At 40.3% G+C, this 144,179-nt stretch overlaps 7 protein-coding genes across 7 annotated transcripts in view; all 7 read right to left on the bottom strand.

Moving 5' to 3' along the window:
• Positions 1 to 10,014: 10,014 nt before the first annotated feature.
• Positions 10,015 to 13,139, bottom strand: LOC134570557 (keratin, type II cytoskeletal cochleal-like). Its single transcript, XM_063428512.1, has 7 exons — positions 12,636 to 13,139; positions 11,603 to 11,811; positions 11,226 to 11,286; positions 11,028 to 11,123; positions 10,638 to 10,802; positions 10,431 to 10,556; positions 10,015 to 10,239 (listed from the first exon to the last, which is right to left on the bottom strand). Exons 1-7 carry the CDS (start codon positions 13,083 to 13,085, stop codon positions 10,015 to 10,017), a joined length of 1,332 nt encoding a protein of 443 aa, XP_063284582.1. The 5' UTR covers positions 13,086 to 13,139.
• A 23,670-nt stretch (positions 13,140 to 36,809) lies between these two features.
• Positions 36,810 to 39,838, bottom strand: LOC134570425 (keratin, type II cytoskeletal cochleal-like). The gene is made up of 7 exons (XM_063428503.1): positions 39,386 to 39,838; positions 38,358 to 38,566; positions 38,022 to 38,082; positions 37,824 to 37,919; positions 37,434 to 37,598; positions 37,228 to 37,353; positions 36,810 to 37,034 (listed from the first exon to the last, which is right to left on the bottom strand). Exons 1-7 carry the CDS (start codon positions 39,836 to 39,838, stop codon positions 36,810 to 36,812), a joined length of 1,335 nt encoding a protein of 444 aa, XP_063284573.1.
• Positions 39,839 to 54,171: 14,333 nt separating this feature from the next.
• Positions 54,172 to 57,290, bottom strand: LOC134570441 (keratin, type II cytoskeletal cochleal-like). Its single transcript, XM_063428504.1, has 7 exons — positions 56,785 to 57,290; positions 55,824 to 56,032; positions 55,358 to 55,418; positions 55,160 to 55,255; positions 54,770 to 54,934; positions 54,563 to 54,688; positions 54,172 to 54,396 (listed from the first exon to the last, which is right to left on the bottom strand). The coding sequence occupies exons 1-7, from the start codon at positions 57,235 to 57,237 to the stop codon at positions 54,172 to 54,174; spliced, it is 1,335 nt and encodes a 444-aa protein (XP_063284574.1). The 5' UTR covers positions 57,238 to 57,290.
• A 10,877-nt stretch (positions 57,291 to 68,167) lies between these two features.
• On the bottom strand, positions 68,168 to 71,347 carry LOC134570457 (keratin, type II cytoskeletal cochleal-like). The gene is made up of 7 exons (XM_063428505.1): positions 70,857 to 71,347; positions 69,822 to 70,030; positions 69,376 to 69,436; positions 69,178 to 69,273; positions 68,797 to 68,961; positions 68,589 to 68,714; positions 68,168 to 68,392 (listed from the first exon to the last, which is right to left on the bottom strand). The coding sequence occupies exons 1-7, from the start codon at positions 71,301 to 71,303 to the stop codon at positions 68,168 to 68,170; spliced, it is 1,329 nt and encodes a 442-aa protein (XP_063284575.1). The 5' UTR covers positions 71,304 to 71,347.
• A 17,607-nt stretch (positions 71,348 to 88,954) lies between these two features.
• LOC134570393 (keratin, type II cytoskeletal cochleal-like) lies at positions 88,955 to 95,996 on the bottom strand. Its single transcript, XM_063428501.1, has 7 exons — positions 95,535 to 95,996; positions 94,524 to 94,732; positions 90,114 to 90,174; positions 89,916 to 90,011; positions 89,577 to 89,741; positions 89,369 to 89,494; positions 88,955 to 89,179 (listed from the first exon to the last, which is right to left on the bottom strand). The coding sequence occupies exons 1-7, from the start codon at positions 95,979 to 95,981 to the stop codon at positions 88,955 to 88,957; spliced, it is 1,329 nt and encodes a 442-aa protein (XP_063284571.1). The 5' UTR covers positions 95,982 to 95,996.
• Positions 95,997 to 105,402: 9,406 nt separating this feature from the next.
• On the bottom strand, positions 105,403 to 115,153 carry LOC134570281 (keratin, type II cytoskeletal cochleal-like). The gene is made up of 9 exons (XM_063428494.1): positions 114,701 to 115,153; positions 113,671 to 113,879; positions 108,030 to 108,090; positions 107,832 to 107,927; positions 107,493 to 107,657; positions 107,285 to 107,410; positions 106,869 to 107,089; positions 106,327 to 106,355; positions 105,403 to 105,773 (listed from the first exon to the last, which is right to left on the bottom strand). The coding sequence occupies exons 1-9, from the start codon at positions 115,151 to 115,153 to the stop codon at positions 105,619 to 105,621; spliced, it is 1,515 nt and encodes a 504-aa protein (XP_063284564.1). The 3' UTR covers positions 105,403 to 105,618.
• Positions 115,154 to 137,237: 22,084 nt separating this feature from the next.
• LOC134570409 (keratin, type II cytoskeletal cochleal-like) overlaps positions 137,238 to 144,179 on the bottom strand; it is a 9,636-nt gene continuing 2,694 nt past the window's right edge. The window contains exons 3-9 of the mRNA XM_063428502.1: positions 139,866 to 139,926; positions 139,668 to 139,763; positions 139,329 to 139,493; positions 139,121 to 139,246; positions 138,705 to 138,925; positions 138,162 to 138,190; positions 137,238 to 137,613 (exon numbers count right to left, since the gene is read on the bottom strand). Coding sequence (XP_063284572.1) covers positions 137,459 to 137,613; positions 138,162 to 138,190; positions 138,705 to 138,925; positions 139,121 to 139,246; positions 139,329 to 139,493; positions 139,668 to 139,763; positions 139,866 to 139,926 — 853 coding nt within the window. The 3' untranslated portion in view covers positions 137,238 to 137,458. The remainder of the gene's footprint in view (positions 137,614 to 138,161; positions 138,191 to 138,704; positions 138,926 to 139,120; positions 139,247 to 139,328; positions 139,494 to 139,667; positions 139,764 to 139,865; positions 139,927 to 144,179) is intronic.

Genomic DNA, 144,179 nt, shown 5'->3' with positions numbered 1-144,179 from the left:
GGTGTAAGAAGAGAGAGAGGGGGTAAGAAGAGGGGAGGGTGGAGTAAGAAGAGAGGGGGGAGTAAGAAGGGTGTAAGAAGAGGGGGAGGGGGGAGTAAAAAGAGGAAGGGGGAGTAAGAAGAGGGGGAGGGGGGAGTAAGAAGAGGGGGGAGTAAGAAGAGGGGGGAGGGGGAGTAAGAAGTGGGGGAGTAAGAAGGGGAGGGGGAGTAAGAAGATGGGGTAGGGGGGAGTAAGAAGAGGGGGTGGGGGTAAGAAGAGGGGGGAGGGGGTAAGAAGAGGGGGGAGGGGAGTAAGAAGAGGTGGGAGTAAGAAGAGGGAAAGGGGAGTAAGAAGAGGGGGAGAGTAAGAAGGGGGAGTAAGAAGAGGGGGAGAGTAAGAAGGGGGTAAGAAGAGAGTGAGGGGGAAGTAAGAAGAGGGGGGAGTAAGAAAGGGGTAAGAAGAGAGTGAGGGGGGAGTAAGAAGAGGGGGGAGTAAGAAGGGGGGTAAGATGAGGGGGAGGGGGGTAAGAAGAGGGAGAGGGGTAGTAAGAGGAGGGCAATTGCCCCCTCCCCTGTCCGCAGGCACCGTGCGGGCAGCCGGCGGGGGAGGGAGGAAGAGAGGACCCGGGGGCTCAGCCTTCAGCTCCTCTGGGTCCTTCTTGCGCGAGCACAGATCGTTGCTGCGGTTACCACGGCAACATTACGGCTCTTGCGAGAGTAAATTCTAGCCCTGGAGATACGGGCTAGAGTTCACTCTCAACACTGTGACCACCAGGGATTCCTGGTGGTCGCAGTGGTGAGAGTGAACTCTAGCCCCATAAACACACTGCCCCCACACACCATACACATTCACACACTGCCCCCATACACCCACACACACCATACACATTTACACACATTGCCTCACATACACACACATACACTGCACACCCATACACACAGCCCCCCATACTAACATTGCCACACACATACACAGCCCCCTCATACCCTACACATTCACACACTACACCCCCTCACACACACTGAACCTTTCACACACACTGCACCCCTTACACATTGCACCACTGCTCCTATACCCTACTACAGCCTCATATCCCAGCAGACCCCAGGTAAGTTGTCAAACTGTTCTTAAACGGTTTGACTACTTACTCTGAAAGGGGGCCCCGGCCCTCCTGGCACCATAACGACTACACAGAGCAGTAGTGGTTATTGTGCATGGATTATTTCTTTAAATAATCTACAAGTGCCCCAGTAGCCAGCAAGCCAGCCAGCCCACAGGCCGGCCAGCCAGCCCACAGGCTGGCCAGTAGCCAGCCAGCCAGTCCACATGCCACCAGTTAGGCTTACAGCCAGCTAGCCCACAGCCTGCCAACCACAGCCAGCAAGCCACAGCCTGCCAGCCAGCAAGCCACAGCCAGCAAGCCAACAGCCTGCCAGCCGCAGCCAGCAAGCCCACAGCCTTCCGGCAGTAGCCAGCAAGCCCACAACCTGCCGGCAGTAGCCAGCAAGCCCACAGCCTGCCAGCAAGCCCACAGCCTGCCAGCCGCAGCCAGAAAGCCCACAGCCTTCCAGCAAGCCCACAGACTGCCACCCAGCTACAATAATTAAGGTAAGAGGAGCCAACTTGGCCTAGGTATCAGCGAGCTATGTTGTGTTGCTATATTGTGAATAGGAACCAGAGTGTTGGAGAGACCCCCCTCCAGGCCCCATTAGAATCCATTGTAGTCTCTAATGGGACCTGGAGGAAATTCTTTCTAACACACTCTCTAAAGGACACTGAGATAGCCTCTGCTAGAATGCTCCCCCCCTCCATGGCCCATTAGCCCTCAATTGTAGTCTCTACTGGGGCCTGGAGGCGACTGTTTCCAGCAGGGGCACTGAGATGGCCTCTGTTAGAAAGACACCCTTCCAAGCCTATTAGACTCCATTGCAGTCTCTTATAGGGCCTGGAGGGGATTCTTTCTAGCACACTCTCTAAAGGACACTGAGATAGCCTCTGCTAGAAAGACCCCCCTCCATGGCCCATTAGCCCTCAATTGTAGGCTCTACTGGGGCCCCGAAGGGATTATTGCACTTTTGTTCCTTGTGTCTAAAGATTGTGAAGGGTGTGGCTGGAGGCGGTGCATGGAGGCGGGACATGGGTGGCGCTTGCTGCGGAGTATGGGTGGGGCCTGTAAGGGGGCCCTTGATTTATTTTGCCCGGGGGCCCTGAGGGTTCTCAGTCCGCCCCTGATCTGCAGTAATACAGAGTGTCTGGGGGGAGTATCTGCTTGTAACATTTATATGCACTAAAAAAAAAAAATTAAAAAAAAAAATGGTTGCAGCTTCCGAATTAATCTAAAATGGATGCTGTCCAGTAGGTGGGAGGGTCTGCTAGGGAGGGTGTGCTGCTGATTGGCTGTAATGTGTCTGCTGACTGTGAGGTACAGGGTCAAAGTTTACTCAATGATGACGAATAGGGGGCGGACCGAACACCGCATGTGTTTGCCCGCGGTGGCGGACGCGAACATGCTATGTTCGCCAGGAACTGTTCGCCAGCGAACAGTTCGGTACATCACTATTTACTATTTTAAAACACTAATATTTGTGTTTGGCATAGTCTCCCGAGTATAACATTACCCCCCATGTACAGGTTTTATGGCGTTTTCAAATATTACTGATTTAAATATAAGGCTTGAATTTCCTTATTTTCACATTGATATTTCCCCTATTGGTTATGTTGCCTTTGATACCGTATGGTAGCTCAGGAATGAGAATTAGCCCCATACCATTTATGAAAGTAGACAACCCAGGGTATTGCAAATGGGGTATGTCCAGTCTATTTTAGGAGCCACTTAGTCACAAACGCTGGCCAAAATTAGTGTTCAATTTAATCTTTTGCATTTATCTTTTTTTATTTCAATCCTTTTTTATTGAGTTTTATATTAATATAAATACAATACAGTACAACAACCGAGAAAGGTACTACAAAAAAGACATCCTTTCTCGAATAAAACACACACAGGTATGGCAAGTTACATTGTATGTATGTAGAAGAAAAATCTTAAAGTTTTTTATTAATATTCAGCTTTTTCTTTATAGCATTCCATTCTTTTAATGTCTGTGATAAAGACAGGGGAGATTGGGATATAATCTCGACCATTTGCTTATTCTGGCTTGCCTCTCTCCATAGGAGAAGCTCAAGATTATCTAATCCAATTCTAGCTGACTCAATCTTGTACCAAGCTTGGTTTTTTAAATCACTTAATTGTAAATTACTAGCATGGACCAGCATATTGGCCTGATATATTTGAGTAATTAAGGGGTAGCCCAATCCGCCCTGTTGGGCCTTCCTTGATAGAGTATATGTATTGATTCTTGGTCTCTTCCCTCTCCAGATATAAGATGTAATACTACTTTGTAGCATATTTAACCAATGGCTAGAGATCGAGAGAGGGAGCATACCAAATAGGTAAGCCCATTTAGGGATTATATAGGCTTTAATGGTGTTAATCCTTCCCCACCAGGAAATTTCATGCACTCTCCATTCTTTTAATAAGACGTTGGTCTATTTTAACAATTTCAAAAAATTAATTTCCATGGTCCGCCTTATATCTGCAGAGATAGTCACCCAATGGTATGTGAACTCTTTTTCCGTCCATTTAAAATTAAAATCTTTCTTTAAGGAAGTTAGTTTGTCTTTTTGTATATTAATAGACATAGCTGTTGTTTTATTCATGTTCAAGCTGTAATTTGAGACACTACTATAATTTTCAAATTCTTGCATTAAATGTGGAAGAGAAACATGTGGATATCATCTGCATACAAACATATCTTCCATTCATCATCCTGAGTTCCCAATCATTTGATCGTAACATTTTGTCTGATGTTATTGGCCAGAGGTTCTATTGATAAAACATATAATAGGGGAGAGAGAGGACACCCCTGCCTTGTCCCATTATTAATACTGAACCATTCTCAGCATTGATCAAGGGCTACTATGCGGGCTGAAGGATTTGAATATATGGCTCCTACCGCACCCATAAACCACCCTTCAAAGCCGAACTGCGATAGAGTTCTCCTCAAGAACCCCCATCCGACCCTGTCAAAGGCTTTTTCTGCATCCACCGACAGGGTCAGGAGGGGGGTTCCCTCAGTCTCAGCCCACTCCAATAGATCTAGGCCCCTACGTGTGTTATTAGAGGAGTGCCTACCCAGCATAAAGCCTATCTGGTCCCGATGAATGAGTGATGGCAATACTATGTTTAATCGTTCCGCTAAAATTGCGGCATAAAGTTTAACATCAACATTGACCAAAGAAATAGGACGATAATTACTCACTTCATAGGGGATTTTACCTTGCTTCAAAATCGGAGTAATATGTGCCCTTAATAAATCAAAAGAGGCAGACCCTTTGATCGCCATTTTGTTAAAGGTATCAGTTAACAGCGGGAGTAATTGTTTTTTAGAAACCTTAAAGAACAAGTTCGTATACCCATCCGAACCGGGAGCTTTACTATTAACAAGCTTATCAATTGCTAAATTGACTTCATTCTGAGATATACTTCTGTTAAGCCTTTCCTACTGGTCATAAGATATTTTTGATAAATTAGATTTTCTCAAGTAATTCTCCAACATGCCTAGGTCAGGAGACTTATTCAAGTTATATAATTTTTCATTAAAAGATCTAAATTTACTGGCAATTTCATCTGGCTTATAGATATAATTTATTCCATCTCCTAGTTTGGAGATTTTTTGATCAGTCATCTTTTTCTTTCATTTATTTGTTAATAATGAGTCAACACAATTGTTCTTGTAATAGTATTTAATATTGAACTTATTTAGATTACGTTCTATCCTGTTCTTAATCTGGACATTTATCTTTTCTTGGCAGATTTTAATAGATGATGCTCTCTCCTCAGAATAAGATTGTTTATTAGCTTTAGAAAGATTGTAAAATTCAATATAGAGATCGGACAAAATATTGTCTATATTCCTGTTTTCTATATTGTTATATTGTCTATATTCCTTTTTTCTATATTGTTTGTGAGTGTGTATATATCTTAGAATTCCATATTATTTAACCCTGTACTATCTACACTATATTTGGTTGTCTCTCATAGATATCCATTAAATTGATGCTAAAAGTGGGAACTTCCTCCTAACTAAACCAAAAGGTGATCATTTATTTAATTTTATAAGCGCTGCATTCTTTTCTATTAACCGATTAATAATATATGACTTTTGTGGAGATGGAATGTATAGTTTTAAAGTTACAGTACATGTATAAAAAGTATATTTTTTCCACCCTGTGATAATTACATGAATCCATTGTGTACAGTAATTATATCACAGGCAGAGGGGATGATTTTGTGGGAATGAATGGGAGTGTTTTACTGTATATTACGGGTTTGATTGGATGTCCCACAAAACCCTGTGGGTGATACTTTATGTGTAAAATGTGTATATAAGGCCACAAAACCACAGCTCAGTCTGTTCCTGTTTTGACCCTCAACATAGAGCCTCGTCTCATGATTTGGGGGAAAAGGCTGCATCTACACTGGGGGATTGCTATACTCCCCTAGCTATAATCGTTAAGCTCTTTTAAGAGCTTGTTCCAGCTTCGCTCTCTGCAGGAAGAGATGTTCGGTCTGCAGTACTTATGGTGTCTGGAGAAGCACTTGGAGCCCTCGGGAAGCACTAAGAACATCCATCAACGGAGTTACTCGGTCGGAGTACTAGAGTTCCGTTACAGGGAGAAATACATAGGAGTAAATGAGAAGTACATTGGTAAGGGGGGGGGGGGGGAGATAGGCAAACACAACACACACTCACACGACTGCACACATACATACTAACCGTCCAAACAATTACACCACTGCATTCACATCTCAACATTCTGTGCATTTACATTATTATTATTTATTTACTGATGATCAAATTGTAGCAAATTACAAATTCAAATGACAAAATGGAGTCTAATTGTGTGTGCAATAAGGTGTGACTGTAGTTGAGTTGAGTAATTCCCTAAATCAGATATGTCTGTAATCTCTTCAGGCTTTATTCTAAAGTCATGCAATTAAATAACACTCTATTGACCCTCTAAAATGGGGTTCTGCCCCTGAGCTTGTGTCCTCTGTAAAAACCAACCACAGTTACTGAATTGCCTCAGTTGGATTGAATGCTGTCTTTAGCTATGTAATTTGGGCTGAGACATCCAACCACTTTCTTTTAATTCCTAACTGTTTAGTAGATAAACTAAACGAGAAAGAGTGTTTTAACTATATGATTGTGCTTATCTCTGCAACTACACTTCATCATAAAGTACATTTCACAAATAAAAAGAAAAGCCATTGGAGTTTTTGGTCAGGACTCTGCCGACTGATCATCACTGGGTTTTGGCCTCAATTTAATATTGCTGGGTAGGCAGCTGGATGGTTTAACCCCATTTGAAACAGCCATTGTGACTTAGTGAATATTTTTGAAAGTTTTTTGAACGACATCTATATTTTTATTTTTTTTGAACTATGAAACCAGCTCTTTTACAATAAAAACAATAAGTAAGTCTTGTTTTTGTTTCACTAATACATTTTGTGTATATCTTACAAAATCATATAACATGGAAAATCCTGAAATTACCGGTAGTTTAGAATCCACTACAACAGGCACTAACAGAAAGTGGGAGATGAAGGATGAATGTTTTGGGAGCATAAATCATGCCATGCATTCTAGAGGGGTATTTTTATACTGTGCAAGGAATGAACATTATTTTTTGAGGCTTAGGCAATTAATATATCGCCCTAGTGCCCATTCATATTTACTAAAACAGTAATGTAGGATGTGATAATGTCTCGTATAGGGCTTTATTTCATATTTTTAGATAAGCTGTTGAAATGATTGAATATTTTAGAAAAGCTATACAAATTATTTATTATTTTTTGGCAAAAAAAATTTCAGAATATGTAATAATTAAAATTACATCATATATTAAAATCTAATAAATGTATGTAAACAAAATCTAATAATGTTTAACAAAATTAAATCATTTTCAAAGTTTATAAAAAATATATTGATTCTTTTAAAAAGCTTATCTTAAAATATTAAATCAAGGCCATGATGACGTGTGCAACATCACAATCTAGTATATAATTGTATAACATTTTTATCGCCTCAAATAAATCTTCCTATGACACATAATGCCATAATGTGTTAATTCTTAAACAATTTACAATAAACACAATGTTGTCAAGCATTGTTGAATGAATACCATTTTATTGAAGAGAAACAGTACAGGTAGGTAGTAAAGCTTATATTTACAACATATGAGTGAGGATTATCCTAAGAGAAGATGGGGAATATAAATATGTTTTTAGAGTTTGCAAATGAGAATGATCTATGGATAGTGAATACCAAACAGATCAATATAGCAGATTGATAATATATAGTGCCAGTGATTTCACTACAATCTATACTTTCCCTTTTGCTCTAATATATGTAGAGACGTGGCTAGCTTCTACTTTAGCAGTGGTGTCCGTGGCCAGAGCTATGTTTGCTTTTGGAGAGGTGGCTAAAGCTCCTCCCACTGCTTGCACTGAATCCTCCCTTATGATCACTTGTACCATGGGACTTCCCTCCTGAGCTGGATTTTCCTCCAGTGCTAGAATGTAGCACAGCTGAAAGACATGAATGTAGAATGTTAAACATTTGCTGAAAAACATGGATGTAGAAAGTAAACTATTTGTACTTGACTGGACTGAAATCTTCAACCAAAGAAGCAGCCATTTAAGGTCTGTAATAAATATGAAATATAGAGAGAAATATACATAACGAGGGGCAATTTGCAAATTAAAAAAACATAAAATTAAAAAAAGTTTGAATAATCAGAGTTCTTAAAATAACTATTAAAATGTGTTTTATTATAGTCTGAATTGTACTTAAAATTTTACATTAAAGGGAAACTCCAGTGCTAGGAAAACAATCCATTTTCCTGGCACTGCAGGTCCCCTCTCCCTCCCACCTCCCACCCCAGGTTGCTGAGGGGGTGAAAACCCCTTCAGGTCACTTACCTGAGACCCCGCCGATGTCCCTCGGCGGTGGTTTCGGGTCGGCGTCGCTCCTCCCAGTAATAGCGTCAGCCGGTGGGCGAGACTGATCCCGCACACCGGCTGAGGAAACCTAATGCTTTCCTATGGGGAATTGAGCGACGCTGGAGGTCCTCACACAGCGTGAGGACGTTCAACGATGCTCTAGCAAAGAAAATCTTTGCTATAAACGTGGAAGTGCCCTCTCTTGGCTGTCTAGTAGACAGCCACTAGAGGTGGAGTTAACCCTGCAAGGTAATTATTGCAGTTCATAAAAAACTGCAATAATTACAGTTGCAGGGTTAAGAGTAGTGGGAGTTGGCACCCAGACAACTCCAATGAGCAGAAGCGGTCTGGGTGCCTGGAATGTCCCTTTAAGATCTGTTACACATATAGAGTAAGCGTATTACTAAGCACATTTGTATATGTATGTATGGTTGACCACGTGTTTGTGTGTTACATGATAATCAGCAATTGTTACTAACATTGCCTACAGTGTAAAACAATGTATAGATCAATTTAACACTGGAAAGAGGAAAGTGACAGTGTACCTTATTCAGAATTTAAAGTGTGACATTAACAAGTGAGTTACACGCTTAATCTATGTATGCATATGTCCTCGTTAACATTTAATTAAATTGTTTAAATATTGCCTCACTTACATATATTAACAGAGTCATGCGCAGTCAACCTAAAACAAAACATAAAAAGTATTAGTTTAGCACTAAATTACTTTCTCACATTTGGTCAGAATAATAAGTGGTAATAATGTAATGGCATTTGATTTCAAATTTATAACTCTTTAACATTTGGAATTCTATATCAAATGTATAGTTTTTTTTTATTTTAGAGCCTTGGTGAGTTACTACATCTGTAATACGTGTTATTTTTTGCAACCACTATGTACTAAAGGTTAAAACAGCTGGTATGTGCCAAATGTTTACTGGGAGTCTGTCAATAAGTATATCCATAACTTATAAAGGGTATAATGTAGACAGTCACATGACCCAATACAAATTAGCAAAAATAAGCATATTCCTTTTGTTAAAAAAATATATTTTCAATAAAGACAACATGAGGTGTAGCACCAATAATTAATATCCAGATACCATTTAATACTTCCTTTTAAATGGGCACTCTAAGCACCAGAACAACTGCAACTCAATATAGTGTTTAGATGACATGAGACTTCACTGCAATCTCTACGATGTAAACACTGCCTTGTCTGTGAAAAGGCAAAGTTTACATTGCTCCTCTAGAAGCTGCAAGCCTGGCAAGGCTGATGTTTAGAATCCTCATGCTGTGTGTGAAGATGCTGTATGCTCTCCATAAAGATGTATTGGAAAAAGGCATTTCTATGAAGAGATGCTGATTGGCACAGTGCGGAGATATCTATATCTATGTGCTCAGTAGGACCTGAATGCTTGTCTATAGAATATTGGCTAAGATATTCGTTAATGATGATCTCAGACAGGGATGGAATGGCGGCCTTACAAAGAATGTCATGGAATGGGATTAAAGGTAAGTGAAGCTCTTTTATTTGAGTTAGGAAGTGGGGCGTGAATCTAAATAGCCAGGAGTACCTCTAACATTCAAAGCTTATATTTGTCTTTCTAATGTTCTCCTTTAATGCTTGTTGCTATTTCCACAACTTTCTCACAAACACATATTTGTAATTATGGGGATTAGTAAACATGTAAACAAATCAAGGGAAGTACTGCTATAATGTCTGATACAGGTGCATCGTTTTAGAGATTAAGACTTGATGCAGAAGATTACTATTATAGAATAAAACAATAAAGAGCAGATTGAAGAACTGAGATGTTGAGATTAAGAGATTGCTACTAAGATGTAACCTGCTAAAAGACTCAATGATGAGAAAATATAGGAACATAGAGATGTAGGTCCACATTTAGAAACCTGATGAATGTACGGTTTGTATGAAGACCTAGTAAATTCTCAGTAGGATATTGCACTCACCTGCCCTCCTCTCCTTCCAGCATTTTCCTGTAGGTGGCAATCTCAATATCCAGAGCCAGTTTCACATTCATCAGCTCCTGGTATTCTCGCAGTTGGCGTGCCATTTCCTGCTTGGCCTTCTGTAGAGCACCTTCCAGCTCAGAAAGCTTGTTCTTGGCATCTCTGACAGCAGATTCCCCACGATCCTCAGCTTCATTTATTGCAGATTCAAGTGCAGAGCGCTGAAATGTGTTTATACATTAATATATTACTTGTAGTTACACTTCTGTTTTTGAGAGTAACTGTTTCAAAGGAATACAGTTGGGAAACGTTAACAATAGCAACTGTAGTGCTGATTTTGCTGAATCTAAATTTATTTGATTTTATCTCTTTAATTACCTGGTTAACTGACTTGAAGTAAAACATGCTTTACCTGTGCTTTCACATTGTCGATTTCTCCTCTTAATCTTTGAATTGCGCGATTTAATTCACAGATCTCATCTTTGCTGCTCTGCAGATTGTTCCCATTTCTTCCTGCCGCTGTCTGAAGCTCCTCAAACTGCCAAAGGCAAAAGAAAATTTAGTATAGAAACATTTTTTTTAGGTAATGATCTGTATGATTTGAATTGGATAGACTCACCCGTGACTGGTACGTGGCCTCTGCCTCAGCTCTGCTCCTGTTAGCAATGTCCTCATATTGAGATCTGACCTCAGCAATGATTCCATCCAGGTCCAGATCCCGACTGTTATCCATGGACACAACCACTGAGGTGTCTGAGATCTGAGCCTGGAGCTGGGCTATTTCCTATAAGGATACAAAGAACAGACGAGGCATGGTTGTAAAATCCTCTATTTTCTCACGTATAATAACTTCGTTATTAACATAAAGGCATTCTAATCTGACATACTTAGATATATTTGGGGTTGTAACTATACTTCATATTTGTTTTGCATTCCTTGTAAAATGACTGATGTCATGGATATTAAATCTTTCCAATTTAGCAACAGATAAAAGTGAAACTGTATTTACCGCATCATACAGAGTCCTCAAGAAATTGATCTCTTCATTCAGGGAATCAGCCTTTCCTTGTAATTCCGCTCTATTCATAAAAGCTGCGTCTACATCCTGAAGAAGAGATGAATGCATAGTAACAGTAAAATTATAGATATATGTTTATATTTGTTATTCCTTTATATATAGATACAATTTATGTGTGATATCACTCACCCTCTTTATTCCAACAAACTCATTCTCTGCAGCAGTGCGTCTGTTCACTTCTTCTTCATATCTAGAACGTTAAACATTAATAACAAGCATACAGAATTCTAAATGTACAGGGTGCTTTTTCTTAAGAAACTTTTAAGTTTACATTTTCTTCTTAATAATATTAAAGTGGACTGGACTCTTAAATACATTTTAAGAGAGCACATGCAAAAATATAGACAAATGCTGTGTTGGAAATTGGAATATGTGCAAACAATGAAGAATACATATATATCTGGTAAGAAAATAATGAATGTCTTCATGATGTTGCAGTACGAGTGGATTAATTTAATATATTTATTTATTCTATTATATTATAAACTGTCTAAATAGCAGCATACCTTCTTCTTAGTTCTTCCACAGATTGCTCCATACTGTTCCTTTCTGAGTCCAGACGTTCTCTTTCACATCCCAGACTCTCCAGCTGTCTCCTGAGGTTACCAATAAAAGCCTCAAACAGTGGTTCTATCTGAAAGTGGGCACTTCTCTGTTCTTGTAATAAGGACCACTTTGTCTCCAGCATTTTATTCTGCTGTTCCAAAAATCTAACCTAGAAAAAAAATAATTTTATACTTTTTGTTAGAAACCATATATATTTAGTACAAGGTGTCTAATAATATCTTAGAAAATGTGCAAACTGTATTACAAGTGACATAGAGGCATGCCTTATTTCAACATGTAATGAAAATAGTATTTTTATTATTATTAATATTAGACTGCAATAGAAATTGTTATAACCCATACAAGTCTCTAGACCAGAGATGGGCATCCTTTGGCTCTCTAGATGTTGTGGAAAACATCTCCCTTGATGATTTGCCAGCATTATGACTGTAAGAGCATTATAGGTAATGTAGACCACAACATCTGGAATGCTGAAGGTTGCCTAACCCTGCTCTAGACATTACTTTTATCCCAAAACATTCAGAAGTTAGTAGCTCGTTCTTTAATAGCATATCTAGATAAAATAGTTTCTCTTCAATAACAATAGTTAACACTTATTGTAGATCTAGCTGTAATTACATTGCACATACTTAGATTGCATTATATAATATTTAATTCATAAAAAAAAATATAAAAGTGCTGGTATTGGTAGACATTGGCTTCTGCAGCAAAAATACTCCTGAAAGCACACTATTTTGATGTAAACTGCTAAATAGTTTAATTTTGTTGTCTCTTAACCTCTTGAAATTTAGACGTAAAAACACTGACTGATACCATTTTAAACTATAAGCAAATATGGCTATAGAAGTGTAAAATTAAGTAACTTTTCCCCTTTTTTTCCCTCTGCATAACTATTTTAAGAAGGAATAGCACATCCGCATACTACAAATTCAGTTATTTCTTTAGTCCACGTATTCATTAAAATGATCTCACCTTGTCAATGAAAGAAGCAAATTTGTCATTCAGTCCTCTAATCTGATTCTTCTCTTCAGTCCTCACTCGCTGAATGCTTGGGTCGATCTCCAGGTTGAGAGGAGCCAGAAGACCCTGGTTCACAGTAACGTTGTTGATACCTCCAGAGCAACCAGATCCAAATCCATAACCAATACCTCCAATACTGAAACCAGATCCATATCCAGATCCATGTCCAGATCCGTGTCCAGTTTTCCCAGAATGGCAGCTTCCCATTGAGATCTTGTTTCCCCTGGAACCAATACTATGGGCACTTCTGTTGCTAAAGCAATGCAGTGTCTTATGACCATGAGCTGCTGATTTGGAGGAGTGAGATAATGTGTGGTAAGAGCTGCCATGTTTAGGAGAAGCCATTGAACAGGAGCTGATGTGCTTGTGTCCAGAGGTACCAAGGATGGAGTGATGAGACATGATGTTACTTCTTGCAGAGGAGATGTAAGGATGTAGAGATCACGTTAAGTCTGCTCAGGCGATTTACATCTTTTAGGCAAAAACTCACTCTTTTTATACTTCAAATGGGTGTTGGCTCGTTCACCCAAAATAATGTTATTAGCTGCTATGATCATTGTTTGGGAATATTATTGCTGTCTGATTTCACGGAAATAAAACTTTAACACACCTATGTCATCAAAGCTAAATGCATTTATTGTTGGCTTCCTTTAGTTTAACCCCTTAAGGTCGGTGGGCGTTCTATGACTTCCATTTTGTTTGGTCCAAAACGCCGGAGGGCGGCATAGAATGTTCCCGCCATTCTTTGTACTTACCTGGTCCCTGACCTTCCCCCAACGGCAGTTGCAATCCTGGGGTCTGCCTGGGAGCTCAGGCACACCTCCTATGCCCGAACCGCCGCCCCTTTCCCCCCAGCCATACGGCCTTTGCGATCACATGGCTGGAATAGCCAGCTTATGCACTGACTGCAGGGGGCCTGCCTTATTAAAATTAATAAAAAGTTTAATAAAGTAAGTAAAAGTACTCGGATCATATATATAATCCAAGTACTTTTATATACACATACACATACATACCACATTAATAAAAGTGTATTTTAATATTTATATATATATATATATATATATATATATATAATTATATATCTATTAATATTAAAATACACTTAGAATTACGTTAATTTTACATATATATAATTATATAATAAAAATAATCAATAAGTAAATTGAAAAAAATGAAATAAATAAATATTTTTAAAAATATTTAAAAAATATTGTTCTAACTGTATTTTTATATTAATAGGGACGTGCTGTAGCGGTACTTACCCTTTCCAGGGGCCGGCCGGGGTCCTCTGTTCAAGCTGCGCGCGGCCCTGCTGCTGCACGAGCCGCACACGGCTCATTCAACGGCTGCAACAGTAAGGCGGGCAGTGACCGTGAGAAGATGTCACGTGTCCCGCCTGACTCTAAGAGTGCGCCGCGGGTCTCGGGCGCGTTCTTAAAGGAACAGTGGGAGCCTAAATTGGCAAAGGCCTCCCATTGGTCCCTGTCATGCCACACTCACCATTCTTCTTACCCTTTGGGTGGTGGATGTGACAGGGACCAATCAAAATAGATGTTAAGATATATATACTAACCTTTTTCCCTTAGTTCCTTGCCCTATCGTGGTTTCTGTTTCAGTTCCCTTTAGCGCTTGTGGTATTCTGTTGTGTTCCTTCGTACTTGACCTTGGCTTTGTTTTCTGACTACGTTATCTCTTTATCCTTATCTGTTCTGTTTGCCGGCTTGCTGTTTACTGTGTACCAGACCCCGGCTAGTCCTAGTTTACGCTGTCTCTTTGTGCCCTTGACCTCGGATCGCTCCTTACTCTGTACTTCATCTATATACGTTGAGTCCGGCCACTCTAAGCTCCGGTAGACGTATCTCCCCTCTGTGCTGTCTTTTGTTTAGTTGAATCCTGCGTGTTGGGGTATATTTTCGTTAAACCTGCCCGATAACCCAGTCAGAAAGTCCAAAGAATTTGACTCGCAAGCCCCCTGTAACTTTCTAGGACCCCTTAAAACCTGTACATGGGGGTTACTGTTTTACTACGCTGAACACAAATATTATCGTTTAAAAACAGTAATACATTTCCCAACGATGAAATCGTCAGTCAAAATTCAGTTGTTTGCATTTTTCACACACAAGTGGTACTTTCACTGATGATATAATTGTTGTGATACATTTTACTATTTTAAAACACTAATATTTGTGTTTGGCATAGTCTCCCGAGTATAACATTACCCTCAATGTAAAGGTTTTATGGCGTTTTCAAATATTACTGATTTAAATATAAGGCTTGAATTTCCTTATTTTCACATTGAAATTTCCCCTATTGGTTATGTTGCCTTTGAGACCGTATGGTAGCTCAGGAATGAGAATTAGCCCCACTTAGTCACAAACGCTGGCCAAAATTAGTGTTCAATTTAATCTTTTGCATTTTTCTTTTTTTATTTCAATCCTTTTTTATTGAGTTTTATATTAATATAAATACAATACAGTACAACAACCGAGAAAGGTACTACAAAAAAGACATCCTTTCTCGAATAAAACACACACAGGTATGGCAAGTTACATTGTATGTATGTAGAAGATAAATCTTACAGTTTTTTATTAATATTCAGCTTTTTCTTTATAGCATTCCATTCTTTTAATGTCTGTGATAAAGACAGGGGAGATTGGGATATAATCTCGACCATTTTCTTATTCTGGCTTGCAGAGGCGGCTCTAGACTTTTTGAGGCCTTAGGCGAAAATTAAATATGAGTCCCCCCACGCGTGATAAAAAAAAAAGCAGGCGATATTAAAATTAACTGTATAAATTGCATATTTTAAGGCAAACATTAATAAACCTCATAATCTCAGTATTCACAAAGTTATTTTTGTTATTAAATTATACTGCAAATATCAATACACAAACATACCCCCCCCCCCCCCAATGTAGCAAAAACGTACCTTATTTCTAGAGCTGCACAAGTCCGCCAGTGCTGGATCCGCCCAATTGGCTAACATAATCTAAACTGATGATCTCAGTCAATCACAATGCTTTCCCATAGAAAAGCATCAGATTGGCTGAGATCTTCAATTTTGATGTCAGTCAAGGAGTCAAGTCAGGGGCGGCTGCCATGGTTAATTTTCTTAGTCATAAAAAATAAAACCTTTCTTACCTGAGAGAGATGAAATGAGAGGGACCTCACAATTTGCTGTCCAGTGTCCATGCAGCCCTGAGCAGCTTGAAAAGGAGACTGAGAGACGGCTCACTTGTCCACAGTCTCAAGCCTTTGCCCTTTACAGGCTTCTTCCTGCAAAATAATAAAAAAAGATTTTTGAAAAAAGAGACACGTCTTAAGCAGTTTTTAAAAACAAAAAAGGTTCTCTAAAAACAAATAATAAAAGTTAAATAAATAAATATATATATAATTAAATACATAAATAATATATATATATATATATATATATTCTTAATTTTTTCTTAACTCCAATTAATACTTTGGTTTAACCTTCTGATTGGGGTACCAATGATAGGCTAAGAACATCATCTGAGAGCTCAGCCTAGAAGTAGTTCCCCATTCACAAAAACAGAGTGAGAAAAATATGAATGGCATGTTTCCCACTCTGTTTTGTGGCTTCCTTATTCAACCATTAAACTACATTGGAAGTAGTGAGATAAAAAGGTTTCTTACCTGAGAGAGATGAAATGAGAGGGACCTCAGGATTTGGTGTCCAGTGTCCATTCAGCCCTGAGCAACTTGAAAAGGAGACTGAGAGATGGGACAGTCTCAAGACAGCTGCCTTCGCCTTTTACAGGCTTCTCACTGAAAAATAATATAAAATGTTTTTTTGTTTTTTTTTAATCCGATAATACTATAGTAATACTACACTGTAATTATAACATATATTACATATTATCTTAATATTATTGTTAATATTAACAATTACTATTTTATTAATGATTATAAGTAATAAAATTATAATATTATATATCATATATTATAATTAATAATATATATATATATTCACCTTTTGTTTATTTTTATCTGCACTCCTTCCCCTTTTCTTTATTTTCATCTGCTCTCCTTCCCCTTTATTTTTTATCTGCTCTCCTTCCCATTTTCTTTATTTTTATCTGCACTCCTTTCCCTTTATTTTTTTTATCTGCACTCCTTCCCCTTTTCTTTAATTTTCTCTGCTCTCCTTCCCCTTTATTTTTTTTATCTGCACTCCTTGCCCTTTTCTTTATTTTTATCTGCTCTCCTTCCCCTTTATTTTTTTATCAGTTCTCCTTCCTCTTTTCTTTATTTTTATCTGCACTCCTCCCCCTTTATTTTTTTATCTGCTCTCCTTCCCCTTTTCTTTATTTTTATCTGCACTCCTTCCCCTTTTCTTTATTTTTTTTTTTTTTCAATATATGATTTTTATTGAAGTTAAATGTGCAAAGGAAGAACAATCACATCAATAGTACAACCATACTGTAGTGACAAACAATAATGCAAACAGAGACTACATGAATTGACATAGGTATGAGGAGTACATCACATAATACAAGATACATATTGATTAGCAGTATAAAGTGTGGTGACTGTAAATTCTCAGTGTATGACAACAAAGCGAGGTCAACAGACAATATTAACTTGCATTTACAATATTTTATATCACTCTGTCTTAATTGTAGACCAAAGAGAGTTGCAATATTATCATGTGAAATTCAATGACGCTTCAAGTTGGAGAATATACTCTGCAGGAGGCATCTGACATCTAATGATGTTCATGATGAACTTATAGTCTGCAGAACAGGGTGAGCAATTCACATGGCCTAATTGTAGATCGTGCTTTGAAGTACTTATTACGGCTGTAATGCCGTTACCTCGCTTACTCTCTAGGAAGACTATCTGGCTTTCAACCAGATCTGTCCTAGCAGTTACTTAGTTCTCCAGAGCACGTTGGAAAGACTAAACGAGAGTAAACAATAACAAAAGATTTTTTTACTTAAATAGGGGGATGAACAAGGAGAAAAGAATAGGAGGGGGAGAGAATACGGTAGAGTAGAATAAAATAAAATAAAATAACACTCTAATACCAGAAATTAAGTGAAGTCCGTAAACGAGTACGGATTACCAATGGCTTCCCAGTTATGCCACATTGCATTAAAGGAATCCAAGTTTTTTCCCATTGCCCACTTTTTTTCAAAGACATAAGTGGAGTTGACTTTGTTTATTACCTCCTGAACTATGGGACATTTTACACTTTTCCAACGAGTGGCTATGCTAGTTTTTGCTGCTACCAAAATGTTTAATACCGCTGCTCTTGATGAGAGGTCGCCTAAATCAGGTAGTAAATGGAGCATGTAATTGGCTGGTTTGAGTGGAATATCGTGACCACTAACTGATTTGATCAAAAGTCGTATTGAGTCCCAAAACGTGTGTAGAGCTGTACAATCCCAAAATATATGTTTCAACGTACCGTTGGGATCAGCACATCTCCAACAGTTAGGGGTTGAGCCTGGATAAATTAATCCTAGCCTGGAAGGAGTCAAATACCACCTCATTAATATTTTGAAATAGGCTTCCCAGTGAGTAACACATTGTGAAGATTTTTTAGTGTATGTGATAGCGGTTTCCCAAGTGGATAGGGGAAATATTTCACCTAGGTCTCGTTCCCATCGGACCATGTATGGCAATTTGTTCTCGTCTGGATTGGATGATAGGGACGAGTAGCAAAAGGATAAAGATCTTACATAGGGTGTGCTTTGGCGGGCCAAGAAGCACAAGTGCCCTAGCCTGCTCCACTCTCGTGGGTTGATGTATTTGATGGATCTGGATTGCAGAATATGTTTCAAACGTAAGTACACAAAAAGGTCTTTTGGTGGCAGCTGGAAAAGTTTTTGTATGGTAGGAAATGGCATTAAACCTGTCTTTGTATATAAAGAAGACACATGTGAAATACCGCTGGAGACCCAACGTGATAATGGCAAGTCCGGGAAGATAGCCGTGAGCGCCTGCAAGGGAGCCGCGAAGAGTAGCTCCGTACAGGGCCCCAGCAATGAGCTCCAAGACTGCCATGATTTCAATAAAAAAGTTGTAGTAGACAGCATGGTTGGGGATGTTGGATGTGTCATTGACCATAAATTATAACTCAGGGGGAGTGAAGTACCACATTTAACTTCCAGATCCAGCCACACAGGTGTCGACTTGAGTGTCATTATATCTATACCTTGAGCCAGAGCAGACGCTATATAGTAGTTTTTAACGTTGGGAATTTGAAGGCCACCTTTTTTAATGGGGTACCACAGGGAACGGAAGGATACCCTTGGGGGCTTTTTTTTCCATACATGAGCATTTAAGGTCATTTGAAAACGTTTTAGCAGGGCATTAGGAAGGGCTATAGGCAATGTTCTGAATAGATATAGGATATGCGGTAAAGCCATCATTTTTAGGGAGTTAATTCTGCCTATCCAGGAGGCATTTGCCCCATCCCAGGATGCAATTTGTTTTGAGATTTTTGCTAGTACCACTTCGTGATTTTCCAGGATAGTTTGTTTCGTTGTTCGAGCTATTTTGACACCTAGGTAGGAGATAGAAGTTTTGCGCCATTCGAATGAATATTGGGCTTGAAGTGTGTTTAACAGCTGTGTATCCAGGTTAAAGGGAAGAATTTGTGTTTTAACTATATTGTTCTTATAGTACGATATTTTGCCATACTCTAGCAATTTGTTTATAACATGCGGAATTGAATGAGACGGTTCGGTAAGAAATAACATGATATCATCTGCGAAAAGTGCAGCCTTCTTTTCACCTGCTGGCGTGAGTATGCCAGGTATCAAGGGATCTTGTTTGATCGCTCTGATCAGTGGTTCCAGGCATAGGATAAAAATGTGGGGAGAAAGGGGGCAGCCTTGCCTAGTCCCATTAGTTATAGGAAAACTACGAGAAAGAAAACCGGTGTTGAACACCTTGGCAGAGGGCTCTGAATATAGGGCTTTAATGCTATTAATGAAGGGGCTGGAGAATTGAAATGCCAATAGCGTACTTTCCATGTATGACCAATTTAGGCGATCGAACGCTTTTTCAGCGTCTAATGCCATAAAACGCCTTGCACTTTTTTCTTCATGGCCCATTCTAATATATCTACGCAATACCTGGTGTTATCTCCCACCTGTTTACCTGGGACGAAACCTGCCTGTTCTTCTGAGACTAGATTGGGCAGTAAAGGTTTCAATCTGTTAGCGATGATCTTGGCATATAATTTAACATCAGCATTTAGGAGTGAAATCGGCCGAAGGTTACTGCAGATCGTAGGGGGTTTGTTTGGTTTGGGTAGAGTTATGATGAATGCCTCCAGCATTTCTTGCGGGAAAGACCCAGATTTTTGGACTGCATTGAACATGTTTGTAATGTGAGGGGACAGATGTGATGCCATTTTGATGTAATAATAATTGGAGAGGCCGTCAGGGCCGGGGGCTTTATGTTTGGGGAGGGAGCGGATAGCCGATTCAACCTCTTCGGTCGTGAACGGTGTGCTCAGCAACTCGTTTTGCTGCGATGTGACATGTGGGAGAGTTATATGTGTTAAGAAATGCTTAATTTCTCCTATAGTGGGTGTGTGCGTGTCAGTGTGTTTTCCCAGATTATAAAGGTCTTCGTAGTAGTGAGATAGTTCGTTAACAATATCATTAGGATTAAACAATTTCACTCCGTCTTTGGATGTAATATAGGGAATTTTAGTCTGGATGTATTTAGATTTTAATTGGCGCGCCAACAATTTGCCGGCTTTATTACCCATATGGTAGAAATGTTGTTTCAGTTTTCGAGCATGGTTAATATATTCGTCTGCATGTAGATGATGAATGGCCTCTTGTATTTTAGCTATTTGTTTGGATATGGACTTGGAGGGGGAAGTTTTATTGGATTTTTCCAATGCTTCCAGCTGTTGGGTAAGCTTAACCATGGAGTTTTGGATGCGTTTTTTGTTTTTTGAGCCCAGTTTTATAAATGCACCCCTAATGACTGCTTTATGGGCAAGCCATTGTGTTTCAACGGAGGTGTGTTCGGTAGAGTTAGTCTGAAAATAGTGGTCTAATTCAGCAGCAATTGTTTTATGGTTATTCGGACAGTCTAAAAGTGATTCGTTTAACCTCCACTTTCCCCGACCCTTGGCGGGGTACGGGACCTCGATGGTGGTTTCAATTGGGGCATGGTCGGACCAGGTGCGTTGGCCTATGGTTTGGCTGACTAGATGTGGTAGAGTAGATTTGTCTATGATACAAAGGTCTATACGCGAGTAAGTTGTGTGGACGTGTGAGAAATAGGAGTAATCTCTGCCCGTAGGATATAAATTTCTCCAGGCATCATATAAATCAGATGTGTGGAGAAGGTGGGTAAATAGTTTGCCGTTCTGTATAGATGTCTTAGTGGGGGGTTTTTTATGCGTGCGTTGGGTGTCCAACTGGGGGTCTAAGGCGCAATTGAAGTCACCACAAATTATTAAATGTCCTTGTTTAAGCTTGGAGATTTTATTAAAGGCTTTTTTTAAGAAAGGATATTGAGCTTCGTTAGGTGCATATAGGGATACTACTGTAGCTTTTATTCCGTTCATTTCACTCACTAAAATTAGTAATCTACCCGCTGGGTCTACATATTGCTTGTACAATGAGAAAGCCCAGTCTGAGTGGAAGAATATGGCAACTCCCTTGGTTTTGTTTGGTGCATGTGCGTGAAACCCAGTTGGGTAACGTGGCGAGTATAGCCTAGGCGGGCCTTTCTTTTGGAGGTGAGTTTCCTGTAAGCAAACGATTGCAGCATTAGAGGCATGCATGTCTCGTAACACCTGCCGCCGCTTGTTTGGACTATTAAGCCCTTTAACGTTGAGGGACATAATTTTCATTGTATTACGAGTCATATCAACAACAGTATAGAGAAAGTGCTAATGACAAGACCGAAACGTCCGATGGGCATATGAGAAAATTGAACTGTAATTTGAGTGGATGTTTGTTTTACAGATAAACCGCCTTGCGAAGTGATCGGGTTGCGTTTGTGCCTCCTTCGCAAGCCAATAATGATGAATGCATCTTCCATTGGTAACATGTATAAGAGTGTGGAAATTGCGGGGGGAAGGGGAGAGAGGGGAAAAATAAAGGGGAACAGCAAACAAAAGTATATACAATTATCTCCATTCAGAAGGAGATGAGAAAGGGTCATATAGAGTACACCGAAAGATGCACTCAAGAGGTGACCTGAAAAGTTGGTGGGAACGTGGGAACGTGGAGCTCCTACCGCCCTGGTGGTGTATAACTCAAAAGCAGAAAAAGAGAGAACGTATTTTCCTAACGGGTAGTATCATGGCGGATATGCCGCGCCCTGCTCATGTTAGGAAACCTCACTTTTAAACATCAACATAACAAGTGATTCGAATAAAGTGCAGTTGGTAGCCACAACAATTAAACCTGGGTCCAACTACAGTATATAGTAACAAGTTAATTTTGGTCTGAGTTCGGAGTCGTTATAATCGTTAGGTTGTATTGGTCAGGGTGGTTTTATAACCAAACTTAGCTTTAAATCTAGGTCAAAAGTTTAAACGGAAGCTAAACTTTAAAATTTAAACTGAAAGTCTGGATATCAGACGGAATCCTACGAGTATAACACGTGAGTCGTAGTGCGACCTGTGCACATATAAAGCACATTGAAAGGGCCAATGTTACATTAATCACGGCAGTAGAAGAATAAACAGTATAAATAAAGCATGAACATTGTGCTTAAAGTTGAACCTTCTGCATGGCCAAGGGTGCGGGTCGACTTATGCGTCTGCACGCCTTCTAAGGGGACAATATCGTGTGACACAGCATATGATGGTAACTTCAGTCCCAAGGCCTGCAAAGTGATTAATATTTCCGACCAAGAACTAAATAAATGGGGGAAGTTGTAACCATATGGACAGGGTGTAAAATGCTGACATTCGCTTTTACTCTTATTTCTATGGCCCTATAGCAAGACTTAGCCGTGGTATATGCACTAAGTTACCAGGTGGGTGTACACATACAGTATAGGGACCTCTATGGAGCATACAATGGAATACTATACCAATATTGCTCGAAATATGTGGTGCATGATAGCTGTAAAAGTTCATTTCGCTGTGGTTCGGGCTCCTGCCATGTGCCACTCATTTTGGATTTTCTTCGGAGATCTCTCCCCGGATGCCACTTGATGTTCTCCTGTTGGTCGCCATAGTCCCCATTCGGAGAGAGTCTTCATACCTTCTTTAGGGTCGCTGAAAACACGGGTTGTTCCCTGTCTCCAGACGATCAACTTTGTAGGGTAACCCCACTTATAATTCACATTGTTGTTCCGCAAAGTTTTTGTAATGGTGATAAATTCTCTGCGCTTCGCCATGGTGGCAGCAGACAAGTCCGCAAATAAAGCAATTGCAGAGTGTGGGTCTGGAAGGTTCGCCGTTTTCCTCGCTGCTGACAATAGGGATTCTTTGTGTACATAGTAATGACATTTTACTATCACGTCTCTGGGCGATTCAGGAGGTAGACGAGACGGTCGAGGGAGTCTATGCATACGATCATAGGCCCATGCAGAGTCTGGTAAGTCCGGGACCAAGGCCTTGCAAATAGAAAGAACATGCGCTGGGAGAGCATCGTGGGAAATGTCGTCGGGAATACCCCGGAATCTTATATTTTGCCGCCTGGATCTGTCCTCCAGGTCAGCCAGCTTCAGTTTTAGTGCTTCATTTTCATCTGATAATGATTGGAGCTTGTCCACAACTTCGTTATAGGCGTTGCATAGGTCGCCTGTTTTATTCTCCAGGTGGCTAGTCCGGTCGCCCAGGCTCGTGATTTCTTTCCGCAATTCTTTGTCAATACGCTGGAAATCAGCTTTTATGGTAGCTCTCAGCTCTTGCAGCATTTTATGGAGACTCTTCTCCGTTACTGGAGAGTCTGTATATTTGGAAGAGATGGACTCCTGATCGGAAGCTCCGTCCGACATAGTTTCTGTCTCCTCGCCGCCATCTTGGGTAAGTACTTGGCGGTCTTTTTTCTTTATTTTGGCCGATTCTCGAGTTCTCGGCTGCTTGGGATAAGACATACTTCTTACACCGAAGTTCTGCTATGATAAGGTAAGGTAATCTGTTGAGTTATCGCTTTGGGTAGCTTGAATTGTAGCTTTCAGGACGGTTTAACGCCGGAGCTCCTACTCCATGCGGCCGCTCACACCGGAAGCCAGACACGCCCCCCCTTTTCTTTATTTTTTATCTGCACTCCTTCCCCTTTTCTTTATTTCCATCTGCTCTCCTTTCCCTTTATTTTTTTTATCTGCACTCCTTCCCCTTTTCTTTAATTTTATCTGCTCTCCTTCCCCTTTATTTTTTTATCTGCTCTCCTTCCCCTTTTCTTTATTTTTATCTGCACTCCTTCCCCTTTTCTTTATTTTTATCTGCTCTCCTTCCCCAACCCCTTTCACTTTATTTTCATGTTCTCTCTCCTTACCTTTTTCAATCTTCTCCTCTGCTCTCCTTCCGGTTTCTCTCTTCTCCTCTGCTCTCTTTCCTTCACCAGCAGCTATTCTTTCTTTTTCTTCTCTTCTTCTTCCTCTTGGTACCGCAGGCGGGGGAATTCAGGGGGAGGGGTTACGTTGTCGCGTCGTGACGTCATCGCTAATCGGCATTGCGGATTGGCCGATTAGCAGGTTAGTGGCAGGAGGAGAGGAGGGGACTCACTCCACCACGGAACCCATGTGAGAGGGTTCCATCTTGTTAGCGCCAGCGCCGCGGCATTGCGGATGTGGCCGCCGGCCGGGCATGAAAAGATTTTAATAATCTTTTATTTTTTTACTGCAGCGGCTCTGTAATTACATGGTTTAGGCGGCCGCAAGGCCCCTTTTAGCGCGAGGCCTTAGGCGGCCGCCTAAACCGCCTAATTAGAGAGCCGCTTCTGCTGGCTTGCCTCTCTCCATAAGAAAAGCTCAAGATTATCTAGTCCAATTCTAGCTGACTCAATCTTGTACCAAGCTTGGTTTTTGAAATCACTTAATTGTAAATTACTAGCATGGACCAGCATATTGGCCTGATATATTTGAGTAATTAAGGGGTAGCCTAATCCGCCCTGTTGGGCCTCCCTTGATAGAGTATATGTATTGATTCTTGGTCTCTTCCCTCTCCAGATATAAGATGTAATACTACTTTGTAGCATATTTAACCAATGGCTAGAGATCGAGAGAGGGAGCATACCAAATAGGTAAGCCCATTTAGGGATTATATAGGCTTTAATGTTGTTAATCCTTCCTCACCAGGAAATGTCATGCACTCTCCATTCTTATAATAAGACGTTGGTCTCTTTTAACAATTTCAAAATATTAATTTCCATGGTCCGCCTTATATCTGCAGAGATAGTCACCCAATGGTATGTGAACTATTTTTCCGTCCATTTAAAATTAAAATCTTTCTTTAAGGAAGTTAGTTTGTCTTTTTGTATATTATAGACATAGCTGTTGTTTTATTCATGTTCAAGCTGTAATTTGAGACACTACTATAATTTTCAAATTCTTGCATTAAATGTGGAAGAGAAACATGTGGATATCATCTGCATACAAACATATCTTCCATTCATCATCCTGAGTTCCCAATCCTTTGATCGTAACATTTTGTCTGATGTTATTGGCCAGAGGTTCTATTGATAAAACATATAATAAGGGAGAGAGAGGACACCCCTGCCTTGTCCCATTATTAATACTGAAGCATTCTCAGCATAAATCAAGGGCTACTATGCGGGCTGAAGGATTTGAACATATGGCTCCTACCGCACCCATAAACCACCCTTCAAAGCCGAACTGCGATAGAGTTCTCCTCAAGAACCCCCATCCGACCCTGTCGAAGGCTTTTTCTGCATCCACCGACAGGGTCAGGAGGGGAGTTCCCTCAGTCTGAGCCCACTCCAATAGATCTAGGACCCTACGTGTGTTATTAGAGGAGTGCCTACCCAGCATAAAGCCTATCTGATGCCGATGAATGAGTGATGGCAATACTATGTTTAATCGTTCCGCTAAAATTGCGGCATAAAGTTTAACATCCACATTGACCAAAGAAATAGGACGATAATTACTCACTTCATAGGGGATTTTACCTTGCTTCAAAATCGGAGTAATATGTTCCCTTAATAACTCAAAAGAGGCAGACCCTTTGATCGACATTTCGTTAAAGGTATCAGTTAACAGCGGGAGTAATTGTTTTTTAAAAACCTTAAAGAACAAGTTCGTATACCCATCCGGACCGGGAGCTTTACTATTAACAAGCTTATCAATTGCTAAATTGACTTCATTCTGAGATATACTTCTGTTAAGCCTTTCCTTCTGGTCATAAGATATTTTTGATAAATTAGATTTTCTCAAGTAATTCTCCAACATGCCTAGGTCAGGAGACTTATTCAAGTTATATCATTTTTCATAAAAAGTTCTAAATTTACTGGCAATTTCATCTGGCTTATAGATATAATTTATTCCATCTCCTAGTTTGTCATCTTTTTCTTTAATTTATTTGTTAACAATGAGTCAACACAATTGTTCTTGTAATAGTATTTAATATTGAACTTATTTAGATTACGTTCTATCCTGTTCTTAATCTGGACATTTATCTTTTCTTGGCAGATTTTAATAGATGATGCTCTCTCCTCAGAATAAGATTATTAGCTTTAGAAAGATTGTAAAATTCAATATAGAGATCGGACAAAATATTGTCTATATTCCTGTTTTCTATATTGTTATATTGTCTATATTCCTTTTTTCTATATTGTTTGTGAGTGTGTATATATCTTAGAATTCCATATTATTTAACCCTGTACTATCTACACTATATTTGGTTGTCTCTCATAGATATCCATTAAATTGATGCTAAAAGTGTGAACTTCCTCCTAACTAAACCAAAAGGTAATAATTTATTTAATTTTATAAGCGCTGCATTCTTTTCTATTAACCGATTAATAATATATGACTTTTGTGGAGATGGAATGTATAGTTTTAAAGTTACAGTACATGTATAAAAAGTATATTTTTTCCACCCTGTGATAATTACATGAATCCATTGTGTACAGTAATTATATCACAGGCAGAGGGGAGGATTTTGTGGGAATGAATGGGAGTGTTTTACTGTATATTACGGGTTTGATTGGATGTCCCACAAAACCCTGTGGGTGATACTTTATGTGTAAAATGTGTATATCAAGCCACAAAACCACAGCTCAGTCTGTTCCTGTTTTGACCCTCAACATAGAGCCTCGTTTCATGATTTTGGGGAAAAGGCTGCATCTACACTGGGGGATTTCTATACTCTACATACTCCCCTAGCTATAATCGTTAAGCTCTTTTAAGAGCTTGTTCCAGCTTCGCTCTCTGCAGGAAGAGAGGTTCGGTCTGCAGTGCTTATGGTGTCTGGAGAAGCACTTGGAGCCCTCGGGAAGCACTAAGAACATCCATCAACAGAGGTACTCGGTTGGAGTACTAGAGTTCCGTTACAGGGAGATATACATAGGAGTAAATGAGAAGTACATTGGTAAGGGGGGGGGGGAGATAGGCAAACACAACACACACTCACACGACTGCACACATACATACTAACCGTCCAAACAATTACACCACTGCATTCACATCTCAACATTCTGTGCATATACATTATTATTATTTATTTACTGATGATCAAATTTTAGTAAACTACAAATTCAAATGACAAAATGGAGTCTAATTGTGTGTGCAATAAGGTGTGACTGTAGTTGAGTTGAGAAATTCCCTAAATCAGATATGTCTGTAATCTCTTCAGGCTTTATTCTAAAGTCATGCAATTAAATAACACTCTATTGACCCTCCTAAAATGGGGTTCTGCCCCTGAGCTTGTGTCCTCTGTAAAAGCCAACCACAGTTACTGAATTGCCTCAGTTGGATTGAATGCTGTCTTTAGCTATGTAATTTGGGCTGAGACATCCAACCACTTTCTTTTAATTTTGAACTGTTTAGTAGATAAACTAAACGAGAAAGAGTGTTTTAACTGTATGATTGTGCTTATCTCTGCAACTACACTTCATCATAAAGTACATTTCATAAATGAAAAGAAAAGCCATTGGAGTTTTTGGTCAGGACTCTGCCGACTGATCATCACTGGATTTTGGCCTCAATTTAATAATGCTGGGTAGGCAGCTGGATGGTTTAACCCCATTTGAAACAGCCATTGTGACTTAGTGAATATTTTTGAAAGTTTTTTGAACGACATCTATATTTTTATTTTTTTTGAACTATGAAACCAGCTCTTTTACAATAAAAACAATAAGTAAGTCTTGTTTTTGTTTCACTAATACATTTTGTGTATATCTTGCAAAATCATATAACATGGAAAATCCTGAAATTCGTTTAGAATCCACTACAGCAGGCACTAACAGAAAGTGGGAGATGAAGGATGAACGTTTTGGGAGCATAAATCATGCCATGCATTCTAGAGGGGTATTTTTATACTGTGCAAGGAATGAACATTATTTTTTGAGGCTTAGGCAATTAATATATCGCCCTAGTGCCCATTCATATTTACTAAAACAGTAATGTAGGATGTGATAATGTCTCGTATAGGGCTTTATTTCATATTTTTAGATAAGCTGTTGAAATTATTGAATATTTTAGAAAAGCTATACAAATTATTTATTATTTTTGGGCAAAAAAAATGTCAGAATATGTAATAATTAAAATTACATCATATATTAAAATCTAATAAATGTATGTAAACAAAATCTAATACTGTTTAACAAAATTAAATCATTTTGAAAGTTTATAAAAAATGTATTGATTCTTTTAAAAAGCTTATCTTATAATATTAAATCAAGGCCATGATGACATGTGCAACATCACAATCTAGTATTTAATTGTATAACATTTTTATCACCTTAAATAAATCTTCCTATGACACATAATGCCATAATGTGTTAATTCTTAAACAATTTACAATAAACACAGTGTTGTCAAGCATTGTTGAATGAATACAATTTTATTGAAGAGAAACAGTACAGGTAGGTAGTAAAGCTTATATTTACAACATATGAGTGAGGATTATCCTAAGAGAAGATGGGGAATAGAAATATTTTGAGTTTGCAAATAAGAATGATCTATGCATAGTGAATACCAAACAGATCAATATAGAAGATTGATAATATATAGTGCCAGTTATTTCACTACAATCTATACTTTCACTTTTGCTCTAATATATGTAGAGACGTGGCTAGCTTCTACTTTAGCAGTGGTGTCCGTGGCCAGAGCTATGTTTGCTTTTGGAGAGGTGGCTAAAGCTCCTCCCACTGCTTGCACTGAATCCTCCCTTATGATCACTTGTACCATGGGACTTCCCTCCTGAGCTGGATTTTCCTCCAGTGCTAGAATGTAGCACAGCTGAAAGACATGAATGTAGAATGTTAAACAATTGCTGAAAAACATGGATGTAGAAAGGTAACTATTTGTACTTGACTGGACTGAAATCTTCAACCAAAGAAGCAGCCATTTTAGGTCTGTAATAAATATGAAATATAGAGAGAAATATACATAACGAGGGGCAACTTGCAAATTAAAAAAACATTAAATTAAAAAAAGTTTGAATAATCAGAGTTCTTTAAATAACTATTAAAATGTGTTTTATTATAGTCTGAATTGTACTTAAAATTTTACATTAAAGGGAAACTCCAGTGCCAGGAAAACAATCCATTTTCCTGGCACTGCAGGTCCCCTCTCCCTCCCACCTCCCACTCCAGATTGCTGAGGGGGTGAAAACCCCTTCACGTCATTTACCTGAGACCCTGCCGATGACCCTGCCGGTGGTTTCGGGTTGGCGTCGCTCCTCCCAGTAATAGCGTCAGCCGGTGGGCGAGACTGATCCCGCCCGCCGGCTGAGGAAACCTAATGCTTTCCTATGGAGAATTGAGCGACGCTGGAGGTCCTCACACAGCGTGAGGACGTCCAGCGATGGTCTAGCAAAGAAAATCTTTGCTATAAACGTGGAAGTGCCCTCTCTTGGCTGTCTAGTAGACAGCCACTAGAGGTGGAGTTAACCCTGCAAGGTAATTATTGCAGTTTATAAAAAACTGCAATAATTACAGTTGCAGGGTTAAGAGTAGTGGGTCCCTTTAAGATCTGTTACACATATAGAGTAAGCATATTACTAAGCACATTTGTATCTGTATGTGTGGGTGACCACGTGTTTGTGTGTTACATGATAATCAGCAATTGTTACTAACATTGCCTACAGGTAAAACAATGTATAGATCAATTTAACACTGGAAAGAGGAAAGTGACAGTGTACCTTATTCAGAATTTAAAGTGTGACATTAACAAGTGAGTTACACGCTTAATCTATGTATGCATATGTCCTCATTAACATTTAATTAAATTGTTTAAATATTGCCTCACTTACATATATTAACAGAGTCATGCGCAGTCAACCTAAAACAAAACATAAAAAGTATTAGTTTAGCACTAAATGACTTTCTCACATTTGGTCAGAATAATAAGTGGTAATAATGTAATGGCATTTTATTTCAAATTTATAACTCTTTAGCATTTGGAATTCTATTTAAAATTTATAGTTTTTTTTTTATTTTAGAGCCTTAGTGAGTTACTACATCTGTAATACGTGTTATTTTTTGCAACCACTATGTACTAAAGGTTAAAACAGCTGGTATGTGCCAAATGTTTATTGGGAGTCTGTCAATAAGTATATCTAACTTATAAAGGGTATAATGTAGACAGTCACATGACCCAATACAAATTAGCAAAAATAAGCATATTCCTTTTGTTAAAAAAAAATATTTTCAATAAAGACAACATGAGGTGTAGCACCAATAATTAATATCCAGATACCATTTAATACTTCCTTTTAAATGGGCACTCTAAGCACCAGAACAACTGCAACTCAATATAGTGTTTAGATGACATGAGACTTCACTGCAGTCTCTACGATGTAAACACTGCCTTGTCTGTGAAAAGGCAAAGTTTACATTGCTCCTCTAGAAGCTGCAAGCCTGGCAAGGCTGATGTTTAGAATCCTCAGGCTGTGCGTGAAGATGCTGTATGCTCTCCATAAAGATGTATTGTAAAAAGGCATTTCTCTGAAGAGATGCTGATTGGCTGTCAGGGTACCTGTTGTCTCTACCTCAGAGGAGGTGAGATACTGAGAATTCCGTCCTCTCAGAGGAACTGACTCACTCATTCCTCGCGGTCCTCTCGGCCGTTTTCACGCTGGACGCCTCTGATCCGCCTCCTTTTATGACGCGGCTCTAGTAGCCGACGTCATGACGATTAGCCGTTCCGACCTGTCAATCAGTCCTGAGCTCGAATCAGGACTCGTCGGGGGCGTGATCATCTATTTGGAACCAGGGTATATAATGAGGTTTTGTGTATTGGTTCATTGCCCTGTCGTGGTTCTAGCTAGTCTAGTCACTCAGCGCTCTTACCTCTATTTGTCTCTTTGGTTCTGATCCGGCTTGTTTATTCTACTCTGCTTGCCTCTGTTACCCTTTTGACCCGGCTTGTCTCTCGTTTACCTGCTCTCTCGTTCCCTCGACCTCGGCTTGTCTCTAGACCATTCTTTGCTTACTCCTTACGTTAGTCCGGCCATTCTAAGGTCCGGTATACGTAACTTCTCCTGTTTGTACTCTGCGTGTTGGATCCCTGTCCCGATCCTGACATTATGACAGGGCCAATGGATCCTGCAGGTACAAACACTCAGGTCGGTTCTCCTGACTTTAGATTTGAGGCCATGGATCATAGAATGGACCAGATGGCTCTAGCGTTGCAAGCCTTACTATCTCGTTCTAGTAACCAATCAGAAGAGATGCGTACTGCATCCATCTCTCCTGTAAGTTCAGGCCTAGAGGTAGCCACAGTAGGTGCTTCATCCCGTATAACTCCCCCTGTACGTTATGGTGGCTCTCCGGATACGTGTTGAGGTTTTTTAAACCAGATAGGTATTCATTTCGAATTACAACCCCGCTCCTACCCTACAGATAGGGCGAAGGTTGGATTCATAATCACACTACTCATTGATAAAGCTTTGAGATGGGCTAACCCTTTGTGGGAGAATGATAATCCGTTAGTCTATAATTATAATGCCTTTGTCACTGCTTTTAGAAGGACTTTTGATCCTCCAGGTAGAAAGGTTAATGCTGCTAGACTACTGTTACGTCTTAGACAACATAACCGAACCCTTGTTGATTATGCCTTAGAGTTCAGATCCCTGGCAGCAGAAGTCAAGTGGAATGAACAGGCTTACATGGACGTATTTCTAAACGGACTATCAGACCAAATTCTAGATGAGGTTGCCACAAGAGAGCTCCCTGAAAATTTGGAAGATTTAATTTCTTTTATTTCACGAATTGATGAACGGTTAAGACAGAGACAGAACACTCGAGATAGAACCCGTAGACCTTCCTTTAGACTAGCTCCCTCATTTCAAAGTCCTGAATCTACAACTTTAGCGCTTTCAGAACCTATGCAGATAGGCAATACTCGTACAGGAGAAGGGAGGGGTTGTGCATGTATTGTGGAGCAAGAGGTCACCTACGCCTAAACTGTCCTAACCGCCCGGGAAACGTCCCTCTAGAGGACAGGCCTTGGGTGTTTCTATCTTGTCCTCTATACATGACTATAAAGATCATAGGCTTCTACTACCTGTTTCTTTAGTTTGGGAGAAGGGAGTATTAAATACCATGGCGTTGATAGACTCCGGAGCTGCTGAAAGCTTTATTGACCGAGCCTTCGTCACTAAACACTCTTTCCCATCCCAGCTAAGGGATACACCCTTGGCCGTTGAGGCCATAGATGGTAGACCATTATCTGAACCTGTTATTTCTCATGAGACCTTACCTGTTAACTTAACTGTTGGTATCCTACACGAGGAGGGTATATCCCTTATGCTCATTTCATCTCCTTCTGTTCCAATAGTCTTAGGGTATCCTTGGCTTAAGAAACATAACCCCATTATCGATTGGGAATTGGGTGAAATAATCTCTTGGGGTCATGGTTGCCGAAACAGGTGCTTACAGAAGGTCTCACCGGTTTGCGTAGCTGACACACTGGTTAATTCTACCCAATCTACTGACTTACAAATACCACCCCTATACCTGGATTTAAAGGCAGTCTTTGACAAGAAGAATGCTGACACTCTACCTTCACACAGGTCCTTTGACTGCAGGATCAGACTCTTGCCCGGTACCATGCCTCCGAGGGGCACGGTATATCCTTTATCTACTAAGGAGGACCTAGTCTTAGAGGAGTATATTCGTGAGAACCTGGACAAGGGATTCAATAGGAGATCCTCCTCTCCTGCCGGGGCCGGGTTCTTTTTTGTGAATAAGAAAGATGGTACATTAAGGCCTTGTATTGATTATCGGGGATTGAATAAAATAACTATTAGAAATGCCTATCCAATTCCTTTGATTACTGAGCTCTTTGATCGTTTAAAAGGCTCCAAAATTTTCACCAAGTTAGATCTCAGAGGGGCGTATAACTTGGTGAGAATCCAACAGGTAGACGAATGGAAAACAGCTTTCAATACCCGTTACGGGCACTATGAGTACACGGTAATGCCTTTTGGTCTCTGTAATGCACCAGCAGTATTTCAGGACCTGATTAATGAGGTTCTTAGGGAGTTTCAACATGATTGCGTTATTGTATATCTGGATGATATACTTATACATTCTAGTGAGATTGAGACTCATCACAGACAAGTCAGAAGGGTATTGCGCAAACTTCTACAACATGGATTGTACTGCAAATTGGAGAAATGTAGTTTTGACCAGTCTCAGATAAACTTCCTTGGGTACGTTATTTCTGGGGACGGGTTTAAGATGGATCCGGTTAAACTCCAGTCTATTTTAGATTGGCCTTTGCCCAGGGGACTCAAGGCCATTCAGAGGTTTATTGGATTCTCTAATTATTATAGGCGCTTCATTAAAGGGTACTCGTCTATTATTGCACCTATTACCAATATGACTAGACAAGGGGCTGACACTAAGACTTGGTCTACTGAAGCTCTCGTTGCTTTCAAAACACTCAAGGATCTTTTTGCTTCAGCACCGATTTTGGTTCATCCTGATACGTCTTTGCCTTTTCTACTCGAGGTAGACGCCTCGGAGACAGGTATAGGTGCTATCTTGTCTCAAAGATTAGGTGTGGATAAACCATTACATCCATGTGGTTTTTTTTCCAAAAAATTGTCTGGGCCTGAAAGCAGATATGACATTGGTGACAGGGAACTATTAGCGGTTATTATGGCCTTAAAGGAGTGGAGACATTTATTGGAAGGGACCTTGCACCCTGTTACTATTCTAACAGATCACAAAAACTTGTCCTATATTGGGGAAGCCAAGCGCTTGTCCGCCAGGCAAGCTCGTTGGTCCTTATTTCTCACTCATTTCAATTATGTGCTCACCTATAGACCTGGTTCTAAGAACTCTAAGGCCGATGCTTTGTCTCGCCAACATGAACCCTCTACTATATCTGAGGCGGTTTTGTCATCTGTAGTTCCCAAGTGCAATATTATCGCCAACACGAATCTCAGGATACACTCTCCGTTGCTTGCCGAGATCATGAAAGTGCAGCATCTGGCCCCCAGACAGGTTCCCGGGGCACGGCACTTCGTTCCTCCTGAACTTCAACTGGAACTGCTGCAATGCTTTCACAACAGCAAAGTAGCTGGGCATCCTGGCATACGCAAGACGTGTTCCTTGATTTCTAAAGATTTCTGGTGGCCTTCGTTATGTAAGGATATTAAGGATTTCGTCGGGGCATGTGAGGTCTGTATGAAGACTAAACAACCTCATACGCTTCCTTGTGGGCTCTTGCACCCCTTGGAGATTCCCGAGAGACCATGGTCTTGTCTGGCTATGGATTTCATTGTCGACTTACCTATTTCTAAAAAACAGACTGTTATTCTCACGGTGGTTGACAGGTTTACTAAGATGGCTCATTTCGTACCCTTACCTAAACTTCCGTCTTCTCCCGAATTGGCTGAGATATTCGCGAGAGAGATTTTTCATTTACATGGTATACCCTCCGAAATTGTCTCTGATAGAGGTTCCCAATTTGTTTCCCGTTTTTGGAAGTCCTTTTGTTCTCAATTGGGTATCAAATTGAATTTCTCTACTGCATATCATCCCCAGTCTAACGGAGCTGCTGAACGCACCAACCAAAAGATTGAACAATACTTGCGTTGTTTTGTTTCCGAACACCAGGACGATTGGGTCGGTCTGATTCCTTGGGCGGAGTTTGCACACAACAATCTCGTTTGTGATTCTACTCGTTCTAGCCCCTTCTTCATGAATTATGGCTTTCATCCTCCTATTCTTCCCTCGGCTTCCCCTTCCCAAGGGGTACCGTCGGTTGATGTCCATGTTGCCAATTTGAGGAAGTTGTGGGATCAGACTCGACAAATTCTCCTTCATAATTCCACGTTGTTCAAACGACACGCAGACAAGCGTAGAAGGGCGGCTCCAGTTTTTATTCCAGGGGAAAGGGTATGGTTGAGTACCAGAAACATTCGCTTGAAGGTTCCCTCTATGAAATTTGCGCCTCGTTTCATTGGTCCTTACAAGGTTCTGACTCGAATTAATCCTGTTGCGTATCGCCTTGCTCTTCCACCTGGCTTGCGCATCCCTAACTCCTTTCATGTTTCCTTGTTGAAGCCTCTAGTATGTAACAGGTTTTCCTCCGCTGTACCCTCCCCTCGCTCTGTTCAGGTTGAGGGCCAGGAGGAGTATGAGATCAACTCCATCCTCGATTCTCGAATTTCTCGGGGGAGGTTACAATATCTTGTGGACTGGAAAGGATATGGTCCTGAGGAGAGGTCTTGGGTGGTCCAGGAGGAGGTGCATGCTCCTCGCCTCCGCAGGGCTTTTCATTCCCGGTTTCCGTCTCGTCCCGGTTCCTTCCGCCCGGTGGGCGTTTCTGAGAGGGGGGGTACTGTCAGGGTACCTGTTGTCTCTACCTCAGAGGAGGTGAGATACTGAGAATTCCGTCCTCTCAGAGGAACTGACTCACTCGTTCCTCACGGTCCTCTCGGCCGTTTACACGCCGGACGCCTCTGATCCGCCTCCTTTTATGACGCGGCTCTAGTAGCCGACGTCATGACGATTAGCCGTTCCGACCTGTCAATCAGTCCTGAGCTCGAATCAGGACTCGTCGGGGGCGTGATCATCTATTTGGAACCAGGGTATATAATGAGGTTTTGTGTATTGGTTCATTGCCCTGTCGTGGTTCTAGCTAGTCTAGTCACTCAGCGCTCTTACCTCTATTTGTCTCTTTGGTTCTGATCCGGCTTGTTTATTCTACTCTGCTTACCTCTGTTACCCTTTTGACCCGGCTTGTCTCTCGTTTACCTGCTCTCTCGTTCCCTCGACCTCGGCTTGTCTCTAGACCATTCTTTGCTTACTCCTTACGTTAGTCCGGCCATTCTAAGGTCCGGTATACGTAACTTCTCCTGTTTGTACTCTGCGTGTTGGATCCCTGTCCCGATCCTGACATTGGCACAGTGTGGAGATATCTATATCTACGTGCTCAGTAGAAGCTGAATCCTTGTCTACAGAATATTGGTTAAGATATTTGTTAATGATGATCTCAGACAGGGATGGACTGGCGGCCTTAGAAAGAATGTCATGGAATGGGATTAAAGGTAAGTGAAACTCTTTTATTTGAGTTAGAAATGGGGGCATGAATCTAAATAGCCAGGAGTACCTCGAACATTCAAAGCATATATTTGTCTTTCTAATTTCTAGTTCTCCTTTAATGCGTGTTGCTATTTCCACAACTTTCACGCAAACACATATTTGTTATTATGGGGATAAGTAAATATGTATTAAAAATCAAAGGAAGTGAAAGTACTGCTGTAATGTCTGATGATACAGGTGCATTGTTTTTGAGATTAAGACTTGATGCAGAAGATTTCTATTATAGAATAAACCAATAAAGAGCAGATTGAAGAACTGAGATGTTGAGATTAAGAGATTGCTACTAAAATTTAACCTGCTAAAAGACTCAATGATGAGAACATATAGGAACATAGAGATGTAGGTACACAGTTAGAAACCTGATGAATGTACGGTTTGTATGAATACCTAGTAAACTCTCAGTAGGATGTTGCACTCACCTGCCCTCCTCTCCTTCCAGCATCTTCCTGTAGGTGGCAATTTCAATATCCAGAGCCAGTTTCACATTCATCAGCTCCTGGTATTCTCGCAGTTGACGAGCCATGTCCTGCTTGGCCTTTTGTAGAGCACCTTCCAGCTCTGAAAGCTTGTTCTTGGCATCTCTGACAACAGATTCCCCACGTTCCTCAGCTTCATTTATTGCAGATTCAAGTGCAGAGCGCTGAAATGTTTTCATACATTTTATAATATATTACTTGTAGTTACATTTCTGTTTTTGAGAGTAACTGTTTCAAAGGAATACAGTTGGGAAACGTTAACAATAGCAACTGTAGTGCTGATTTTGCTGAATCTAAATTTATTTGATTTTCTCTTTATTTACCTGGTTAACTGACTTGAAGTAAAACATGCTTTACCTGTGCTTTCACATTGTCGATTTCTCCTCTTAGTCTCTGAATTGCTCGGTTCAGCTCACAGATCTCATCTCTGCTGCTCTGCAGATTGTTCCCATTCCTTCCTGCCGCTGTCTGAAGCTCCTCAAACTGCCAAAGGCAAAAGCAAACTTAGCATAGAACATTTGTTATAGGTAATGATCTGTATGATTTGAATTGGATAGACTCACCCGTGACTGGTACGTGGCCTCCGCCTCAGCTCTGCTCCTGTTAGCAATGTCCTCATATTGAGATCTGACCTCAGCAATGATTCCATCCAGGTCCAGATCCCGACTGTTATCCATAGACACAACCACTGAGGTGTCTGAGATCTGAGCCTGGAGCTGGGCTATTTCCTATAAGGATACAAAGAACAGACGAGGCATGGTTGTAAAATCCTCTATTTTCTCACGTATAATAACTTCGTTATTAACATAAAGGCATTCTAATCTGACATACTTAGATATATTTGGGGTTGTAACTATACTTCATATTTGTTTTGCATTCCTTGTAAAATGACTGATGTCATGGATATTAAATCTTTCCAAATTAGCAACAGAGAAAAGTGAAACTGTATTTACCGCATCATACAGAGTCCTCAAGAAATTGATCTCTTCATTCAGGGAATCAGCCTTTCCCTGTAATTCCGCTCTATTCATAAAAGCTGCGTCTACATCCTGAAGAAGAGATGAATGCATAGTAACAGTAAAATTATAGATATATGTTTATATTTGTTATTCCTTTATATATAGATACAATTTTTGTATGATATCACTCACCCTCTTTATTCCAACAAACTCATTCTCTGCAGCAGTGCGTCTGTTCACTTCTTCTTCATATCTAGAACGTTAAACATTAATAACAAGCATACAGAATTCTAAATATACAGGGTGCTTTTTCTTAAGGAACTTTTAAGTTTACATTTTCTTCTTAATAATATTAAAGTGGACATGACTCTTAAATACATTTTAAGAGAGCACATGCAAAATTTTAGACAAATGATGTGTTGGATATATATGATGATATATCTCAATAACTCCATGGTGTTGCAGTACGAGTGAATTAATTTAATATATTTATTTATTATATTAAAACTATCCAAAATAGCAGCATACCTTCTCCTTAGTTCTTCCACAGATTGCTCCATACTGTTCCTTTCTGAGTCCAGACGTTCTCTTTCACATCCCAGAGTCTCCAGCTGTCTCCTGAGGTTACCAATAAAAGCCTCAAACAGTGGTTCTATCTGAAAGTGGGCACTTCTCTGTTCTTGTAATAAAGACCACTTTGTCTCCAGCATTTTATTCTGCTGTTCCAAAAATCTAACCTAGAAAGAAAATCATTTTATACATTTTGTTAGAAACCATATATATTTAGTACAAGGTGTCTAATGATATCTTAGAAAATGTGCAAACTGTACTACAAGTGACATAGAAGCATGAATTATTTCAGCATGTGATGAAAATAATATTTTTATTATTAATAATATTATTAGACTGCAATAGAAATTTTAGTAACCCATACAAGTCTCTAGACCAGAGATAGGCATCATTTGGCTCTCTAGATTTTGTGGAATACATCTCCCCTGATGCTTTGCTAGCATTATGACTGTAAGAACATTATAGGTAATGTAGTCCACAACATCTGGAGTGCTGATGGTTACCTACCCCTCCTCTAGACATTACTTTTATTCCAAAACATTCAGAAGTTAGTAGCTCGTTCTTTAATAGCATATCTAGATAAAACCCTAATGAAATAGTTAACACTTATTGTAGATCTAGCTGTAATTACATTGCACATACTTGGATTGCATTATATAATATTTAATTCATTAAAAAAAATATATAAAAGTGCTGGTATTGGTAGACATTGGCTTCTGCAGCAAAAAATACTCCTGAAAGCACACTATTTTGATGTAATTGGAAAATAGATTAATTTTGTTGTCTCATAACCTCTTGAAATTTAGACATAAAATCACTGACTGATACCAGTTTGAACCATCAGCATAAATGGCTATAGAAGTGTAAAATTAAGTAACTTTACCCTTTTTTAACCTTTGCATAACTATTTTAAGAAGGAATAGCACATCTGCATACTACAAATTCAGTTATTTCTTTAGTCCATGTGTTCATTAAAATTATCTCACCTTGTCAATGAAAGAAGCAAATTTGTCATTCAGTCCTCTAATCTGATTCTTCTCTTCAGTCCTCACTCGCTGAATGCTTGGGTCGATCTCCAGGTCGAGAGGAGCCAGAAGACCTTGGTTCACAGTAACTTGATTGATACCTCCAGAGCAACCAGATCCCCCAAATCCATAACCAATACCTACAATACCGAAACCAGATCCATATCCAGATCCATGTCCAGATCCGTGTCCAGTTTTCCCCGAATGGCAGCTTCCCATTGAGATCTTGTTTCCTCTGGAGCCCATACTATGGGCACTTCTGCTGCTAAAGCAATGCAGGGTCTTATGACCATGAGCTGCTGATTTGGAGGAGTGAGATAATGTGTGGTACGAGCTGCCATGTTTAGGAGAAGCCATTGAACAGGAGCTGAAGTGCTTGTGTCCAGAGGTACCAAGGATGGAGTGATGAGACATGATAGTACTTCTTGCAGACGAGATGTAAGGATGTAGAGATCACGTTAAGTCTGCACAGGCGATTCACATCTTCTAGACAAAAACTCACTCTTTTTATACTTCAAATGGGTGTTGGCATGCTGAACCAAAATAATGTTATTAGCTGCTATGATCATTGTTTGGGAATATTTATTGCTGTCTGATTTCACGGAAATAAAACTTTAGCACACCTATGTCATCAAAGCTAAATGCATTTATTGTTGGCTTCCTTTAGTTTAAAGGGACACTAGAGCCACCAGAACAACTACAGCTTATTGCATTTGTTCTTGTGAGTAGAATCATTACCTTCAGACTTTTTGCTGTGAACACTGTCTTTTCAGAGAAAAAGCAGTGTTTACATTACAGCTATACTTTGTGGCACATATATGCTTGTTAGGATATATGTCTGGAATAAATTCGGCGGTCTGAAGGATGGTTTCAAGTATGATACCTTGGCTTACTGTATACTTTCTGTTTTATAGTTCAATAATATTTAGCACGTACATCATATTAGTATCAAATATATACAGGACAGATTTTCACGGGCAATGTTTCGCATTTTTTATGATTATGGACCTCTTATGTTTCAGTATCAGAAGCATTCCACAGTGTGCTGCTACTCTACCAACTTTGTCACTTGTCATAGGTCAGTAATCATGATTAATTATACTTTGATGGTCACGCAAGACCTGGGTCCTTATGTGTGTTTTCTGTATTACTAGGTATAGGCATCCTTGCTCATTTTGAGTATTTGGTTCCAGTCTCCTACTGTTGGAATAATTACTGGTAGGTATCGGGATAGCAGGGGATTAAAGGGTACATATTTATAACCCTGAAAAACTCACAATTACTCTCGTAAGTTACTACAGATCGCCTGTATCACCTTATCGTACTCTCTTGCAATTTGCTCATCAGGTACGTCATGTTTTCTCTCGATTAATTCTCCCACCCTACCTACCCTTTTCTTAGTACATATATACTGGCATACACAATAGGAGCCTCTAGGTATGTTTTTCTGTCCTTCTACGCCTTATGTTAGTGGTCCCGCGAGGCCAAAATCCATCCTCATTTCGGAGGTACGGCATTCCCTCGGGCCAATTCATAGCTAGCCGCCTCGCTCAGTTGCATAGAGAGGGCCTCACTTGTCACCCCTATTCTATCTTATGCTATTACGAGTCACGGAGAGGCCATCACCCTGCCATAATGCCAATGGCAACGTACCCCACATGAGCCAAACCATAAATAGTGCCTCTCAAAGCCGCTTGGCAACTAGTAGGGCCTCACCTGTCACGTTACTAATTAATACTTTTGCCACTTGGCATTAGTTACATCAGCCAGTTGGGTAGGACCCCAGGTAACACATTATTTTTATATTGTAGCATGTCACAAATACCTGAAGGTGGGTTAGATTTGTCCATCCCCAGTACACCGGCTAGATCGGTCACTCCATCCCGGGTGACGACAACGCAAGCCCTGCATCACTCAGGGCATGGACCATTCCTAGGATCACTGCCGAACTAAGAAAGAGGAACATTCCTTTCGCAACTACGGCTAGGAAAGCCGAATTATACAGACTGTTAAATACTCAGACTGATAACTCGGGGGCGAGGGAAGGGTCCAGAGTCCATACTGTTTTGTCTTCAGTTCTGACCTCTTTGGGTCATATTACAGATATACTTGATAAGATGGATGCAGATAGCCAGCAACGGTCACCTTCTGCATTGGGGAATCTGATCGCTATGGTGCGCCTAGACCCCCTACCGGGTAATATTCCAACCGGTCTGAAAGACCCACATATTATTAATCCGGCACATATGGTGCCTGCAAACACTAAAAAGGACATCTTGGAAGGGAAGGATATTAATCTGGTATCACTTCTTATAGCCTCGCAAGATGTCCTTGAAAACAAAACCTATGCATATGGGGATGTGTCGGTTGTGTTGAAATCTAGGGACCCTAGGTTAAATCGCAAGCTATCTATACCCGAATTTGTGTTGGCTTTCGGGATCTACAGAGATGTGATATGCTCTGTATATAGTAGATAGGAGAGAAGAATTGGACCTCTATCTCCACAAGCTGGTGGATTTGGGGCACAAGTACGGTGGTACGTCTTTTTACGACTACCACCGTGCCTTTTCCGCAAAGGCGTCGGCTGCTCTATCCCAGTTCAATTATCAAGCTGATTGGGGTGTGCTTGATACAGAGCTTTTTTGTTGACACTTTGCGGGCCTCAAACCCCCAGTTTGTGCCATTTGCTCATTCAACTCCCACACGGCTAATCTGTGCCCTAACTCTCTAGAGGTGAATGCCTTATTTTCCCCTACTAACGTGATGCTCACTGGGAGAACAGGCAGGGTGCTGAAAGATAAACTAGGCTGTGATATAGTGTTTTTGGGAAAATCGCAAGTATGTAACAATTTTAACTCTGGCACTTGCGGATACAGTGCCTGCAGACTACTTTATGTCTGCTCCCAATGTTTCCGGGCTCACTCTAAAGTAATGTGCCCCAATAAATTATATCCCAAGCAGTACTTATCGTCTCTCAATGTCTCCCTGCTGAAAGAGTTATTGTGTGGTCACTCATCTCAACATCTCGTAGAATTTTTGGTGGCAGGATTTACTTTGGGGTTTCACACAGGTATTATTCACATGCCTACGGGAATCTTAGAATGTAAAAATGTACAGCCCAGGCAGCTCCCGACACAATTGACCTACTTCTCCAGAAAGAAATTGACCAAGGATTCTTAATTGGCCCTTTCAACTATCCCGCCTTTCGCAGTTTGGAGAACTAACCCCATAGGACTGGTCACTAATAAATCATCCAATAAACAAAGGTTAATTCTTGACCTATCGGCTCCCCATGCATCACCTACCCCAAGTCTTAACTCACTCATTCCATCAGAAGAATTTTCTCTCCAATATGCTACCATAGATAATGCCGTCACTGCCATCCTCTCGGCTTAGTAAAACGGATATAGTAAACGCTTTTAAGTTACTCCCTATCCATCCGTCCCTGTGGCATTTACATGGTGTTAAGTGGCAGGGTTCATATTATTTTTTCACGCGTCTCACGTTTGGTTCTAAGAGCAGCCCCAGGATTTTTGATATTTTTGCTGAGACGTTGTGCTGGATGCTGCTTAACATCTGTAAATGCCTCACCGTTATCCATTACCTGGACGATTTCCTGACCATAGAAAGTAACCTGGTACCTCCGAGTAGCTTCCTGTCTATAACACGACTGTTCACACAACTAGGAGTACCTATTTCACCAACAAAGACTGAAGGTCAGGTACGATCATCAACTTCTTGGGGGTGGCGCTGGACTCTGGGCATATGCAGGCTAGCCTCCCCGGGGAGAAGATTGAACGCATCCTGGCAGCCATCGACCTTTACCTAGCAGGTGGTTCGTGTAATAGGAAGGAGTTGCAATCCCTGTTGGGTTCACTTAATTTCGCAATGAAAATTATTCCACAGGGGAGAGTGTTCATATCCCGATTGCTAAGCTTATTTCCCCCTATTGCAATCTGATTCCTCCCGCATTACGTTAGATGTACATGCCACCGCTTACCTACGCATGTGGAGGGAATTTTTGCTAAATTGGAATGGAAAAAGCATTTTTATGCCGGTATGGACAGGTAAGTCTGTGTATGTCTGGACGGATGCACGGCCACTTCAGGATTTGCCGCAATTGTGGCAATGAATGGATGTGGGGTAAATGGCCGGGGGAAATTACTGAGATCCCCAAGTTCAAGGACACATCAGCGTTATTTGAGCTCTATCCAATTGTGGCAGCAGCAGTTAAGTGGGGAGCTTGCTGGTCTGGGAATACGGTGCGTTGCTTCTCGGACAACATGGCAACGTGCCATATTGTAAACAAGGGACGTTCCGCTTCCCTGGCCATCATGCAATTTATGAGGACTCTCACGTGGCTAGCTGCAAACTTAACTTGCAAACTCTTAACTTGCAAACCTGGGGTTCTGAATATCGCTGCTGATCACTTATCACGATCTCGGTTTCAGGAGTTCTGAGCAGCAATACCAACAGCTACCCTTTTACCAACTTCGGTACCGCAGTGGCAGGAGATGGTTTGGGACTAAAAGAACTGCTCTATCACGGGCATCAACTCTCCCAACGTGGTCTTTCTGATAACACCAGGAAGGCATATGGCAGGGCTTTTCATATTTTCAATAGATTTTTGCTGGACTTTAATATCACAGACCAATTTTCCATGGAGACAATGATTGCATTCATTTCTTTTTGCCACCTTCATCTAACACTATCATTTAATACCATTAAGTTGTATATCACCGGTATTCAACATCACATCCTCACCACTTGGCCTAATAGACAACGTTTTCTGTCATCTTACCAAGTAAAAGCCATACTTAAAGGTATTAAGGACTCCACCCGTATACCCTCACATTCCAGACTACCCATCCACTATCTATTGTTTCAGTCACTGTCAAACCTTTTAGACACCTCACCATTCGAAACTCATACTAATCGTATAATTAAAACAGCCATCTATTTGGCCTGAAGTTGTGGGAGGGGCTTGGTTCCCCTTCTTAAGGAGCACCAGCCCTTCCCTCATTACCGTTTTAGGTCTGGCGAGTTGTCCCACCCACCACACCTCCTTTTTATAAGCATTTCATAAGGTAGGCCCTCTATTATTTCAGGCCTACTACCTTGTCAGTTCCGGCACTCCACAACTGACATTTACATTCCCTGTTTGTCTTATGTTACTAATACTACGGCTTTATGCCCTGGCCACAAATATATATATATATATATATATATATATATATATATATATACATACATATACATATATATTTACATTCTGCAAATATATTTATATAATATTTTTACATAATCAAGTAATTTCATTAATTACAATCTGAGGGACCTGTCTGACAACCCAGGCTGAAAGCCCAGAGAATTTGATTCGCAAGCCCTATATTTAACCCTGTAACTTTCTTGGACACCATAAAACCTGCACATGGGGGGTACTGTTGTACTCGGGAGACTTCGCTGAACACAAATATTAGCGTTTAAAAACAGTAAAACATATCACAACGATTAAATCTTCAATACAATTTTAGTTGTTTGCATTTTTCACACACAAGTGGTACTTTCACTGATGATAGAATTGCTGTGATACAATTTAACTATTTTAAAACACTAATATTTGTGTTAGGCGTAGTCTCCCGTGTATAACAGTACCCTACATGTACAGGTTTTCAAAAGTTACTGAGTCAAATAAAAGGCTTGAATTTCCTTTTTATTCACATTGAAATTTGCTAGATTGGTTATGTTGCCTTTGAGACCCAGGGCTCGAGTCCTGCAGGAACGCATGGGAACGGCGTTCCTGCACTTTTTACAAAGCAGGAACGCTGTTCCCGTTACCAGTCCTGCAGGACCTGCCCTGCTACCTGCACATGCTGTGTTCCCTCTCCGGCTCTAACTCTCGCGAGACCGTGGGTTACCATGGCAACGCTCCGCACAGAGTCTCGCGAGAGTTAGAGCTGGAAAGGGAACACAGCGTGTGATGGCCCCTGTGTGCAGCGGCTGCTTCCCTCCACCGGACGACCAGGTGATCTCCCCCCTCCCTGACTAGGTAAGAAGCAGTGTTGGGGGAATAAAATAAAAAAAAATACAAACACATAAAGTTTAAAAAAAATGCTTCACCCCCTATCATCCAACACACACACACACACACACATCATCCAGCACACACACACACACACCATCCAGCGCACACACACACACATCATCCAGCACACACACATCATCCAGCACACACACACCATCCAATACACACACACATCATCCAGCACACACATCACCCAGCACTCACACACCATCCAACACACACACACACACACACACACCATCCAAAACACACACACACATCATCCAACACACACACACATCCAACACACACACATCATCCGACACACACACACACACACACATCATCCAGCGCACACACACACACATCATCCAACATACACACACATCATCAAGCACACACACACACATCATCCAGCACACACACACAAACATCATCCAACACACACACATCATCCAGCACACACATCATCATCCAGCACACACACACACACATCACCCAGCACACACACACACTCACACACATCATCCAGCAAACACACACACATGATCCAGCGCACACACACGCACATCTTCCAGCACACACACACACACTTCATTCATTATACACAATCTGCATTCATTATACATACTCTGCACTCACTACAAACACTCTGCATTCATTATACACACTCTGCACTCACTACAAACACACTACATTCACTATACACACTACATTCACTACACACTACATACACTGCATTCATTATACACACTCTGCACTCACTACAAACACACTGCATTCATTATACACACTCTGCACTCATTACAAACACACTACATTCATTATACACACTCTGCACTCACTACAGACACATTACATTCACTATACACACTCTACACTCACTACAATCACACTACATTCACTATACACACTCGGAAATACTTCAAACACACTACATTCATTATACACACTCTGCACTCACTGCAAATACACTGCATTAATTACACACACTGCATTCATTATACACACTCTGCACTCACTACAAACAGACTACATTCATTATAAACACTCTGAACTTACTACAAACACACTACATTCATTATACACACTCTGCACTCACTACAAACACACTGCATTCATTATACACACTCTGAACTCACTACAAACACACTACATTTATTATACACACTGCACTCTCTACATTCATTATACACACTCAGCACTCACTACAAACACACTGCATTCATTATACACACTGCACTCACTGGACACACTACATTCATTATACACATTCTGCACTCACTACAAACGCACTACATTTATTATACACACTTTGCACTCACTACAAACACACTACATTTATTATACACACTGCACTCACTACATTCATTATACACACTCTGCACTCACTACAAAACACTGCATTCATTATATACACTGCACTCACTAGACACACTACATTCATTATACACATTCTGCACTCACTACAAACACACTACATTTATTATACACACTTTGCACTCACTACAAACACACTGCATTCATTATACACACTCTGCACTCACTACAGACACACTGCATTCACTACATTATATACACTCTGCACTCACTACAAACACACTACATTCATTATACACACTCTGCACTCACTACAAACACACTACATTCATTATACACACTCTGCACTCACTACAAACACACTACATTCATTATACACACTCTGCACTCACTACAAACACACTACATTCATTATACACACTCTGCACTCACTACAAACACACTACATTCACTATACACACTCTGCAGTCACTACAAACACTAAATTCCTTATACACATTCTGCACATTTACATATACATTTATTATTAGTGATGTCCCGAACGGTTCGCTGGCGAATAGTTCCTGGCAAACATAGCATGTTCGCGTTCTTTGGAATTTGGAAGTTCTTTGGCATTTTCCCACGCTGTGATGACACAGAGCACTGTGATTGGATGGATTTCAAGCCCACCAATCAAAGTGCTCTTTGTCATTTTACACAGCGTGGGAAAGTTCTTTGGTTCTTAAACCAGCCAATCAGAGTGTTCTTAGCCTAATTGCAGGGTGTGGCAAGGCTTTATAAGCCTTCCCCCGCCCTGCAGAGCTCAGTCTGCGCGGAGCCCTCCATGGGTGAAGATGGATTTTTTTTTTTGCACTCGTTTTTTTTTTTTAATTGCGTCGGTTATTGAAAAAAGAAGATTTTAGAAGAAAGAAAACATCGAATGGTTAGTTGTTTTTAACTATTTTTTTTACAGGTTTTTAGTTAAAGGTCCCCCCCTCAATATTTTTAGGGTGAGGGGGGTAGGTATGGGGATACTTTTTTTTGCGGGGGGAAGAGGGGGTGACCAGTGTATGTATTTTGTATTTAGGGCCCCCACCCACCGCTCAGGGGCGGGGACCTGGGGGGGACAATAGGTCCCCCCCTTATTGTTATTTTTAGGGCCCCTACCCACCGCTCAGGGGTGGGGGCCGGGGGGGGGGACAATAGGTCCCCTCTTATTGTTATTTTTATGGCCCCCACCCACCACTCAGGGGTGCAGGCAGGGAGGGACAATAGGTCCCCCTTATTGTTATTTTTAGGGCCGCACACGGGTGGGGGCCGGAGAGGGGGAGGACAGTAGGTCCCCCCTCATTATCTTTATGGCCCCCACCCGCCGCCCAGGGGTGGGGGCCGGAGGGGGGGAGGACAGTAGGTCCCCCCTCATTATCTTTATGGCCCCCACCTGCCGCCCAGGGGTAGGGGCCAGGGGGCAGGACAGTAGGTCCCCCCCTCATTATCATTATGGCCCCCACACGCCGCCCAGGGGTGGGGTCCGGAGAGCGGGAGGACAGCAGGTCCCCCCTCATTATCTTTGTGGCCCCCACCCTCCGCCCAGGGGTGGGGGCCAGGGAGGGAAGGAGAGTAGGTCTCCTCCCCCCCTTCAATCACTATTGTGGCCAGAAAGAGTCCCTGTGGGTTTTAAAATTTGCCTGCCTATTGAAGTCTATAGCGGTTCGCCCGGTTCGCCCGGTTCACAAACATTTGCGGACGTTCGCGGTTCGCGAACCGAAAATGTTATGTTCACGACATCACTATTTATTATACAGACTGCACTCACTACAAACACACTACATTCATTATACACACCTGTGACGAGACCAATCTCGCCACATTGCATTGGAGGAGCCTGGTTGCCCGCCTGCTGCCTTTGGATTATGGACCGGCAGCTAAAGGGTTAATTTTACTGTGCAGAAGGATTTATTTCTCCCTTTCTGCACAGCCGTTCGGTAGATTCTATCTACCGAACAAACAGACTGTTTGCAACCTCCCCACAACCGTGGGAAGCTGGACGGCGCCGTTAATTGGCCACCCAGGAGCTGGAGTGTGCTGACAATTTACCTCCCTGAAGCTGCGGTTAACCGCAGCTTAATTGATTGTTACTAGGTGGCCGCTGTTACACTTAGCCATGCCATGGAGCCTGTTCGTGTAATTAAAGACTTTGGCTTCATGGCAATTAAACTGTATTCGTGTGGTCTGAGTACCATTCACCTAATAATGTGCACTCAGACCGGAGCTATCTGGGGATATGTTACATGTCTGTGTTTTATGTATAAAATGTGTCTTTATGTATTTTAAAGTGATAGTCTGTTTTGTGTCCCCACGTGTGTAATGGAGTTTTGCCTTTGTCCTGGGAGATAATTGAATTACTTCTCCAGGGCAGAGGGGAGGAAGCCAGGATGCATTGTGGGGATGTTTTACTGCTGTATGTCTGTAATTGGTACTTGTCTGTCCGTTGTTACAGTCTTCCATCTGGTCCCCTAGGGGAGTGTCCACCAGGTGGGAGACCTGCATAAATACAGGGGCAGGTAGCCCTCAATAAACAGACCACTGCTTGACCCTCAACACGGAGCCTTGTCTCGTTCTTGGGGGGATTCACTGTATGCTGATAGGGACTGACTGCCAGGAGTGTAAGCCGCTTGGGAGCTTTTCCTGTTCGTCTGCTAGCAGCTATTCGTGAGGTTCCAGTTCGGGAGTTTGGAGTGCTACCTTATTCCCTTGTATGCAGTTCGGGAGTTTGGTGCATTCACTTATATCAAATTCGTGAGTTTTGGTGATTCTACAGTAGCTGTGCCTGTCTTTGAAAAGGGGATTATCGCCTAAACGGATTTTAACCCCTTGTCTGCTGAAACGGTCCGTTGCAACACCCTGCACTGCACTATATGCATAGGAGTGTAAATTTTATTTTTTTTAAGAGGGGGGAGCGGGAATCATGGGTGAGTTCCCACACTTTTTTCTCCAGGACTTGACCCATGTTGAGACTGTATGGTAGCTCAGGAATGAGAATTACCCCCATGATTGCATATCTTTTGCAAAAGTAGACAACCCAGGATATTGCAATTGGGGTATGCCCAGTCCTTTTTAGTAGCCACTTAATAACAAACACTTAGTAACAAAGCCTTTCTTTTGTGGCCGTATTCCGTCAGAGTTTTTACATTTTTATATTTTATACATATAAACAAAAAAATCAAAACCGGCTAGGCTTTGTTTGGTTGTCTGGTTTTTGATGATATTAGTATAATCCATCTTGTACACTTATAAGTGGCATGGTGGATTATACATGGTTCGACTAGTGGTAGCGTGTGAGTGTGTTAAGGGCTAGGTGGCAGGGACTTTGTTCCCGTACCATCTTTGTAGCCTTTGAGTCGCTGGTCTACCGTTATTTTGTTATTGGTGTATTTTATTGTTGTATTAATGTCCCCGCGTTGGGGGGGTACCTTCATAGTTTGTTGCAAGATATATAATTGTTTAGTAAGGGTGGGGTTACAGAAAGGAAAGGGGGAGGGGTTAGTCATAGATTAAACCACTTTGTCTTTCAGATCCTCAACATAACATTTGTAAGAACTTTGTAATTGGCTAGTAATCAGTGTTTTCTCCCGCCGTTGTATCTGTTCGCAGACCAGCGACTTTTTGGCTGATCATGTTCCCCATGTGGGCGGGGTAAGGTATATGTCGTGACTGCTAGGAAGTTTCGTTGGGGGGAAGGGGTTATGAGATTTTTCCCATGAAGATGTTTTTAAGTGATCTTCTATAGACATCATTGTGTTTTAGAGTTACCATGTGTTTGTTTTGTATTGTAGGTGTTAGCGGTGGGTGTTTTCTGCTAAAACTGTGGGGGTGGGGGTGGGGATGGGGTGATATGGATGTGCAGGTGGTATATACTGTAGGCACCTTTGGTTTTGCTTTGTTGGGGGTCTTGTGTGGTGCCTTGCCTGTTACCCTTTATTATTTGCGGGGCTAATTACTATGTTTCGTATTTTGTGTTCACCCCTCGCCTTTAGTGGCGATGTTATGTAGTGGTGAACTGCTGTGTTGGTTGGTGGGGTTTTCCGTGGCCGTGCTCTATATCTGTTTTTTATGTAAAGTAATACAAACAATAAAACTGAACATTTGTGTGGATATCCTTCAGCAACTGTGTCACTTGACGGGTTATTTACTACACACTGGATTTTGCCCTCAATTTAATATTGCTGGATAGGCAGCCGGATGGTTTTACCCCATATGATAGGGCCATTGTGACTTAGTAAATATGTTTTTTGAAAGACATCTATATTTTTATTTTTGTTGAAGTATGAAACTAGCTCTTTTACAATAAAAACAATAAGTAAGTCTTGTAACATGTAACATGGAAAATCCTGAAATTAGTTTAGAATCCACTACAACAGGCACTAACAGAAAGTGTGAGAAAAAAATAACTTTTTGGGGTCATAAACCATGCATTCCAGAGGGGTATTTTTATACTGTGCAAGGAATAAACATTATGTTTTAAGGCTTCCGCAATTAATATAGCGCCCTAATGCCCATTCATATTTATTAAAACAGTAATGTATGATGTGATGATCTCTAGTATAGGGCTTGATTTAATATTTTTAGATAAGCTGTTCAAATGATTGAATATTTTAGAAAAGCTATACAAATTATTTGATATTTTTTGGCAAACTTTTTTTTCCAAATACTTAATAATCAAAATTAAGTCATATAAAAAAAAGTATGTAAATGTATGGAAACAAAATCTAAATATGTTTAAAAAAAATGAAATCATTATAAATGTTTATAAAAAAAATATACGGAATCTTTTAAAAAGCTTATCTAAAAATATTAAATCAAGGCCATGATGACGTGTGCAACACCACAATCTAGTATTTAATCATATAGAATTTTTTATCTCCTCAGATACATCTTCCTATGACACATAATGCCATAATGTGTTAATTCTTAAACAATTTACAATAAACACAATGTTATCAAGCATTGTTGAATGAATACCATTTTATGAAAGCGAAACAATACAGGTAATTAGTAAAGCTTACATTTACAACATATGAGTGAGGATTATCCTAAGAGAAGATGGGGAATAGAAATATTTTGAGTTTGCAAATGAGAATGATCTATGCATAGTGAATACCAAACAGATCAATATAGCAGATTGATAATATATAGTGCCAGTGATTTCACTACAATCTATACTTTCACTTTTGCTCTAATATATGTAGAGACGTGGCTGGCTTCTACTTTAGCAGTGGTGTCCGTGGTCAGAGCTATGTTTGCTTTTGGAGAGGTGGCTAAAGCCCCTCCCACTGCTTGCACTGAATCCTCCCTTATGATCACTCGTACCATGGGACTTCCCTCCTGAGCTGGATTTTCCTCCAGTGCTAGAATGTAGCACAGCTGAAAGACATGAATGTAGAATGTTAAACATTTGCTGAAAAACATGGATGTAGAAAGGTAACTATTTGTACTTGACTGGACTGAAATCTTCAACCAAAGAAGCAGCCATTTTAGGTCTGTAATAAATATGAAATATAGAGAGAAATCTACATAACAAGGGGCAATTTGCAAATAAAAAAAACATTCAATTTAAAAAAAGAAAGTTTGAAGAATCAGAGTTCTTAAATTAACTATTAAAATATGTTTTATTATAGTCTGAATTGTACTTTAAATTTTATATTAAGATCTGTTACACATATAGAGTAAGCATATTACTAAGCACATTTGTATATGTATGTGTGGGTGACCACGTGTTTGTGTGTTACATGATAATCAGCAATTGTTACTAACATTGCCTACAGTGTAAAACAATGTATAGATCAATTTAACACTGGAAAGAGGAAAGTGACAGTGTACTTTATTCAGAATTTAAAGTGTGACATTAACAAGTGAGTTACACGCTTAATCTATGTATGCATATGTCCTCGTTAACATTTAATTAAATTGTTTAAATATTGCCTCACTTACATATATTAACAGAGTCATGTGCAGTCAACCTAAAACAAAACATAAAAAGTATTAGTTTAGCACTAAATGACTTTCTCACATTTGTCAGAATAATAAGTGGTAATAATGTAATGGCATTTGATTTCAAATTTATAACTCTTTAGCATTTGGAATTCTATTTGAAATGTATAGTTTTTTTTATTTTTATATTAGAACCTTAGTGAGTTACATCAGTGATATGTGTTCTTCTTTGCAACCACTATGTACTAAAGGTTAAAACAGCTGGTATGTGCAAAATGTTTACTGGGAGTGTGTCATCTCCTGGAAAAATAATGTTTTGGCTGCCTGTGAGGCCTCAGTCCTGTATACAAAAATAAGTATATCCGTAACTTATAAAGGGTATCATGTAGACAGTCACATGACCCAATAAAAATTTGCAAAAATAAGCATATTCCTTTTGTTAAAAAATGTTATTTTCCATAAAGATAACATGAGGTGTAGCACCAATAATTAATATCCAGATACCATTTAATATTTCCTTTTAAATGGGCACTCTAAGCACCAGAACAACTGCAACTCAATATAGTGTTTAGATGACATGAGACTTCACTGCAGTCTCTACGATGTAAACACTGCCTTGTCTGTGAAAAGGCAAAGTTTACATCGCTCCTCTAGAAGCTGCAAGCCTGGCAAGGCCGATGTTTAGAATCCTCAGGATGTGTGTGAAGATGCTGGATGCTCTCCATAAAGATGTATTGGAAAAAGGCATTTCTCTGAAGAGATGCTGATTGGCACAGTGTGGAGATATCTATATCTATGTGCTCAGTAGGCCCTGAATGCTTGTCTACAGAATGTTGGTTAAGATATTCGTTAATGATGATCTCAGACAGGGATGGACTGGCGGCCTTACAAAGAATGTCATGGAATGGGATTAAAGGTAAGTGAAACTCTTTTATTTTAGTTAGAAATGGGGGCATGAATCTAAATAGCCAGGAGTACCTCTAACAGTCAAAGCATATATTTGTCTTTCTAATTTTCATGTTCTCCTTTAATGCTTGTTGCTATTCCCACAACTTTCACGCAAACACATATTTGTTATTGTGGGGATAAGTAAATATGTATTAAAAATCAAAGGAAGTGAAAGTACTGCTATAATGTCTGATGATACAGGTGCATTGTTGTAGAGATTAAGGCTTGAAGCAGAAGATTACTATTATAGAATAAAACAACAAAGAGCAGATTAAAGAACTGAGATGTTGAGATCGACATAAAGAAATTGCAATTCAAATTTGTCCTGCTAAAAGACTCAATGATGAGAACATATAGGAACATAATGATGTAGGTCCACAGTTAGAAACCTGATGAATGTGCGGTTTGTACGAATACCTAGTAAATTCTCAGTAGGATGTTGCACTCACCTGCCCTCCTCTCCTTCCAGCATCTTCCTGTAGGTGGCAATCTCAATATCCAGAGCCAGTTTCACATTCATCAGCTCCTGGTATTCTCGCAGTTGACGAGCCATGTCCTGCTTGGCCTTTTGTAGAGCACCTTCCAGCTCAGAAAGCTTGTTCTTGGCATCTCTGACAGCAGATTCTCCACGTTCCTCAGCTTCATTTATTGCAGATTCAAATGCAGAGCGCTGAAATGTTTTTATACATTTTATAATATATTACTTTTTTAAAGTGAATACAGTTGGGAAACGTTAACAATAGCAATAGAAGTGCTGATTTTGCAGAATCTAAATGTTATTTAATGTTATCTCTTCAACTACCTGGTTTATTCACTTGACATAAAACCTGTTTTACCTGTGCTTTCACATTGTCAATTTCTCCTCTTAGTCTCTGAATTGCACGATTTAATTCACAGATCTCATCTCTGCTGCTCTGCAGATTGTTCCCATTCCTTCCTGCCGCTGTCTGAAGCTCCTCAAACTGCCAAAGGCAAAAGAAAAATTAGTATAGAAACATTTTTTATAGGTAATGATCTGTATGATTTGAATTGGATAGACTCACCCGTGACTGGTACGTGGCCTCCGCCTCAGTTCTGCTCCTGTTAGCAATGTCCTCATATTGAGATCTGACCTCAGCAATGATTCCATCCAGGTCCAGATCCCGACTGTTATCCATGGACACAACCACTGAGGTGTCTGAGATCTGAGCCTGGAGCTGGGCTATTTCCTATAAGGATACAAAGAACAGACGAGGCATGGTTGTAAAATCCTCTATTTTCTCACGTATAATAACTTCGTTATTAACATAAAGGCATTCTAATCTGACATACTTAGATATATTTGGGGTTGTAACTATACTTCATATTTGTTTTGCATTCCTTGTAAAATGACTGATGTCATGGATATTAAATCTTTCCAATTTAGCAACAGATAAAAGTGAAACTGTATTTACCGCATCATACAGAGTCCTCAAGAAATTGATCTCTTCATTCAGGGAATCAGCCTTTCCTTGTAATTCCGCTCTATTCATAAAAGCTGCGTCTACATCCTGAAGAAGAGATGAATGCATAGTAACAGTAAAATTATAGATATATGTTTATATTTGTTATTCCTTTATATATAGATACAATTTATGTATGATATCACTCACCCTCTTTATTCCAACAAACTCATTCTCTGCAGCAGTGCGTCTGTTCACTTCTTCTTCATATCTAGAACGTTAAACATTAATAACAAGCATACAGAATTCTAAATATACAGGGTGCTTTTTCTTAAGGAACTTTTAAGTTTACATTTTCTTCTTAATAATATCAAAGTGGAATGGGCTCTTAAGTACATTTTAAGAGGCAAAAATAATAGACAAATGATATGTTGGAAATTGGAATTTGTGCAAACATTGAAGACATTTATTATTTTCTTCCCAGATATATATATATATATATATATATATATATATATATATATATATATATATATATATATATATATATATATATATAAAATAAACCCCCATATATGATATTTCTGAATAACTCCATGATGTTGCAGTACGAGTGGATTAATTTAATATATTTATTTATCCTATTGTATTATAAACTATCTAAATAGCAGCATACCTTCTCCTTAGTTCTTCCACAGATTGCTCCATACTGTTCCTTTCTGAGTCCAGACGTTCTCTTTCACATCCCAGACTCTCCAGCTGTCTCCTGAGGTTACCAATAAAAGCCTCAAACAGTGGTTCTATCTGAATGTGTGCACTTCTCTGTTCTTGTAATAAAGACCACTTTGTCTCCAGCATTTTATTCTGCTGTTCCAAAAATCTAACCTAGAAAAAAAATAGTTTTATATACTTTTTGTTAGACACCATATATATTTAGTACAAGGTTTCTAATAATATTTTATAAAAAGTGCAAACTGTACTACAAGTGATGTAGAAGCATGCCTTATTTCAGCATGTAATGAAAATAGTATTTTTATTATTAATTTTAATATTATTAGACTGCAATAGAAATTTTAGTAACCCATACAGGGGTTACATATATGCATCATTTGGCTCTCTAGATGTTGTGGAATACATCTCCCTTGATGCTTTGCCAGCATTATGACTGTAAGAGCACTACAGGTAATGTAGTCCACAACATCTGGAGTGCTACCCCTGCTCTAGACATTACTTTTATCCCAAAACATTCATAAGCTAGTAGATCGTTCTTTAATAGCATATGTAGATAAAACCATAATGAAATAGTTAACGCTTATTGTAGATTTAGCTGTAATTACATTGCACATACTTAGATTGCATTAGGTAATATTTGATTCATAGAAATAAATAAATAAGAGTGCTGGTACTGGTAAACATTGGCTTCTGCAGCAAAAAAACGTCTGAAAGCACACTATATTGATGTAAACTGCAAAATAGTTTAATTTTGTTGTCTCATAACCTCTTGAAATTAAGACATAAAAACACTGACTGATACCAGTTTGAACCATCAGCATAAGTGTTTTAAGAAGGAATAGCACATCTGCATACGACAAATTCAGTTATTTCTTTATTCCACGTATTCATTAAAATGATCTCACCTTGTCAATGAAAGAAGCAAATTTGTCATTCAGTCCTCTAATCTGATTCTTCTCTTCAGTCCTCACTCGCTGAATGCTTGGGTCGATCTCCAGGTTGAGAGGAGCCAGAAGACCTTGGTTCACAGTAACGTTGTTGATACCTCCAGAGCAACCAGATCCCCCAAATCCATAACCAATACCTCCAATACTGAAACCAGATCCATATCCAGATCCATGTCCAGATCCGTGTCCAGTCTTCCCAGAATGGCAGCTTCCCATTGAGATCTTGTTTCCCCTGGAACCCATACTATGGGCACTTCTGCTGCTAAAGCAATGCAGGGTCTTATGACCATGAGCTGCTGATTTGGAGGAGTGAGATAATGTGTGGTAAGAGCTGCCATGTTTAGGAGAAGCCATTGAACAGGAGCTGAAGTGCTTGTGTCCAGAGGTACCAAGGATGGAGTGATGAGACATGATGTTACTTCTTGCAGAGGAGATGTAAGGATGTAGAGATCACGTTAAGTATGCTCAGGCGATTCACATCTTCTAGACAAAAACTCACTCTTTTTATACTTCAAATGGGTGTTGGCTCGCTCACCCAAATTAATGTTATTAGCTGCTATGATCGTTGTTTGGGAATATTATTGCTGTCTGATTTCACGGAAATAAAACTTTAACACACCTATGTCATCAAAGCTAAATGCATTTATTGTTGGCTTCCTTTAGTTTAACCCCTTAAGGACGGCAGGCGTTCTATGACTTCCATTTTGTGTGGTCCAAAACGACGGAGGGCGGCATAGAACGTCCCCGCCATGTACTTACCTGGTCCCTGACCTTCCCCCAACGGCGGTCGCGGCCTTGACTTGCAGAGAGTCCCAGTAGGGAAGCATTTCCCTATTAAGTGGATTAATCTCATAAGAGCAAGCATTATTCTGCTAGGATAAGACCTGCCGAATATGGGGTACTTTGACGTAGTTGTCAGGCTTATGCAATGTATGATCATATAATGTAACTAAACACCCATCATTTTTTGTCTAGGTGAGGTGTTTTTAAATAAAACTATTACAATCTCTAAGATTTGAAATCATTGTTTAGTGAATAAGCGAGTGCACTGGATTCTGTATTTTGTATATTTTGGCCCCAGCAGCACCCTATAATGTATGCATGTTCAGGTGAGTGCAGCCCTCTTGAATTTGTTTATATATATATATATATATATATATATATATATATATATATATATATATATATATATATATATATATATAAATCTAAGTACTTTTATATACACATACACATACATACAACATTAATAAAAGTGTATTTTAATATTAATATATATATATATATAATTATATATCTATTAATATCAAAAAATACACTTAGAATAACGAAAATTTTACATATAATTATATATAATAAAAATAATCAATTAATAAATTGAAAAAAAACTAAATAAATAAATATTTAAAAAAATGTTTTCAAAATATTGTTCTAACTGTATTTTCATATTACATATGTATTTTCATATTAATATACATATATTAAATCCAAAATACATTTAGAATGATGCTATAAATACATATATCTATCTATCTATCTACATGTGCATATAGATATATAAATAAAAATAATTTTTAAAAAATGATATATATACATATATATATATATATATATATATATATATATGCATATATATTTAAATTCTACAAATATAATTATATAATATTTTTACATAATCAAGTCATTTTATTAATTACATTACATTAATTACAATCTGAGGGACCTGCCCGACAACCCAGGCAGAAAGTCCAGAGAATTGGACACACAAGCCCTAGATTTAACCCTATATTTAGTTACAACTTTCTAGGACACCATAATATGTACATGGAGGTTAGTGTTTAACTCGGGAGACTTCGCTGAACACGAATATTATTGTTTAAAAACAGCAAAACATATCCCAACGATGAAATTGTCAGTCAAAATTCAGTTGTTTGCATTTTCACACGCAAGTGGTACTTTCACTGATGATATAATTGTTGTGATACATTTTACTATTTTAAAACACTAATATCTGGTTTGGCGTAGTCTCCCGAGGATAACAGTACCCCCCCCCCCCCCCCTCATGTACAGTTTTTATGGTGTTTTCAAAAGTTACTGAGTCAAATATAAGGCTTGAATGTCCTTTTTTTTTACATTGACATTTCCCCTATTGATTATGTTGCCCTTGAGAATGCATGGTAGCTCAGAAATGAGAATTAGCCCCATGATGGCATACCATTTATAAAAGTAGACAACCCAGGCTATTGCAAATGGGGTATGTCCAGTCTTTTGTAGTAGCCACTTAGTCACAAATGCTGGCCAAAATTAGCATTCAATTTAGTTTCTTGCATTTTTCACACACAATCAAATATGAACGCTAAGTTTGAAGAGGTGAATTTCGTCTGAACATACATATAGCGCAAATTTAAGGTTTTGTTTACGTTTTGTTTTGATCACAACTTCTACAATTGGCTCAGTCCTTAAGGGGTTAAAGTACTTTAAGTAATAGATGGCTTGACAATTTATTCTGCCATATTTTTTCAAATCTTGACTTTTATGTTTGAAGAAATAGTCATTCAAATGTTTCTTATCTACTAATGAAATATATATTATTTCCCTGCAGCACATTTTTAACAAAAAAATGCATTTTTATCAAATTTTAGCTTGATAACAGTGTTATGATATTAAAAATAGTTTTGAGGTGACAGTTGTCCTTTAAGGAAGGTGAAATTCTGTTTTAACCAGAGGACGAACCCATGAGGATTTGAGCTTGTTTGCACCTTTTTGGCAAATAACAGCCTTGTATCACTTTAACTTGGCATTCTTGAAACCTTTTTTGGCCTGTCTGACTAATGTAGATAGTATCACCATGCTACCACTGTAATTTGGCAAAATGTTACTGTACAAATCCCGTCAGCAGATATGGCACGTAAAGGCAGGAAGAATTGACATGTAACTCAGCCAAAACATTCACACCTTCACACATCACAAACACAGCTCCTGGCAGATGAAGTTGTTTATCAGGATGAAGATGGTTGTGGCTGCGAGGTAATGCTTTAGATAAGTATACCCACGATCCACTAGACACCATGAGCACCATCAACTAAGCTGAGATGTCATATTTGGAAGACTTTGCAAATTATGCAGTTTTTAGCCTCATTACAATCCAGTTTTAGCCTTATTGCACACACAAAAAAATAAATACATGTTTTACAGAATGCTGCACCAAAAACACACAAGTTGTGGAGGAAAAGGTGATATGGTGAGAGAGACACAAGGTGGGCTTTATGTAGAGGTCCTCAAATGGGGGAAGGAGGAGTTATGGGAAGATACACAAAGTTTGGGACAGATAAATGTATACTGTGGGAATAGGGAGATATGTTTTTAGATATGTAGTTTGGGCTGAGACATCCAACCACTTTCTTTTAATTCCTAACTGTTTAGTAGACAAGCTAAACGAGAAAGAGTATTTTAACTGTATGATTGTGCTTATCTCTGCAACTACACTTCATCATAAAGTACATTTCACAAATAAAAAGAAAAGCCATTTGAGTTTTTGGTCAGGACTCTGCCGACTGATCATCATTTTCTGGGTGCCCTCTTTTTAAACTAACAGAATAGCACTTTATCTGCTATGTTTCTTTATAGAAGATGAAAGGATGTAAAAAGTACAAAGTTGTTCTGGAATGGTAATCTTTTCTATTCCTACCTGTGCTTTGGCAGGGATCATTTGAGAGTCACATGTTCTACATTGGTTTCTTTATTATCTCACAGAAGAGTAATTATTCATACTGCCAATGCCATTGTCACATTCACAATATTGCACCATTTCTACCTCTATCTCTTTTTCTATATCTGTTTTTTATGTAAAGTAACACAGACAATAAAACTTACTATTTGTGCGTATATCCTTCAGCAACTGTGTCACTTCAAGCAATGCTCAGAACTGACGGGTTATTCACTACACACTGGAATTTGGCCTCAATTTAATATTGCTGGATAGGCAGCCGGATGGTTTTACAACATTTGATAGGGCCATTGTGATTATTTTTGAAAGTTTTTTGAAAGACATCTATATTTTTATTTTTTTTGAACTATGAAACCAGTTATTTTACAATAAAACCAATAAGTACAGGTGATACTCGAAAAATGAGAATATCATGCATTAGCTCATTAATTTTAGTAATGCAACATAAAAGGTGAAACTAATATATGAGATAGACGCATTACATGCAAAGCAAGATAGTTCAAGCCATGATTTGTCATAAGCATAGGCGTGCGCACGGGGTGTGCCGGGTGTGCCTGGGCACACCCTAATCCCCGCGGCACGCCTATGAATGGAGACCGGCAGGGGAGATCTCGGGATCTCCCCTGTCGGCTCATGCAGAGCCGGCGCTATCCGAGCGCCGGCTCTGCTCTAAGCCTCCCTCCCCACTGGCCCACAGGCAGGGAGGGAGGCAGGAGAGGACCCGGGGAGCTCTTGCCAGCAGCTCCGCCGGGTCCTCTCGCGGGATTCTGAGCGTTGCCGCGGCAACGCTCAGATCTCGCGAGAGTGAACTCTAGCCTGCAGGGGCTAGAGTTCACTCTCCACTGGACCACCAGGGAAGGCAGCAGCAGAAATGACCCCCCTTCCCAAGCATAATGTAAGAAGTGAGGGGGGATATTAAGAAATCTGCCCCCACCTCCACTGGACCACCAGGGAAGGAATCAGCAGCAATGTTCCCCCTCCCTACATAAGGTAAGAAGGGAGGGGGGATATTTACCAAACAGCTCCCACACAATACACACAATCCAGTATATATCTTGCAAAATCATATAACATGGAAAATCCTGAAATTAGTTTAGAATCCACTACAGCAGGCACTAACAGAAAGTGGGAGATGAAGGATGAATGTTTTGGGAACATAAATCATGCCATGCATTCTAGAGGGGTATTTTTATACTGTGCAAGGAATGAACATTATGTTTTGAGGCTTAGGCAATTAATATATCGCCCTAGTGCCCATTCATATTTATTAGAACAGTAATGTAGGATTTTATAATCTCTAGTATAGGGCTTTATTTAATATTTTTAGATAAGCTGTTCAAACAATTGAATATTTTAGAAAAGCTATACAAATTATTGTTTATTTATTATTTTTTGGCAAACTTTTTTTTCAAAATATGTAATAATTAAAATTACATCATATATTAACCCCTTAAGGAGACAGCTTCAGAAGCTTGTCTTACGCTTAATGACACAAGCATTTTTTGCATTTTCTTGCTGTATGCGTTCAACTGCAATTTGCATCTCTCTTATTGCACCGACACATATTATATACAGTTTTTTAAAGGACAGAAATGGCTTTAATTTAATGTAATATATATATATATATATATATATATATATATATATATATATATATATATATATATATATATATATATATATATATATATATATATATATATATATATATATATATATGCTTATTTATTATTAGAAAAATACAAAAAAAAAAAAATTGTGTTTTTTATACAGTTTTTGCAATAATAATGCAATAATAATGTGTGCCTAATTAGTGCAGGTTAAAAAATAAATTCATTTAGTTGTTCTGATTTACAGAATATATAATGTGTCTGGGATTTTAAGTGTTTTTGGGTAGTTACAGGTCACAAAGCTCAAGGAGTAAAATAAACTTTTAATGTGGAGCAATTTTAGAATTTGGTATGTTTGTCTTGTAAGCTTAATAGCCATAAAAGAAAACAAAATTGCCACACAAAAGTATATATTTATATAAAGTAGACATCACAGGCTATTGTCCTAAGGTTGTTTTAACACTTTCTAAGTAGCCATTTCACCGCCAATCTCTGCTAAATATTGGAGTAAAATTTAGTTTTTTGGGGTTTTTGGCACACAAACCTATAACAAAGAACTTCTCATGTGTATTTTGTAAAGTTGGTGTGTGCTATTCCTGTACAAAATTGTATTATGTGTTCAGTTAGTTCTGCTGAGTACAACGGTACCCCCATTGTATGTCTTTGGCACTATTTCATGAAGTTACAGTGTCATATAGGAGACCTGTCTGTTTCAACATTTACAGTCGAATTTTGAGAGGCGGAGTTAATGGGCCTATGTTTCAATTTGGGGTATTATAGCAGTTTGACTGTTCAAAAAAACCCCACAAAGGCCTACCATTTGTAAAAGTAGACACCTCAGGGTATCTTATATGGTGCATATTGTGCTTTAACATGCCCCGATTTTTTCACCAATATATGCCAAAGTATGTGGTAAAAATTAATTTTGGGCATTTTTTACATAGGGATTAAATTTTTGCTGGGCATTTTGTACATTTCATATGTGCCACTAAGTTCAAACCCCCCAAATTATGCTCAGCTAAGTCTTCTGAGTAAAACAATATGCCCAATATATGACCCAGACACTATTTTGTGAAGTTACACTGCTGTAAAAGAGACGTAACAAGTTAAGGTTTTTAAGTTTCATGGCGGGTTTTGATGCGTCCGTGTACCACTTTGGAGCACTTGAGCAGGCTACATATTACAACTACACTATAAAGACATACCATTTCTTAAAGAACACATCCCAGGGTATTTCAAAAGGCATATTTTGAACCTTAGCGTGGGATAATGTTTCCGCTAGCTTGTACCAAGTGTAGTGGTAATAAGCATTTTTTTCTGCCTTTTTGACACACAAAGTGAGTTTGTGCAGTATATTTTGCAAACCTTATGTGTACTACGACTGTATACTACTTCATATGTTGCTTAGCTATGTCGGCTGAGTACAGCAATACCCCCGTATGTACCTTTGCCAGGTATATAAGTGGACATTTGAGACACAGCCATTCCAGTTTTTTTCAAACTTTGAAGTTTTACGCTGTGTCCATGTCCCATTTTAGAGTATTTTACAAGGCTATCTAATCCAATTACACCATAAAGGCATACAATTTCTTAAAGAAGACCCAGGGTAATTCAAAAGGCATATTTTGAACCTTAGCGTGGGATCATTTTTCCGCTAGCTTGTATCAAGTATAGTGGTAATGAGCATTTTTTTTATCTATTTTTTTACTTTGTAAAACTTTTTTTACTTTGTAAAACCCGTTTTGTAACTTTTTTTTTTACTTATTAAATATTTTGCACTTTCTTAACTTTTTTACACTTTTAAAAAAATTTTAAACTTTTCTTTTACTGTTAACCCCTAACTAGCAGTAAACAGCACTAACAGTAAATTCCCATAACTCCCACCCACCCACCCCAGCTAGCAAAATAAAATACTTAAATTAATTAATTAATTAAATAAATTGAACTCCTGAGGGTTAAAAAAATAAAGAAAAGTTAATCCTCAGGGGTTAAAAAAAATTAGATCACAGTATAATACTGTGACCTGTATTTTGATCACTGTAGGCAGTGATCAACCGGCAGGGAAGGGGTTAAGTTTTATTTAGACTGGGTAAAGGGGGGTGGTATTTTTTTTTTTTTACTCAAAGGTTACTAAAACATTTTAAAAAAATGTTTTTTAACTTTTTAAAGCTTATTTTAAAACATTTTTTTAATGTTAACCGTTAGTTAACCTAACACCAAATTCCCCAATTTCCCACTAAATTCCACCCATCCCAGCTAGCTAAATATATATTATTTAAATATTTAAATTAATAAAATAAATTTAACCCCTGAGGATTAAAAAAAAATTATAATTAACCCTCAGGGGTTAAAAAAAAATCAGATGACATTAAAATGTATACCCTGCTAAGTGATCACTGTAGTCAGTGATCAATTGGCAGGGAAGGGGTTAATTTTATTAAAGCAGGGGAGAAGATCAGCAGCACTGATCCGTCTCCTTGCAAATTCACACAGAACCCGAAAGTGCAGGGAGGCGGAAGGTGAGTATATGGAGCACATGTGCTCGCTCTGACAGCCTGTCAGAGCGAGCACCGGTGCTGGGGCAGCCTGATCGGGTGCTACCGGTCTACCTCTAATTCAGAGGCAGACCTGAGCACCGTTAACCTCACGATCGCCGCGATTGTGGCGATCTGGGGTTAACTTAGTAATGGTCCTTAACTGAAGGACAAGGTTCACGGAAAATTTCCGCCCGCGGTCGGGAAGGGGTTAAAAGTTAATAAATGTATGTAAACAAAATCTAATTATGTTTAACAAAATGAAATCATTTTAAAAGTTTATAAAAAATATATTGAATCTTCTAAAAAGCTTATCTAAAAATATTAAATCAAGGCCATGATGACATGTGCAACACCACAATCTAGTATTTAATCGTATAGAATTTTTATCGCCTTAAATAAATCTTCCTATGACACATAATGCCATAATGTGTTAATTCTTAAACAATTTACAATAAACACAATGTTATCAAGCATTGTTGAATGAATACCATTTTATTGAAGAGAAACGGTACAGGTAGGTAGTAAAGCGTATATTTACAACATATGAGTGAGGATTATCCTAAGAGAAGATGGGGAATAGAAATATTTAGAGTTTGCAAATGAGAATGATCTATGCATAGTGAATACCAAACAGATCAATATAGCAGATTGATAATATATAGTGCCAGTGATTTCACTACAATCTATACTTTCACTTTTGCACTAATATATGTAGAGACGTGGCTTGCTTCTACTTTAGCAGTGGTGTCCGTGGTCAGAGCTATGTTTGCTTTTGGAGAGGTGGCTAAAGCTCCTCCCACTGCTTGCACTGAATCCTCCCTTATGATCACTTGTACCATGGGACTTCCCTCCTGAGCTGGATTTTCCTCCAGTGCTAGAATGTAGCACAGCTGAAAGACATGAATGTAGAATGTTAAACATTTGCTGAAAAACATGGATGTAGAATGGTAACTATTTGTACTTGACTGGACTGAAATGTTCAACCAAAGAAGCAGCCATTTAAGGTCTGTAATAAATATGAAATATATAGAGAAATATACATAACGAGGGGCAATTTGCAAATTAAAAAAACATTAAATTAAAAAAAGTTTGAAGAATCAGAGTTCTTAAAATAACTATTAAAATGTGTTTTACTATAGTCTGAATTGTACTTAAAATGTTACATTAAGATCTGTTACACATATAGAGTAAGCGTATTACTAAGCACATTTGTATATGTATGTGTGGGTGACCACGTGTTTGTGTGTTACATGATAATCAGCAATTGTTACTAACATTGCCTAGAGTGTAAAACAATGTATAGATCAATTTAACACTGGAAAGAGGAATGTGACAGTGTAGCTTATTCAGAATTTAAAGTGTGACATTAACAAGTGAGTTACACGCTTAATCTATGTATGCATATGTCCTCGTTAACATTTAATTAAATTCTTTAAATATTGCCTCACTTACATATATTAACAGAGTCATGCGCAGTCAACCTAAAACAAAACATAAAAAGTATTAGTTTAGCACTAAATGACTTTCTCACATTTGGTCAGAATAATAAGTGGTAATAATGTAATGGCATTTGATTTCAAATTTATAACTCTTTAACATTTGGGATTCTATTTCATATGTACAGTTTTTTTATTTTTATATTAGAACCTTAGTGAGTTGCTACTTCTGTGACATGTGTTCTTCTTTGCAACCACCATGTAATAAAGGTTAAAACAGCTGGTATGTGTCAAATGTTTACTAGGAGTCTGTCATCCCCAAGAAAAATAATAGTTTGGCTGCCTGTGAGGCCTCAGTCCTGTCTACCAAAATAAGTACATCCGTAACTTATAAAGGGTATCATGTAGACATCCGGTCATATGACCAATAACAATTTGCAAAAATAAGCATTTTCCTTTTGTTAAAAAAATATTATTTTCAATAAAGACAACATGAGGTGTAGCACCAATAACAACTGTAACTCAATATAGTGTTTAGATGACATGAGACTTCACTGCAGTCTCTACGATGTAAACACTGCCTTGTCTGTGAAAAGGCAAAGTTTACATCGCTCCTCTAGAAGCTGCAAGCCTGGCAAGGCCGATGTTTAGAATCCTCAGGCTGTGTGTGAAGATGCTGTATGCTCTCCATAAAGATGTATTGTAAAAAGGCATTTCTCTGAAGAGATGCTGATTGGCACAGTGTGGAGATATCTATATATATGTGCTCAGTAGACCCTGAATGCTTGTCTACAGAATATTGGTTAAGATATTCAGTAATGATAATCTCAGACAGGGATGGACTGGCGGCCTTAGAAAGAATGTCATGGAATGGGATTAAAGGTAAGTGAAACTCTTTTATTTTAGTTAGAAAGGGGGGCATGAATCTAAATAGCCAGGAGTACCTCGAACATTCAAAGCATATATTTGTCTTTCTAATTTTCTAATTCTCCTTTAATGAAGCCCATGGAACAGCACAGTCAGGGGAGTGGGCCTTGACAGAGCCAGGAGTAGGCAGGGGAGTAACTAGTTAAAGGGGTGTGGTTATCTGGAAAAGGGGGTTGGACGATAGGGGTATATTAAGCAGCCATTTTAAGAGCAAGGGACATTTTAACAGAACTGACACTTACCTGGTAATTGTCCCTCCCACCATCCCTGTAGTATTGGAGTTCCCGTTTGGCCACAGCGGCGGGATCGGGCTTTGGTAATTGGAAGGTAGGAGGAGTATCAAGTGGTTAGGCTAAAAGTAGGCTGGATTAGACCGGAGTGTTAAGTGGTTTGTGGGTTCGAGCTCATCGGTGGCTCCGAACCAGGTGGTGTAGGGGGGTCTCGGTACACCCCTACAGTTAATAAAGTTATGGATATGGGGCCTCTTTGGTAGGCCATGTGTTATGTGTTATTTGTTATTTATAATGTTATGTATTGTTATTGGTCGGGGTCATTGCAAGGGGTAATTTATGTACGGTGGGGGATGGTGGGTAAATTGACATTATGTGGCAATGACCCCAATTTGTTACCTTGTTTATAATAATAAATAAAGCTGTGGACTTTTATATTTCCAACAGAAATATGGTGTCTGTAAGTTATTGGAGTGTTGGGGTAAATATCGCACCTGCCGAATAACGACTGTGCGCATGTCATGCTTGTTGCTATTCCCACAACTTTCACGCAAACACATATTTGTTATTATGGGGATAAGTAAATCTGTATTAAAAATTAATGGAATGAAAGTACTGCTATAATGTCTGATACAGGTGCATTGTTGTATAGATTAAGACTTGATAAGATTACTATTATAGAATAAAACAATAAAGAGCAGATTGAAGAACTGAGATGTTGAGATCGACATAAAGAGATTGCTATTAAAATTTGTCCTGCTAAAAGACTAAATGATGAGAACATATAGAAAAAGAGATGTAGGTCCACAATTAGAAACCTGATGAATGTAGGGTTTGTATGAAGACCTAGCAAATTCTCAGTAGGATATTGCACTCACCTGCCCTCCTCTCCTTCCAGCATCTTCCTGTAGGTGGCAATCTCAATATCCAGTGCCAGTTTCACATTCATCAGCTCCTGGTATTCTCGCAGTTGGCGAGCCATGTCCTGCTTGGCCTTTTGTAGAGCACCTTCCAACTCAGAAAGCTTGTTCTTGGCATCTCTGACAGCAGATTCTCCACGTTCCTCAGCTTCATTTATTGCAGATTCAAGTGCTGAGCGCTGAAATGTTTTTATAGATTTTATAATAAATTACTTGTAGTTACACTTCTGTTTTTGAGAGTAACTGTTTCAAAGTGAATACAGTTGGGAAACGTTAACAATAGCACCTGAAGTGCTGATTTTGCTGAATCTAAATTTATTTGATTTTATCTCTTCAATTACCTGGTGGATTGACTTGATGTAAAACATGTTTTACCTGTGCTTTCACATTGTCGATTTCTCCTCTTAGTCTCTGAATTGCTCGGTTCAGCTCACAGATCTCATCTCTGCTGCTCTGCAGATTGTTCCCATTTCTTCCTGCCGCTGTCTGAAGCTCCTCAAACTACCAAAGGTTGAAGGAAAACTTAGTATAGAAACATTTTTTATAGGTAATGATCTGCATGATTTGAATTGGATAGACTCACCCGTGACTGGTACATGGCCTCCGCCTCAGCTCTGCTTCTGTTAGCAATGTCCTCATATTGAGATCTGACCTCGGCAATGATTCCATCCAGGTCTAGATCCCGACTGTTATCCATAGACACAACTACTGAGGTGTCTGAGATCTGAGCCTGGAGCTGGGCTATTTCCTATAAGGATATAAGGTACAGACGAGACATGGTAAAAAAAAAAAGCCTCAATTTTCCCATGTATAATAACTTTGTTATTACCATAAAGCATTCTAATCATACATAGATATATTTGGGGTTGTTAATATACTTCGTACTTGTTTTGCATTCCTTTAAAAAAAAAAAAAAAGGCTGATGTCATGGATATTAAAAAGAGAAAAGTGAAACTATATTTACCGCATCATACAGAGTCCTCAAGAAATTGATCTCTTCAGTTAGGGAATCAGCCTTTCCTTGTAATTCCACTCTGTTCATAAAAGCTGCGTCTACATCCTGAAGAAGAGATGAATGCATAGTAACAGTAAAATTATAGATATATGTTTATATGTGTTATTCTTTTACATATAGATTAAATTTATGTATGATATCACTCACCCTCTTTATTCCAACAAACTCATTCTCTGCAGCAGTGCGTCTGTTCACTTCTTCTTCATATCTAGAACGTTAAACATTAATAACAAGCATACAGAATTTTAAATATACAGGGTGCTATTTCTTAAGGAACTTTTAAGTTTACATTTTCTTCTTAATAATATTAAAGTGGACATGACTCTTAAATACATTTTAAGAGAGCACATGCAAAAATATAGACAAATGCTGTGTTGGAAATTGCAATATGTGCAAACAATGAAGAATATATATATATATATATATATATATATATATATATATATATATATATCTGGCAAGAAAATAATAAATGTCTTCATGATGTTGCAGTACGAGTGGATACATTTAATATATTTATTTATTCTATTCTATAGAATAAATAAATATATTAAATGTATCCACTCGTCTAATTTGTCTAAATAGCAGCATACCTTCTCCTTAGTTCTTCCACAGATTGCTCCATACTGTTCCTTTCTGAGTCCAGACGTTCTCTTTCACATCCCAGACTCTCCAGCTGTCTCCTGAGGTTACCAATAAAAGCCTCAAACAGTGGTTCTATCTGAAAGTGGGCACTTCTCTGTTCTTGTAATAAGGACCACTTTGTCTCCAGCATTTTATTCTGCTGTTCCAAAAATCTAACCTAGAAAAAACATAATGTTATACTTTTTGTTAGAAACCATATATATTTAGTACAAGGTGTCTAATAATATCTTAGAAAATGTGCAAACTGTATTACAAGTGACATAGAGGCATGCCTTATTTCAACATGTAATGAAAATAGTATTTTTTATTATTATTAATATTAGACTGCAATAGAAATTTTAGCAACCCATACAAGTCTCTAGACCAGAGATGGGCATCCTTTGGCTCTCTAGATGTTGTGGAAAACATCTCCCTTGATGACTTGCCAGCATTATGACTGTAAGAGCATTATAGGTAATGTAGTCCACAACATCTGGAATGCTGAAGGTTGCCTAACCCTGTTCTAGACATTATTTTTATCCCAAAACATTCAGAAGTTAGTAGCTCGTTCTTTAATAGCATATCTAGATAAAATAGTTTCTCTTCAATAACAATAGTTAACACTTATTGTAGATCTAGCTGTAATTACATTGCACATACTTAGATTGCATTATATAATATTTAATTCATAAAAAAAATATAAAAGTGCTGGTATTGGTAGACATTGGCTTCTGCAGCAAAAAATACTCCTGAAAGCACACTATTTTGAGGTAAACTGCAAAATAGTTTAATTTTGTTGTCTCATAACCTCTTGAAATTTAGACGTAAAAACACTGACTGATACTAGTTTGAACCATCAGCATAAATGGCTATAGAAGTGTAAAAGTAAGTAACATTTCCCCTTTTTATTCCCTCTGCATAAATGGTTTAAGAAGGAATAGCACATCTGCATACTACAAATTCAGTTATTTATTTAGTCCATGTGTTCATTAAAATTATCTCACCTTGTCAATGAAAGAAGCAAATTTGTCATTCAGTCCTCTAATCTGATTCTTCTCTTCAGTCCTCACTCGCTGAATGCTTGGGTCGATCTCCAGGTTGAGAGGAGCCAGAAGACCTTGGTTCACAGTAACGTTGTTGATACCTCCAGAGCAACCAGATCCCCCAAATCCATAACCAATACCTCCAATACTGAAACCAGATCCAGATCCATGTCCAGATCCGTGTCCAGTTTTCCCAGAATGGCAGCTTCCCATTGAGATCTTGTTTCCCCTGGAACTCATACTATTGGCACTTCTGCTGCTAAAGCAATGCAGTGTCTTATGACCATGAGCTGCTGATTTGGAGGAGTGAGATAATGTGTGGTAAGAGCTGCCATGTTTAGGAGAAGCCATTGAACAGGAGCTGAAGTGCTTGTGTCCAGAGGTACCAAGGATGGAGTGATGAGACATGATGTTACTTCTTGCAGACGAGATGTAAGGATGTAGAGATCACGTTAAGTATGCTCAGGCGATTCTCATCTTCTAGACAAAAACTCACTCTTTTTATACTTCAAATGGGTGTTGGCTTGCTCACCCAAAATAATGTTATTAGCTGCTATGATCATTGTTTGGGAATATTATTGCTGTCTGATTTCACAGAAATAAAACTTTAACACACCTATGTCATCAAAGTTAAAAACATTTATTGTTGGCTTCCTTTAGTTTAAAGGGACACTATAGTCACCAAAACAATTACAGCTTATTGAATTTGTTCTGGTGAATAGAATCATTACCTTCGAGCTTTTTGCTGTAAACACAGAGAAAATGCAGTGTTTACATTACAGCCTAGTGATAACTTCACTGGCCTCTCCTCAGATGTCTGTTACAGATCCTTCCTGGGTCATGGCTGCCTAAAATGCATCCAAACATGCAGTGTCTCCACCCTCTGCATGCCGACACTGAACTTTCCTCATAGAGGTTAATTGATTCAATTCATCTCTATGAGGAGATGCTGATTGGCCAGGGCTGTGTTTGAATCATGCTGGCTCTGCCCCTGATCTGCCTCTTTGTCAGTCTCAGCCATTCCTATGGGGAAGCATTGGGATTGGATCAGGCTACCACTTCTGCTGATGTCAGCAGGCAGTGGGCAGGTCTACAAAAATCATGAACAAAGCCTGCAGCTTCAGGCTTGAATACAAGTAAGATTTTACTATTTTAGGGAGGCATGAGGGGACCAGGATGGCTAGATGGTGGTTTTAACCCTATAGGGTCAGGAATACATGTTTGTGTTCTGGACCTTATAGAGCTCCTTTTACCTCTTAAGGACGTCGAACATTCTATGCCTTCCATTTTGGGAAGATCCTAAACACTGGAGGGGAGCTTAGAACGTCCTCACCATTCTTTGTACTTACCGGGTCCCTGACCTTCCCCCCGACGGCGGTCGCGATCCTAGCCTCTGTCTGGGAGCCCAGGCAGACCGTCTTGCCCGACCCGGCCTTCCTGGCCACACGGTCTTTGCAATCACATGGCCGGAATAGCCGACTTATGCAGTGACTGCAGGGGGATAAAAAGTTTATAAAGTTATTAAAAGTTAATAAAAAGTTTAATAAAGTAAATAAAGTACTCAGATCATATATATATATATATATATATATATATATATATATATATAATCTAAGTACTTTTATATACACATACACATACATCATTAATAAAAGTGTATTTTAATATATATATATATATATATATATATATAGTAATATATTAAAATTAAAATACACTTAGAATGACATTAATTTTACCTATATATAATTATAATTTTATATATATAAATTATAAAAATTAAAAGAAAAAAATAATAAAAAGAAATTTAAAGAAATTATATACCAGCTTTAATTTGTTTTAACTGTATTTTGATATTTATATACATATATATTAAATTCAAAATACATTTAGAATGATGCTATAAGTACATATATGTATCTATATCTATCTATCTATCTATCTATCTACATATGTATATAGATATATATATAAAAAAAATATATATATATATATATATATATATATATATATATACATACATATACATATATTTAAATTCTACAAATATATTTATATAATATTTTTACATAATCAAGTCATTTTATTAATTACAATCTGAGGTACCTGTCCGACCACCCAGGCAGAAAGTCCAGAGAATTTGACTCGCAAACCCTATATTTAACCCTGTGACTTTCAAGGACCCCATAAAAACTGTACATAGGGGGTACTGTGTTTAAAAACAGTAAAACATCACAACAATGACATTGTCAGTAAAAATTCAGTTGTTTGTGGTACTTTCACTGATGATATAATTGTTGTGATACATTTTACTAATTTAAAAAATGGTGTAGTCTCCCGAGTATAACAGTACCCTCCGTGTACAGGTTTTATGGTGTTTTCAAAAGTTACTGAGTCAAATATATGGTTTCCTTTTTTTCACATTGAAATTTGCCCAATTGCCTTTGAGACCGTATGGTAGATCAGGAATGAGGATTACCCCCATGATGGTATAGCATTTGCAAAAGTAGACAACCCAGGGTATTGCAAATGGGGTATGTTCAGTCTTTTTTAGTAGTCACTTAGTCACAAACACTGGCAAAAATAGCATTAAATTTAGTTTTTTGCATTTTTCACACACAATCAAATATGAACGCTATGTTTGGCCAGTGTTTGTAACCAAGTGGCTATTAGAAAAGACTGGACTTACCCCATTTGTAATAGCTTGGGTTATCTACTTTTGCAAATGGTAGGCCATCATAAGGGTAAATTTTCATTCCTGGGCTACCATTTGGTCTCAAAGACAACATTACCTGTCTGCCAAATTTCTATGTGTATAGACTGAAAAATGTACTTTGCTGTATTTGACCCTGTAACTTTCCAAAACCCCATAAAACCTGTACATGGGGAGTACTGTTTTACCCATGAGACATCGCTGAATACAAATATGTGTACCTTATTGCAGTAACAGTTAACAGTATTGTGACATTCACAGTTAACCCCTTCAGGACGGAGTCAATAGTACACGTTCTGATCAAAACAAAACGTAAACAAAAACTGGAATTTGCGCTATATGTCTGTTCACCCGTAGTTCACCTCTTTCATATTAAATGCACTGACACTTATTACCGTATATACTCGAGTATAAGCCGAGTTTTTCAGCCCATTTTTTGGGCTGAAAAACCCCAACTCGGCTTATACTCGAGTCAATAGTCTGTATTATGGCAATTTGCATTGCCATAATACAGACTGGGGGGAGAGGGGTGCTGGCAGAGCTGTACTTACCTTTCCTGCAGCTCCTGTCAGCTCTCTCCTCCTCCGCGCCGTCCGTTCAGCACCTCGGTCAGCTCCCAGTGTAAATCTCGCGAGAGCCGCGGCTCTCGCGAGACTTACACTGTGAGCTGACAGAAGAGCAGAACGGACGGCGCAGAGGAGGAGAGAGCTGACAGGAGCTGCAGAACAGGTAAGTTACAGCTCTGCCAGCCCCCCTCTCCCCCCCACTGAACTGCCACTGGACCACCAGGAAAGGAGAGCCCCCCTCCCTGCCATATATCAAGCAGGGAGGGGGGACGAAAAAATAAATAAATAAATAAAATAAGAAATAAAATAATAAAAAAAAATTAATAATAAAAAAAAAGGGGTATAAGGACCACTATGGGAGGGGGGGGGTATAAGGACCACTATGGGAGGGAGGGGGGTATAAGGACCGCTATGGGAGGGAGGGGGGGTATAAGGACCACTATGGGAGGGAGGGGGGGTAAGGACCACTATGGGAGGGAGGGGGGGGGATAAGGACCACTATGGGAGGGAGGGGGGTATAAGGACCACTATGGGAGGGAGGGGGGGGATAAGGACCACTATGGGAGGGAGGGGGGGGATAAGGACCACTATGGGAGGGAGGGGGGGATAAGGACCACTATTGGAGGGAGGGGGATATAAGGACCACTATGGGAGGGAGGGGGGGTATAAGGACCACTATGGGAGGGGGTGGGATAAGGACCACTATGGGAGGGAGGGGGGGTATAAGGACCATTATGGGAGGGAGGGGGGGGGTATATGGACCACTATGGGAGGGAGAAGGGGGATAAGGACCACTATGAGAGGGAGGGGGTGGGATAAGGACCACTATGGGAGGGGAGGGGGAAGTAAGGACCACTAGGGGAGGGGAGGGTAAGGACCACTAGGGGAGGGGTGAGTCAGGACCACTGGGGGGGGGGAGTGAAGGAACACGGGGGTGGGGAGGTAAGGACCACTGAGGGAGGAAGAGGGGAAGTCAGGACATATGGGGGGGGGGGAGGGGGCGGCAAAATCTTTGTTTGCCTACGGCGGCAAATATCCTTGCACCGGCCCTGCACACACTGCATTCACACACTGCATTCATGCACACACACACTGCATTCATGCACACACACACTGCACTCATACACACACTGCATTCATACACACACGCTGCACTCATACACACACACATACGCACACACTGCATTCATTATACACACACTGTAAATAAATATTCAATTAATATATTTTTTTTAGGATCTAATTTTATTTAGAAATTTACCAGTAGCTGCTGCATTTCCCACCCTAGTCTTATACTCGAGTCAATAAGTTTTCCCAGTTTTTTGGGATAAAATTAGGGGCCTCGGCTTATATTCGGGTCGGCTTATACTCGAGTATATACGGTATATATCATTTTGTTCAGGAGAAACAGGGCTTTCATTTTATATCAAATATTTATATATGAAACATAATTTATTATGAATAAAATTTAAAAAACTGTGAGAAATGTAAAAAAAAATTAAAATTTGTAGTTCCGCCTCACATTTTAGCTGTAAATGTCATAATACTGTACAGTTTTACTGCAACAAAATGCACATATTTGTAATTAGCGATGTCTCATGAGTACAACAGTACCCCCCATTAACAGGTTTTATGGTGTTTTGGAAAGTTACAGGGTCAAATATAGAACGTTCCATTTTCAAATTGAAATTTGCCAGATTAGTAATGTTACCTTTGAGACAGTGTGGTAGCCCAGGAATGAGAATTACCCCCATAATGGCATACCATTTGAAAAAGTAGACAACCCAAGGTATTGAACGTGGGGTATGTTTAGTCTTTTTTAGTAGCCACTTAGTCACAAACACTGGCCAAATTTAGCGTTCATATTTGTTTTTGTGTGAAAAAAGCAAAAAAACTAATTTTTGGCCAGTGTTTGTGACTAAGTGGCTACTAAAAATTACTGGGCATACCCCATTTGCAATACCTTGGGTTGTCTACTTTTGCAAATGGTATGCCATCATGGGGGTAATTCTTATTCCTGGGCTACCATACGATCTCAAAGGCAACATAAGTAATCTGGCAAATTTCAATGTCAAAAAAATGAAATGCAAGCCTTATATGTGACTCTCTAACTTTCCAAAACACCATAAAACCTGTACATGGGGGGTACTGTTATTCTCGGGAGACTTCACTAAACACAAATATTAGTGTTTTAAAACAGTAAAACATATTACAACAACAGTCCATGGATCAATGTTTATATTTTTATATAAAGAAAAAATACAATAATAAAACAAAATAGTAAATAAAAGTCCTTATAAATACTTCATATCCTGGTCAGGCCGTATAGCGGCAGTCAAAATGATAATTCTCCCTAAATTATTATATCTATTCATATATATTCATATATATTCAGTCCCTGAGTATTTATAAGGACTTTTATTTACTATTTTGTTTTATTATTGTATTTTTATATGGTACGATCAGCCAGTGTTCCATCTGCAACATTGATCCATTCTGTCACCTTGGTCCACTTGTTAGTGGAGATATGCTTGCTGATTGCGACCTGAATGTAAGTGCAATCAGTGCAATAAATTTATGACTTTTTAAACAGTACTATTCTATGTATATTTCTCTTTTTCATCCATTTTGAGGATCTCATATCCGAAGAGAATTGACATTTTACAGTAGGTTTCTAGTATGGTTTCTAGTATGGTGTGGAAGTGTGGCAAGGATGTGTCTGGGTTTTGGATCTTCATTAGTATGTCGTCTGCGAATAGTGTGAGTTTATGTTTGTTACTTTGTGTTTTGACACCCGTAATTGATGGTTGTTGTCTAATGAGGGTTGTAAGAGGTTCTAGAGCTAATACGTATAAAAGGGGCGAGAGGGGGCATCCCTGCCTGGTTCCATTCGTGATTTTGAATGGGTCTGAGAGGAATCCTGCATTGGTTATTCTGGCAGTGGGGTTACTATAGAGTGCTTGCAGGACGTTCATGAATGCTGTTGGGAACCCAAATTTCCTTAGTGTCGCCTTAAGAAAGTTCCAGTTTAGCCGATCAAAGGCTTTGTCTGCGTCTAGTGATATGAATAAGCATCCCGCTTTTTGTTTTTGTAGGCTATATATGAGATCTAAAACTTTCCTGGTGCCATCTGTGCCTTGTCTGCCTTTTACAAAGCCGACTTGGTCTTCATGCACCAGTTTGGGGAGTATTGTGGCTAATCTGTTGGAGTAGATTTTTGCTAATAATTTGACATCAATATTAAGAAGCGAAATTGGGCGTAGGTTTTGTCCTTTATCTGGTATTTTCCCTGGTTTGGGCAGTGTGGCCACATGAGCTGCGAGCATCTCCTGTGGCATTGTTCTTGTGCTAATTATGTGCTGAAACGTTTGTTGTATGTGCGGAATGAGTGTAGGTGCAAATGTTTTATAAAAGTAGTTCGTTAGACCCATGGCCGGTGCAAGGATTTTTGCCACCCTAGGCAAAAGTAAAGATTGCCGGCCCCCGTGACATCACAATGCCCCAACCATATGACCTGCCATGTTAACTAACGCTAGTGCTGCAGTGCCGCCGTGTTTACATTAACAGGCCTGCAGGGACAGGCTATAGACACCCGAGCCACTACATTAAGCTGCAGTGGTTCTGGGGACTATAGTGTTTCTTTAATGTGAGGTAAATTATAGATTAGTGCCACGAATAATATACTAGATTGCCTACTTACAACCAGATGAGGATGATGATGGGCTCTAGCTGCAGTCTGGCTCCACTGGTCTGGTGTAGAACAGGATCTCTGGAGGCTGTTTGTAACTGTGGTCACAAAAATCAATGTTCTGGGAAGCAGCTCCATTTTTTTGGGGCCCTTTACACAGCTCAAGGTCTGGGTCCCAGGGTCCACCTTCATGTTCCACCAATGAGTTTGTTCACAGGGGGTGTGTAGGGGATGTCCTGATTTGTGTGTAAGGAATGCATTGTGTGAATCTGTGTTTGTATGTGTAAGGGCTGCAAGGTGTGTTTCTGTGTATGTAAGGGATGAAGTGTGTGAGTCTGTAAGGGGTGCTTTGAGTGTGTGTAAGGGGTGCATTGAGTGTGTGTAAGGAATGCATCGTGTGTGTAATGCATCGTGTGTTTTTCTGTGTGCAAGGGGTGCATTGTCTTTGTGTGTAAGGGGTGCATTGTGTGTGATTGTGTGTGTGTGATGGATCTCAATCTCTCCCCCATCCCTTGACACTCTCTTCTCCCCCCCTCCCTTGTTACTCTCATCCCCCCTCCCTCCCCTGTCACACCCCCCTCCCTCCCCTGTCACTCCCCCTCCCTGTCAATTTCTCTCTCCCCATCAATTCCCCTCCCTGTCAATGTCTTCCCCTCCTCCCTGTCAGTTTCTTTCTCCCCATCAATTCCCCTCCCTGTCAATGTCTTCCCCTCCTCCCTGTCAGTTTCTTTCTCCCCCCCTGTCAGTTTCTTTCTCTCCCCCTGTCAGTTTCTTTCTACCCCCTCCCCCTGTCAGTTTCTTTCTCCCCCTCCCCCTGTCAGTTTCTTTCTCCCCCTCCCTGTTTCTTTCTTTACCCTCCCTCCCTGTTTCTTTCTTCCCCCTTCCTCCCTCCCTGTTTCTTTCTTCCCCCTCCCTCCCTCCCTCTTTCTTTCTTTCCCCCTCCCTCCCTCCCTGTTTCTTTCTTCCCCCTCCCTCCCTGTTTCTTTCTTCCCCCTCCCTCCCTCCCTGTTTCTTTCTCCCCCCCGCCCCTATCTCTGTTGTAGCGTGGCCAAGCTCTGTATGGTCCGCAGGTACAGGGAGCTTTTGTTTCCTGTACCCGGCCGGACTAACAGGAAGATGCTCCCTGTACCCGCGGACCATACAGGGCTCGGTCACGCTACAGTGAGGGAGTGACAGGAGGGAGCGCTGAGAGATTCCCTCCTGTCAGCCCCTCTCCTCATGCTGCGCCTGGGCGGTGCGCCCTCATGGACGCACCAGCCCGGGCAAAGCTGCAGCCGCCTGAGGCTCTCTGCAGAGCACTCTGGCGGCTGCAGCATGTGGGGGGCCGGCGCTCCTGGTGGCGCCCCTTCCCAAGGGGCGCCCTAGGCAGCTGCCTAGTCCGCCTAACAGGTAGCGCCGGCCCTCGTTAGACCATCCGGTCCCGGGGATTTTCCTGTGGGCAATCGGGAGATGGCATCTTTTAATTCTTCTGTCGTGATTTGTTCAGACAGTGCATCTTTTTGTTCATTTGTTAGGGTCGGTAGTGGTATCTGCTGCAGATACCCCTCAATTTCTGATGTGTTGGGTTGATATAGAGTTTTTTCTTCTTTTAGATTATATAGGGCGCTATAAAAGGTCACTAGTTCCTTATTCATATCTTGTGGGTTCCAGAGTTTCTGGTTATCTTTGGAGAGGATATATGGGATTTTAGCATTAGATTGCTTTTTACGTAGCATGTTGGCCAATAGTTTGCTAGCCTTGTTCCCTTGCGCATAATGGGTCATCTTAAATTTTTGTAGGGTGTATGCTGTTTTTTGGAATTGCTGTTAATTGATTTTGGTGGTTATGGTTTGGATTTTCTTCAAGAGGTCATGTTGTCTTGTTTGGTAATAGGTTTGGGTGGTGTCTCTCAGCTCCATGAGTAGTTTCATAAGTGCCCCTCGCTTTTGCTTATTGAGATATGATGCTCTGCGGATCAGTAGTCCCCGTAAGACCGGTTTGTGTGCTTGCCAGAAGGTCGGGGCTGTGATTTGGGGGTTAGTGTTGGTGGTGAAGTAATGTTTGAGTTCCTGGTCTAGTGTGGAGGTGAATTCCTGATCATAAAGAAGTGAGTTGTTCAGCCTCCATGACCCTCTGCCCTTATACGAGAACATGTCAGTGAGTGTCAGTATCACTGGGGCATGGTCAGACCATGTTATATCACCATGTGTGCATAGGTGCGTTTGTGGTAGCCCTGTGCTGGTTATGAAAAAGTAATCCATCCTGGAATGGGTTTTGTGCACATGAGAGTAGTAGGTGTAATCCTTATCTCTGGGGTGCAACGTGCGCCACACGTCATATAAGTTATATTGGGTTAGAAGTTTATTTAGTAAGGTGCAGGCAAGTGTGAGGGATCTTGATCTAGGTTTTGCTGTATTTAGCGTTGTGTCCATTTCGGGGTCTAGGATATGATTCAGGTCTCCGCAGTATATTAATGTGCCTTGTTGTATATTGCTCGCCTTGGTCAGCAGGCTTTGCAGGAATTGTCTCTGGTTGTCGTTTGGTGCATAAATGTTTACTATGGTGTATGTGACATTGTTGAGATTGCATATTAGTATGAGATATCGCCCATTACTGTCCGTGATTATTTTAATTGGTTCAAATGCTACTGATTTGTGCACTAGGATGCTGACTCCCCTGGATTTGTGACCATATGTGGAGTGGTATTGGTGTGGAAATTGTTTAAGGCCTAGGGACGGCATTTTCGTTCTTTGGAAATTAGTCTTTTGGAGGCATATCACATCTACATCATGTTTTTTCAATTCTGTTAGCAGTAGTTGGTGTTTTTAGGGGGAGTTTAATCCCCGGACATTATGTGAGTATATTTTCATTAAGGGATTTGTCTGAAGTGGGTTTTGCGTTGGTCGTTGGGTGATGTAGTCTAAGGTCTGGCAGGATTTGGCTGTGGCATGCCTGTAGTAATGTGTATTGGTTAACGACTGGCGAGTAGATTTTTGAGCTCATATGCACGGTTGTAGGCATAGGTGCACTGTGTTTGTTCATGTGGCTTGCAACCAGGGTTGGGGATGGGTGGGGGGGTAAACATGAGTCTCTGTGAGAACTCAACTATATACAACATTGCCCTGAAGTGGGGCTTGGTACTCCTTGCTAGTACCTGGGGTGTGGTGAGCATGCGTGTTGTGCTCACCTGGGCTCCTTCATTGTTTAAACTATTTGAGGAACCCCGGGGTGTTCGCCAGACTAATATCCCCTGTTTTGTATTTGCATAGTGTGCCTCAGGCGGTAATGGTGCGTCCTACTGTGGGCTTTTGTGGGTTAGAGTTGCAGGTGCAGGAAGTCTGTGATGAAACTAAAGTAGGAGTGGGTATAAGGCATAATTCATACACTTGTACATCTGCATGAAACATTTATATACATTGACATAGTATAATAAGAATAGTCCTGGGTCCCCTGCTCATTGTATGCTGTCTAGTCATAGCTGCATCTATCCTGTGGAGCATCATCATTGTTGTGTGCCTGGAGTCATCAGAGTTTTTCTTTTTTTTTTTTTTTAAATACTGTCTTGTTGGTCTTTTCGACTCTTCAGCTTAGAGGTGCTAATTGCTCAATTTGACCTTATGATCGTCTCAGTGTTTGAATAATTTTCCCGCCCGGGCATGGTAGTGTTAATTGTTAGGTCATAACCCTCATTTTCTAGATGGTTAGTGTTATAATAATTTCCCCAGATAAGAGGGGGGTGTACTTATGCTAGTTGGGGTGTAAGCCTTCCGGGGTGTAGGTGTGCTTTGGCGTTCTATAAGTATGATTTCTAAAGTGTTTTAAGGGTTGTTTGGTAGATCACGTAAAACCATATTAACTAAACGGTGGGTAACATAACAGACAAAAACATTTTGCTATGTGAATACATTACCAGCAACCACTATTTTTTTTTTTATTTTTATTTTTTTAAATACTGTCTTGTTGGTCTTTTCGACTCTTCAGCTTAGAGGTGCTAATTTGTCAATTTGACCTTATGATTGTTAATTCTCGTCTCAGTGTTTGAATCATTTTCCCGCCCGGGCATGGTAGGGTTAATTGTTAGGTCATAACCCTCATTTTCTAGATAGTTAGTGTTATAATCATTTCCCCAGATAAGAGGGGGGTGTACTTATGCTAGTTGGGGTGTAAGCCTCGGCGTTCCGGGGTGTAGGTGTGCTTTGGCGTTCTATAAGTATGATTTGTAAAGTGTTTTAAGGGTTGTTTGGTAGATCATGTAAAACCATATTAACTAAACGGTGGGTAACATGACAGACAAAAACATTTTGCTATGTGAATACATTACCAGCCAGTACATGCTGAAGCTTATTAGTTGTGCAATGTGGCTGGTATGAGTTCATGGCTTTTATGCCTTTCGCCACTCTTGTTGCAGCGTGGCTGCTTCTCTTGGTGCCTTGCTCGGTTGAGGGAGATTCCATTCTCGGAGAAGCTTCTCTCCATCTTCCGGTGAGTGTAAAGCCTTAGTTGTGCCATCTTTCAAGATGAGAAGTTTAATGGGGGTCTCCCCACCTGTAGGCTATTTGGTGTTGCCTGAGAATGATGGTAATGGGTTGGAAAGCTTTTCTCCTTCTCAACATTGCTGCTGACAGATCAGGAAATATTTTTATATCGGCGTATTTGTTGGGGATGTTCTTATTGTTTCTGCTTTGCCTTAATATAAGTTCCTTTATGTGGTGGTAGTGGGCACACAGGATGACATCCCTGGGTATAGAATCCGATAGGTGTCGGGGTTTAGGTATCCTGTGGGCCCTATCCAAGAGCAGTATATCCGATGGTGTGTCTGGTAATAGTGTGTGAAAGAGATCATACAAGTAGGCCTGGAGATCTGCGGGAGCCACCGTTTCCGGTATGCCCCGCAGCCTTAAATTATTTCTCCTCGCTCTATCTTCGATATCCATAAGTTTGTTCTCCATCGTGTTTAGGGTCGATTGTAATGTGCTTACTTGGCACGCTAATTGGTTGTGTGCGCCTTGAGTCTCCTCCATTCTTTCTTCCACGCGGGAGGTTCTCACGCTCAGGTCTCCTATGTCTTTTTTTAAGCCTGACAGGCCTGCCTTCCAGCCAGCCATCATTTTGCTGGAGAATGCTTCCAGTTGTTCCAAAAGGAACTATTTAGTGACCGGTTCCTCCATTGTTGGATCTGCCGGTTCGGTGAGGGGGTTGCCATCGTGGGATTCCTCCCCACCATCTTGTTGGTGCAGCTGGGTTGTTTGTTTGGCCGATGCCGTATTTTGGCCAAGGAAATTATGTTTTTCAGCTTTGGTGGCTTGCCTTTTTTGTTTAGGTTGCGACATAATGGTTGTCTGTATGTCTGGGTCGTCTGTGTCGGGGTTTAATCAGATTTTTTCGGAGCCCATGTGCAGGAGCTAAGAATCGCAAGTCCATCTTGCTCCACTGGTAGCCACGCCCCCTGAACATTATGTTTTGAGGCTTACACAATTAATATATTGTGCTAATGCCCATTCATATTTATTACAACAGTAATGAATGATGTGATAATCTCTAGTATAGGGCTTTATTTAATATTTTTAAATTAGATAAACTGTTCAAATGATTGAATATTTTAGAAAAGCTATTCAAATGATTTAATATTTTTTGGTAAACTTTATTTAAAAAAAAGATTTAATAATCAAAATTACATCATATATAAAAAGTAAATAAATGTATGGAAACAAAATCTAAATATTTTTTTTAAAAAAATGAAATCATTTTAAAAGTTTATAAAAAATATACTGAATCTTTTAAAAAGCTTATCTAAACATATTACATCAAGGCCATGATGACGTGTGCAACACCACAATCTAGTATTTAATCGTATAGAATTTTTTATCTCCTCAGATAAATCTTTCTATGACACATAATGCAATAATGGGTTAATTCTTAAACAATTTACAATAAACACAATGTTATCAAGCATTATTGAATGAATACCATTTTATTGAAGAGAAACAGTACAGGTAGGTAATAAAGCTTATATTTACAACATATGAGTGAGGATTATCCTAAGAGAAGATGGGGAATTGAAATATTTTGAGTTTGCAAATGAGAATGATCTATGCATAGTGAATACCAAACAGATCAATATAGCAGATTGATAATATATAGTGCCAGTGATTTCACTACAATCTATACTTTCACTTTTGCTCTAATATATGTAGAGACATGCCTAGCTTCTACTTTAGCAGTGGTGTCCGTGGCCAGAGCTATGTTTGCTTTTGGAGAGGTGGCTAAAGCTCCTCCCACTGCTTGCACTGAATCCTCCCTTATGATCACTTGTACCACGGGACTTCCCTCCTGAGCTGGATTTTCCTCCAGTGCTAGAATGTAGCACAGCTGAAAGACATGAATGTAGAATGTTAAACATTTGCTGAAAAACATAAATGTAGAATGTTAAACATTTTCTAAGTATTTGTACTTGACTGGACTGAAATCTTCAACAAAAGAAGCAGCCATTTTAGGTCTGTAATAAATATGAAATATATAGAGAAATATACATAACGAGGGACAATTTGCAAATAAAAAATAATCATTCAATTAAAAAAACAGTTTAAAGAATCAGAGTTCTTAAAATAACTATTAAAATGTGTTTTATTATAGTCTGATTTACTTAAAATTTTACATTAAGATCTATTACACAAATAGAGTAAGCATATTACTAAGCACATTTGTATATGTATGTGTGAGTGACTGCATGTTTGTGTGTTACATGATAATCAGCAATTTTATAGCATGACAGGAGGCTTCATATTTGCTTAAGTCTCTCTTTACTAGAACTCCACAGCAGCACATTAACAGAGAGATAAACACCAAAGACAAAAACATAAGGTATCTATATAAGGCTCCTCCTAAGCCACCATTTCCTCTTTCTTTGCTTCTCTGCATCAGTACAGGTCAGAGTACCACTGCCTCCTGCTTCTAGTGGGTGGCTTTGGGATTTAGTGTGATTTATTTATGATTGTTATGAACTATGCTTGGTTGTGAGATTTATGTGCCTTTCTGGCTCTTTTATTTTCTTTGGGGAATGTTTCCTTTACAATACTGATAGTTTTTTTTTTTCATGTGTTTATTTATACAGATTACTGATAGTTTGCCATGTGTTTATTTATACAGATTACTGATAGTTTGCCATGTGTTTATTTATACAGATTACTGGTAGTTTGCCATGTGTTTTTATTTATACAGATTACTGGTAGTTTGCCATGTAGTTTTTATTTATACAGATTACTGGTAGTTTGCCATGTTTTTTTTATTTATACAGATTACTGGTAGTTTGCCATGTTTTTTTTATTTATACAGATTACTGGTAGTTTGCCAGGTGTTTAGTTATACAGATTACTGGTAGTTTGCCAGGTGTTTAGTTATACAGATTACTGGTAGTTTGCCAGGTGTTTAGTTATACAGATTACTGGTAGTTTGCCAGGTGTTTAGTTATACAGATTACTGGTAGTTTGCCAGGTGTTTAGTTATACAGATTACTGGTAGTTTGCCAGGTGTTTAGTTATACAGATTACTGGTAGTTTGCCAGGTGTTTAGTTATACAGATTACTGGTAGTTTGCCAGGTGTTTATTTCTTTGTGCCTGTTTTCTCCTTGGGAGTTTTGTTTTACCCCGTTGGCTTTATTGTTCTGTTTCCTCTGGCTTATTGGCCGTGGTGGTCGCCGAGAAGCGGTCTCCCGACCGCTCCCCGTGCCGACCGCCGGGACCGTGGAGAAAGACTCCTGCGGTCCCGCGTGTGTTGCCTTTGATTCCCGCCCACCGGCTTCGTCCGCCGAGCGGGAATCCCTGTTTTGTTCTTTACCCTGCCCGCGTCCCCACTCACTCGCTAACACTTGTCAGAGTGGGGACGGAGCAGGGATCTACTCATTTGCCGCGGGAGCCTCCGCTCCCGGTCACCCTCCCTGCGACCGCGTGGTCGGGCAGCGGGTGCGCGGCTCTCCACTGTTTGCCGCGCGCGTCACTGCCTTATTAATGGTACAGTGACTAGCTGGTCCGGTGTGTTTCCCCATCTCCTGGGTGGTTTGGGGGTGCGTATTTTTTGGTGACGGCTTTCTTTTCTGTCCATGTGAGGCAGCTCTGTGAGCCCTTGCATCATAAATTATGCCCATATATGAGGGTCGCAGATTCAATCCCCCTCACCTCTCCAAGTAACTAAGAATAGACTTTAGTTTTCGATTCTTTGCATGTGTGCTTGCCCTGCATGTTTTTCTATGGACATGGTTTTACGGTTTACTGGTTTTCCTGACTTCCACATGGCACTGCGTGCCTCCTGCAGGTGTCCCTGCCTGGTGTCCTTACCCACTTATTGAACTAGGACTGCTCTAATCAAGCCTCAGTTGCCTGATGGAGGTAGCACTGGCGTCCAAAGCCAGGGATTGTGGGTTCAGGCCCCATCTGGGTGGTTGAGCATGGCACTCGTATTTTGTGGCCTAATGGATTAGGCACAACCATATAAAAACTAAAGTGTTTCGCTATCTTGAAGAACCTTGCCTATAAGGACCCAGCTTCGTCTCTACCCTGCACCCTAATAGTCAAGATTCTACTACATGTCTAAAAGGATCTAGGTTTCCGCCTGCATTATACCTCTGGGTCGGTACCGCCCGTACCCTTATACTGGCCTGCCTTGTCTGTGCCTTTATAATTGGCCTGCTTTGTCTGTGCCTTTATAATTGGCCTGCTTTGTCTGTGCCCCTTGATTGGCCTGCTTTGTCTGTGCCCCTTGATTGGCCTGCTTTGTCTGTGCCCCATGATTGGCCTGCTTTGTCTGTGCCATACTATGCATGCTATTGGACTGGTGGCTCCATACCCTGGATAACGGTTTGTTGAGCCTGCATGCATTATTACTTGCCTCTGCCAACACTAGGGGTGCTGCCCCTTTTGCCTGCTAATGATACCTATTTTCTAGCTTCGGAGGTATCAAGTATCATAGACTCAGACTTTATGGACGCCTCTGCACAGGAGCAGAATTTGCAGGCTTTACTTAATGCGGCTGTGACCGCATTTGTTGAAATAGCCCTGGCTAGGGCCCTCCCTCAACCACATACGGACAGGGGTGTGTGTGGAACCCCTCAGTTGGCAGAAGACTCGGATGAGTCAGACTCTCAGGTGCAAGAGCAGGCAAGTGCGCAAACACGCTATTGAAAGGGTGAAGACCCTGAACCACGCTTCCGGACGGGCAAGACTCCGGCGAAGTGACGTGGTTTGAGGTTGATAACCTCGCCGGCCAGGCGCCACCGCCTATCGGGCGCAGGGGAGGAGGCCTCCTTACCCCCCCACCTTGGCCGCGCTGGATGTGTGGCGGGCAGACCAGCCTCCCTCAGATGGAGAGGATGTTTGGGTTGAGGACCTTGGCGAGGGTCCCGGTGGACGCTGGGAAGAGGAAGACACGCCACCGACTAGGGCCCCCACGACAATGTTGGGGGACGATACCCTTTTGGGCACTACTGGAGAACCTATGTTAGAGCCTCAATCTATCCGATGCCCCAGGTCCTCGGACTAGTCACTGCCTCGGACTAGTCACTTGGCACAATTTGTGCGCTACTGGGTCCGTAGACCCCTTGGAAGTGAGGCCTGCAAGAAGCTGCGGGCGCAATGTCCCTATTTTACTTTAGACCGTCGGAACATGCTTCTTTTGCTTTGCTGTCGGAGCGTTAAAACAGCAAATATGAAGCCTCCTGTCATGCTATAAAATTGTAGATTATACTAGCTTTAGTGTAACTATAATAATTTTATTAATGACAGGAGGCGATTATTTCCCACCCAATTTGATTTCTTCCCCCCCCTTGTTTTGGATGGATTGCATTGATTGTATTTCTGTTGATTTGTCTGATTATCTGGGCTAGGTTGGTTAGTCTGGGGTGATGTTGTGGGAAGTGCATGGTATACTGTATTGACGGTCATTAGTATGGATTTCGTGTCTTTATTCTATCAGTACTGGATCGTGGGATTTATGTTTTATCAGTACATTTCGTTCACTAATCAGTGTTTTCGATTCTGTTTATTTCGTTTCAGTTTAATGGTTCGACTTCAGTTCATAGGATCGGCCGTTTGGCGGGATAAAGATCAAGTTCATCCATTATCCGAAGTTTTTCCAGATGACATTCATCGTTATGTTGTGAATTTTTCTTTATTTAGTTATTTGTCATTGTTGTGTACGTTACGTTGTCGCAGCGTGAAAGAGGAAATGGTGGCTTAGGAGGAGCCTTATATAGATACCTTATGTTTTTGTCTTTGGTGTTTATCTCTCTGTTAATGTGCTGCTGTGGAGTTCTAGTAAAGAGAGACTTAAGCAAATATTCGCCTCCTGTCATTAATAAAATTAAGATTATAGTTACACTAAAGCTAGTATAATCTACAATTGTTACGAACATTGCCTACAGTGTAAAACAATGTATAGATCAATTTAACACTGGAAAGAGGAAAGTAACAGTGTACCTTATTCAGAATTTAAAGTGTGACATTAACAAGTGAGTTACACGCTTAATCTATGTATGCATATGTCCTCGTTAACATTTAATTCAATTGTTTAAATATTGCCTCACTTACATATATTAACAGAGTCATGCGCAGTAAACCTAAAACAAAACATAAAAAGTATTAGTTTAGCACTAAATTACTTTCTCACATTTCGTCAAAATAATAAGTGGTAATAATGTAATGGCATTTGATTTCAAATTTATCTCTTTAGCATTTGGGATTCTATTTCATATGTATATATTTTTTTTTTTTAATTAGAACCTTAGTGAGTTACTACATCTGTAATATGTGTTCTTCTTGCAACCACCATGGTATAAAGGTTAAAACAGTGCCAAACGTTTATTGGGAGTCTGTCATCCCCAAGAAAAATAATGTTTTGGCTGCCTACGAAGTCTCAGTCCTGCATACCAAAATAAGTATAACCGTAGCTTACAAAGGGTATCATGTAGACCGTCACATGACCCAATAAAAATTTGCAGTGTGGGAATAGGGAGATATACAATGATGAGAACATATAGGAACAGAGATGTAGGGCCACAGTTAGAAGCCTGATGAATGTGCGGTTTGTATGAAGACCTAGTAAACTCTCATTAGGATATTGCACTCACCTGCCCTCCTCTCCTTCCAGCATCTTCCTGTAGGTGGCAATCTCAATATCCAGTGCCAGTTTCACATTCATCAGCTCCTGGTATTCTCGCAGTTGGCGTGCCATGTCCTGCTTGGCCTTCTGTAGAGCACCTTCCAGCTCAGAAAGCTTGTTCTTGGCATCTCTGACAGCAGATTCCCCACGATCCTCAGCTTCATTTATTGCAGATTCAAGTGCAGAGCGCTGAAATGTTTTTATACATTAATATTACTTGTACTTACACTTCTGTTTTTGAGAGTAACTGTTTCAAAGGAATACAGTTGGGAAACTTTAACAATAGCAATTGTAGTGCTAATTTTGCTGAATCTAAATTTATTTGATTTTATCTCTTCAACTACCTGGTGGATTCACTTGACGTAAAACATGCTTTACCTGTGCTTTCACATTGTCGATTTCTCCTCTTAGTCTTTGAATTGCACGATTTAATTCACAGATCTCATCTCTGCTGCTCTGCAGATTGTTCCCATTTCTTCCTGCCGCTGTCTGAAGCTCCTCAAACTGCCAAAGGCAAAAGCAAACTTAGTATAGAAATTTTTTTTTATAGGTAATGATCTGTATGATTTGAATTGGATAGACTCACCCGTGACTGGTATGTGGCCTCCGCCTCAGCTCTGCTCCTGTTAGCAATGTCCTCATATTGAGATCTGACCTCGGCAATGATTCCATCCAGGTCCAGATCCCGACTGTTATCCATAGACACAACCACTGAGGTGTCTGAGATCTGAGCCTGGAGCTGGGCTATTTCCTATAAGGATATAAAGTACAGACAAGACATGGTTGTAAAAGCCTCAATTTTCTCTAACATAAAGGCATTTTAATCAAGTATAAATATATTTGGGGTTGTTAATATACTTGTTCATGTTTTGCATTCCTTGTAATATCATGGATATTAAAAAGAGAAATATGAAACTATATTTACCGCATCATTCAGAGTCCTCAAGAAATTGATCTCTTCATTCAGGGAATCAGCCTTTCCCTGTAATTCCGCTCTATTCATAAAAGCTGCGTCTACATCCTGAAGAAGAGATGAATGCATAGTAACAGTAAAATTATAGATATCTGTTTATATTTGTTATTCTTTTACATATAGATACAATTTTTGTATGATATCACTCACCCTCTTTATTCCAACAAACTCATTCTCTGCAGCAGTGCGTCTGTTCACTTCTTCTTCATATCTAGAACGTTAAACATTAATAACAAGCATACAGAATTTTAAATATACAGGGTGCCTTTTTTAAGAAACTTTTAAGTTTACATTTTCTTCTTAATGATACTAAAGTGTACTGGACTCTTAAATACATTTTAAGAGAGCACATGCAAAAATTTGGACAAATGATTTGTTGGAAATTGGAATTTGTGCAAACATAGAAGACATTTATTATTTTCTTCCCAGATATATATATATAGGAAAATGTATTCATACCGTAATTTTCTTTTCCTGGCTATTATTCATGGCAGCCTTTACACATGGGTTAGCTCCTCCCCTTACAGCCAATAGGACAGGAAAAACACCAAGGTTTTAAAAGGAGGCTCCATCCCTAAGGTTCTCAGTCAGTTTACAAGCTCTACAGTACATAAACAGAGACATCAATGGGTGAGCAGTATATGCTGCCATGAATAATAGCCAGGAAAAGAAAATTACAGTAAGTATGAATACATTTTTCACTTTCCTGGCTAATCATGGCAGCATATACACATGGGGAATACACAAGCTTACAAAGGGAGGGACAGAATAGCCAAACAAATAATCAGAATAATTCAACATAGTTAGAAGAATGAACTTAGTTAAGTACTTGAGTACCAAATTGTGCATCATAGACTGTTTTAACAAACAGTATGAAATGCCAGACAAACGTGTCCAAAGAGGTTCAAATGCTAGCTTACAAAAAGTGTCAGCAGAAACCATTGCCTTGGAAACCCATGATTCTGCAACAGCACGAGAGGAAAGTGTCCTGATACCCTCCAGCACAGGTAGAGAATGGACGTGACGTCCAAATTTGTGCCTCATTAATTGCTTCAATGTCCAATATGTAATGCAGTACAAACTAGTTCAAAGAGGTCCAAATGTCAACTTTTCAAAGTTTCAGCAGAGACCATTGCCATGGAAGCCCACGAGATGCTGCAACAGCACTAGTGGAGAATGCCCTGAAATCCTTTGGTACAGGTAGAGAATGGCATTCAAAGGTTCTCACTTTAGGCAGGATCTCTGGTGCTACATGGAAGACAACCATATCCTGTTGAAGTTCAGTGAATGGGGGTACACAGGATCAAGTCTGGAGTTCACACATTCACCCTGCTGAGGTACCAGCCACCAGCAATAGCAACATCTGTGCTAACCTCTTGGAAGCTCCTGCTAGAGGTTCAAATGATGGTTTAGTCAGAGCCCGTGAGACCAGTGGTACGTCACATATTGGTTTCAACACCCTCAGTGGAGGCTTGAGTTCAACTGTTGCTTACATGAAGCAAAGCACCAGGGGCATCAACACTCAATGGGTACCCTTCAGTACAGGTAGAGAATGACATAGATAAGCAGTCACCTTAGGCAGGATCTTCAGGTGCCAAATGCAAGACAACCATATCTGTTGACAAGTAGTGAAAGGGGGTTCACAGTTTCAAGCCTGTAGTTCACCCACTCTCCTTGCTGGGATACCAGCCACCAGCACTTTCTGTGCAACCACCATGGAAGCTCCTTCTAGAGGTTCGAATAATGGTTTAGTCAGGGCCCATGAGACCAGTGGTAAGTCACATATTGGCTCATCCACACTCAGTGGAGGCATTATTTCAATCAATGCCTATATGACGCAAAGTGCAGCTAAGTGCTCCTCTAGAGAGTTATAACACAGAACCTTTCAAGGCCTGAACAAGGAGTAATTGCAACAGACAAAAGCATGTCAAGCTTTGTAAAGCATGTATAGGATTTTAAGAGGATCTCAAAAATCGTCTCAGGGATGCCTATACTAATATGGACTCCCACATCAACACCAGAACTTGAGGATCCTGGTGCATCAAATGGCCTTGTAATAGGTCTGGACATACTGGAATTTCCCTTGGAGGTTCCAGAATCATCTTATTCATCATAGGAATTAGAGTCAACACGGTCTTCCACTGTCACCTTTTGCATTACCTTTTTAGGAAAGTTGAAAACAGGAAAATATGTACATCAGACTCAAATTCTAGATTTGAGTCTGTGTATCCTGAACCTGAGCATTCTGGTCCTAGCATGTAGAAAATACTTCTGGACCTGGTAGTTCCAAGAAATGGCCATCAGATCTATGTAGGGTATCAGACAAATCTGCGTCAATACAAAGATATGTTGGGACAGGGTTGCCAATCCACCTTGTCCACAGTTATTCGGCTCAAGCAAACAGCCATTGTATTCTGAGCCCCTGCTTGTTCTTCTGTGCCCTGATCATTATGGGCTGGAATTCCATCAATATGTATCTGTGAGACCCATCTTGATAGATATAAGATACAGTTGCACTGATATTTGAGCAAATTTGGACCCACTTGTTCTTCAGCAAGCCTCTGAAGTGAAGAAGAGCCTTGAAAATGACTCGTAATTCCATACCAATGAATGGAAATATTGTGCAACATGGTCCAAACACTCTGCAACCAATCTTATAACAACTGGAATTCGAGTTAATAATTGACCAATGAGGTTCTGTTCACTGGAAACTCATAGATCCATTCTCTCTTTTCAGCTACCAGGTAAGGTGTAACTCCACTGATGGGGACATAGTCCGTGGCTGGCTCCAATAATCTTTCTCTTGTGAAACCAAGATAGGAAGGATCTGTGAGGAATCCAGAGATGCCATTGGAAGCCAGGATTCCTAGTAGTTGCATCTATTTTCTTGCTGTTACCAAGCAGAAATGAAGAAACTGGGAGAGAAAACCTTTACAATCTGTGGAACTGTTCCTGAGATAGGGGAAAGTAGAGCATAGAATTTTCCACTCGGGAATATCAACCACTGGGCTGGTGTGAAACTGCTTTCCTTGATATTCATCAAGCAGCCAATCTTCAGGAGTTCTGAAAGAACTATATTCCTCTGTGTGCCTGCCTTCTGAGGCTCTAAGGGTATCAGAAGTAGATCCTCCAGATTATGGAACCAGGTGGAGTTCAGGACTCTTAATAACACTACAAGCACATAGATTCTTGGGGCTGCATTGAGGCCAAATGGTAGGGCACTAACTTCTCTTCTGAGCTAATGCCGAAGATCTCTGCAGATTGGACTGATAGTAAGCATCCTTGAGATATATAGAGATAAGGAAATTATCCTTCCAAATTGCTTGAGATATGGTTCTGATTGACTCCATCCCGAAGACACTGACATTCAGCCTCTTGTTGGCCCCTCTTAGGTCCAGTGTAGGCTTCCATGTGCTTTTCCTCTTAGCACCAGAAGAGAGGCGAAACAGCTCTTTTTCTGGGACCTAAAAATCACCTCTTCGTCCAGAAGGCTTCTTCCTTCAGTGCTTTACCTTTTGATTCATTGGTCTTAATACTCCTGTTGGTATGGAGACTCCTGTGCCTGAAGAAAAAACTCCACTCTATATCAATCTGGACTATGGATACCACTCAAGCCTCCAGAGTATGACGAGCCCAGGTATGTCCGATCAGAAAAATTAGGCTCCTAGTACTGGAGGAGACATGTTCATTGCTGATGAGCAAAATACTGCTTAATAGCTACATTAGAACCTTGAAAGGCAGTTTTACCAACTGCCATGAGTTACCTCTGGAGTATTCCCTGCAGGGTCAGTAGCTCCATGTATCTCATAAATCAAAAATACTGGTCACTGGAGGCTCTCCAGTCAGACTATAAGGAGCTGGGATCCTTGGAACTTCCATCCTGAGGTATAAATATCTTGCAGCCCTCATTCGCCTTTTCAATGGAATTATCCAAAGTTTTCACAAACAGCACCACCCCCTTCAAATAGAATGGTGTAGAGGGCAGACTTGGAGCATGAGTCATCATGCCAGAAACAGAACCATAATGAAATGGCAAATTTAAATGAAACAGTTTTAAATGCCACACAGCTTAAATGCTTCCTAGTAAAAGCACAACCGCATAATGTACCACAATCTTAAAAATAAGGTACAGCTGTATAATGCACTAGTGTAAAGATATCAAAGCTTAAATGCATCACAGCATAATAGCACAATTTCATAATGTACTACAGTAAAAACAGGCAAATAAAGTAACGTAGCTAAAAAAAAAACATACATGTCCGTAAGTAAAGGGAGCAAATTGCTCACGTTCTAAGGGCTGTAGGACAGGAAAAAGCCTAAGGACCTTAGGGATGGAGCCTCCTTTTAAAACCTTGGTGTTTTTCCTGTCCTATTGGCTGTAAGGGGAGGAGCTAACCCATGTGTATATGCTGCCATGATTAGCCAGGAAATATATATATATATATATATATATATATATATGATATTTCTGAATAACTCCATGATGTTGCAGTTCGAGTGGATTAATGTAATATATTTATTTACCCTATTATATTATAAACTATCTAAATAGCAGCATACCTTCTCCTTAGTTCTTCCACAGATTGCTCCATACTGTTCCTTTCTGAGTCCAGACGTTCTCTTTCACATCCCAGACTCTCCAGCTGTCTCCTGAGGTTACCAATAAAAGCCTCAAACAGTGGTTCTATCTGAATGTGGGCACTTTTCTGTTCTTGTAGTAAAGACCACTTTGTCTCCAGCATTTTATTCTGCTGTTCCAAAAATCTAACCTAGAAAAAACATAATGTTATACTTTTTTTAGACACCATATATATTTAGTGCAAGGTGTCTAATGATATTTTAGAAAATGTGCAAACTGTATTACAAGTGACATAGAAGCATGCTTTATTTCAGCATGTAATGAAAATAGTATTTTTATTATTATTAATATTAGACTGCAATAGAAATTTTAGTAACCCATACGAGATAGGCATCCATTGGCTCTCTAGATGTTGTGGAATACATCTCCCCTGATGCTTTGCCAGCATTATGACGGTAAGAGCTTTAAAGGTAATGTAGTCCACAACATCTGGAGTGCTGAAGGTTGCCTACCCCTGCTGTAGACATTACTTTTATCCCGAAACATTCAGAAGTTAGTAGCTCGTTCTTTAATAGCATATCTAGATAAAACCCTAATGAAATAGTTAACAAGTATTGTAAATCTAGCTGTAATTACATTGCACATACTTGGATTGCATTATATAATATTTAATTCATAAAAAAATATATATAAAAGTGCTGGTATTGGGAGACATTGGCTTCTGCAGCAAAAACACTTCTGAAAGCACACTATTTTGATATAAACTGCCAAATAGTTTAATTTTGTTGTCTCATAACCTCTTGAAATTAAGACATAAAAACACTGACTGATACCAGTTTAAACCATAAGCAAATATGGCTATAGAAGTGTAAAATTAAGTAACTTTTTCCCTTTTTTAACCTTTGCATAACTATTTTAAGAAGGAATAGCACATCTGCATACTACAAATTCAGTTATTTCTTTATTCCACGTATTCATTAAAATGATCTCACCTTGTCTATGAAAGAAGCAAATTTGTCATTCAGTCCTCTAATCTGATTCTTCTCTTCAGTCCTCACTCGCTGAATGCTTGGGTCGATCTCCAGGTTGAGAGGAGCCAGAAGACCTTGGTTCACAGTAACGTTGTTGATACCATCAGAGCAACCAGATCCCCCAAATCCATAACCAATACCTCCAATACTGAAACCAGATCCATATCCAGATCCATGTCCAGATCCGTGTCCAGTCTTCCCAGAATGGCAGCTTCCCATTGAGATCTTGTTTCCCCTGGAACTCATACTATGGGCACTTCTGCTGCTAAAGCAATGCAGTGTCTTATGACCATGAGCTGCTGATTTGGAGGAGTGAGATAATGTATGGTAGCCATGCTTAGGAGAAGCCATTGAACAGGAGCTGAAATGCTTGTGTCCAGAGGTACCAAGGATGGAGTGATGAGACATGATGTTACTTCTTGCAGAGGAGATGTAAGGATGTAGAGATCCTGTTAAGTCTGCTCAGGCGATTCACATCCTAGACAAAAACTCATTATTTTTATACTTCAAATGGGTGTTGGCTCGCTCACCCAAAACAATGTTATTAGCTGCTTTGATCATTGACTGGAAGTATTATTGCTGTCTGATTTCACGGACATAAAACTTTAACACACCTATGTCATCAAAGCTAAATGCATTTATTGTTGGTTTCCTTTAGTTTAACCCCTTAAGGATAGCGGGCGTTCTATGACTTCCATTTTTGGGTGGTCCAAAATGCCGGAGGGCAGCATAGAACGTCCTCGTCATTCTTTGTACTTACCAGGTCCCTGACCTTCCCACGACAGCGGTCGCGACAGCGGTCGCGATCCTGGGGGCACACCTCCTCTGCCCGATCCTGCCCCCGCCAGCCATATGGTCTTTGCGATCACATGGCCGGAATTGCCGGCTTATGCACTGATTGTAGGGGGCCTCCCTGAGCTCTCAGGCAGTCCCCCTAATCCCCTAATGCTTGCAAAAACGTTAAAGTTATTAAAAGTCAATAAAAAGTTTAATAAAGTAAATAAAAGTACTCGGATCATATATCTATGCACATATATAGATATATGAGCTAAGTACTTGTATGTATACATACACATACATACAATATTAATAAAAGTGTATTTTAATATTAATATATATATATATATATAATTATATATATATTAATATTAAAATACATTTAGAATGACGTTAATTTTACATATATAATTATATATAATAAAAATAATCAATAAATAAATTGAAAAAAAATGTAATAAATATATATTGAAAAACATATTTAAAAAATATTGCTCTAACTGTGTTTTGATATTAATTGACATATATTAAATTTAAAATACATTTAGAATGATGTTATAAATACATATATGTATCTATATCTATCTATCTACCTATCTATCTATCTACATGTGTATATATATATATATATATATATATATATATATATATATATATATATATATATATAGATTTATATTAATAAAAATAATTGAAAAAAATTATATATATACATATATATATACACATACATATATAGAACCTTCCATGCATATTAGAACCCACCCTACCCCTTCCATTCATATTAGTACTCCCCTAACCCCTTCCAATAATTTTTCTACCTCCCCCTCCTCCCATCCATATTAGTAGCCCCCAAACCCTTCCAATTATTTTTCTACCTACACCTCTCCCCTATCCTTATTAGTAGCCCCCCTAACCCTTTCCAATAAATTTTTCTGCCATTTTAACTAACGCCAGTGCTGGAGTGCCGCCATGTTTACATTAAAAGGCCTGCAGGGACAGGCTATAGACACTAGAACCACTACATTAAGCTGCAGTGGTTCTGGGGACTATAGTGTTTCTTTAATGTGAGGTAAATTAGAGATTAGTGCCACGAATAATATGCTAGATTGCCTACTTACAACCAGATGAGGATGATGATGGGCTCTAGCTGCAGTCTGGCTCCACTTGTCTGGTGTAGAACAGTCTCTCTGGAGGCTGTTTGTAACTGTGGTCATAAAAATCAATGTTCTGGGAGAACGGGAAGCAGCTCCATTTTTTGGGGGCCCTTTACACAGCTCAAGGTCTGGGTCCCAGGGTCCACCTTCATGTTCCACCAATGAGCTTGTTCACAGAGGGTGGAGTGTGTAGGGGATGTCCTGATATGTGTGTAAGGAATGCATTGTGTGAATCTGTGTGTGTATGTGTAAGGGCTGCAAGGTGTGTTTCTGTGTATGAACGGGATGCAGTGTGCATCTGTAAGGGGTGCATTGAGTGTGTGTACAGGGTGCAATGAGTGTGTTTAAGGAATGCATTGTGTGTTTCTGTGTGTGTAAGGGTTGCATGATTGTGTGATTGTGTGTGTGTGTGTGCACGGGGTGCATTGAGTGTGTGTAAGGAATGCATTGTGTGTTTCTGTGTGTGTAAGGGTTGCATGATTGTGTGAGTGTGTGATGAATGTCAATCTCTCTCCCTCCCTTGTCACTCTCTTTCTCCCCCTCCCTCCCTCCCTTGTCACTCTCTTTCTCCCCCTCCCTACCTCCCTTGTCACTCTCTTTCTCCCCCTCCCTTCCTCCCTCCCTCCCTTGTCACTCTCTTTCTCCCCCTCCCTCCCTCCCTTGTCACTTTCTTTCTCCCCCTCCCTTGTCACTTTCTTTCTCCCCCTCCCTCCCTCCCTTGTCACTTTCTTTCTCCCCCTCCCTCCCTTGTCACTTTCTTTCTCCCCTCCCTCCCTTGTCACTCTCTCTCCCCCTCCATTGTCACTCTTTCTCCCCTCCCTTGTCACTCTTTCTCCCCCTCCCTTGTCACTCTTTCTCCCCCTCCCTCCCTTGTCACTTTCTTTCTCCCCCTCCCTCCCTTGTCACTCTCTTTCTCCCTCTCCATCCCTTGTCACTCTCTTTCTCCCTCCCTTGTCACTCTCTTTCTCCCCCTCCCTCCCTCCCTCCCTTGTCACTCTTTCTCCCCCTCCCTCCCTTGTCACTTTCTTTCTCCACCCCCTCCCTTGTCACTCTCTTTCTCCCCCCTCCCTTGTCACTGTTTCTCCCCCTCCCCCCTCCCTTGTCACTCTTTCTCCCCCTCCCCATCCCTTGTCACTCTTTCTCCCCCTCCCCCCTCCCTTGTCACTCTTTCTCCCCTCCCTCCCTCCCTTGTCACTCTTTCTCCCCCTCCCTCGTCACTTTTTATCCCCTTCCCTCCCTTGTCACTTTCTTTCTCCCCCTCCCTCCCTTGTCACTCTCTTTCTCCCTCCCTTGTCACTCTCTTTCTCCCCCTCCCTCCCTCCCTTGTCACTCTCTTTCTCCCCCTCCCTCCCTTCCTTGTCACTCTCTTTCTCCCCCTCCCTCCCTCCCTCCCTCCCTTGTCACTTTCTTTCTCCCCCTCCCTCCCTCCCTCCCTCCCTTGTCACTTTCTTTCTCCCCCTCCCTCCCTGTCACTCTCTTCCCTCCCCTCCCTCCCTCCCTCCCTTGTCACTCTTTCTCCCCCTCCCTCCCTCCCTTGTCACTCTTTCTCCCCCTCCCTCCCTTGTCACTCTCTTTCTCCCCCTCTGTCCCCCCTTGTCACTCTCTTTCTCCCCCTCCCTCCCTTGTCACTTTCTGTCTCCCTCCCTTGTCACTCTCTTTCTCCCTCCCTTGTCACTCTCTTTCTCCCTCCCTTGTCACTCTCTTTCTCCCTCCCTTGTCACTCTCTTTCTCCCCCTCCCTCCCTTGTCACTCTCTTTCTCCCCCTCTCTCCTTCCCTCCCCACTCTCTTTCTCCCCCTCCCTTGTCACTCTCTTTCTCCCCTCCCTCCCTCCCCACTCTCTTTCTCCCCTCCCTCCCTCCCCACTCTCTTTCTCCCCCTCCCTTGTCACTCTCTTTCTCCCCCTCCCTTGTCACTCTCTTTCACCCCTCCCTTCCTCCCTCCCTTGTCACTCTCTTTCTCCCCCTCCCACCCTTGTCAATCTTTCTCCCCCTCCCTCCCTTGTCACTCTCTTTTTTCTACCCCTCCCTCCCTCCCTTGTCACTCTTTCTCCCCCTCCCTCCCTCCCTTGTCACTCTCTTTTTTCTCCCCCTCCCTCCCTCCCTCCCTCCCTTGTCACTCTCTTTCTCCCCCTCCCTTGTCACTCTCTTTCTCCCCCTCCCTCGTCACTCTCTTTCTCCCCCTCCCTCCCTCCCTTGTCACTCTCTTTTTTTCTCCCCCTCCCTCCCTCCCTTGTCACACTTTCTCCCCCTCCCTCCCTTGTCACTCTCTTTCCCCCCTCCATCCCTTGTCACTCTCTTTCTCCCCCTCTCTCCTTCCCTCCCCACTCTCTTTCTCCCTCCCTTGTCACTCTCTTTCTCCCCCTCCCTCCCTTGTCACTCTCTTTCTCCCCCTCTCTCCTTCCCTCCCCACTCTCTTTCTCCCCCTCTCTCCTTCCCTCCCCACTCTCTTTCTCCCCCTCCCTTGTCACTCTCTTTCTCCCCTCTCTCCCTCCCCACTCTCTTTCTCCCCTCCCTCCCTCCCACTCTCTTTCTCCCCCTCCCTTGTCACTCTCTTTCTCCCCCTCCCTTGTCACTCTCTTTCACCCCTCCCTTCCTCCCTCCCTTGTCACTCTCTTTCTCCCCCTCCCACCCTTGTCAATCTTTCTCCCCCTCCCTCCCTTGTCACTCTCTTTTTTCTACCCCTCCCTCCCTCCCTTGTCACTCTTTCTCCCCCTCCCTCCCTCCCTTGTCACTCTCTTTTTTCTCCCCCTCCCTCCCTCCCTCCCTCCCTTGTCACTCTCTTTCTCCCCCTCCCTTGTCACTCTCTTTCTCCCCCTCCCTCGTCACTCTCTTTCTCCCCCTCCCTCCCTCCCTTGTCACTCTCTTTTTTCTCCCCCTCCCTCCCTCCCTTGTCACACTTTCTCCCCCTCCCTCCCTTGTCACTCTCTTTCCCCCCCTCCATCCCTTGTCACTCTCTTTTTTTCTCCTCCCCTCCCTCCCTTGTCACTCTCTTTTTCTCCCTCCATTGTCACTCTCTTTTTCCCCCCTCCCTCCCTTGTCACTCTCTTCCCCCCCCCTTGTCACTCTCTTTTTTCTCCCCCCCTCCCTCCCTTGTCACTCTCTTCTTTTCTCCCCCCCTCACTCCCTTGTCACTCTCTTTTTTCTCCCTCTTCCCTCCCTCCCTTGTCACTCTCTTTTTTCTCCCTCCCTCCCTCTCTCCCTCCTCTGTTCCTCCCCCCTCCCCTACCTCTGTTGTAGCGTGGCCGAGCCCTGTACCATACAGGGCTCGGCCACGCTACAGTGAGGGAGTGACAGGAGGGAGCGCTGAGCGCTTCCCTCCTGTCAGCCCCTCTCCTCATGCTGCGCCCGGGCGGTGCGCCCTCATGGACGCACCAGCCCAGGCAAAGCTGCAGCCGCCTGAGGCTCTCTACAGAGCGCTCGGGCGGCTGCAGCATGAGGGGGACCGGCGGAGCTGGGGGGGATTTCCCCATAACCCATCCCCCCCGGTTCCTACGCCCATGCTCCCGAGTATAACAGTACCCCCAATGTACAGGTTTATGGTGTTTTCAAAAGTTACTGAGACAAATATAAGGCTTGAATTTCCTTTTTTTCACATTGAAATTTCCCCTATTGGTTATGTTGCCTTTGAGACCGTATGGCTCAGGAATGAGAATTAGCCCGATGATGGCATACCATTTGCAAAAGTAGACAACCCAGGGTATTGCAAATGGGGTATGTCCAGTCTTTTTTAGTAGCCACTTAGTCACAAACACTGGCTAAAATAAGCATTCAATTTAGTTTTTTTACATTTTTCACACACAATCAAATATGAACGCTAAGTTTGAAGAGGTGAATTACGCCTGAACATACATATAGCGCAAATTTAAGGTTTTGTTTACGTTTTGTTTTGATATTCCACTACCACCTGTATGCTGATGACACCCAGCTATATCTCTCCTCCCCGGACCTCTCCCCTGCCATCCTGCAACGTGTCACTGCTTGCCTTTCTTCCATCTCTGACTGGATGTCCTCCCGCTTTCTGAAACTCAATCTCTCAAAAACTGAGCTCCTTGTCTTTCCTCCTCCTAATACTGATCCTCCTCTTTCACTCTCCCTTCAAGTTTGTGGTACCAACATCAGTCCATCCTTGCAAGCGCGCTGTCTTGGCGTCATACTTGACTCTGGTCTCACCTTTGAGCCTCACATCCAGCATGTTGCCAAATCCTGTAGATTCCATCTTAAAAACATAGCCCGCATCCGCCCCTTTCTTGCACCAGATACTACCAAGGAGCTTGTCCATGCTCTGGTAATCTCCCGCATGGATTACTGTAACCCTCTCCTGATTGGTCTTCCCAAAAGCCGTACTGCACCCCTACAGTCCGTAATGAACGCTGCTGCTAGACTGATTTTCCTCTCTAGTCGTTTCTCTCACACCTCACCCCTCTGCCAGTCCTTACATTGGCTTACTGTATGCTATAGGAGTCAATTCAAGGTACTAACTCACACCTATAAAGCACTGAACAACTCTAGCCCCTCTTATATCTCCTCACAGATCCATAGGTATGTCCCTTCTCGGTCTCTCCGTTCTGCCCGTGACCACCTCCTGTCCGTTGTCCGCACTCGTACGGCCAACTTGCGCTTGCAGGACTTCTCGCGGGCGGCTCCCTTCCTATGGAATAGCCTGCCTACCGCCATCAGACTCTCCCCTAGTCTTGCATCTTTTAAGAAGTGCCTTAAAACTCATCTCTTTAGGAAAGCATATGGCCTCCAAGACTAACCCTTACCTCACATACCTGTCTCTTGCCCTCTCCTAAAGGGCAGTCCACCTTATTTGATTGCAAATTCCTGTCCTAATGTGTTTTACACCCACCTCCTATAGAATGTAAGCTCGATCGAGCAGGGTCCTCTTCAACCTATTGTTCCTGTAAGTTTATTTGTAATTGTCCTATCTATAGTTAAATCCCTTCTCATAATATTGTAAAGCGCTACGGAATCTGTTGGCGCTATATAAATTGCAATAATAATAATAATAATAATATTAACTTCTATAATTGGCTCAGTCCTTAAAGGGTTAAAGTACTTTAAGTAATGGATTGCTTGACAATTTATTCTGCAATATTTTTTCAAATCTTGACTTTTATGTTTGAAGAAATAGTCATTCAAATGTTTCTTATCTACTAATGAAATATATATTATTTCCCTGCAGCATATTTTTAACAAAAAATGCATTTTATCAAATTTTAGCTTGATGACAGTGTTATGATATTAAAAATAGTTTTGAGATGACAGTTGTCCTTTAACCCCTTAAGGACACATGACATGTGTGCCATGTCATGATTCCCTTTTATTCCAAAAGTTTGGTCCTTAAGGGGTTAAAGAAGGTGAAATTCTGATTTAACCCGAGGAAAAACCCATGAGGACTTGAGCTTGTACACTTTTTTGACAACAGCCTTGTATCACTTTAACTTAGCATTCTTGAAACCTTTTTTGACCTGTCTGACTAATGTAGATGTTATTACCATGCTACCACTGTAATTTGGCAAAATGTTACTGTACAAATCCCGTCAGCAGATATGGCACGTAAAGGCAGGAAGAATTGACATGTAACTCAGCCAAAACATTCACACATTCACACATCACAAACACAGCTCCTGGCAGATGAAGTTTTTCATCAGGATGAAGATGGTTGTGGCTGTGAGGTAATGCTTTAGATAAGTATACCTACAATCCACTAGACACCATGACCACCATCAACTAAGCTGAGATGTCATATTTGGGAGTCTTCACAAATTATGCTGTTTTTAGCCTCATTAAAATGCAGTTTTAGCCTTATTGATATGTTATATTTCTGCATGATCAAATCTTTATGATTTTTGCACAGAAAAAAATAAATACATGTTTTGCAGAAAGCTGCACCAAAAACACACAAGTTGTGGAGGAAAAGGTGATATGGTGAGAGAGACACAAGGTGGGCTTAATGTAGAGGTCCTCAAATGGGGGAAGGAGGAGTTATGGGAAGATACACAAAGTATGGGACAGATAAATGTATAGTGTGGGAATAGGGAGATATATATTGGAGTAAATGGGAAGTTCATTATTAAGGGGAGGGAGATAGGCAAACACAACACACAATCACACGACTGCACACATACATACTAACAGTCCAAACAATCACACCACTGCATTCACATCTCGACATTCTGTGCATTTACTTTATTATTATTTATTTACTGATAATCACATTGTAGCAAATTACAAATTCAAATGACAAAATGGAGGCTAATTGTGTGTGCAATAAGTTGAGAAATTCTCTAAATCCAATATATCTGTAATCTCTTCAGGCATTATTCTAAAGTCATGCAATTAAATAACCCTCCACTGACCCTTCTAAAATGGGGTTCTGGATTTGCCCCTGAGCTTGTGTCCTCTGTGAAAGCCAACAACAGTGACTGCATTGCCTTAGTTGTCCTGAATGCTGTCTTTAGCTATGTAATTTGGGCTGAGACATCCAACCACTTTCTTTTAATGTTGAACTGTTTAGTAGATAAACTAAACGAGAAAGAGTGTTTTAATTGTATGATTGTGCTTATCTCTGCAACTACACTTCATCATAATGAAAAGAAAAGCAATTTGAGTTTTTGGTCAGGACTCTGCCGACTGATCATCCTTTTCTGGGTGCCCTCTTTTTAAACTAACAGAAAAGCACTTTATCTGCTATGTTTTTTTTATAGACGATGAAAGGAAGGAAAAAGTAAAAATTTGTTCTGGAATGGCAATCTTTTCTATTCCTACCTGTGCTTTGGCAGGGATCATTTAAGAGTCACATGTTCTACATTAGTTTCTTTATTGTCTCACAGAAGAGTAATTATTCATACTGCCAATGTCATTGACACATTCACAATATTGCACCATTTCTACCTCTATCTCTGTTTCTATATCTGTATTTTATGTAAAGTAACACAGACAATAAAACTTACCATTGGTGCGTATATCCTTCAGCAACTGTGTCACTTCAAGCAATGCTGAGAACTGACGGGTTATTCACTACACACTGGATTTTGGCCTCAATTTAATATTGCTGGATAGGCAGCCGGATGGTACTACCCTATTTGATAGGGCCATTGTGACTTAGTAAATATTTATGAAAGTTTTTTGAAAGACATCTATATTTTTATTTTTATTTAGCTATGAAACCAGCTCTTTTACAATAAAAACAATAAGTAAGTCTTGTTTTTGTTTCACTAATACATTTTGTGTATATCTTACAAAATCATATAACATGGAAAATCCTGAAATTAGTTTAGAATCCACTACAACAGGCACTAACAGAAAGTGGGAGATGAAGGATGAATGTTTTGGGAGGATAAATCATGCCATAAATTCTAGAGGGGTATTTTTATACTGTGCAAGGAATGAACATTATGTTTTGAGGCTTAGGCAATTAATATATCGCCCTAGTGCCCATTCATATTTATTAAAACAGTAATGTATGATGTGATAATCTCTAGTATAGGGCTTGATTTAATATTTTTAGATAAACTATTCAAATGATTGAATATTTTAGAAAAGCTATATAAATTATTTAATATTTTTTGGCAAACCTTTTTTTTTTCAAAATATTTAATAATTAAAATATAAATATGTTTAAACAAATGAAATTATTTTAAAGGTTTATAAAAACTATACTGAATCTTTTAAAAAGCTTATCTAAAAAATATTAATCAAGGCCATGATGACGTGTGCAACACCACAATTTAGTATTTAATCGTATAGAATTTTTTTATCGCCTCAGATACATCTTCCTATGACACATAATGCCATAATGTGTTAATTCTTAAACAATTTACAATAAACACAATGTTGTCAAGCATTCTTGAATGAATACCATTTTATTGAAGAGAAACAGTACAGGTAATTAGTAAAGCGTATATTTACAACATATGAGTGAGGATTATCCTAAGAGAAGATGGGGAATAGAAATATTTTGAGTTTGCAAATGAGAATGATCTATGCATAGTGAATACCAAACAGATCAATATAGCAGATTGATAATATATAGTGCCAGTGATTTCACTACAATCTATACTTTCACTTTTGCTCTAATATATGTAGAGACGTGGCTAGCTTCTACTTTAGCAGTGGTGTCCGTGGCCAGAGCTATGTTTGCTTTTGGAGAGGTGGCTAAAGCTCCTCCCACTGCTTGCACTGAATCCTCCCTTATGATCACTTGGACCATGGGACTTCCCTCCTGAGCTGGATTTTCCTCCAGTGCTAGAATGTAGCACAGCTGAAAGACATGAATGTAGAATGTTAAACATTTGCTGAAAAACATGGATGTAGAGAGGTAACTATGTGTACTTGACTGGACTGAAATCTTCAACCAAAGAAGCAGCCATTTTAGGTCTGTAATAAATATGAAATATAGAGAGAAATAGGGACAATTTGCAAATAAAAAAAAACATTAAATTAAAAAAAGTTTGAAGAATCAGAGTTCTTAAAATAACTATTAAAATATGTTTTATTATAGTCTGAATTGTACTTAAAATTTTATATTAAGATCTGTTACACATATAGAGTAAGCATATTACTAAGCACGTTTGTATATGTATGTGTGGGTGACCACGTGTTTGTGTGTTACATGATAATCAGCAGTTGTGACTAACATTGCCTACAGTGTAAAACAATGTATAGATCAATTTAACACTGGAAAGAGGAAAGTGACAGTGTACTTTATTCAGAATTTAAAGTGTGACATTAACAAGTGAGTTACACGCTTAATCTATGTATGCATATGTCCTCGTTAACATTTAATTAAATTGTTTAAATATTGCCTCACTTACATATATTAACAGAGTCATGTGCAGTCAACCTAAAACAAAAGATAAAAAGTATTAGTTTAGCACTAAATGACTTTCTCACATTTGGTCAGAATAATAAGTGGTAATAATATAATGGCATTTGATTTCAAATTTATAACACTTTAACATTTGGGATTCTATTTCATATGTATAGTTTTTTTTTTTTTTAATTAGAACCTTAGTGAGTTACTACATCTGTAATATGTGTTCTTCTTGCAACCACCATGGTATAAAGGTTAAAACAGTGCCAAACGTTTATTGGGAGTCTGTCATCCCCAAGAAAAATAATGTTTTGGCTGCCTACAAAGTCTCAGTCCTGCATACCAAAGTAAGTATAACCGTAGCTTACAAAGGGTATCATGTAGACCGTCACATGACCCAATAAAAATTTGCAGTGTGGGGATAGGGAGATATACAATGATGAGAACATATAGGAACAAAGATCTAGGGCCACAGTTAGAAGCCGGATGAATGTCCGTTTTGCATGAATACCTAGTAAACTCTCAGTAGGATATTGCACTCACCTGCCCTCCTCTCCTTCCAGCATCTTCCTGTAGGTGGCAATCTCAATATCCAGTGCCAGTTTCACATTCATCAGCTCCTGGTATTCTCGCAGTTGACGAGCCATGTCCTGCTTGGCCTTTTGTAGAGCACCTTCCAACTCAGAGAGCTTGTTCTTGGCATCTCTGACAGCAGATTCTCCACGTTCCTCGGCTTCATTTATTGCTGATTCGAGTGCAGAGCGCTGAAATGTTTTCATACATTTTATAATATATTACTTGTAGTTACACTTCTGTTTTTGAGAGTAACTGTTTCAAAGGAATACAGTTGGGAAATGTTAACAATAGCTATTGAAGTGTTGATTTTGCTGAATCTAAATTGATTTGATTTTATCTCTTCAACTACCTGGTGGATTCACTTGACATAAAACCTGTTTTACCTGTGCTTTCACATTGTCGATTTCTCCTCTTAGTCTTTGAATTGCACGATTTAATTCACAGATCTCATCTCTGCTGCTCTGCAGATTGTTCCCATTTCTTCCTGCCGCTGTCTGAAGCTCCACAAACTGCCAAAGGCGAAAGCAAACTTAGTATAGAAACATTTTTTTATAGGTAATGATCTGTATGATTTGAATTGGATAGTCTCACCCGTGACTGGTAAGTGGCCTCCGCCTCAGCTCTGCTCCTGTTAGCAATGTCCTCATATTGAGATCTGACCTCGGCAATGATTCCATCCAGGTCCAGATCCCGACTGTTATCCATGGACACAACCACTGAGGTGTCTGAGATCTGAGCCTGGAGCTGGGCTATTTCCTATAAGGATACAAAGAACAGACGAGGCATGGTTGTAAAAGCCTCAATTTTCTCTAACATAAAGGCATTTTAATCAAGTATAAATATATTCGGGGTTGTTAATATACTTGTTCATGTTTTGCATTCCTTGTAATATCATGGATATTAAAAAGAGAAATATGAAACTATATTTACCGCATCATTCAGAGTCCTCAAGAAATTGATCTCTTCATTCAGGGAATCAGCCTTTCCTTGTAATTCCGCTCTATTCATAAAAGCTGCGTCTACATCCTGAAGAAGAGATGAATGCATAGTAACAGTAAAATTATAGATATATGTTTATATGTGTTATTCTTTTACATATAGATACACTTTTTGTATGATATCACTCACCCTCTTTATTCCAACAAACTCATTCTCTGCAGCAGTGCGTCTGTTCACTTCTTCTTCATATCTATAACGTTAAACATTAATTGCAAGCATACAGAATTTTAAATTTTAAGAAACTTTTACGTTTAAATTTTCTTCTTAATGATACTAACGTGTACTGGACTCTTAAATACATTTTAAGAGAGCACATGCAAAAATTTGGACAAATGATTTGTTGGAAATTGGAATTTGTGCAAACATAGCAGACATTTATTATTTTCTTCCCAGATATATATATATGGGAAGAATATATATATATATATATATATATATATATATATATATATATATATATATATATATATATATATATATATATATATATATATATATTGGAAAATGTATTCATACCGTAATTTTCTTTTCCTGGCTATTATTCATGGCAGCCTACACATGGGTTAGCTCCTCCCCTTACATCCGATATGACAGGAAAAACACCAAGGTTTTAAAAGGAGATTCCATCAATAAGGTTCTCAGTCAGTTTACAAGCTCTACAGTACATAAACAGAGACATCAATGGGTGAGCAGTATATGCTGCCATGAATAATAGCCAAGAAAATAAAATTACGGTAAGTATGAATACATTTTTCATTTTCCTGGCTAATCATGGCAGCATATACACATGGGGAATACCCAAGCTTACAAAGGGAGGGACAGAATAGCCAATCAAATAATCAGAATAATTCAACATAGTTAGAAGAATGAACTTAGTTAAGTACTTGAGTACCAAATTGTGCATCATAGACTGTTTTAACAAACAGTATGAAATGCCAGACAAACGTGTCCAAAGAGGTTCAAATGCTAGCTTACAAAAAGTGTCAGCAGAAACCATTGCCTTGGAAACCCACGATTCTGCAACAGCACGAGAGGAAAGTGTCCTGATACCCTTCAGCACAGGTAGAGAATGGACGTGACGTCCAAATTGTGCCTCATTAATTGCTTCAATGTCCAATATGTAATGCAGTACAAACTAGTTCAAAGAGGTCCAAATGTCAACTTTAAAAAGTTTCAGCAGAGACCATTGCCGTGGAAGCCCACGAGATGCTGCAACAGCACTAGTGGAGAATGCCCTGAAATCCTTTGGTACAGGCAGAGAATGGCATTCAAAGGTTCTCACTTTTAGCAGGATCTCTGGTGCTACATGCAAGACAACCATATCCTGTTGAAGTTCAGTGAATGGGGGGTACACAGGATCAAGTCTGGAGTTCACACATTCACCCTGCTGAGGTACCAGCCACCAGCAATAGCAACATCTGTGCTAATCTCTTGGAAGCTCCTGCTAGAGGTTCAAATGGTTTAGTCAGAGCCCTTGAGACCAGTGGTACGTCACATATTGGTTTCAACACCCTCAGTGGAGGCTTGAGTTCAACTGTTGCTTACATGAAGCAAAGCACCAGGGGCATCAACACTCAATGGGTACCGTTCAGTACAAGTAGAGAATAACATAGATAAGCAGTCACCTTAGGCAGGATCTTCAGGTGCCAAATGCAAGACAACCATATCTGTTGAAAAGTAGTGAAAGGGGGTTCACAGTTTCAAGCCTGTAGTTCACCCATTCTCCTTGCTGGGATACCAGCCACCAGCAATTTCTGTGCAACCACCATGGAAGCACCTTCTAGAGGTTCAAATAATGGTTTAGACAGGGCCCATGAGACCAGTGGTAAGTCACATATTGGCTTCACCACACTCAGTGGAGGCATGATTTCAATCAATGCCTATATGACGCAAAGTGCAGCTAAGTGCTCCTCTAGAGTAGTATATAACACAGAACCTTTCAAGGCCTGAACAAGGAGTAATTGCAACAGACAAAAGCATGTCAAGCTTTGCAAAGCATGTATAGGATTTTAAGAGGATCTCAAAAATCGTCTCAGGGATGCCTATACTAATATGGACTCCCGCATAAACACCAGAACTTGAGGATCCCGGTGCATCAAGGGGCCTTGTAATAGGTCTGGACGTACTGGAATTTCCCTTGGAGGTTCCAGAATCATCTTATTCATCATAGGAATTAGAGTCAACACGGTCTTCCACTGTCACCTTTTGCATTACCTTTTTAGGAAAGTCGAAAACAGGAAAATATGTACATCAGACTAAAATAATAGATTTGAGTCTGTGTATCCTGAACCTGAGCATTCTGGTCCTAGCATGTAGAAAATACTTCTGGACCTGGTAGTTCCAAGAAATGGCATAAGATCTATGTAGGGTATCAGACAAATCTGTTCAATCCAAAGATATGTTGGGACAGGGTTGCCAATCCACCTTGTCCACAGTTATTCGGCTCAAGCAAACAGCCATTGTATTCTGAGCTCCTGGTTGTTCTTCTGTGCCCTGATCATTATGGGCTGGAATTCCATCAATATGTATCTGTGAGACCCATCTTGATAGATATAAGATACAGTTGCACTGATATTTGAGCAAATTTGGACCCACTTGTTCTTCAGCAAGCCTCTGAAGTGAAGAAGAGCCATGAAAATGACTCGTAATTCCATACCAATGAATGGAAATATTGTGCAACATGGTCCAAACACTCTGCAACCAATCTTATAAAAACTGGAATTCGAGTTAATAATTGACCAATGAGGTTCTGTTCACTTGAAACTCATAGATCCATTCTCTCTTTTCAGCTACCAGGTAAGGTGTAACTCCACTGATGGGGACATAGTCCGTGGCTGGCTCCAATAATCTTTCTCTTGTGAAACCAAGATAGGAAGGATCTGTGAGGAATCCAGAGATGCCATTGGAAGCCAGGATTTCTAGTAGTTGCATTTATTTTCTTGCTGTTACCAAGCAGAAATGAAGAAACTGGGAGAGAAAACCTTCACAATCTGTGTTACTGTTCCTGAGATAGGGGAAAGTAGAGCATAGAATTTTCCACTTGGGAATATCAACCACTGAGCTGGTGTGAAACTGCTTTTCTTGATATTCATCAAGCAGCCAATCTTCAGGAGTTCTGAAAGAACTATATTCCTCTGTGTGCCTGCCTTCTGAGGCTCTAAGGGTATCAGAAGTAGATCCTCCAGATTATGGAACCAGGTGGAGTTCAGGACTCTTAATAACACTACAAGCACATAGATTCTTGGGGCTGCATTGAGGTCAAATGGTAGGGCACTAACTTCTCTTCTGAGCTAATGCCGAAGATCTCTGCAGATTGGACTGATAGTAAGCATCCTTGAGATATATAGAGATAAGGAAATTATCCTTCCAAATTGCTTGAGATATGGATCTGATTGACTCCATCCCGAAGACACTGACATTCAGCCTCTTTTTGGCCCCTCTTAGGTCCAGTGTAGGCTTCCATGTGCTTTTCCTCTTAGCACCAGAAGAGAGGCGAAACAGCTCTTTTTCTGGGACCTAAAAATCACCTCTTCGTCCAGAAGGCTTCTTCCTTCAGTGCTTTACCTTTTGATTCATTGGTTTTAATACTCCTGTTGGTATGGAGACTCCTGTGCCTGAAGAAAAAACTCCAGTCTATATCAATCTGGACTATGGATACCACTCTAGCCTCCAGAGTATGACGAGCCCAGGTATGTCTGATCAGAAAAATTAGGCCACTAGTACTGGATGAGACATGTTCATTGCTGATGAGCAAAAGACTGCTTAATAGCTACATTAGAACCTTGAAAGGCAGTTTTACCAACTGCCATGAGTTACCTCTGGAGTATTCCCTGCAGGGTCAGTAGCTCCATGTATCTCATAAATCAAAAATACTGGTCACTGGAGGTTCTCTAGTCAGACTATAAGGAGCTGGGATCCTTGGAACTTCCATCCTGAGGTATAAATATCTTGCATCCCTCATTCGCCTTTTCAATGGAATTATCCAAAGTTTTCACAAACAGCACCACCCCCTTCAAATAGAATGGTGTAGAGGGCAGACTTGGAGGATGAGTCATCATCCCAGAAACAGAACCATAATGCTTTCTTAGCTGCTATAGATAAAGCCATTTGATCCAGAGAATATCCTAGTTACATCCAGGGAAGTTTCTGTGAAGAAGTCAGTTGTAACCTGAAGACTTCAGACTGCCTCTTCAATCTTGGCTTTTAATATCTCTCTCCATAGTAGTCTTTAGTATCTTTAATCACATATTTCATGTTTGTAGAAACAGCAGCGGAAGCCACAGCTGGCTGGTATCCTGCAATGGTAGGCATAAAATTTTGGACCGGTCTGTGTCCACCTATAATCCATAAGTTTGCAACTTAGGTGGTGTAGTGCTGGGGTTGGAAATAACTTCCTCCCCAGGGTAAAGCCTGGCCTCTTTTCTTACTCCTAATGCCTCTGGAACTTACTTTGTAAGCCCTGCCCGCATGTCATGTGGCTGCACAGTGATAGGTCATGCTGAAGTGGCAACCTTCTGGAGGCAGTCAGTGCATAACCGGTTTACTTCTACTGTTTTCGCCTCATAACCAGATCCTGGTGAAGATTCAGAAATCTGACAAATAATAATAACTAAATATTACCTGTGGTAAAGTAAGTAAAAAAGTGCACTGTTAAATTCCATAAGAAACCATTGAAACATCTTTAAAACAGGCTGAAGATAGCACTTATCCATGTCTGGAGACCCTGCAAATACTTACCAAATAAGTTTGGGATGTTTACTGTAATTTCCCCTTTATTTTAGGTACTTTCTGGCAATTGCCCTTATCCAAGATGGCTGCCACAACATGTATTCCCACTATGCAAGTCATCTGTATTAGGCTCATTAAGACACAGACTGCACATGTGTGGGCCTATTCAGAGTGTGTTTGCAGTTTAGAGACCAGGGAGAGAACTCTGTCTGAAGCCTACATGGCCCCTAAAAACCCAGGGAACCGGGAATAAATCACTGGGACCTAGGGGAAGCAAAATAGATAACAAAAGTGCCTGCAAGGTAATTTAAAAGGCAACCAGGTGCAAAAAGTCAAAATTTAAAGGCACCACAGTCTAAAGGCCTCATGGTATAAAAAGTAACAGTTTTCAAATGTATCACAGTTTCCAAAATGTATCACAGTCTTCAAACGCACTGCAGTCTTTAAATGCACTGCAGTCTTCAAATACACTGACTCACGGTATTACATGCAACAGTTTTAAATGCAAATTTAAATGAAACAGTTTTAAATGCCACACAGCTTAAATGCTTCCTAGTAAAAGCACAACCGCATAATGTACCACAATCTTAAAAATAAGGTACAGCTGTATAATGCACTAGTGTAAAGATATCAAAGCTTAAATGCATCACAGCATAATAGCACAATTGCATAATGTACTACAGTAAAAACAGGCAAATAAAGTAACGTAGCTAAAAAAAAAACATACATGTCTGTAAGTAAAGGGAGCAAATTGCTCACGTCCTAAGGGCTGTAGGACAGGAAAAAGACTAAGGACCTTAGGGATGGAGCCTCCTTTTAAAACCTTGGTGTTTTTCCTGTCCTATTGGCTGTAAGGGGAGGAGCTAACCCATGTGTATATGCTGCCATGATTAGCCAGGAAATAAATATATATATATATATATATATATATATATATATATATGATATTTCTGAATAACTCCATGATGTTGCAGTACGAGTGGATTAATTTAATACATTTATTTATCCTATTGTATTATAAACTATCTAAATAGCAGCATACCTTCTCCTTAGTTCTTCCACAGATTGCTCCATACTGTTCCTTTCTGAGTCCAGACGTTCTCTTTCACATCCCAGACTCTCCAGCTGTCTCCTGAGGTTACCAATAAAAGCCTCAAACAGTGGTTCTATCTGAATGTGGGCACTTTTCTGTTCTTGTAATAAGGACCACTTTGTCTCCAGCATTTTATTCTGCTGTTCCAAAAATCTAACCTAGAAAAAAAATAATGTTATGCTTTTTTTAGACACCATATATATTTAGTACAAGGTGTCTACTAATATTTTAGAAAATGTGCAAACTGTATTACAAGTGACATAGAAGCATGCCTTATTTCAGCATGTAATGAAAATAGTAGTTTTGTTATAATTATTAACATTATTAGACTGCAATAGAAATTGTAATAACCCATACGAGTCTCTAGAGCAGAGACAGGCATCCATTGGCTCTCTAGATGTTGTGGAATACATCTCCCCTGATGCTTTGCCAGCATTATGACGGTAAGAGCATTAAAGGTAATGTAGTCCACAACATCTGGAGTGCTGAAGGTTGCCTACCCCTGCTGTAGACATTACTTTTATCCCGAAACATTCAGAAGTTAGTAGCTCGTTCTTTAATAGCATATCTAGATAAAACCCTAATGAAATAGCTAACACGTATTGTAAATCTAGCTGTAATTACATTGCACATACTTGGATTGCATTAAATAATATTTAATTCATAAAAAATATATATAAAAGTGCTGGTATTGGGAGACATTGGCTTCTGCAGCAAAAACACTTCTGAAAGCACACTATTTTGATGTAAACTGCCAAATAGTTTAATTTTGTTGTCTCATAACCTCTTGAAATTAAGACATAAAAACACTGACTGATACCAGTTTAAACCATAAGCAAATATGGCTATAGAAGTGTAAAATTAAGTAACTTTTCCCCTTTTTTAACCTTTGCATAACTATTTTAAGAAGGAATAGCACATCTGCATACTACAAATTCAGTTATTTCTTTATTCCACGTATTCATTAAAATGATCTCACCTTGTCAATGAAAGAAGCAAATTTGTCATTCAGTCCTCTAATCTGATTCTTCTCTTCAGTCCTCACTCGCTGAATGGTTGAGTCGATCTCCAGGTTGAGAGGAGCCAGAAGACCTTGGTTCACAGTAACGTTGTTGATACCTCCAGAGCAACCAGATCCCCCAAATCCATAACCAATACCTCCAATACTGAAACCAGATCCATATCCAGATCCATGTCCAGATCCATGTCCAGTCTTCCCAGAATGGCAGCTTCCCATTGAGATCTTGTTTCCCCTGGAACTCATACTATTGGCACTTCTGCTGCTAAAGCAATGCAGTGTCTTATGACCATGAGCTGCTGATTTGGAGGAGTGAGATAATGTATGGTAAGAGCTGCCATGCTTAGGAGAAGCCATTGAACAGGAGCTGAAGTGCTTGTGTCCAGAGGTACCGAGGATGGAGTGATGAGACATGATGTTACTTCTTGCAGAGAAGATGTAAGGATGTAGAGATCCTGTTAAGTCTGCTCAGGCGATTCACATCTTCTAGACAAAAACTCACTCTTTTTATACTCCAAATGGGTGTTGGCTCGCTCACCCAAAACAATGTTATTAGCTGCTTTGATCATTGACTGGAAGTATTATTGCTGTCTGATTTCACGGAAATAAAACTTTAACACACCTATGTCATCAAAGCTAAATGCATTTATTGTTGGCTTCCTTTAGTTTAACCCCTTAAGGATGGCGGGCGTTCTATGACTTCCATTTTTGGGTGGTCCAAAATGCCAGAGGGCGGCATAGAACGTCCCCGCCATTCTTTGTACTTACCAGGTAACCTGACCTTCCCACGACAGCGGTCGCGATCCTGGGGTCTGCCTGGGAGCTCAGGCACACCTCCTCGGCCCGATCCTGCCCCCGCCGGCCATATAGTCTTTGCGATCACATGGCCGGAATAGCCGGCTTATGCACTGACTGTAGGGGGCCTCCCTGAGCTCTCAGGCAGTCCCCCTAATGCTTGCAAAAACGTTAAAGTTATTAAAAGTCAATAAAAAGTTTAATAAAGTGAATAAAAGTACTCGGATCATATATCTATGCACATATATAGATATATGAGCTAAGTACTTGTATGTATACATACACATACATACAATATTAATAAAAGTGTATTTTAATATTAATATATATATATATATATATAATTATATATATTAATATTAAAATACACTTAGAATGACGTTAATTTTACATATATAATTATATATAATAAAAATAATCAATGAATAAATTGAAAAATAATGTAATAAATAAATATTGAGAAACATATTTAAAAAATATTGCTCTGGGGCGGAGCCTGACCATGGAGCCGTGCAGACGTGTCTGACACGAGCTCCCGCTAAGCGGACTTAAACCGGGGCAAAAGCAGCGCAATTTAGCCAGAAGCCACTCGGGGGTGCGCCACCCACGTCGGGGGTGCCCTCCAGAACACACTGATACTACCCCGGGGACCGTCGAGGCAGGGAACTCGGAGATGCAAATGCGGCCTACTGGAGCTGAAGCCGGGGGGACGCGGCCGCTCTCCTCAGGGAGAGAGCTCTCAATCATCTCGTCTTCCACGCAATCCCCCCCCCTCGGACCGGTGGGGGATATCCCGGTCGTCACTGGACACAACGACCAAGAACGCAAACAGGCGACCCAGCCACAAGACACGCTGGGGCTGCTGGCACACAGGGCATAACCAAGATGGCCGCCCAGCATAAACATAACAAGCGGAACTCCCAAACCCAGCCACCCTTCTCCCCCCTGGAGCTATTTGATCGACTTTGCATAAGCTTCATGGACATGTTGCGCAGCAGAGGAGAATCCCACCTGCAAGCGGAGATCACTGTGCTATCGTGGATACGGCCTGCTGCACGATGCAGCTATTATAGGCAGACACCACGAACCTCCAAAATGGCCGTCAGGCAGCACAGACACCTGCTGGCCCTAAGCAGAAAAACAGCACCAAGTCTAACGGGCACATTCTCCTACCCGCAATATAAAACACCTGGCAACACAAAACAACCGACGCTGGCCTTCACACGAACCCGGAGCAGGGGGGTGAGCCCAGCTTCTCCCTGGCTATCGCCACCATCTGGACTTTCCCGACACAACCGCTACAGCTCCCACTCAGAGACCTAACAAAATGCTATCAGCCAAAGCTGACAGGACCCCAGGGTCTACCTACTCTCCTCACCGCAACGATGCTGCAGCAGATCCCCAGAGAAAGCAGCGGATGGGGCCTCCGGCTACAGTGGGTGCATAAACTGCCCCTGATGGGAATAGGCTGAGAGGGACTATCACGGCTCGATGGCACATTCCGGCAAGATGACCTGTTGCAATGGCTCATATTGTTTATTGTCTCATTCTGTGTATGTTTTAACAGTTGCCCAATAGGCCTCAAAGATGTGCAGGCATCTTTTAATGTGGCTACCTCCTCTAATCCCATTCCCAAGCCTTGAACACATCAAACATGTTTTATGGCCGGCACTAACAAGTGGAGCATGTATTATGCCTGCCCATCATGGATTAGCCTGGTCAGCCAGTTGACATTTAAGATTTGCTTATTAATCTTGTTTTCCTGTTAATATGTACCAAGCGAGGTCTTTATCGTTAATTGTTTTATGCCTGCTCTCATTTTAACCTTTGTGACAACTACTTAGACAAACGCCACTAGCCTGTTTATTAATGTACTTATCTAGAGAAGCTGAGCCAGACTGCCTGACACTCATGTAATACTCTCCACTGTTTAAACCGTATTAATCACTCAGTAGGCACATGAGCAAGTAATTATTTTTACCTTATTTTAGTACCTTGTAGACTTTTACGAATCGTCTATAAGTGGTAACGATGCTTATTAGCCTGTTTAGTGTTACTGAAGTTATAACGCTGCTTGATATCTCACTTAAGTCTAACCACTTTCTTTACTACTACGCTAAACTTACTAGAACAACTCTTCTTAATGTAAAATGAGGCTAAAAGTTACTCAGAGATGATATAAATTGCATTGTACTATACCCGTTATGTATGAACCTTTATCGTCTCCCTTCTTTCATTCTGTATCCCATATAATTTTATGCCTCAATAAAAAAGAGATTGACAAAAAATATTGCTCTAACTGTATTTTGATATTAATTGACATATATTAAATTTAAAATACATTTAGAATGCCGTTATAAATACATATATGTATCTATATCTATCTATCTACCTACCTATCTATCTACATGTGTATATATATATAGATTTATATTAATAAAAATAATTTAAAAAAATTATATATATATACATATATATACACATACATATATATATTTACATTTTACAAATATATTTATATAATATTTTTGCATAATCAACTCTTTTTATTAATTACAATCTGAGGGACCTGCCCAACAACCCAGGCAGGAAGTCCAGAGAATTTGACTCGCAAGCCCTATATTTAACCCTGTAACTTTCAAGGACACCATAAAACCTGTACATGGGGGTTGCTGTTTTACTCGGGAGACTTCGCTGAACACAAATATTAGCGTTTAAAAACAGTAAAACATATCCCAACGATGAAATCGTCAGTCAAAATTCAGTTGTTTGCATTTTTCACACACAAGTGGTACTTTCACTGATGATATAATTGTTGTGATACATTTTACTATTTTAAAACACTAATATTTGTGTTTGGCGTAGTCTCCCGAGTACAACTGTACCCCCAATGTACAGGTTTTATGGTGTTTTCAAAAGTTACTGAGTCAACTATAAGGCTTGAATTTCCTTTTTTTCACATTGAAATTTCCCCTATTGGTTATGTTGCCTTTGAGACCGTATGGCTCAGGAATGAGAATTAGCCCCATGATGGCATACCATTTGCAAAAGTAGACAACCCAGGGTATTGCAAATGGGGTATGTTCAGTCTTTTTTAGTTGCCACTTAGTCACAAACACTGGCTAAAATAAGCATTCAATTTTGTTTTTTGACATTTTTCACACACAATCAAATATAAACGCTAAGTTTGAAGAGGTGAATTACGCCTAAACATACATATAGCGCAAATTTAAGGTTTTGCTTACGTTTTGTTTTTGATATTAACTTCTATAATTGTCTCAGTCCTTAAAGGGTTAAAGTACTTTAAGTAATGGATTGCTTGACAATTTATTCTGCAATATTTTTTCAAATCTTGACTTTTATGTTTGAAGAAATAGTCATTCAAATGTTTCTTATCTACTAATGAAATATATATTATTTGCCTGCAGCACATTTTTAACAAAAAATGCATTTTATCAAATTTTAGCTTGATGACAGTGTTATGATATTAAAAAATAGTTTTGAGGTGACAGTTGTCCTTTAAGGAAGGTGAAATTATGTTTTAACCCAAGGAAAAACCCATGAGGACTTGAACTTGTTTGCCCTTTTTTGGCAGACAACAGCCTTGTATCACTTTAACTTGGCATTCTTGAAACCTTTTTTGGCCTGTCTGACTAATATAGATAGTATCACCATGCTACCACTGTAATTTGGCAAAATGTTACTGTACAAATCCCGTCAGCAGATATGGCACGTAAAGGCAGGAAGAATTGACATGTAACTCAGCCAAAACATTCACACACTGACACAGCTCCTGGCAGATGGAGTTGTTCATCAGGATGAAGATGGTTGTGGCTGCGAGGTAATGCTTTAGATAAGTATACCTATGGTCCACTAGACACCATGAGCACCATCAACTAAGCTGAGATGTCATATTTGGAAGACTTTGCCAATTATGCCGTTTTTAGCCTCATTAAAATGCACTTTTAGCCTTATTGATATGTTATATTTCTGCATGATCAAATCAACAGCACATGGAGAGACAAAACAATAAAAACAGCCAGGTGCAAACCATATAAGCACTCCCTCAAGTGCTTTAAATATTCAAATGTATATAGGATATAGAATGCACACCATAACAATCTCAAAAAAATATTTAAATTTTATTATGTACAAAAAAGTACCAGAATGTAAACATATAAGAAAAAATAAATATAAACAAAGTAACAGAAGTAAAGGCAGATACAATAAAATAATAGTAATAAATTACCACAAAAATCCTTACAAGCCTCAGACAGAAACACGAGTCACCAAACCCCCCCAACGTTTCGGCACCAACTGGCTGCCTTTATCAAGGGTACCTGTATCCATGTTCAAATGTGTCTGCTTATAAAGCCCTATTACAGCTGATGGCCATCAGCATAAGATTGTTACCAGCACAGGAAGTGACATCACCACCTCAAGTGCTGGCTGGGTGTGGGTCGATTTTGCAGCCCTTATCTAAATTTGTGGATATACATTTGCAACCGTTAGTGAATGGGATGCGCTCTTTTGTGCAGGACACTACTGATTTTATTCGCAAGCTTGAAATGATGGGGGATATACCCGATGGTGCCTTGATGTGCACCATGGATGTTAACAGCTTATATACCTCCATACCACATGAGGAAGGTATCGAGGCGGTATTTGGTGCAATGCAGGGTATGGATATGAGCGAGGCATACAGGGGCTTACTTGTTGACCTGTTGTCATTAGTGCTGTATAAGAACTACTTTGTTTTCGAGGGTAAATATTACCTCCAGATACAGGGGACAGCGATGGGGTCCAATGTAGCACCAACATATGTCAATTTATTTATGGCAGCTTTTGAGGATGCTTTTGTATACCGAGACCAGGACTTTACGCGTTACGTGAGATTGTGGCTCAGGTATATAGATGATATTTTCTTTTTTTGGACAGGTAGCGTGGATGATTTAATGGATTTCAAAGAGAGACTTGATGGTTGTTTGGATACCATCTCCTTTACGTTGGAATATGATCTCCATGTGATGCACTTTTTGGATGTGAATTTACAGGTAAGAGATGGTCGTTTATCATTTGATCTTTATCAGAAGCCCACGGATCGGGTTTCGTACCTACATGCGGATTCATTCCACCCGGTTCCATTTATGAAGAACCTACCATATGGCCAGTTTGTCAGGGCACGTAGGATAGTGTCTGATGAAGTTAAATATGACATCAGGGCTGAACAATTGGTAAAAGCATTCTCTGCTAGAGGATACGAGACGGATGTGGTAACGGAATGCAGAGAGAGGGCGAAACTACTCTCTAGGAATACCCTCTTGCAGAAAAGAACTAGGGTTGCCAATAAAGGTATTCCATGTGTGATGACATACTCGACTCATTTTGGCAAGATGAAACATATCATTAATAAGCATTGGAAGATTTTGCAATCTGATCCTAAACTTCTTCCCTGTTTTAATGAGAGACCTTTGTTTTCATTTAAGCGGCACAAGAGCCTAAGGGACCATTTGATGAAGAACGTTAATCTACAAGGGAAGATGGATAAAGCTGACACCTGGCTCTCTGCGATACCGGGTATGTACCGCTGTGGACACTGTATTAACTGCAATGGGGTGATTACGGGAGACCATTTTTCACATCCAAGGATGGGTAGGAGATACCCGATTCGGGAATTCTGTAATTGCCAGTCACAATTTGTGGTATATATGTTATGGTACTTTTTGAAAGTAAACCAAAATGTTCAAAGTCTATCTGTTCCTGTCCAAATCTGAGATGATTAAATTGCGTATACGCAGAAGTAAGCTCACACTGACACATGGAGTTCAGGTTAAAAGCACTTCAGAAAATTTAATGCAATCTGGTTGGAAAACAGTTGTGCAGATCTTTTTAAAAGCAAATGACATCATCATTGAATATCAGATAATAACAAATAAACATCATTGATTGGATTAAACATTATGTGACTAACTTCGTGTCCACCCACCAATATTATTAATTGGCTCAGGGGTTTGAGTGACCAGCTAGGTGTCCTCCCACCGGGAGGTGGTATTGTTCTGGACAAGGGTGTGGACAGAAGGCTCAGGCGCCATCTTTCCCAGCATGAGGTTTACTCGGTGGAAAGGGGGGCTTGAGCGTCATTTTACACAGTCAGTGATATCAGGCCTCATGTCCAGGTGCAAGGTCTCTTATGAATAGAACATTTCATTACTACTGTGTTCTCGTGGCCTTCAAACTATACTATCTTACAAGTCCTAAGGAGTAGCCGGCAAGTCTTAAGGAGTAGCCAGCACCTCCTGGTACTTGTCCTTGTAGGAAACACGGTCTTTGTCTACTGTATTAATTGGGTTTGAGAAGTTCAGTCACGTAAGGTAGTTTTAAAATGAACAAGTTAAGTCATGAGGACAAAATGGAGGATTTGAAGAAGTCAGGTTAGGAGGACAAAATGGAGGATTGTCACAATATAAGGTTAAAATGGAGTTAGTACAATAATTCAATACAAGTACAATAATAATTTTTAATAATTCCACATCAGTCCCCCCTATGAAATGTTAGATTCTAAGAGATAAAACTTTATTATGTTAGTATCAGAAGACGTGTTAACCCAAAGGCACAGAAATGACTGGAGTAACGGTTCTCAAAGTCTTCTTAGTTCTTCAGAGGGACATCATAAATAGACAAGCTTACATTACCATATGGACTTGTGTTATCTGGAACATAGGCACAAGTAGTCATGGTGACAGGTAAACGTTGTTGGTTGCAATAGATATAATAAATGCAAATCAAAATATTATTATTATTATTAGCAGTGACGGTTGGGAAAATGGACTCAAACTTTCCTTTTACTGCAAAATCATCTGGTACCCCCCTTGGCACACCTATGGCATCAATATATATATATATCAATCAAACTTTCCCTTTAGAGGGGTGCTCCTCTTTATGTTCTGAAGCATGAATGTGGTGTGTCAAGAGTACCTTGTCATGTATTATGTGTATGGACATAATAACCTTGGCTAGGGTGTAGTATTAAACCTGTCCCACGCTACATCAGCGTAGGTGGACTCGGATCATTTAGTCAATATTAATATCACCACAAACTCAGGATGGGCAAATAATCCTGAGGGAGCTTGGCGTTTGGATCTCTTTAGCTTCACGAGGTCTCCTTTTGGGGTCCTCGGCTTTCCATCGATGGCAGGTGGTCAGGCATTATTATGGCCATCAAACACCTACTTGCTGGTATCTTTTTATTTAACAAGTCATTTTTTTTTTTTTTTCTTTAGAGTCAAAAGTGTGTCAAAATCAACAAATGTCACTTCTCATGTTGCAGAGAGAGTCTTGAATCTGGAACAATGAATCCACTGAGTGATCTCTGCAACTTTCACAATGCATTACTGGGTATATGGTCTTGGATGTCACATTGATGACCGGCTAGGCTTCTGGCCATCCTGACAAAATGTCTATGATAACTAGTGCATATTTGACCCAGTAGCTCTTTGTCACCTGGATTCTTGAAAGCGATATTGAGAGTTAGCTAGGTGCTTAGGGGTATTTTAGAGATCAAAGAGTTCATGAGGGTCTTGGATAGGTATAAAGTTCCATGGGCTCACTGCCCAGTACATGTTTTTGGGTAAACAGAGCTTAAGAGCGTTGGAGTACAGCCCGTCTTCAAGGGTTGCCCCTTTCTGTTTTTCCAGCTTTGTATTTCTTCAGGGTCAGCAGCTGCTTGTCATTCTTTCAGAAGCTTGAAATCTGTGGGTAGGATCTACATGGTGAGTATAGAAGTTTCTTTAGCGGACACCCTTCCGTCCACTTCCCTTGGTGCACTTGTGGCTTGGTTGGCAGTTTTTAGTCAGCTGAGTGGTGCTTCTTATCTTCCAGATTGATCCAAAATAATGTGCTGCACCCAGGGCATGTCTTGAGTCAGTGTAGATATTGGCATGTCTTCCTTCAGGCATTTTGTATGCCACTGAGAAGGCTGTCAATTCAGCGTCTTGAGCAGATGTGAGTGAGGAAAGTGAAGGTGCTTGACGTACCTGATCTTCTGTAGCAACAGCAAATCCAGTATGGTACCTTTCCTCTTTATCCGCAAACAGAGTGGAGTCAGGATCTGGTAAAGCTACTGCATGCTCTGTTGAAAGGTGTCTTGTTTCTTCTTTCATCTGTTCAAAGCAACCATAAGGAGCAGTAGAAGAGGTTTCCTCACCTATTTCTGTGTGAGATTGGGGGGTATTTGTCTTTCTATTCACAGTTCTCTTGCTGACCCCCCTCTGTAGAGATCTGTAAGTTGAATGTTCATGTTTTGTTCTAATGAGTCAGGTTCCTTTCATGAGATTTCTGGGGACTTAGTGTAGAAAAAACATGAGGGACAGCCACCTCCCTTACAGGTGTCTTACTTCCATGGGAATCTGGGTCAGGACCGCACTATTTCCTTGAGAGTGCCCAAAACAGTTCTTTCATGTCTGAATAATTTTAATTTTTCGTTAGTGTGGTATTCCCCCCTGGGAAGTGGCGGAAGAGTGGCCAGAGCAACTTTTCTTCAAAATATAATGTTGTCAGGTAGAGGCAGAGTCGTCTATGAGTGGAGGAAATTGGTAAGGAATAAGAAGGGAGGAAGCATATAAAGGATACAGATATGGTGGTGGGGAGATGGAAGAATGAGTAGCGGATAGAGTGAGAGGGAAGAAGGTGGAGTAGGAGGAGGAGAAGGAGGAGTAGAGGAGAAGTAGGAGGAGAGAGGAGAAGGTGGAGTGGAAGGAGAAAGTGGAGTAGAGGGAGGAGTAGGAGGAGGAGTAGAGGGGAAGTAGGAGGAGAGAGGAGAAGGTGGAGTAGAGGGAGGAGTAGGAGGAGAAAGTGGAGTAGAGGGAGGAGTAGGAAGAAGAAGGAGGAGTAAGAGCAGGAAGAAGGAGTAGGAGGAGGAGAAGGTGGAGTAGAGGGAGGAGTAGGAAGAAGAAGGAGGAGTAAGAGCAGGAAGAAGGAGTAGGAGGAGGAGAAGGTGGAGTAGAGGGAGGAGTAGGAGGAGGAGTAGAGGAGAAGTAGGAGGAGAGAGGAGAAGGTGGAGTAGAGGGAGGAGTAGGAGGAGGAGTAGAGGAGAAGTAGGAGGAGAGAGGAGAAGGTGGAGTAGAGGGAGGAGTAGGAGGAGGAGAAGAGGAGAAGTAGGAGGAGAGAGGAGAAGGTGGAGTAGAGGAAGGGGTAGGAGGAGAAAGTGGAGTAGAGGAAGGAGTAGGAAGAGGGGGAGGAGTAAGAGCAGGAAGGAGGAGTAGGAGGAGGAGAAGGTGGAGTAGAGGGAGGAGTAGTAGGGGAAAGTGGGGGACTGCAGATGAAGGGGAGGGATCGGTGGGAGGAATAAGCGGGGGTGGGCAGGTAAGGGAGCAGACAGGTGATGTAGCAATGGAGGAGACATCAGAAATCAAGACTAGGTAGAAATGCAATGGAGGCTGCAAATAGCCCATGTACAACAACTATTAACTGGCCCTATGCTTTCCCTAGAGAAAAATAATAAAAGGCTAACATGCTCATCTTGTCTCCACAAGCCTCGAACGTTTCACTCCCATGGGTGGCCCATGATGGCTTGCCCACCACTTCTCCACACGGGGTCTTGTGCCCGCGGAGACAGACGCTATCCCTGACTCTAGTTCTTAATTTAATAATTTATATCTAACATCTCAAAATGTAATTTCTACTTATATCACAAATATACATTATCACAATTTTATGTCTCGTAAATGGGATAAAATTTATTCTACTCTTCACTGATAATGTATTTTTAAAACATACAAAATAGACAAATAACATTGCCTTCTGCAAAATAAATGGAAAAGATAATGGAGATTTTGTTAAGCTTATAAATGGCTATACATTAATTCACATTTCTTGTTCTCCAGTTTCTGGCTGTTGATGACAATGTACAATGTAATAGAGCAGCGGAAAATGCTAGTAGAATGCTTGGTTGCATAGGGAGAGGTATTAGCAGTAGGAAGAGGGAAATGCTCATGCCATTGTACAGAACACTGGTGGGACCTCACTTAGAGTACTGGATACAGTACTGGAGACCATATCTTCAGAAGGATATGGATACCTTAGAGAGAGTTCAAAGAAGGGCTACTAAACTGGTTCATGGATTGCAGGGTAAAATTCACCAGGAAAGGTTAAAGGATCTTGACAGGTATAGCTTGGTGAAAAGACGAGACAGGGGAAATATGATAAAAGCATTTTTAAATACATAAAGGGAAACAACACAGTAAAAGTGGAGACTATATTTAAAAGAAGGAAAACTACCATAACAAGAGGACATAGTCTCAAAAATAGAGGGACCAAGGTTTAAAAATAATATCAGGAAGTATTACATTACTGAGAGGGTAGTGGATGCATGGAATAGCCTTCCAACTGGAGTGGTAGAGGTTAACTCAGTAGAAGTGTTTTAAGCATGCGTGGGATAGGCACTTGCTGCTAGTAACAGATCTAGAATTAATATACTATAATGCCCAAAGTCTCAATTCCTACGCATATGCAATAATAAAATATCTGGGCTTACAACAAAAATTATGTTAGTCAGTCTTTAAACTTGGCTTATTCATTTGTTCAAGAAATCTTGGTTTATTAGAACTTTCTTTTAGTAAATGTTCTTTAAGATAACCCTTCTTTCAGCATGTTATCAATCTTTGTACACAAAGCTAAAACACACTTGTTACTTATACGTGAAACGATAGACATATATATTCTATCTACATATTAACCAATACTTGTCACAGACACCTTCCTGACACAGGGAAACTAATAGCAGGATAATCCTAGTAACCGTAACCTTTTTGTTCATAATATATGGGAATTAAGGAAGACAGCATGTCTTTAAGATAGGATGAGCATGACACAATACACGGGCGGAAAATAAATAAATAAATAAAATAAATAAATAAACTCACGGAATGCAAACAATATACCTACAGCCATTAATCACTTTTCCTCTTCACAATCTAGCTTAACAACTTTGCATATTCCCTCTATCCACATTGCATAGCAATGCAACAAATCACACTTGCCTTTACATTTTTAACTCGTCCAAATAATTCTCTATTCCTGCATCAGATTCACTTTCCTAACCTTCGTAATAAACACTGAGCTACATCCCTGACTCCTTATCTTATACAACAGTCTTGGAGAAAATACTTTGTTCCATTGCTAAATCTTATTAGTTTCTGAATAATTTTACTGAACGCAGAACTGAAAAACCAGGAATGTCACCCCTCCCTCTCCCCCCTCGCGTCTCACAGAAGGCAAGGAGAGAGCCAGCATGAAGTTTTTTAACCATGTCAGCGCTGGAAAGACAGTTACGTTACAATTATTGCAAAAGCAAAGGGACACAAAAACACAACATTTAATAATACTCTTCAGTGAAACTCAATACAAAACCCCCACCCTCTACCAGGGTAATGGCTAACACAAAATACAAAAACAATTATTATAATATACATACATTCTTAACCCTTTGTGATCTAGTTCTTCCTCAACCCTACCTTCCTGCTGAATAGCATTGCTACTCTGTACCAGTAAGCTTGCTTTCTTCTCTGTCAGTAATCTACCACATGAAGGCACAGCAACTTTACACACTTTAGCAATCTCTATCTTCAACTAGATCACACGCGCTAGCCAGCCCTTATTGGGCTTTTCTAACCCTGTTCCATTCCCCTCCTATACAGGCGTCCCAGATATAGGGGGAAAAGGTTTTAAACAGTGTCTACAATGGTGGACTGACACTCGAGAGGGGTGGGTCCCCCCCCAGTGCGTCTTCCCAAAACGTAGACTAGTCACTAATTGGAGGTGAGAAGTGTGTGACCAATCACTTCTCTCACAATAGAAATAGGAGAGGATAGAATAATAATATAGGAAGTATAGAAAAGGGAAAAGGCAAGGAAAAATCCTTAGAGACAGACACAGGAGTTCATGAGACTCCTAATTAAACAGACAAGACAACAATACAATTGAAATACAGTGCATGCATTACAGTTCAAATGAAATCAACAATAATCCCTTTCCTTCTACATGTGCTTACTCCAAAGTCACCTTTCTCACCCTCGTAGTGTCCCCGCTCGGAGAACGACTTTCATAAGTCTCACTACCAGCGGCCAAGGATAACAGCTAACACCGGTCCGAAATCCTTTCCAGCCTCCCTCTACTCTGCAGTCCACAAGAATGTGGCCACGTCTATCCTCATTCCCGTAGTGCCCCTATAAAACCCACTTTATAAGTCTCACTACCACGTGATGCGAAAAACAAGCAATACCTGCCTGAATCCCCCCCGGAAACTGAGTCCCCTGCCACAAGGCTCAGTCTCCTACCACAATTAAATAACCAGTGGATCTCCGGCTCAACTAGAGCCGAAAGGTCCGGGCCAGGACGTCCCCAACTCAACTAGAGCTGGATGGTCCGAACGTGCACAGTGAAGCTAGCTAGGCTATCAAAGTGACACACCATTGGATCACAGGAACCTATGATTCTACACAGATCCCACAGTTCCACCAACTTCTTTTTCCTTACAGCCACAGCCACGAGGCTCCTAAAAGAAGTAAACAGGCAACAGAGGACCCCCAGGAACACATCCACAGGTCCACCCCCCTTTTTCCTTACAACCACAGCACAGTGGTTCCTAAAAGAGGTAAAACAGGCAACAGAAGACCCCCAGGAACGAATCCACAGGTCCACCCCCCTTTATCCCAAAAGGGGTAAAATACAAACAGATAGACAGACACACTGAAGACCCAGGCAAATCCTCTCAGGTCCACCCCCCTTTATCCCAAAAAGGGGAAAACAAGCAAGACAGAACCCCAGGCAAATCCCCTGCAGGTCCACCCCCCCTTTATCTCAAAATGGGGAAACAGGCGAACAATTCAAACACAATTCAAACACACCCAGGCAACAGATAGACTAAAATGCAGGTAAACAAGTGAGTAACGAGACACCGGGCAAGATATTACCTGTCTTTGATGTCCTCCCGGGAAGCAGTCACAGACACGTGGACGGGTCAATCAAAGGGGCCGGAACATACCGGTGGCTCTGCAGAAGTCTCTACCGTGTACTTGGAGGTGATCAGTCTCCCTTCCTACCCCCAGGATTCCCCCGTCCAACAGCATCTTCCTTAGGACGGCTCACCGGCCAGAGGCCATAGCCCGATGCCCCACGTTGGGAGCCAAGTTGTTATGGTACTTTTTGAAAGTAAACCAAAATGTTCAAAGTCTATCTGTTCCTGTCCAAATCTGAGATGATTAAATTGCGTATACGCAGAAGTAAGCTCACACTGACACATGGAGTTCAGGTTAAAAGCACTTCAGAAAATTTAATGCAATCTGGTTGGAAAACAGTTGTGCAGATCTTTTTAAAAGCAAAATGACATCATCATTGAATATCAGATAATAACAAATAAACATCATTGATTGGATTAAACATTATGTGACTAACTTCGTGTCCACCCACCAATATTATTAATTGGCTCAGGGGTTTGAGTGACCAGCTAGGTGTCCTCCCACCGGGAGGTGGTATTGTTCTGGACAAGGGTGTGGACAGAAGGCTCAGGCGCCATCTTTCCCAGCATGAGGTTTACTCGGTGGAAAGGGGGGCTTGAGCGTCATTTTACACAGTCAGTGATATCAGGCCTCATGTCCAGGTGCAAGGTCTCTTATGAATAGAACATTTCATTACTACTGTGTTCTCGTGGCCTTCAAACTATACTATCTTACAAGTCCTAAGGAGTAGCCGGCAAGTCTTAAGGAGTAGCCAGCACCTCCTGGTACTTGTCCTTGTAGGAAACACGGTCTTTGTCTACTGTATTAATTGGGTTTGAGAAGTTCAGTCACGTAAGGTAGTTTTAAAATGAACAAGTTAAGTCATGAGGACAAAATGGAGGATTTGAAGAAGTCAGGTTAGGAGGACAAAATGGAGGATTGTCACAATATAAGGTTAAAATGGAGTTAGTACAATAATTCAATACAAGTACAATAATAATTTTTAATAATTCCACATCATATATGCTCAAGTGCCCGTGTGGATTGGCATATGTGGGTGAAACCACGCGCACGTTCACCACAAGGATTAGGGAACACAAGAGTGGAATACGGACGAATAAGATGCAATATCCGGTGGCCAGACACTTTGCTGAGAAAGGGCATACAGTTTCTCAACTGCGGTATATGATTTTGGAGGTAATTAAACCCAGTACAGGAGGTATTTCGCAAGTGGTCAGGCTTAAACAACGAGAGGTATATTGGATTTATGAGCTGCAGACCTTATATCCTAAGGGTCTGAATGAGGATAAGGATCTATCACCATTTCTATAATCTTGATGAGGTTTTTCTCTGCCTGTGTTTTGTCTGTATCTTTATATTTTGATTTTAATTTTTTATAGATTGATACTGCAGTAACCAGTTGGACCATGATGTTTGTGATATTAGAGTATCGAAGAACACTTAATCAATTGGAATGCATCGTCGTCTACGTCGGATGTTCTTGAGCTATGATTATGATGATTCATCATATATATATATATATATATACAATTTTGTATTTAATGATTATGTATGTATTGATCATTATTTAGGATCAGGTGTGTACTTATATGGATAATATGGAATAATGATACCCACGACTATGAGAGCTTTTTTGCCATGACTAGTGTTTTTCTGTGGGGTATGTGTTGTCTAGCCATGTGAATCCTATGTGGTTGACATGGGCTTATATGATGTACAGATTGATGAAGTTGATGCAACAATGATTATCTTAATGTAGTATAAATTGATAAAGGATTCTCTAATGATGGTCACCATACTCATAGAAAGATATATTTATGATGTAATTTCTGAATATGTGGTTATATCTTCAAATTGATAATGAATAGCCTCTTCGATATGTGGTTCAAAATGGATTATATTGCTTTATATACAATATGGAAGATTTTTTCATCCCTATATGACTGTGTAAATGATTATAGTAATATATTCAATGGATAATAATTATATTGTTATTAAAATTGCAGGGGATCTGCTAAGTATTATTATTGCCTATCTGGCATCTGCAGTGATCTAATTATCACACATTGGGTGTTTGTGGAATTATAAATTAAAAAGACTTTTTTTGCACATCACTTTCTGGTGTTTTTTCTTTGGTGTTTTGTCTTATAAGACAGGTGGGAGTTATTTTTAGTATAGGCTCACAGACCTTTTTTTATTTATAAGGTGGATTCTAGATTATTTATATAATTTTTTTCTCTTTTACTAGACTCCTCTCTTTTTGTGTATGTGTATATGCAATATATGGTTTAAGTAGTGGTATGTGGAGTACAGACAGGGGCGGGCTGGGCCGGGGGGCAGGGAGGCAATTGCCCCCCAGGCCGCCCGAAATTATTTTAGGACCGGCCGCGGCGGGCCGGCCCTTTAAATGCTGCAGCCGCCGAGCGCTCTGTAAAGAGCGCTCGGCGGCTGCAGCTGCTTTTCCCTCCCCTCCCCTGTAGGTGGCCGAGCTGCACTCCGGTCCGCGGTCCCGGCCGGAGTGATAGGAAGGTGCACACTGAGTGTGCACTTCCTGTCAGTCCGGCCGGGTACAGGAAACAGAAACTCCTGTTCCGCGCGGAACAGGAGTTTCTGTTTCCTGTACCCGGCCGGACTGACAGAAAGGTGCACACTGAGCACTTTCCTATCACTCCGGCCGGGACCGCGGACCGGAGTGCAGCTCGGCCACCTACAGGGGAGGGGGTAAAAAGAGGGGAGGGGGGAGAGTAAAAAGAGGGGAGGGGGGGGAGAGTAAAAAGAGGGGAGGGGGGGAGAGTAAGAAGAGGGGAGGGGGGGAGAGTAAGAAGAGGGGGGGGGGGGGGAGAGTAAGAAGAGGGGAGGGGGGGAGAGTAAAAAGAGGGGAGGGGGGAGAGGAAGAAGAGGGGAGGGGGGAGAGTAAGAAGAGGGGAGGGGGGAGAGTAAAAGAGGGGTGGGGGGGGGGAGAGTAAGAAGAGGGGAGGGGGAGAGTAAGAAGGAGGGGAGATAAGAAGGGGGGAGTAAGAACAAGAGTGGGGAGTAATTAGAAGAAGGGGGTAAGAAGAAGAGGGGGGTAAGAAGAAGAAGGGGGAGTAAGAAGAAGAAGGGGGAGTAAGAAGAAGAGGGGGGAGTAAGAAGAAGAGGGGGGAGTAAGAAGAAGAAGAAGGGGGTAAGAAGAAGAATGGGGTGGTAAGAAGAAGAAGGAGGGGGTAAGAAGAAGAAGAGGGGGTAAGAAGAAGTAGGAGGGTTAAGAAGAAGGGGGAAGTAATAAGAAGAAGGGGGTAAGAAGAACAAGGGGGAGTAAGAAGAACACAGGGAGGAGGGGGGGTAAGCAGAACACAGGGGGGGTGAGAACACACAGAGGGAGGAGTGAGAAGAACACAGGGAGGGTGGAGGGGGGATGAGAAGAGCACAGGGAGGGTGGGCGAGTGTGAGAAGAGACCGCTAGGGGAGGGTGGGGGAGAGGAGAGACCACTAAGGGGCAGGGGAGAGCTCTAAGGGACAGAAGGGACAGCTCTATAGGACAGGGGGCAAGACAGGGAGCTCTTTAACACTACGCGCACACACGCACACACAATGCATCCCTATACATACACAGAAACACACAATGCACCCCTATACATACACAGAAACACACAATGCATCCCTATACATACACAGAAACAGAACATGCTTCCCTTACACACAGAGAAACACACAATGCATCCATTACACACACACACAATGCAACCCTTACACACAAAGACAATGCATCATTTGCACACATACACAGAAACATACAATGCAAACCCTTACACACACATGCAAACAAATGTTTTTCTTACATACACACAGAAACACAATGCATCTCTTACACTCAATGCACACACATACAGACACACACCTTGCATCCCTTATGCATACAAACACAGATTCACACAATGCATCCCTCACACACAACCAGAAACACATAATACATCCCTTATACACAAATACACACTGCTTCCACTACACACAAACACACTGCATCACCTGCACAAACTGGTATCCCTATACACTACATACCATAAGCACACATATTAAATAACACATAACACATCCCCTACACACTCCACTCCCTGTGGGCGAGCTCATGGGTGGGTGGAACATATGAGTGGACCTTATGGGCATACTAACCGTCAGGCCCTGGGGCCCAGACCTTGAGCTGTGTAAGAGGCCACCAAAAATGGAGCTGCTTCCAATTCTCCCAGAACATTGAATTTTGTGACCACAGTTGCAAACAGCCTCCAGGGGTCCTGTTCTACACCAGACCAGTGGAGCCAAACTGCAGCCCATCATCATCCTCATCTAATTGTAAGTAGGCAATCTAGTATATTATTAGTGACACTAATCTATAATTTACCTCACATTAAAGGGACACTATAGCTTAATGAAGTGGTTGTGGTGTCTATAGCTGGTCCCTGCAGGCTTTTTAATGTAAACACACACTGTGTGCAGCACTGGCGTTAGTTCATATGGCAGATCATATGGGTGGGGCATTGTGATGTCACATGGGGGGGCGGCAAATTTATATTTTGTCTAGGGCGGCAAAAATCCTTGCACCGGCTCTGATCCTGGGCAGGTGCACCAGTCTACTGGTGACCCACAGGAGGGGAGTGCACTGATTGCACTGCACTCTCCTCCTGCCCAGACCCGTCTTGACCGTAGTGCAAGTGCCCTCTGCCCCTAATTTACAGTGGCTCACACTCACAACAAGCAGTGCCTGGAGCCCTTTGCAGAGACGGAAACAAAGAGGTTCTGCGGCAGCTGGCCGTCCTGCAAGCATTACATTAAACAGCTGTTCCCCATGCAGCCACAGGTGGCGTTGTGCTGGGAGACTGTGATTACTCTTCACTTCCTCCCAGCCTACAGAGCAGCGCATGGGGGAGAGAGGAGGAGGCATGATTTAATCTTGAATAAATCCTCTAAGCAAACCTTTATAAATTTGGGGGGATCAGCTCTGTTTCCACAGTTTATTGGTGTTTACTCTCATCTCTGTATTAATATTGAGGGATGTCTAAGTAGTAACATCAGTGTGTGTCAGCAGGGCCAGCCGTTAGGGTGGGCAAGCTGTGCGGTCACGCAGGGTGCCATGACAACAGAGGCGCCCGGCGGCCAACACAGCTCACAAGTTGGGTACACCAGCATATTTAATTTAAACGATTCGCTGGTGGTCCACTGGTGCGCACCAGCAGTAGGTGCAGTCAGATCAAATCCTCTCCCTCGTGGTTCCGGCGCTCAGTTAGTGAGTCAGAGCACAGGCTCAGAGATTCTCAGCCTGTGCTCTGACAACATTGAAAGTCAGAGCTGTGAAGGAGCGAGTATGGCAAAGAGCTACTGATTAGCATAACATCAATATCCGTTATAAAACCAGAAAAAGGTGGGCATGGATGGTGAACTGATTTGGTGGCGCAATGGGCCACTTGACTGGTTTTGCCCCCCAGGCCTAAGGCTGCCAGCCCTCCCCTGAGTACAGATATGTATGGAGTATGAGTTATGTGGACTATTTACATTTATTGCTTCAATCTGCATGATAGTTGTCGTCCACAAGAGTGGGCGGTCCTCTAGAGTGATGAGGTATTGCAGTTTGTTGGCTTGGTATTGCGCATGCGCAAATAGATGTTACTTTACGCATGCACGGCAGTTTGCCGTTATGCGAATGGGAGGTTACTGCACGCATGCACAGTGCTTATTAAAGGGCTGCACATGCGCGAACGGGAGGTTACTGCACGCATGCGCAGTGCTCATTAAAGGGTGCATGCGCAGATTATCGTCGCGCATGGCGGCAACTATGATGACTGTCGAGTATATACAAGTGTGGGCGGTCTTGTAGAGTGATGAGGTACTGTAGCTTGTCTGCTTAGTATTGCGCATGCGCAAATAGGAAGTTACTATGTACATGCGCGGCAGTTTGCCGTTATGCGCATGCGCGGACGGGAGGTTACTGCATGCATGCGCAGTGCTCATTAAACAGCGCATGCACAGATCATCGTCGCGTGTGGCGGCAATTAGGATGACTGTGGAGCATATCCACTTTTTGCCAACAAGCAAGATGGCGGTTTTGTTCGCTTGATAAAGTGTGAGTACACTTATTGCCTTTAGAGGTGGGTTATTTGAATATTGACACCTGCTATTACTGTTTAGGTCCCATGTTTCTCTTTACTCCCTATATGTTTTCAGTGCATTTAAATAGTTTTATTTGATATTGCTATGCTATTACCAGGATATTGTGCCAGCACTTGAGGTGGTGATGTCACTTCCTGTGCTGGTAACAATCTTATGCTGATGGCCATCAGCTGTAAGAGGGCTTTATAAGCAGAAACATTTGAACATGGATACAGGTACCCTTGATAAAGGCAGCCAGTTGGTGCCGAAACGTTGGGGGGGGTTTGGTGACTCGTGTTTCTGTCTGAGGCTTGTAAGGATTTTTGTGGTAATTTATTACTATTATTTTATTGTATCTGCCTTTACTTCTGTTACTTTGTTTATATTTATTTTTTCTTATATGTTTACATTCTGGTACTTTTTTGTACATAATAAAATTTAAATATTTTTTTGAGATTGTTATGGTGTGCATTCTATATCCTATATACATTTGAATATTTCTGCATGATCAAATCTTTATGATTTTTGCACACAAAAAATAAATACATGTTTTGCAGAAAGCTGCACCAAAAACACACAAGTTGTGGAGGAAAAGGTGATATGGTGAGAGAGACACAAATTGGGATTTATGTAGAGGTCCTCAAACGGGGGAAGGAGGAGTTATGGGAAGATACACAAAGTTTGGGACAGATAAATGTATAGTGTGGGAATAGGGAGATATATATAGGAGTAAATGGGAAGTTCATTAGTAAGGGGAGGGAGATAGGCAAACACAACACACAATCACACGACTGCACACATACATACTAACAGTTCAAACAATTACACCACATTCTGTGCATTTACTTTATTATTATTTATTTACTGATGATCACATTGTAGCAAATTACAAATTCAAATGACAAAATGGAGTCTAATTGTGTGTGCAATAAGGTGTGACTGTAGTTGAGTTGAGAAATTCCCTAAATCAGATATGTCTGTAATCTCTTCAGGCTTTATTCTAAAGTCATGCAATTAAATAACGCTCTATTGACCCTCCTAAAATGGGGTTCTGCCCCTGAGCTTGTGTCCTCTGTGAAAGCCAACCACAGTGACTGAATTGCCTCAGTTGGATTGAATGCTGTCTTTAGCTATGTAATTTGGGCTGAGACATCCAACCACTTTCTTTTAATTTTTTAACTGTTTAGTAGATAAACTAAACGAGAAAGAGTGTTTTAACTATATGATTGTGCTTATCTCTGCAACTACACTTCATCATAAAGTACATTTCACAAATGAAAAGAAAAGCTATTTAAGTTTTTGGTCAGGACTCTGCCGACTGATCATCCTTTTCTGGGTGCCTTCTTTTTAAACTAACAGAATAGCACTTTATCTGCTATGTTTCTTTATAGAAGATGAAAGGAAGGAAAAAGTAAAAATTTGTTCTGGAATGGTAATCTTTTCTGTTCCTACCTGTGCTTTGGCAGGGATCATATGAGAGTCACATGTTCTACATTAGTTTCTTTATTGTCTCACAGAAGAGTAATTATTCATGCTGCCAATGCCATTGTCACATTCACAATATTGCACCATTTCTACCTCTATCTCTTTTTCTATATCTGTTTTTTTATGTAAAGTAACACAGACAATAAAACTTACCATTGGTGCGTATATCCTTCAGCAACTGTGTCACTTCAAGCAATGCTCAGAACTGACGGGTTATTCACTACACACTGGATTTTGGCCTCAATTTAATATTGCTGGATAGGCAGCCGGATGGTACTACCCTATTTGATAGGGCCATTGTGACTTAGTAAATATTTATGAAAGTTTTTTGAAAGACATCTATATTTTTATTTTTATTTAGCTATGAAATCAGCTCTTTTACAATAAAAACAATAAGTAAGTCTTGTTTTTTTTTTTCACTAATACATTTTGTGTATATCTTACAAAATCATATAACATGGAAAATCCTGAAATTAGTTTAGAATCCACTACAGCAGGCACTACAACAGAAAGTGGGAGATGAAGGATGAACGTTTTGGGAGGATAAATCATGCCATAAATTCTAGAGGGGTATTTTTATACTGTGCAAGGAATGAACATTATGTTTTGAGGCTTAGGCAATTAATATATCGCCCTAGTGCCCATTCATATTTATTAAAACAGTAATGTATGATGTGATAATCTCTAGTATAGGGCTTCATTTAATATTTTTAGATAAACTATTCAAATGATTGAATATTTTAGAAAAGCTATATAAATTATTTAATATTTTTTGGCAAACTTTTTTTTTCAAAATATTTAATAATTAAAATATAAATATGTTTAAAAAAATGAAATTATTTTAAAGGTTTATAAAAACGATACTGAATCTTTTAAAAAGCTTATATAAAAATATTAAATCAAGGCCATGATGACGTGTGCAACACCACAATCTAGTATTTAATCGTACAGAATTTTTTATCTCCTCAGATAAATCTTCCTATGACACATAATGCCATAATGTGTTAATTCTTAAACAATTTACAATAAACACAATGTTATCAAGCATTGTTGAATGAATACCATTTTATTGAAGAGAAACAGTAAAGGTAGGTAGTAAAGCTTATATTTACAACATATGAGTTAGGATTATCCTAAGAGAAGATGGGGAATAGAAATATTTTGAGTTTGCAAATGAGAATGATCTATGCATAGTGAATACCAAACAGATCAATATAGCAGATTGATAATATATAGTGCCAGTGATTTCACTACAATCTATACTTTCACTTTTGCTCTAATATATGTAGAGACGTGGCTTGCTTCTACTTTAGCAGTGGTGTCCGTGGCCAGAGCTATGTTTGCTTTTGGAGAGGTGGCTAAAGCCCCTCCCACTGCTTGCACTGAATCCTCCCTTATGATCACTTGTACCATGGGACTTCCCTCCTGAGCTGGATTTTCCTCCAGTGCTAGAATGTAGCACAGCTGAAAGACATGAATGTAGAATGTTAAACATTTGCTGAAAAACATGGATGTAGAGAGGTAACTATGTGTACTTGACTGGACTGAAATCTTCAACCAAAGAAGCAGCCATTTTAGGTCTGTAATAAATATGAAATATAGAGAGAAATAGGGACAATTTGCAAATAAAAAAAAACATTAAATTAAAAAAAGTTTGTAGAATCAGAGTTCTTAAAATAACTATTAAAATATGTTTTATTATAGTCTGAATTGTACTTAAAATTTTATATTAAGATCTGTTACACATATAGAGTAAGCATATTACTAAGCACGTTTGTATATGTATGTGTGGGTGACCATGTGTTTGTGTGTTACATGATAATCAGCAGTTGTGACTAACATTGCCTACAGTGTAAAACAATGTATAGATCAATTTAACACTGGAAAGAGGAAAGTGACAGTGTACCGTATTCAGAATTTAAAGTGTGACATTGTGAGTTACATGCTTAATCTATGTATGCATATGTCCTCGTTAACATTTAATTAAATTGTTTAAATATTGCCTCACTTACATATATTAACAGAGTCATGTGCAGTCAACCTAAAACAAAAGATAAAAAGTATTAGTTTAGCACTAAATGACTTTCTCACATTTGGTCAGAATAATAAGTGGTAATAATATAATGGCATTTGATTTCAAATTTATAACACTTTAACATTTGGGATTCTATTTCATATGTATAGTTTTTTTTTTTTTTTAATTAGAACCTTAGTGAGTTACTACATCTGTAATATGTGTTCTTCTTGCAACCACCATGGTATAAAGGTTAAAACAGTGCCAAACGTTTATTGGGAGTCTGTCATCCCCAAGAAAAATAATGTTTTGGCTGCCTACAAAGTCTCAGTCCTGCATACCAAAGTAAGTATAACCGTAGCTTACAAAGGGTATCATGTAGACCGTCACATGACCCAATAAAAATTTGCAGTGTGGGGATAGGGAGATACACAATGATGAGAACATATAGGAACAAAGATCTAGGGCCACAGTTAGAAGCCAGATGAATGTCCGTTTTGCATGAATACCTAGTAAACTCTCAGTAGGATATTGCACTCACCTGCCCTCCTCTCCTTCCAGCATCTTCCTGTAGGTGGCAATCTCAATATCCAGTGCCAGTTTCACATTCATCAGCTCCTGGTATTCTCGCAGTTGACGAGCCATGTCCTGCTTGGCCTTTTGTAGAGCACCTTCCAACTCAGAGAGCTTGTTCTTGGCATCTCTGACAGCAGATTCTCCACGTTCCTCGGCTTCATTTATTGCTGATTCGAGTGCAGAGCGCTGAAATGTTTTCATACATTTTATAATATATTACTTGTAGTTACACTTCTGTTTTTGAGAGTAACTGTTTCAAAGGAATACAGTTGGGAAATGTTAACAATAGCTATTGAAGTGTTGATTTTGCTGAATCTAAATTGATTTGATTTTATCTCTTCAACTACCTGGTGGATTCACTTGACATAAAACCTGTTTTACCTGTGCTTTCACATTGTCGATTTCTCCTCTTAGTCTTTGAATTGCACGATTTAATTCACAGATCTCATCTCTGCTGCTCTGCAGATTGTTCCCATTTCTTCCTGCCGCTGTCTGAAGCTCCTCAAACTGCCAAAGGCGAAAGCAAACTTAGTATAGAAACATTTTTTTATAGGTAATGATCTGTATGATTTGAATTGGATAGTCTCACCCGTGACTGGTAAGTGGCCTCCGCCTCAGCTCTGCTCCTGTTAGCAATGTCCTCATATTGAGATCTGACCTCGGCAATGATTCCATCCAGGTCCAGATCCCGACTGTTATCCATGGACACAACCACTGAGGTGTCTGAGATCTGAGCCTGGAGCTGGGCTATTTCCTATAAGGATACAAAGAACAGACGAGGCATGGTTGTAAAAGCCTCAATTTTCTCTAACATAAAGGCATTTTAATCAAGTATAAATATATTCGGGGTTGTTAATATACTTGTTCATGTTTTGCATTCCTTGTAATATCATGGATATTAAAAAGAGAAATATGAAACTATATTTACCGCATCATACAGAGTCCTCAAGAAATTGATCTCTTCATTCAGGGAATCAGCCTTTCCTTGTAATTCCGCTCTATTCATAAAAGCTGCGTCTACATCCTGAAGAAGAGATGAATGCATAGTAACAGTAAAATTATAGATATATGTTTATATGTGTTATTCTTTTACATATAGATACAATTTTTGTATGATATCACTCACCCTCTTTATTCCAACAAACTCATTCTCTGCAGCAGTGCGTCTGTTCACTTCTTCTTCATATCTATAACGTTAAACATTAATTGCAAGCATACAGAATTTTAAATATACAGGGTGCCTTTTTTAAGAAACTTTTACGTTTAAATTTTCTTCTTAATGATACTAACGTGTACTGGACTCTTAAATACATTTTAAGAGAGCACATGCAAAAATTTGGACAAATGATTTGTTGGAAATTGGAATTTGTGCAAACATAGCAGACATTTATTATTTTCTTCCCAGATATATATATATTGGAAAATGTATTCATACCGTAATTTTCTTTTCCTGGCTATTATTCATGGCAGCCTACACATGGGTTAGCTCCTCCCCTTACATCCGATATGACAGGAAAAACACCAAGGTTTTAAAAGGAATTCCATCAATAAGGTTCTCAGTCAGTTTACAAGCTCTACAGTACATAAACAGAGACATCAATGGGTGAGCAGTATATGCTGCCATGAATAATAGCCAAGAAAATAAAATTACGGTAAGTATGAATACATTTTTCATTTTCCTGGCTAATCATGGCAGCATATACACATGGGGAATACCCAAGCTTACAAAGGGAGGGACAGAATAGCCAATCAAATAATCAGAATAATTCAACATAGTTAGAAGAATGAACTTAGTTAAGTACTTGAGTACCAAATTGTGCATCATAGACTGTTTTAACAAACAGTATGAAATGCCAGACAAACGTGTCCAAAGAGGTTCAAATGCTAGCTTACAAAAAGTGTCAGCAGAAACCATTGCCTTGGAAACCCACGATTCTGCAACAGCACGAGAGGAAAGTGTCCTGATACCCTTCAGCACAGGTAGAGAATGGACGTGACGTCCAAATTGTGCCTCATTAATTGCTTCAATGTCCAATATGTAATGCAGTACAAACTAGTTCAAAGAGGTCCAAATGTCAACTTTAAAAAGTTTCAGCAGAGACCATTGCCGTGGAAGCCCACGAGATGCTGCAACAGCACTAGTGGAGAATGCCCTGAAATCCTTTGGTACAGGTAGAGAATGGCATTCAAAGGTTCTCACTTTAGGCAGGATCTCTGGTGCTACATGCAAGACAACCATATCCTGTTGAAGTTCAGTGAATGGGGGGTACACAGGATCAAGTCTGGAGTTCACACATTCACCCTGCTGAGGTACCAGCCACCAGCAATAGCAACATCTGTGCTAATCTCTTGGAAGCTCCTGCTAGAGGTTCAAATGGTTTAGTCAGAGCCCTTGAGACCAGTGGTACGTCACATATTGGTTTCAACACCCTCAGTGGAGGCTTGAGTTCAACTGTTGCTTACATGAAGCAAAGCACCAGGGGCATCAACACTCAATGGGTACCGTTCAGTACAAGTAGAGAATAACATAGATAAGCAGTCACCTTAGGCAGGATCTTCAGGTGCCAAATGCAAGACAACCATATCTATTGAAAAGTAGTGAAAGGGGGTTCACAGTTTCAAGCCTGTAGTTCACCCATTCTCCTTGCTGGGATACCAGCCACCAGCAATTTCTGTGCAACCACCATGGAAGCACCTTCTAGAGGTTCAAATAATGGTTTAGACAGGGCCCATGAGACCAGTGGTAAGTCACATATTGGCTTCACCACACTCAGTGGAGGCATGATTTCAATCAATGCCTATATGACGCAAAGTGCAGCTAAGTGCTCCTCTAGAGTAGTATATAACACAGAACCTTTCAAGGCCTGAACAAGGAGTAATTGCAACAGACAAAAGCATGTCAAGCTTTGCAAAGCATGTATAGGATTTTAAGAGGATCTCAAAAATCGTCTCAGGGATGCCTATACTAATATGGACTCCCGCATAAACACCAGAACTTGAGGATCCCGGTGCATCAAGGGGCCTTGTAATAGGTCTGGACGTACTGCAATTTCCCTTGGAGGTTCCAGAATCATCTTATTCATCATAGGAATTAGAGTCAACACGGTCTTCCACTGTCACCTTTTGCATTACCTTTTTAGGAAAGTCGAAAACAGGAAAATATGTACATCAGACTAAAATAATAGATTTGAGTCTGTGTATCCTGAACCTGAGCATTCTGGTCCTAGCATGTAGAAAATACTTCTGGACCTGGTAGTTCCAAGAAATGGCATAAGATCTATGTAGGGTATCAGACAAATCTGTTCAATCCAAAGATATGTTGGGACAGGGTTGCCAATCCACCTTGTCCACAGTTATTCGGCTCAAGCAAACAGCCATTGTATTCTGAGCTCCTGGTTGTTCTTCTGTGCCCTGATCATTATGGGCTGGAATTCCATCAATATGTATCTGTGAGACCCATCTTGATAGATATAAGATACAGTTGCACTGATATTTGAGCAAATTTGGACCCACTTGTTCTTCAGCAAGCCTCTGAAGTGAAGAAGAGCCATGAAAATGACTCGTAATTCCATACCAATGAATGGAAATATTGTGCAACATGGTCCAAACACTCTGCAACCAATCTTATAAAAACTGGAATTCGAGTTAATAATTGACCAATGAGGTTCTGTTCACTTGAAACTCATAGATCCATTCTCTCTTTTCAGCTACCAGGTAAGGTGTAACTCCACTGATGGGGACATAGTCCGTGGCTGGCTCCAATAATCTTTCTTTTGTGAAACCAAGATAGGAAGGATCTGTGAGGAATCCAGAGATGCCATTGGAAGCCAGGATTTCTAGTAGTTGCATTTATTTTCTTGCTGTTACCAAGCAGAAATGAAGAAACTGGGAGAGAAAACCTTCACAATCTGTGTTACTGTTCCTGAGATAGGGGAAAGTAGAGCATATAATTTTCCACTTGGGAATATCAACCACTGAGCTGGTGTGAAACTGCTTTTCTTGATATTCATCAAGCAGCCAATCTTCAGGAGTTCTGAAAGAACTATATTCCTCTGTGTGCCTGCCTTCTGAGGCTCTAAGGGTATCAGAAGTAGATCCTCCAGATTATGGAACCAGGTGGAGTTCAGGACTCTTAATAACACTACAAGCACATAGATTCTTGGGGCTGCATTGAGGTCAAATGGTAGGGCACTAACTTCTCTTCTGAGCTAATGCCGAAGATCTCTGCAGATTGGACTGATAGTAAGCATCCTTGAGATATATAGAGATAAGGAAATTATCCTTCCAAATTGCTTGAGATATGGATCTGATTGACTCCATCCCGAAGACACTGACATTCAGCCTCTTTTTGGCCCCTCTTAGGTCCAGTGTAGGCTTCCATGTGCTTTTCCTCTTAGCACCAGAAGAGAGGCGAAACAGCTCTTTTTCTGGGACCTAAAAATCACCTCTTCGTCCAGAAGGCTTCTTCCTTCAGTGCTTTACCTTTTGATTCATTGGTCTTAATACTCCTGTTGGTATGGAGACTCCTGTGCCTGAAGAAAAAACTCCAGTCTATATCAATCTGGACTATGGATACCACTCTAGCCTCCAGAGTATGACGAGCCCAGGTATGTCTGATCAGAAAAATTAGGCCCCTAGTACTGGATGAGAAATGTTCATTGCTGATGAGCAAAAGACTGCTTAATAGCTACATTAGAACCTTGAAAGGCAGTTTTACCAACTGCCATGAGTTACCTCTGGAGTATTCCCTGCAGGGTCAGTAGCTCCATGTATCTCATAAATCAAAAATACTGGTCACTGGAGGTTCTCCAGTCAGACTATAAGGAGCTGGGATCCTTGGAACTTCCATCCTGAGGTATAAATATCTTGCATCCCTCATTCGCCTTTTCAATGGAATTATCCAAAGTTTTCACAAACAGCACCACCCCCTTCAAATAGAATGGTGTAGAGGGCAGACTTGGAGGATGAGTCATCATCCCAGAAACAGAACCATAATGCTTTCTTAGCTGCTATAGATAAAGCCATTTGATCCAGAGAATATCCTAGTTACATCCAGGGAAGTTTCTGTGAAGAAGTCAGTTGTAACCTGAAGACTTCAGACTGCCTCTTCAATCTTGGCTTTTAATATCTCTCTCCATAGTAGTCTTTAGTATCTTTAATCACATATTTCATGTTTGTAGAAACAGCAGCGGAAGCCACAGCTGGCTGGTATCCTGCAATGGTAGGCGTAAAATTTTGGACCGGTCTGTGTCCACCTATAATCCATAAGTTTGCAACTTAGGTGGTGTAGTGCTGGGGTTGGAAATAACTTCCTCCCCAGGGTAAAGCCTGGCCTCTTTTCTTACTCCTAATGCCTCTGGAACTTACTTTGTAAGCCCTGCCCGCATGTCATGTGGCTGCACAGTGATAGGTCATGCTGAAGTGGCAACCTTCTGGAGGC

The sequence above is a fragment of the Pelobates fuscus genome, chromosome 1 (assembly GCF_036172605.1).
Source record: "Pelobates fuscus isolate aPelFus1 chromosome 1, aPelFus1.pri, whole genome shotgun sequence".
NCBI lineage: Eukaryota > Metazoa > Chordata > Amphibia > Anura > Pelobatidae > Pelobates > Pelobates fuscus.
Note: the sequence above shows the minus strand (reverse complement) of the source record. Positions and strands in the feature narration are given on the sequence as shown.

Coding starts and splice junctions, on each gene's coding strand:
- LOC134570557 (XM_063428512.1), bottom strand. CDS start 13,085: ATGTCTCATCACTCCATCCTTGGTACCTCTGGACACAAGCACATCAGC. Junction 10,803..11,027: donor TGAGGACTCTGTATGATGCG/GTAAATACAGTT, acceptor GTATCCTTATAG/GAAATAGCCCAGCTCCAGGC. Junction 10,557..10,637: donor AGGCCACGTACCAGTCACGG/GTGAGTCTATCC, acceptor TGCCTTTGGCAG/TTTGAGGAGCTTCAGACAGC.
- LOC134570425 (XM_063428503.1), bottom strand. CDS start 39,838: ATGTCTCATCACTCCATCCTTGGTACCTCTGGACACAAGCACTTCAGC. Junction 38,083..38,357: donor GTGGAAGAACTAAGGAGAAG/GTATGCTGCTAT, acceptor TTAACGTTCTAG/ATATGAAGAAGAAGTGAACA. Junction 37,920..38,021: donor AGTTTGTTGGAATAAAGAGG/GTGAGTGATATC, acceptor TCTCTTCTTCAG/GATGTAGACGCAGCTTTTAT.
- LOC134570441 (XM_063428504.1), bottom strand. CDS start 57,237: ATGTCTCATCACTCCATCCTTGGTACCTCTGGACACAAGCACTTCAGC. Junction 55,256..55,357: donor AGTTTGTTGGAATAAAGAGG/GTGAGTGATATC, acceptor TCTCTTCTTCAG/GATGTAGACGCAGCTTTTAT. Junction 54,397..54,562: donor TTGACAATGTGAAAGCACAG/GTAAAACAGGTT, acceptor AAAACATTTCAG/CGCTCTGCATTTGAATCTGC.
- LOC134570457 (XM_063428505.1), bottom strand. CDS start 71,303: ATGTCTCATCACTCCATCCTTGGTACCTCTGGACACAAGCACTTCAGC. Junction 69,437..69,821: donor GTGGAAGAACTAAGGAGAAG/GTATGCTGCTAT, acceptor TTAACGTTCTAG/ATATGAAGAAGAAGTGAACA. Junction 68,393..68,588: donor TCGACAATGTGAAAGCACAG/GTAAAACATGTT, acceptor AAAACATTTCAG/CGCTCAGCACTTGAATCTGC.
- LOC134570393 (XM_063428501.1), bottom strand. CDS start 95,981: ATGTCTCATCACTCCATCCTTGGTACCTCTGGACACAAGCATTTCAGC. Junction 89,742..89,915: donor TGAGGACTCTGAATGATGCG/GTAAATATAGTT, acceptor ATATCCTTATAG/GAAATAGCCCAGCTCCAGGC. Junction 89,495..89,576: donor AGGCCACATACCAGTCACGG/GTGAGTCTATCC, acceptor TGCCTTTGGCAG/TTTGAGGAGCTTCAGACAGC.
- LOC134570281 (XM_063428494.1), bottom strand. CDS start 115,153: ATGTCTCATCACTCCATCCTCGGTACCTCTGGACACAAGCACTTCAGC. Junction 113,880..114,700: donor TTGCTTCTTTCATTGACAAG/GTGAGATCATTT, acceptor TTTTTTTTCTAG/GTTAGATTTTTGGAACAGCA. Junction 106,356..106,868: donor CTGGAAGGAGAGGAGGGCAG/GTGAGTGCAATA, acceptor CTTTTGTTTTAG/GTTGACTGCACATGACTCTG.